Source organism: Schistocerca americana, chromosome 6, assembly GCF_021461395.2.
Source record: "Schistocerca americana isolate TAMUIC-IGC-003095 chromosome 6, iqSchAmer2.1, whole genome shotgun sequence".
Lineage (NCBI taxonomy): Eukaryota > Metazoa > Arthropoda > Insecta > Orthoptera > Acrididae > Schistocerca > Schistocerca americana.
Window position 1 is genome coordinate 435,268,725 of NC_060124.1, and position 144,179 is coordinate 435,412,903.

Genomic DNA, 144,179 nt, shown 5'->3' on the forward strand with positions numbered 1-144,179 from the left:
GCAGCCAAAGAACTGGCAAATAATAGATTTATATTGGAGAGTGAAAACAAATCAAAAGCATTATGGCCAGTGATCAAAGCTGAAACAGGTGCCACAGGTAGAGGCCATGATATTTGTGAAATCAAGATAGAGGACAAAACTATTGTAAATCCTGCTTAAATTTCTGAATTATTTAAAGATTTAAACAAATCTAATGTCAATGTAGCAGCGTACCCAGACAAGATAAGTTTCTTCAACAGTGAGCAATTTGACGGTGAATTTTTCAGTACATTTCCCAAAACTACTGTAAAAGATATAGAAAATGTGGTACTATAACAAAAAGTAAAACATAATTAGGATGGGATGTTATAGCAACAAAAGTGTTAAAAACAGTCTCTAAAATAATTGGACAGCCACTAATTACAATAATTAACCAGTCCCTTGAAGAAGGTTATTTTCCAAACACTGAAGCCACTATATATAAAAAAATAAATAAATAAATAAATAAAAAATAAAGGCACAAAAGAACATATGGGAAACCCAGTCTCTCTTCTTCCATCACTATAAAAAAAATTTTGAAAAGGTAGCCACCATACAAATTCAAAATTTCATACAAAAAATTAAAATAATCTCGAAAAATCAGTATGGATTTCAAAAATGCAAAACCACAGTATCTGCTATAAATAATTTTGTTGACAAAATTAGCTCATCTCTAGACAACTAACTGCATGCCACAGGAATTTTTTGTGGCCTATCAAAGGCCTTTAATAGGGTGAATCACTCCTTGCTACTCTGTAAACTGGAAAAGTATGGAATTAGGGGCACAGTATTACACTGGTTTAAGTCCTATCCAACCAACCAAAGACAAAGAGTGGCTATAACATCAGAGAGAGAAATTTATACTTCAAAATGGAAAACCATTTCAAATGGTGTACCCCAAGGTTCTGTCTTAGGTCCCATTCTGTTTTTGTTTTACATAAATGATCTACCACTTAATATTGAGTGTCACTCAGTTTCATTTGCAGATGACACATCTTTAGTCATTGAAACCAACAGTACTGATCAAATTCCACAAACTGTATTAAATATTTAAGAAAAATTAGATACGTGGTTTGATTTAAACGGATTAAAATTAAATATCGAAAAGACTCAGTTAATACAGTTTAAAACAAAACAAGCAAAATTAAATGATATTCAGGTCAACCACAGAAACCAGGATTTGCAGGAAGCTAGCTGTGTGAAATTCCTAGGAATGCAACTAGATAAAAATCTATCATGGGGATCACATATACAGTACCTTGCAAATAAATTAAATAGCCTAGCATTTGCAGTGAGAATACTGTACAATGCTATCAGTATGGGCATAAGAAAAGTATTCTATCACAGCTACTTTGAGTCAGCAATAAGGTATGGAATTATATTTTGGGGTAACTCAAACCATATGTGTTGAATACTAAAACTTCAGAAAACCATTATTAGAAATGTGTTCAGTGTAGGGTGAAGAAAATCATGTCGCCTACTCCTAACAAAATCTAAGTATATTAAGTGTTCCCTCACTATACATAAATGAGTTGATTATCTTTGTACACAGTAACCCTGATTTATTTGTAGCAAGTCATTTTCAACATGATTACAACACCAAAAATCAAAATAATTTTATGATGCCCACCCACCATTTGAAACTTTATGCTCAAATTCCACATTATATGGGTATGAAAATTTATAATAAAGTGAAAGGAAGAGAACTGCTCAGCATAAATTTAGAAACACTGAAAAGATCCTTATATGAGAAACTAGTGCAGAAATGTTACTATTCAGTAGAAGAATTCATAAATGACAACCTGAAAATTCGAGCAGGAGAGAGCAAGTACTTAGGACTGTTAATCTTAAAAGTCTGTTCCTTTTGAATAAAAATTATTAATTCCTTAATTAAGTAATTATTCAGTACTGTATATTATATTACTGGTATTATAAGGAAAATTGTAAACCAGTTTTTGTGTTTTGACGAGTCTCCTGTACTTTAAGTCAATGGCTTGAAATGGTATGTTACAAGACAATAAACTTCTACTTCTACTCTCTCATACTGCGGTGTGAATGACCAGCCATTCCTTTTTAACCTTTTCCAATACAACTCTCTCTCCTCACTGAAAAAGGAATTGTTATTCTGAAAGTTAGGTTTGGGCTGTAACATTAACTTTTCTTTGCATCTATTGGCAGTATTAACATATTGCCTCCCGAAGGGTGAGTACTTGCAAGTGTGCACACCATAACTCCCCCCCTCCCGTCCCTGCAAACACACACATTTTAATAAGAGAGAATACACTCCTGGCTGACTGTAGTAGCAAGAAACAGCCATTGTTTGTTGTTCAAAGATCTAAAACATTGTTATCTGAATAACAAATTATGTCACACTGTCAAACATGAAAACATAATGTAGGTATTTGAATTAAGAAAGGATACAGCAGGAAATACTGGGTTATCTCACACAAAATCAAAAAGAAATTAAAAATACCAAGAATATATGTTTGTAATTTTTTCTACAAGAATATAAAATGTGTTATTAAAATAAGTATTTATACAAATTTTTGCAGGAAAGACACCAATCACAAAAGTGGGGCCCCAAAACCGCTGTCCAGCATATCTCGAGACTTCCCTGAGAGAGCTTCTGACATTTTACCTAGTGCTGTGAGTACTGAAATATCAGTATCTCTGATGGTATGGATACTCTGGATGTTTGGCTCGTCTGGAATAGGAAAAAATAGGGTGAAAACAAAAACAATATTACTTACACCTATGAAATGAAACTATGAGGATACCAGAAAATTCAAGGCCATTTGCTAATATTTAAATGTATGAAATCTGAACAATATCACACCACAGCAGTACCATTTACTGATTATTTATGAAGCCACAGAAGTCATTATTTTGAATCAGTATAAAACATACCAATATATGATCATTAGGATAAGAATGGCATCAAGTGTTGACCTCAGGTATCAGGATGCCACATTTACAGGCTGATGCAAATTTTGTAACATTATTATTTCATTAATCTGATCATTTTAAAGCTCAATTTATATACTGTCATTAATTTGATTACATCTCTGCTCTGGTTGGACAGCTACTAATCGATACTTGAACATAAAACATAAACAATTCTCATTCTGTAACTCAAGAATACCTTTCACAAGAAGTGAAGCCAGCTTTTTGTTAGTATTTATGTAATGAGCACATGTTCATGTTAGTAACATTTTCCATCAAATAATCTTCATGATATAAGCAGTGTTATTATAAAGCATTGCCTAAAAACTTATTTTACGACTTTCAATCCTAAAAGCTAAAGGCCATGTAAAACTTTATGTTACTATGTGAGAGGAATGAATTCGTACATAATTCAGTCTGTATACACCAGCAAGTTTTTGATTGTAATCCATAAATTTTCTGTTTGTAGTAGAGGATGACGTAATCAGTGATTCTTAAAACGATATATAAGCAGTGGCGAATCAGCCATCAGGGGCTCAGTTTTCCTACAGTTTTTGTGAGCCAGTTTTTATACAGTTTTGTAACCATATTATGCAATACATGTGTAATTCCGAAAGAGAAACCTGACGTCAATATGCATTTCTTGAAATTTCTCTTGGCTGTACCAAATCATTATCTATACTGTCAAGATCTCAGTATGTTGCAACAAATTTTGGTGGAACAGACACAAATTCATTTACAGCCACTGCACTATCGAAGACTGCCTAGAAATGAAGTCGAGTACCCACTATCAACTGTTAAGCCCAGTTGCATTTAAAGTAGAATAATGGAAAAATTAGTAGAAATTAAGCTTTAGAAACTTCAGTTTGTGTTCCACAGATATATGGTCCAGTCACATTAATGTATCACCACCTACAATAACCATTCTCACACGACAGATGGCAGCACTAGCAGTGGAGGTACATAAGACTGAATTATGTATGAATTCATTCCTCTCACATTGCAACATAAAGTTTTACATGGCTCTGAGTAGTGGAGGGGATGCAGAAAACAGTGCAGTCTTTGGTGCAATGCAGAAACGGAGTGATTTATCTGATGTCCAAAAGAGCATGATCGTTGACTTTTGGGCCAAAGCTAGAAGCATTTCCAAGATGGCTAAGTCTGTAAACTGTCTGCATGTCACATTGGTTAAAGTACACTGGGCATGGCAAAATGGCACTATCCAAAGCCCACGCTGAAGCAATTTTGGTACACCATGAGCCACTGATGACAGGGGTGAAAGATGGCTACATAGATGTGTACAGGCAAATAGATGCGCAACTGTTTAGTAACTGACCACCCAGATGAACCAAGGGGCTGCCAACCATGTATCCTCAACAACTGTTCAGCGAATGTTGCTATGTATGGCTGCCCTGCAGCAGGTGCCTGGTTCACGCACCCAGGCTGACTGCTGTTCATCGGCGACAAAGGCTGAATTCGCACACCAATACTGTAACTGGATGTCCACTGATTGGTGGCAAGTGGCCTTTTCAGATGAATCATATTTTATGCTACACTGGACAGATGGCCATTGGCATGTATGGCATGAAACATTTGCAAGCAAACATCCTGCAATAGTTTTTGGAAAGGTCCAGGTTGCAGGTACAATGGATCAACACAACTATGCTTATATCCTTGGGGACCATGTTCACATCTACATGCAGTTTGTTTTTCCTCGGCATGATGGCATCTACCAGTAGGACAATGCAACATGTCAATCAGCTTGCAGTGTTTTGCATCGTTCGAAGCGCACCAGGATGAGTTTACCATTCTCCTCTGTCCACCAGATTCCATGGATTTAAACCCAACTTATAATCTGTGGGACCACCTCAGACTGTTCGTGCCATGGATTCTCAACTGAGAAACTTAGTGCAGCTGGCCACGGTACTGGATTCAGTGTGGCTCCATGTTCCTGTTGGTACCTTCCAGAACCTCATTGACTCTCTTCACACAGACCTCACAGTGGTCTGCACTGCAAAAGATGGTTATCCAGGCTTCTGGCAGGTGATCACATTAATGAGACTGAACAGTGTATGTAGGAACATGTGAGGCAATACTGAGTCTTGCTTATCTTGGAAGCAAATGAAACCACATGGCTATAGAGACCTTTTCAAGTCTCAAACATCTACGATGTATATATGCAGACTGAAGTGACTATTGAAAGTTTATACCGAGGCCAGGATTTGAATCTGAGCCTCCTGCTTGCTAGCCAGATGCCTGGAATAGCACCTCAGCATTGAACGTAATGGGGGATGCTGCCTGAAAAATCAGGCACAGTTTAGTGTCTCCATACCAAGCGGGCTCAATACGAAGCGGGCTGAGGCATTAATGGGAATTTGGGTCGAGGAAGGAGGCATGCAAAGGTACTCTCTACAGCTGTGCATAGCCACTGTGCCAGAGTGGCATAGTGGTTAGCACATCTGCCTGGTGAACAGGAGGCCAATTTGTCACTACAGTCTGCACATATACAACATAGATCTTTGAGATTTGAAAAGGTCTCTGAACCATGTGGTTCCATTTGATTAAGGCACCTATGACTGAGTTTCAGGCATGATCCACCATTTTATTTCAAGGAGAAGAAATAAAAACTTCCAAAATTTACAGGCAGCATTATAATTCTGTCAGTGACACCAAAAGATCTGAAAACACAATTGAAAAGAATGGATAGTTTCTGGAAAATACATTACACGCTGAACATCAGTAACAGTAAAACAAGGCTAATGGAATGAAGCTGAAATAAATCAGGTGATGCTGAAGAGAATCAAATTAGAAATTGAGACACTAACAGGCTGGCTGTAGCAAGAAAAGAATTTATGAATAAGAGAAATTTGTTAACATCGAAAATAAATTTTGATGAAAGGAAATCTTCTTTGTAGGTATTTGTCTAAAGTGTGGTGTTGTACAGAAATGTAACATGGACAATAAACAACTGAAACAAGAAGAGAACAGAAAATTTTGAATGTGCTACAGAAGAATGTTGAAAATTAGGTGGGTAGACTGAAAAACTAATGAGAAGGTATGGAACTGAATTGGGGAAAAAGAAGGTTATGATGTAACTTGACTAAAAGGGGGTTGGTTGGCAGGAAACATCATGAAGCACCATGGAACAATCAGTTTGGTAACGAACGGAAGAGTGTGTGGGCTGCAGCAGAGATGAAGAGGCTTGTGAAGGGCAGAGCAGCATGAAGAACTGCATCAAACGAGTCTTTGAACTGAATACCACAGCAACAGTTATTTGGATGTGGGTGAAAGGAAGAAAGAATGGCTTCAATTGTTGTTCCCATCAGATGTGAAGTTTGTGCTGTATTTCAACTTACTGTTGCAAAAGGATCTCCAGATGCTTAAATTAATCCTGAGTTGTGCCTAATTTTTGGGCTTACAGTAATGAGTGAAAGAAGAGTTAGACAATGTTGTTAAGACTTTAAAAGTGCCCATGAAGCTCTGCAGGATGAAGAGCAGAGTGACACGCCCAGTATCTAGACTGATGGAATAGTGCAATAAGTGGAGAAGTAAACAAAAAACAGTGTTCTGACTGACAAGTTCTGATTCATGATTTGACCAATGAATTTTCCCTTGTTGGATGCACCATTATTTACACAATTATGAGGAAAAGCTCAAATGCAGCAAACTGTGTGCAAGATGGGTACTGAAAATGATTAACAACCAACGCAATGTCATGGTACAGATGGAATAGTGTGATGCAGATGAAATACAGGAGACAGTGATGCCTCAAGGCATATGGCTGATGACACACCCAACCTGTTAACTGCTACCACTGTCAGTGGATAGCAAATGAACTTGGTGTGGACACACTTCAAATAGGTAGGCTCAATGGTCTACCAGCAGTGAAACGTTTGGTGACAGAGTGCAGCGAATGCTGTATATCAAGTCCTCCATCAGGTAACTGCTGGCCATGATCATCTGGGTCCAAGGTTAACACTGCCAGGCTGCCCACCAAAGCTAGTGAAGACTTCACATAGTCAACACTAGCTTTAGTAATAGCAGTCGTTCCAGCCTGCAAGGATGCAGCAACAGCACCAGCTTATCACTACTGCAGTATGTGTCAGAGGGCAGCCCCACGGCAGGGTATGTTGCTTTCTGGCGTGACTGCTTCGAGTGACAAAATACAAAGACACATTGGATCAACACCAGGCTGCATCCACCAGACTAGGGCACGCACCTCTATTTGCTCCATCTTGGTGATAATATAGAGTTTTCACTATAATCTGTCAGTCTTGCTTCAGGTAACATGGAATCCTGACCCTCACTTGCTGAGTAAACATGAAATGCCTGAGTGGAAACAACTACGCTATCCTGACAAACTGAAGCAAAACTCTCTCTTTCTCTTTCTCTCTCTCTCTCTCTCTCTCTCTCTCTCTCTCTCTCTCTCTCTCTCTCTCTCCTCCAAATGACAGGCTGTGGAATTGGTCCATTATAAAAAAAGTTTGAAGAATGTCCCAATATTACGAAAGAAAAGTTGCTACTCACCATATAGCGGAGATGTTAAGTCACAGATAGGCGCAATAATGTGGCAATGTGGTTTCAGTTGCCTGAGACGGGCATGCGTGCGGGCGCGTGCGCGTGTGTGCGTGTGTGTGTGTGTGTGTGTGTGTGTGTGTGTGTGTGTGTGTGTGTGTGTTGTCTATTGTTGACAAAGGCCAACGGCTGAAAGCGTTAACGGTGAGAGTCATTTTTTTTGTGCCTATCTGCGACTTAGCATCTCAGCTATATGGTGAGTAGGAACTTTCCTTTTAATAATATTGCTACATTTCATCCTGGATTTTCCATTGTCTGATTTGAAGAATGTCCATTGGATGATCACTATTAGACCACTACTGACAAGATTCATTTTGTCACATTGCACTGGCGATAAGATTTGGAGATATCCTACACCAACAAGCATCGAAAGAACAGTCAATGAAATGGTAACATTTAACTTTGGAAAGAAAAAGTGATTGAGCATCCTACTTATTTGAGTTGAAAAATTATGGCTACCACTTTTTGGAATGAGAATGGCATTCATTTGCTTGATTTCATGGAATTTGTGTCAACAATTACACCTAACACATACCAAGAAATGTACAGCAAACTGATATGTGTCATCCAACATTAATGGTGTGGAAACTGATGTCTGGGATAGTAGTACTCCATGACAAAGTTCATCCACACAGACGCCCAAACAATGGAAAAGGGCCATCATTTCTGGGTTGGGAACCTCTCAACCATCCACTTCACTGTTCTCACTTCACAAGTATTATTTTTACTTGCAAAAATTTAGTGCTACAGTACAAAAAAATGCTTAACAGCAATTATAATAGTAACAGTAACAACAGTAAAATAGGTTTGTAAGAAGTCAGAACCACCAATAAAAGTTTTTTTCTATTGGAGATTTTATGTATTTTATTTCTATGACTGAATGTTGCTCATGTTTTGAATTAGCCACATACTAGTATATAAAGATAGGAAACCTACTTACCAGGCTATCACAGACTCATACATAATAATATACTAAGTAACCAATAAAGCAATGACTGAGGGGAGAATACTTACTCTGGTGCAATAACTTCATTAAATATTCGGCACTTTGGTCCTTTGTCAAGTGCATCTAGTTCATCCATATCTTCTTCTGTCAGTTCAAAATCAAAAACCTGAAAAATTCCTGAGCGGTAATTTTATTGTGTTATAACTAAGTGACGTGTTTTCATTCAGATGATTTCTTAATTAAAAAAAAAAGATCTTGGAAACTGTATATAGATGTGTGCAGGAGTTTGGAGGCGGAAAAGGGGAAGCTATGCCAAAATACAGATACACTAGTAAGAATTGCAGTAAAGACACAACTGCAAAACATGGGGGATGTGACATTTGTTTAGAGCTACACAATAATGTGGAAAGGGATGGAAAATCACTAAGATAGAATCTGGATAAGCTGCAAAAACCAGAGGTGGTCAAGAATTTCAAAGGGAGTATTAGGCAATGAGTGCCTGCAACAGGAGAAAGATATGTGGAAAAAGTAAAGCCAAAAATTTATTTATTAGTTTACATGTTCTTCCTATTTATGCTGTCCATATGTTACACATATGGAGTGAAAAAACCACTCATTGTGTAAAAGTGGTGCAGCATTAAACAGGCACTATGAAATGATATATCACATTACTGATCAGATCTGGAATTTGCATTCTTTTATAGAGCACACACATCATCACAAAATCTAAGGAAATTCTAGTTCCCAACATTTTTCTTTAATACAAAAGTATTTTTTAAGTATTAGTCCTTGTTATTGGATACAGTATGAAAACTATTGGCATATTAAGATTCTCAGAATGAAATTTTCACTCTGCACCTGAGTGTGCACTGATATGAAACTTTCTGGCAGGTTAAAACTGTGTGCCAGACAGAGACCCAAACTCAGGACCTTTGCCTTTCGTGGGCAGATGCTCTGGTGTTTATGTTGTGTCATGTGATTATAAACAAAGCAGTAAATTTACATGAACACCAATGAAATACAACCCCATTCAAGAAAACTGTGGCACTGGACAAAAATTTACATTAAAAATTAATATAAATGAAATACATTAACAAACAAACAATGTCATTTAATGTGTTATCTGGCTGATGAATTTTCTCGTGTATGGTGCACCATTATTTATGTGAGTACCAGGAAAAGAACAGACATAGAAAACTCTGTGCTTGGCGGGTACTGAAAACAGTTACCAACCAACATAATATCATGGTATGGCCATAACATCATGAAGCAGAGAAATTATGGGACACAGTGATACACATTCTCTCTGAAGGTACATGGCTGATGACACACCTGACCTTCTAACTGCCCTGGCACTATGAAAACGTGTGATAAGACTCCTGTAATGAGACACTGATGCACCATTTTGTCAATCAGCTATGTGTGCCACTGCCAGCAGCAGACAGCAAAACAACATAGTGTGGGGATGCTACAAACAGCCAGGTTCAATGGCCTACCCGCAGTGAAGAGTTCGGTGACAGAGCTCATCAGGACCTCTGTGTCAAATCAGACAGACTCTGCCAGGTACCTGCTGGCTACACTAATGAATAGTATCATTTGCTGTTCGCTGTGAGCTCTGATGTCACTTCACATGAATGAAATTCTCTTTAGCCATATCTCAACATCAATTTGAGTCCTACCCCCATCTACAGAATATTTACCCCCTTTGTAGAAGTAACTCCCTGTTGAACCACAAACATGCACAATGTAGTTAGGCTTGGAAAGATTAAATTATGCTTCAGTTAGCAGAATCCAATGTGAGAATAGAAGATGATGATGGGCATAATGACAGTGTTATGTCTGTGAAGTACATAGTTTTTTAAGTTGTTTACAGGAATATGTGGTTGGAATTTCAAAAGATTTTTACTCTTTATGAGCTATATACTTTAAATACTGCAATTTTCATACTGTTGTTGAAACAGGATAAACAGATATCACTTTATATGAATGGGTAGTATCTGTTCCCTTGGACATGTGTGAAAGAACAGACACCACACAGAATAAACAGCTGTGATACATATTATGTAAACTGAAGGTGGAGGAGGGAGAAAGGAAAGGAAAGGAAAGGAAAGGAAAGGAAAGGAAAGGAAAGAAACTATTGATGTCAGCTGCATCAGAATTTTGTGAGGAATCAGCAGTGACGAGTGAAAATGAGTGCCAGACTCACTTTGAATCTGGGATCTCTTGCTTACTAGGCAGTTGTGTTAAGCACTGCAGCTCCCAGACAAAGTGTTTATTACAACTGCACAACTATTTTGGCATGCATCCGGCCAACCAACATTCCCAACTACTGCCACCTATCCACAGTCCCTGCCCATGTCCGCCATGCTCACAATTTTCAGTTTCCTGCAAGAATATAAGTGTGTATCAGCAGAGAATGTGTGGCTTCATTCCTATTGAGGTGAATCAATTGTATGAATGTGTGGTGTCTGTTGTCTCAGACACATCCATAAAAACAGACACCATGTGGAATTCACAGCTGCCATACATATTATGTAAACTGAAGGTGAGGGGAGGAAAGGAAAGGAAAAGGAAGGAAGGAAATACTGTTGTCAGCTGCATTGGGACTTTACATGGAAACAGTGGTGATGAGTGAAAATGTTTACCAGACTGGGATTTAAACGGACGATCTCCTGCTTACTAGGCAGTTGTGTTAACCTTTGCAGAATCTGGACATCTCACTTACCTACATAGTAAATGAGGAGGAGGAGACTAGTGTTTAAAACGCCCTTTCAAAGTGATTTAGGAACGTAATGGAAAAAATCAGGATAGCTGGACATGGGTTTGAACTGTTGTCCTCCCAAATGTGAGTCCAGTGTGATAACCACTGCACCACATCACTCAATAAAAAAAGTAAATATTACATATAATAGTAACACAACTAACTCTTTTTTGGATTTAGCACAATTGTATTACAATAAGACATACTGTCATGTAGTAGAAATTGACATTTGATACCGGATGTATTCACATCTTTGAAATGAAATTATGACAAATTTACAGCACCTTGATGCCTATGTGACAGACTACAAACTCAGAGGTCTAGGATCCTATCCTCGCTCACAACTCTGGGATTCTATTCTCACTGGCCGCTGTGGCTGAGTGGTTCTAGGCACTTCAGTCCAGAATCGCACTGCTGCTACGGTCGCAGGTTCGAATCCTGCCTCGGGCATGGATGTGTGTGATGTACTTAGGTTAGTTAGGTTTAAGTAGTTCTAAGTCTAGGGGACTGACAACCTCAGATGTTAAGTCCCATAGTACTTAGAGCCATTGGAACCATTCTATTCTCAGTATTGAAAATTTATCCTTGTAGTTACAGTGACGTTCTCCTTTGGCAACACTCTACAAGAGAAAAATTTTGATGTATTATGGTTTTAATTCCATGTCAAACTGCAGCCCTACTAGCATGACCTGAGTAAGCCATTTTTCATGATTGAGGAAGATCTCAAGTAGGATCATTGTATGGTGATAAAACTGATCTTAAGATGGATGGTAATTTTTAAATAGCTGATGGCTCTCCATACCATGACACCAGGAGAAATCAACAGTGTCTCTCCATAACATTGGAAGAATGGGACCACTACCCAACTCACCACCACACTAACTGATGATGATGGTGATGGGAGGTGGTTTACAAAACACTCGTTAGACCTTTACTTGAGTATTGCTCATCAGTGTGGGGTCCAGGTCGGGTTGACAGAGGAGATAGAGAAGACCCAAAGAAGAGCAGTGCGTTTCGTCACAGGGTTATTTGGTAACCGTGATAGCGTTACGGAGATGTTTAGCAAACTCAAGTGGCAGACTCTGCAAGAGAGGCGCTCTGCATCGCGGTGTAGCTTGCTCGCCAGGTTTCGAGAGGGTGTGTTTGTGGATGAGGTATCGAATATATTGCTACAAGAATGTTGAAGATTAGATGGGCTGTTCAAATAACAAATAAGTACAGAATCAAATAGGGGAAAAAAGACATTATGGAACAACTTGACTAAAACAAGGGATCAGCTGATAGGACACATCCTGATGTATCAAGGAATTATCAAATTGTCAATGGAAGGAAGTGTGGTGGGTAAAAATAGTATAGAAGACAAAGGCTTGAATACAATAAGCAGGTTCAAATAAATATAGGTTGCAGTAGTTATGCAGAGATGAAGAGGCATAGTTAGACTAGCATGAAGAGCTGCATTAATCTTCAGACAAAAGACCACCATCAAATCATCATCATCATCATCATCATCATCATCAACAACAACAACAATCACCACCACCACCACCACCACCATTTGAAAGAATTCTGCATCAACACAGAGTTAGTGCAGCTTACAGTACAGTCAGTGAATGAAAACCCCTGACAGTTGCAGTGGGCTTGACATGACTGCTTCACATGTCTATTGCTGCCAGTTCTGTATGTGTCTATGCCAATGCCTCACTGTTGTCACAGCTCTATAGACAATTATAGTTTTTGCCTGCAGGCACTAGCACTTTCCAGTTGAAAGCTGGTAACAGTACTCTCAGTACTACTGTACTATAGCTGTTCGAAATTATATACAGATTAAATAGAAACCTTAGGATGCTGAAGAAGTTAATGTGAGCACTTTTGTCTGGGCAACCTAAACACACACAGCCCCCCCTCCCCCCCCCCCCTCTCTCTCTCTCTCTCTCTCTCTCTCTCTCTCTCTCTCTCTCTCTCTCACACACACACACACACACACACACACACACACACACACACACACAGCCTGTCTGCTTCCGCTGACAAACATGGTATAACTTACATCAAAGTTCTGTTTGATGCGGTCAGGGTTGACACTTTTTGGGATGACCACAATTCCTCGCTGCATGATGTGCCGCAGCAATACTTGTGCAGCCGTCTTCTTGTACTTCTCTGCAATACGTGACACTACCGGGTCACTCATCGGACTGACACTTACTAATCTGAAAATGGAGGCGTAGGAAAGACATCCAGCCATTAATTTCATTTACCTCTAAAATATTTTATTTCTTACAGTAAAGCTAATATGGCAGCAAAGTGTTATCAAGGTGTATGGAGGTGGGAGCTGAATGTTCACTGGACACATACAGATAACTCAAAAGGCAGAGAATACTGATGTTTCAGTTACTTAGTTCTTTTCCTCTATCCACCTCTCCCTGACTAAATCACAGCTAGTAAAGTCTTTTCTCAGTTTTTATGAAAACACGTCGACAATTTTTCGGAACCCTGTGTTCCATACAATGTCATCAATTAGAAAAAAGTAATAATAAAATTTAACTACAAGTGTGTAACATCACTTTGCAATATTAGTGGCAGTGCTATGTTACTCTTTGTTCCCAAATCTCTTTATTGATTATTATTCCCCACAGCTAACCATAATTACTAGATTCCTTTAATTTTTTGATTAAGTCAAATAATGATTTATGTGTTCTGTAAGATGTGGATTAAGATATGGACAACAAAGATTTTAACTGACAACAATTAATTATGAACCACAAAAGTATTATTCATTGTTGCAATTCTTCTTTCTCCAAAAAATTTAGGTTTCACCATTCATTTAGAAAAAAGCCTATATGCCTCAATAAGTGACGGATTTATTCACACTGAAAGTTGAGGTGTACTGTAAAAATGAGGAAAATGAATAAACTGACATAATCTTGGCAGGTGCAGTATCGTCCCTGTTAATTGAAACGCACATCTCATCAGGTCTGCACCTTGTTAGTGCTACTGGTCACCTGTGCCGATTCATGAACAATATTTAATAAAGCATTATTAGCAGACAAAGATCATTTTTACTGCTGGATACAGTTTAACCACTTATTGTTGCATGATAATTGGTGCTTCATGTATTAGTATGCAAACACACTGAAGAATATGGTTAAAAATATGAAAAAGCAGTACATAATATGATATGAGAATAGAGGATGACAGGGGGCAGGCTTCTGTCACAACATACATGTAGCTGGGCACATCTACTATGCTCTCTACTTAGCTATTAGCAACACGACTTGTTCCTGGACTTCCAACTCCTGTTGATGCCATTACTGTCTCCATGCCAACTAATAGTCCAATGTGGGACCAAGCAGTTTCAAACCCAATAGTCTATGAGCTGCCTGTTAGTCCTTATGGTTCCTCATCTCGTTCTGGTGCTACCAAGTAGAGACCACTTCCAGTATGTGATTTTCTAATGCTCCAAGTGACTCAGAGGATTCTGGGCTAAGTGCAAAGTGTCTTCCAACTGGTCAGTTCTTCAGTGCTGCCTGCAGTCCAACATAAGCTTGTACATTGTCAGATTGATACCATCCTTACATCAGCAAGGCCACTTCAAAGGCTACTGCTGTTTCTCTATGGCAGCATACATCTGCCCCTGTGTACCAAATGTTGCCATAGGCACACGCACGCTGCCAATGTGTTGGGCTTTGGTAGCATGCCACTACCTCAATGACTACACTCACTGCCTGGACAAAGACCTTGTATTGAAGACCTCTTGTATTGAAGTCATGCTGAATGGTAGAATATTTATACCAAGTGGGCTTTCCTGACTAAAAAAAGAAAAAAAACCCAGTTGTCCTGCGCACCATTCTGAAGCAAAAGAGGCATTCTTGACTATGACTGGTGTCAGTGTTGACTGCTGGTCTGCCGTGTATTACATTTTGGTGTGTTGTCACTACATTTTGATTCCGGAAGTGTCTTGGCTGGACTGATACGATTACATTGTGGTGCCAGAAGAGACGGTACCATCAAGCAACATTGCAGAGCAACAATCTGCAGCGGCACTTCAATGGATATGGAATTTTTTTTTCTCCATGTGGTAGGGTTGGACAAGAAATGTATAATCACCCAGGCTGGAGGGGCTGGATGGAAAGCTGAAGTTTTGAAAGGGGACTCAGTCAGTGAATTAAATGAGTTTAGATGGCTAACAAGGAAACAGAGGATTGGCATGCACTCAGCCGTGTGCAGTGAAACCTGTTGGGGCACAATACTCTGTGCAACCAGTAATTCTCTGTGATTGGTTTCAAGTGTATAAGGCCTGGACTTTACACCAAGGAATGCCCATGGTTAGCACTCAGGCATAATAATTAGGTCCTGTCTGTGGTAGGAAATGTGGCTGAGATGTTGGTGTTGGTTTCTTTATTATTTTACTTTTCCTTTTATTGCTAACACAGGTTTTACAATGGACAAACCAGGATAGAGAAAGTTACCATTGTAGAGGTAGATCAGACCATGTTATATCAGATGGTACAAATGCAGGTAGACGATACGGAGTTGCACAAGGAGTTCGATACATTAAGAGAGGATAGGTCCTTGTCTAGTCTGTCAGTACCCACTCTACATGTTAGTATCACTACCCAAGAATCTCCTTTTACTGTATGCTAGAAGAGGAAGTGTTAACATTAATAGATAACTTATTTGCAGCCACTGAACTGAGGTGTTGTTCAAAGGAGCAGCTGTTGCATAATTTGCAGTAATGCAGATATTTTTCTAACACAGATCGTGCAAGTGGCTGTCATGAGTTAGAAATAGCACCAGAAGATTGGCTGTATACAGCATTTGCAATCACTTCAGGACACTATCAGTATTCGCATATGCCATTAGTGTTGAAAAATACATTAGATACATTTCAGTACATTTGAGACAGTTTTTTAAAAGGGTTTAAATCAAGCAATGTATGATGTATTAAAATGACACATTTATCTTTGCAAAGTACATGAAAGAGCATTTGTTAAGACTAAGTGAGGTGTTAAGCAGTTGCAATCAATGCACCTAACACTCAGTACAGATAAGTGTCACTTTGTACATTATTTAATGATAGTGATTAGTTGAGAGGAAGTCACGATGGATCCCCGGTTACTAAAAGCCACATAGCATTTTTCAACATCATATACAGAGGAAGAGTTGCAATCTTTTTTAGGTCTAGCAAATTAGCATCGAAAATTTGTATGAAAATTTGCAAAGATAACACGGTCACTCATTCACCTATTGAAGAAAGGAGTGAAGAAGTTTCACTGGCCATCAGAGTGTGAAGATGTGTCCCATTGATTGAAAGAATTGTTAAAAATGAACAGGTATTGGTTTTCCTGAATTTTGAACAGGAATTTGTGTTGTCATGTGATGCAAGCAGTTGTGCTTGGCTGTGTGTTGTGTCAAGAAATAGATGGAACAGAGCATTCAGTAGCCTATATCACATGTCACTTGATCAGCACAGGAAGGGGTAATTCTACAATGGAGGAGATGATGATCCTTATGTGTGGCATAACATACTTTCAGTGTTATTTATATGGAAGGCAATTTAAATTGATAACAGATCATGCAGCCTTGAAGTGGCTATAAGTTTAAAAGATCCATCATGTGGGTTAACACAATGGGCACTAAAACTGAGTGAATTTTATTCTGTGGTAACTTATTAACCAGGCAAATCTCATAGGAACATGGATGGCCTGAGTCTGAAGGTTAATCCATTACAACAAGTAGGATCCACCGCTGCAGGGTGGCAGAAGGTGCAAGCAGCTGACAAGAACTGTAAGCCATTTGGAACACAACCATAATTCATTGTTCTCAATGAAGTCTTATGTAACCTCATGTTGTGGGACCAGCTACACTGCAGGATGGAGTTTTGAAACACACAATCATGTGTTAGGAGGCCACTGGGGTTGAAGAACAATGGAATGGTGCATAGCCAAACAATATTGATGGCAAACATGTGAGCAGGATGTAGAACAGTATGTAAAGACCTGTGTACTATGTGCTCAATAAGCTGAATTGAGTCATCAGTGAATTCTGCTGCAGAGACTACCCGAAGCCAGAGATGCTCAAATGGTTGGATGTCCTAGCTGAAATGCCAGTAGGAAATCTATTTACACTAGTGATAATAGATCACTTTTGATGTTACCTAGAAGTGATAGCTGTTCCAAATCGGTGAGTGGCTTAATCCAAGGAGACAATTGGTTATTGAAGTTTGGAGCTTCACATATGCTGATTACGGGCCAAGGTACCATCTTCATGTTGACATCCACGCAGTAATTTTGTTGTTTTTATGAACTTAAAAATTAAGAACAAGCACATTACACTCGCAAGCAAATGGGAGAATGAAAGAGTTCACCAGAGAGTAGGGAAGATGTTGACCCATTATGTCAACAGCCATCCTAATGATTAGGACACACTGATACCTTATGTTGTGGCAGCATAAAATTTGAAGGTTCATGGCCATGTGGAGTGGATGCGCAGTCTGAAGCGCCATGTCACACATTGCATGGCCTCTCTTGCCAGGGGCATAGGTGTGTTTGTGTTGCTCTTAGGATAAGTTAGTTTAAGTTAGATTACGTAGTGTCTAGGGACCGATGACCTCAGCAGTTAGGTTCCTTAGGAATTCACACATATTTGAACATTTTGAAGGTTCATGAGAGTACAGGTCTATCACTGTATGGACAGAAGATGCCATCATCATCATAATCTGAAATAGTGAAGCCCAGAGTTGGGAGAAATAGGGAATCAGTACAGAATTTCATTAAAACATTGCAGGTGGTTTGGAGTCAAAGGATTTGGAATGACAAGAGTGAATGAGGCAACAGAATGCTAAGATACCTAAATATTGTACAGGACAGTGATTGATGATGAGCCCTTACACCATGAATGGAAAGATGAAAAAAGTGTTAGTCATTACCACAGTCCAAACCAAGTGGCTGAGTACCAGAGTCAGTCCAAAAAAAGGGTGGAGGGGATAAGAAAGGAAAGATGGCACAGCAAGTTGAACAAACCACTCCTGTGCAATCAACACTTATGTTCCCATGTGCATAAAGATATAGAGTCAGGCAAACACACACACACACACACACACACACACACACACACACACAGAGAGAGAGAGAGAGAGAGAGAGAGAGAGAGAGAGAGAAACTAGACAAGGAAGGAAGAAAGATTATGATTTAATATCTCGTCAATAATGAGATCATCAGAGGCGAGCACATGCCCGGATTGTGTGATTTGAGTCCAGTGTGCTAACACTGTGCTGCCTCACTTGATGAGAACTACAGAAATTAAAACTGGGAACAATGTAGACATTCAAGAACAGAGGAGAAATAGAATCAGAGGATGGTGTAAGGCTGAATGAATAGATGTGGGATCTGCCTCCTTATAGCCAATCACTGGAAAACACATGTTAATTGTCAGTTACTGAGCAGGGAAGAATAAGCACTGAAATTCTTGCTTTGCTTATAGCTATCCTGTACTGCCAGTGTAACTAATTCTTGGAAAATTTAGAATGAATTGGCGAGGAGACCGAGACAGATGTACCTGCACTCCTACCTGCTATAGGCTTCCTAAAATACATTAACACAACCAACAAGGATGCCTCATTGTGGCTTGATACTGCACCCCCACAGACAAAATCTCTGCCTTTGTGGATCAACACCTTAACCCTATTACCCATAATCTATCCTCCTATACAAAAGACACTAACTATGCTGACTCTCTACAGTTCTTGTCACTTTACCAGCAGGTGACCTGCTTGTCATTGTTAATGTCAGCAGAGGTGTGCAAACTTGCTAGTACCTTGGGCTGCAAGCTACTCACTATGCCTACAAAGGGGCCATGGAGGGGGGAGAGATCATGGACACTTACATAATTAGTTCATATTTGTTATACAAATATTCATTTTATTCAACAAATATAATTAGAACAATGTATTTTTACATAAATAACAATGTATTTTTATAGAAATTTTATCTACCTTCTGGTAGGGAATAAAAGACAGAAAAAAATAAGTAAATGAATGAACAGTGTGGGGTGGGCCACCATAATATCAATGGCAAGCTATGGTGTGCACCCCTGCTCCAAAGTAAGATCCGACATGCCAGTGCACTTGCTGCCACTGAACATCACATCTCCAAATGTTTTAATGAAATTCTGTACTGATTCCCTATTTCTCCCTACCTGGTAATCATGACCAACTACATATTCACCCGCAAATAATTCTCCTTTGAAGCACCTACAAACAAATCTGCAATATGGTCATCTCAAAGGGCATCTACATGAAAACCATTCCATAATTGCAGCTCTGTAGCTGAAACAGAGTACAGTATGGTAATGGGTGATCAATAATTAAAATAATATGAAATAGCTGAGGAAACAGGTATATGGGAAGAAAGAATACACTATAACATGCATTAGAATTAACTGTGATACAGCTTTATGCAAAGTTGAATGACAAGAAGCAAATATGAAAACTTGTAGTGCCCCCAGAATTTTACGAAAGTCTGGGGACACTTGTGTTCCAGCCGTTTTGAACACATGTTATTTTAAAGCAGGGAATAAGGATGAGCATGGGATACTGCACCCATATATTGTTTGTGCAGGCGAAACTGGAAGGGAGATAATTCGTCAGCACTGGCAAGTGTTCAGCGCGACCTGCCGAGAACTAGCAAATACGGCCTGGAAACTCTGTGGCCAGCTGCAAAGAGTAATGTAGCATTGTATTGTTAAAAAACAAATGGAGAGACTCGAAATAGACATTGAACTGCTGTTGAGAGTACGTGGACTGGACGTGGATAGTCAGCCACGATAAAAGCTTATGTATTAACTGTGTTCAAAAATGTGTAATTAACTGATTCTGGGTGCCCGGTAATGTGGGGGCTTTCTTAAAGTTTAGTTGTTTTTTTTGTACAAAGTGGAAATAAAAATGTTCTGGTGCACTGAATGATATTCCAAGAGCAGTGTATTTTTTAAATAAGAAAAGAGAGCGCAAGAGAGTGAAAATTTCCCCTTCCTAGCAGTGAAACCTTCGGAGAAGCGTCCGGTGCTAGCAGAAGACATCGGCGCTGCAAGATAGCAGAACCAGCATTCTTCAACAAGTAAGTCCATGAAAATGCTTAAGTTGTATAGAGAGAGCTTGACATTACACCGGGCCACTGCAAGAATGTGGCAACCGTAAAGAAAGGACCTGAGAAAACAGGGGAAACATTAAAGAAGAAACTTTTTTTTTTTTTTTTTTTTTTTTTTTTTGAAAGCAAGAAAGAAAGAAAAAAAAAAAGCAGTTGGGAGTTACCATAGCAACCGATAACAGCGAGGCTGAAGAGAGATTCCACAATACTTATCCAGAAATATCGTGTTGATAAATGGTGAAATGATTAAGGGAATCAAGAAAATTGCACTACGCTGCAGTTAGTCTCAAATTGCCGACGCCGCCGTCTACAAACGCTGACGCGGTGCACACCAACGCCGACGCCGCATCACACCAACGCCGACGAAGCCATCCACAAAAGTCGACGCCGTCGTCCACCTACACTGACGCCGCCGTCCATCGACACTGACGCCGCAATACACCGGTGCCAACGCTGCCTTCCATCGATGCAGGGTGAGCTACCACTGACCTTTGATTGTTTGTGAAGTGTGGGGGGTGTGGAAATAAGCGAGTGTACTTTTAATGATAACTAGATTAAAGGCAAAACAAAACACAATGAAAAAGAACATCAATCCGTAGAGTCTGTGGGGACTATGGGAATTGAAAAACAGGGGCCAGATTTAGGCGAATTAATGAGGTTTATCAAAGTGCAGTTTGAATCACAGAACACAAAACAGAACGAACTGAAGGCAGAATTAAACTCAAGATTTGCAAAATACAAAACTAGAGGCTCAAGTTAATATCCTAAGTAATCTGATGCAAGAGTTGAAAAAAAGAATTGAAAAAAGAATTGTCCGATTCCCTGAGTCAACAGACAAATATTTTATTTAAGGATTTAGAACAAAGAAATGAAGCTTACCTAAAAGGGTTAGTTCAAAAATTAGAATATGACATAGACTATAAACGTAGTAATTTGGAAACACAATTTAACGAAAAATCCGACTCTTTGAAAAATGTATGTAATGTTACATTTGATGTGGTCAGACGAGAATTAACTACGCTAAAAACCAATGTCCAGAAACAAGATAAGTTGCTCCCCCCAGTACAGGCGCAAATTTCAGGGGTAAAATCACGGGTGGAAACTGTAGAACAGAACTTCAAAGAAAAGTTAATGACTGCAGAGGTTATAAATTTGAATGGCTTAGAAGAACAAGCAGAAGAATTAATAGGATGAAAGGTTGAAGAGAAATTAAGTGTTGATATCTCTTCGCGTATAGTAATTTCTGATTTGGATAACACCAAGAAAGACTTAGAAACTTTGAGGAAAGAATTCAAGCTTATGCAGGAGAAACTAGAGAAAGGCACAGTTTCCCAAAATATTATATTAAATAAGGACATGATAACTGATTTGCAATGGGGATCAAATTCAGGCTTGTCAAGACAGTTTACTAAATTCAAACCAGACAGGGAGGTACACCCCACCCATTTCTTAAAACGGTTTAACCAAGCCATACCTAAAAGTTGGGAGGATGCTAAGAAATTAGAGTTTGCGGTATGTTATTTGGAGGGTGAAGCTTCAGAATGGGGCACAGTAAATATTGAAAACTTCACATCCTGGGAAGATTTTCAGAGAAAGTTTAAGGAAAAATATTGGTCTTCAAGTGCACAAGAGAAGTTGATCTCAGATTTGTGGGATCCTAAATACTATAGTAATGCCTAGGGTACAATGCGCAAGTATTTTGACTGGCATTTGACAAGGGCAAAATATTTAGATCGACCAATGGAAGAAGAGGGATTAGTTAGAATTTTAATAAGATGTCTACCTCCTTATGCTAGAAAAGATATTCTATGCAGTGGGTGGAAAACGGTGGAGGAACTGTTATCCTTTGTAGATGGACTCAATGCAATCGATAAAGACAGGAACAAGAACTAGCATGCGCAAGAAAATCCGAATTTTAGGAGGAATAATATGAATCACAATAATCAGTCAAAGCATTATGAATCCAATCTTGCCCGAGTCCACCGACCTAGCAGGAATGCAAATAGAGGGGGTTGCTCACGAGGACCATTAACATCCAACCTCAGTCTGGTAACTATGCAGGAATTCGTGCCCAATAACAGCTGTGGAACAGGGGGTAACGCAGTTCCAATGTTTGGAAATCGTCCCGTGGTTGCTACCAATGAGGAAAACGTGGAGCGATCTGGATCCAGGGCCGGGGCCCAGGTCATCGAAATACACTGAGAGGCCTAAATAATGGGGTACAGGTTTTCTTTATGCATAAAGTACCTACCAAGGAGTGGCTACTGCTGGAGAAAACGAACAAAATAACTACGCCACCACAACCTATTATAACAGGAGAGATAGAAAACCACAAAGTAGACATATTCATCGATTCTGGTAGTGAAGTATCACTTATTTCTAAGGAATACTTTAATACATTAAAAACTAAAAGTAATTTACCTGTTTTACCAGTAACTGGGGTATACGTAGTTGGTATAACTGGAATGTTTCGACAACCTTTGCTGGTAGTGGAAGACATAAATAGAAACATATTGTTTGGTTTAGACTGGTTAACCGATTTTAATGTTATACTAAATTTCGACAAGAACTGTATTTATGTGGGGGGACCCGAGAATAAACATTGCATTAAGTTTGTGATGGACAGCGATGTGTATAAACAAACATCTGAACACCAAAGATTACAATTAACCGCGTCAGCTCAGTTGTCTCCAGAGATAGAGTTAACTAATACTGCATATCCACAAGATGACTTTCACAAAAAGGTAAGTGAATCTGAAGTGTTAAATATTGAACAGCAAACGGATTTAGTGAGAATTTTGTTTAAATACCATTCAGTATTTTCAGAGAATCTGGGTACCGTTAGCGATTATGTTTGCAAATTTAAGATTAAGGACGAGACTCCGTTTTTTTGCAAACCATACCCTATACCTATAAGTCTTAAAGAAGCGATTATGGAGGAGATTAATAAAATGATTGATCAAGATATAATAGAAAGGAGTATGAGTGTCTATAATAATCCCTCAGTAGTAGTGAAAAAAGCTATAGGTGGAGTGAGACTGGTGCTAGATGCATGCACTCTCAACCGTCATATTGAAACCATGCACTCTCAACTGTCATATTGAAACCGAAAGAGCTCGTCTGGTTAATATAGATGAATTATTAACTAAATTTAAGGATTCCCAGTATTTTAGCACTGTTGATCTGATGGCTGGGTACTGGAAAATCCAGTTCCATCTCAATTCAAAAAAGTGTACTGGGCTCGAGCGCATGTGCTAAGTAATGTCGGTTGCACATCTCAAGAGAAATGGTATAGTAAGCTTAAGCTAAAGGAACAAGGGGGGACGAAGTGTACATCCACCTGTGTTCATAGCTATAGTAGTACAAAGTAATATGAATGGAGAGAAAAAGAAATAGATATTAAGCCAGAGGTATCGAGTCAAATAAGTTTCTGATGAATAATAGGATTGTGCAGATCGAATAGCCCGAAGAAAAGAAATAAAGTTACAACCATGGATGAAACATATTTAGTTATTAAGGCTATATAAGTGAGCTGTAAGCAATGAACAAGCGAAGAATTTAAGCAGGTAGGCTGAAGGACTCAGGAGGAGGAAAGCAGAGGTAGATAGAAATTTTACCAGGAAATTTTAAATAAAATAGTGTGCAGAGGAGTACGAAAGAAGAAAGACTATGAATCATTGTTAGAGAAGATAGGGAGGGCACATCCGATATAGATGAAATGAGAGAAAGAGAGGCACTTAGGCACACCCAGCGGAGGCTGACCTATACTGTGCGGGCAGGGCCACCAAAATGGAGATTGACCTGTACCATAGTTTAGTATAAATGGAAGGGGCATGCATACCCAAGGATGAGGAGGAAGATGTTTTCATAGTATCAACCCTTATGTAGATTGGAACCCAAAGGGAAAGGGTGGTATAGTGACCTGAGATTGTAGTGGAAAGTTTCTCCAGGTAAATTTGAATTCTAAAATTTTTTAAATAGAAAAGACGAGTCATGTGAGAGGGGATAGAAAAAAGAGAAAACCCCCAGTACAACTAATACCTTTCAGACCCGGAAAACCGGTGGTTATCATTGCAACAGCTGCTTTTTTTTAAAAAGACTCTACTCAGAATAACGCCTGAACTTTGAAACTGGCTAAGGGGAGGGATTTATTTTGGCTCAATCCTGGAAGCTAGAGTAGATAAATCTATTGGCAATAGCTAATACTTGTTGTACTATTAGTTTATCATACTACTATGCCCATGAAAGATATTACCAACAACTAACTTAATGAAATACCGGAGATGGAAGAGAGTTTTTGTACCTAATGTTTTTATGTAGTACAAAGTAACAAGATAAGTCTTAAGAAAAAAAATTATTAAAATACATGTTGTGTGCAAAATAACGAGTGTTCGAGCTAAGGGGAGGGATATGTAGTGCCCCCAGAATTTTACAAAAGTCTGGAGACATGGAGACACTCGTGTTCCAGCCATTTTGAACACACATTATTTTAAAGCAGGGCGTAAGGGTGAGCATGGGATTCTGCACCCATTTATTGTTTGTGCAGGTGAAAGTGGAAGGAAGATAATTCGTTGGCGCTGGCAAGTGTTCAGCGTGTCCTGCCGAGAATAAGCAAATATGGCCCGGAAGCTCCGTGGCCGACTGCAAAGAATAATGTAGCACTGTATTGTTAAAAAACAAATGGAGAGACTTGAAATAGTGACTGTTTATTAGACGTTAAACTGCTGTTGAGAGTACATGGACTGGACATGGATAGTCAGCCACGATAAAAGCTTATGTATTAATTGTGTTCAAAAATGTGTAATTAACTGATTCTGGGTGCCCGGTAATGTGTGGGCCTATGTCATAAAGTTTTGTTGTTTTTTTGTACAAAGTGGAAATAAATATGTTCTGGTGCATTGAATGATATTCCAAGAGTAGCATATTTTTTAAATAAGAAGAGAGAGAGAGAGAGAGAGAGAGAGAGTGAAAAATTTCCCCTTCCTAGCAGTGAAATCTTGGAGAGGAGTCCAGTGTTAGCAGAAGACATCGGCACTGCAAGAAAGCAGAACCAGCATTCTTTAACAAGTAAGTCCATGAAAACGCTTAAGCTGTATAGAGAGAGCTTACCATTACACCAGGCCACCGCAAACTCCCTCCCAGCAATATTTGGACTGCTACAAAAAATCCAACTGATTACATGTCTTGCTGCTCACTAGACATGAGGCACAGATCTACCATTTCACACCAGAAATGGAAAAGTGATCCAACTAGTAATCCAACTAGTTACTGGAGGCCGGCAGCTTGCTCTGAAGAATGTAAAGCCTTACACCTGGCAGAAATGTAATGGCCAGTGTTTTCTGGGACACCATTCATTTATTCAGTCAGTCATTCACCTGTTGATAGAATGATCTGCTCCATGCCAACAAGCAAAAGCATCATGGGGAAACCCAACTTGCAAATTTTTCATGGTATCCTGAAGGCCTTGAATTAAGACAAGCAGGTGCAGTATTTCCTGACTGAAAAAAGGACGTGACTCATTATCAGTAGCACATGTATGCTTCTTATCCAAAGTACAATCATTTGGAGAACAAGCAAAATTTATGATTGCATAGGGGATTCCTTGGAGAATACAGAGCATTATCTTGGATGGAGAGTCATAAACAGATGCAGAGGCATCTGGTGTGACTTAGGGAAGTGTGTTGATACCCTCCCTATTCATGTTGTATATTAGGCACAATTCATACTCTTCAGGCAGGGGGTTACCTTCATAGTCTCAGACGTTATTGAATTTAGCACATGTTAAAATTCAGGAGTAAGTAAGAAACACGTATATTTTTGTTTTCTCAAAAAAAAAAAAAAAAAAAAAAAAAAAATTTCCTGCCCCGAGATACAGGCCTCCAAAGATGACATTGTGAACACCATTTTGAAGATGCAAATTTCGGAAATTTTTTAAAATGCTGTATCTCTGTAGCAGTTCTAGGTATTTTACCAAATGAAAGTGCTGGCAGGTCGACAGACACACAAACGAACACAAACATACACACACGTGGAATGTTTCCCTCTATTATAACCAGTTCTAGGTATTTTGTTAGAGTTATTTTATTTGAAAGATAATTGCTTTATGATTACAATGGTATCCTGCATTTGGACGTATCTGTCAAATATCTTTTACTGTCGCCTTTTGAATTTTTTTATATTTTACAGATTTTTTTTTTTTTTTTTCAAAAGTGCCAATCCAGAAAAGATAGATTTTTTTCTTTTGATTAGTACTATGTAGTACTATGTTCTCGGTAAAGCAGAGCTTCCACTTTTAAGGTGGACAGGTTTCATACTAAAAAATCATTTTTTTAACTTTCAAAGGTAATGTGTGTATTCGCTGAGGTTGTTTCTCACTAATTTCTTTGTTACAATGTTTATTTCTATTGTCTTTGTTGCAGTTATTTCTTATCACTTTCTTTGTGGCAGTTATTTCTTTTCACTTTCATTGTTGTGGGCAATGGACTTGCTTCAGTGGATACACCGGTTCCTGTCAGAGCACCGAAGTTAAGGAGTTTCGAGCGTGGCCAGTACTTGGATGGGTGATGGGTGAACATCAGGACCACCATGTGTTGTTGCCATTTTTCAGGGCGCACTCAGCCTTGTGATGCCAATTGAGGAGCTACTCGACCAAATAGTAGTGGCTCCTTTCAAGAAAACCATCATAACGACCGGGAGAGTGGTGTGCTGACCACATACCCCTCTTATCCGCATCCTCAGCTGAGGATGATATGGTGGTCAGATGATCCCAATGGGCCACTTGTGGCCTGAAGACGGAGTGCTCTAGTGAGTGCTTTCATTGTTGCAGATATTTCTTACACTTTGTTGTAGTTTCTTGTCAGTTTCTTTGTCGTGGTTGTTCATTGCAGGTTTCTGTATTGTAGTTGTTCAGTGCTAATTTGCTTACTGAAGAGGTTTTTAAGAAATCTGAGACCATCCAATGAGTTCTGTGTTTTCATGTGGAATTTGCCAGTTGACACAGCTGCAGTGTGTTTTTGTGAAAAGGACTGTTTGAAATGTCTTCTGACTGGGGTCACAGGAGAATGAAGTGTGCTGACTATTTGCACATCCATAAAAGAGTGGTACATAAGACAAACAAAAAAAACAACTTACTTCAGTTTGGGAATAAATGTTCCCATTTGAAGACTCTGTTTCAAAGTGAAGATGTTTCCAGTGATGGCTTTTTGTGTTCTACATGTTTTGACTGAATAACAACAATGGTAGTATCTGAACAATGTGAAGCCTCTCATGGTGCAGATGATGCAGATTTTGCACCAACAGAGGAAGAAATAAATACCTTGAATCAGTCAACTACAGAGGTAGGTGTTGGCCCTGTTAAGAAACCGTGGTCAGTGAAGTCGAGTCATAAGCTCTCTGCATCAAAAAAGCACAGAGAAATTAATAAAGCTGTGGATGAATACACTACAGCAAAACTGACCACACTCTTCAAAGTAGAAATTCCATATTCAGAAGAAAATGAACCAAAGAACTCTTGCACTTCTTGCCAGGAATTTTTCACAAATATCAATTCAGCTGTTGAATATTTTGCATCCTACAGTGAAAAGGTGCAAGTTTTAATAATTATTCCAGAGATATTTCCAAAGAAAAGAATTTTGAGCCACATTCCATCAGTATCAAAGAACATGGCAGACAAATCAAGAAATGTGAGGTCTATAAAAGGAGTCTTTGGAAGACCAGATTGCTATTATGGTCATCCTGTAGAAGCAGCCCAAGTTCAAATAGTGCAGTCATTTTATATGGAAGATAAATGGGACTGTTTTTGTCAGAGTGCCAACAAAAAAGACATTGTAACTGTAACAGTCGAAGGTCTAAAAGTTATGAAAGTGAAGAGGTACATGACTCGCAGTATTAAAGAAACTTTTTTAATTTATGCGATACAGATGGCCGTACCGTAGGTGCAACCACAACGGAGGGGTATCTGTTGAGAGGCCAGACAAACATGTGGCTCCTGAAGAGGGGCAGCAGCCGTTTCAGTAGTTGCAGGGGCAACAGTCTGGATGATTGACTGATCTGGCCTTGTAACATTAACCAAAACGGCCTTGCTGTGCTGGTACTGCGAACGGCTGAAAGCAAGGGGAAACTACAGCCGTAATTTTTCCCAAGGACATGCAGCTTTACTGAGCTGCATCAAACCAGTCTCAGGACTGAAGACCACAACAACAACAACAAGAGCAACTATCAACTTCACATATTGGAGGATCAAAATTTTATGCATTACGACCTAAGTGGGTAGTTCCACACCCATCCAGAGATGTCTGTTTATGTGTGTAATGCACGAATTTTGAACTTTGTGGGGTAACTTACTGCAGCATGTGACATATGACACCTTGGTTGAGCGTGTGAAGTCATTTGTAGTCTGTGATGTAAAGTGAGTGACTTGTTTGTTTCAAGAATGTGGTGACTGCCCTGGAAAGGGAGGACTGCCTTTACAGACACTTGGCCTGGAAGACGTAGCAGATATCTCTGCAGAAATTACACAGGCGACTTGGGAGGAAAATAAATCACGAAAAAATAAGAAAATGAATTAAGTTAATTTGACAGTTTCATTGATGCACTTGGTAAATGGTAAGTGAAAGCAGTAACACACCAGCATCTGAAGAAATTGCAACAACAACACACTGCAAAAGTGAAAGGGTGTGTACTGGCTGAAGAACTATGTTTAGTGCTTCACTGTGATTTTGTTGAGGACTGGTCTGTAATTCTCCCACAAGAAGTACAAGGGTATCATTGGAGTAATGACCAAGTTTCAATTTTTACAGGAGTGACATATTTCCAAAACAAGACCACAAGTGTTGCAGTTATGTGATGACACAGGACATGACTCAACACATGCTTTGCCAGCAATGCGCAAAATTCTTCAACTGTGAACAGGGGCATAAAAGATCATCATTATTTCTGATGGTGCTCCTTGTCATTTTAAGAATCGTTACCAGCTGTTTATTGAGTGAGTGGCTTGTGCCAACTGACTGGGTACACAGTCCTATTGGTCAAGGGAAGGGGCCTTGTGATGGTGTAGGAGGCTTGCTGAAACACCATGCTACAAAACATAATCTTTCCAGACCAAATACAGCTGCAGTTCAAAATGCTGAGGATTTTACGAGAGTCATGAAATCTTACACATCCACAAACCTCATTATTTTCTCCAATGAGTGAATGGAAGAATTTTGTGAGCAGAAAAAAAGAAGATTGGTCCAAACAAACTAATCTTGTGAAAGAAATTCAGACGACACATTTTTGGACTCAAAGTGATGGACAAACTCATATTGCACACACTTTAAAGAGCAAGAAAGGCGAGATTTTGTTTCTTTGGCCAATACCTCAGAAATAGCAGGTTAATATTCAGATTCACAACCTGAGAAGAGAGATATTTGTGGCGTGTGTGTATGACTGTGACTGGTAGATTGCAGAGATTATAGACACCACTTATGAGTTAAACTAAATTGTAAGGAACTTTATGCACCACGTGGACCAGCTGAAGGACAGCAACAATGCCATCAGTGCTCACTTCCTGTTCACAATGTTTTGCAGATTGTAAGTGCTCCATTTCCTATTGGTTCAGTAGGAAGGCATCACTCTACATCAGAGGAAGGTACTGAAGCAGTGGAGCACATTTTTAGTTCGTTTACTGGCTAATTTCAGTACAAAATGGAGTGCACAGAAGTTGTATAAATTGAAACCTTTAAGTCTCTGGACCTTTCACATGCATTTTGGAACCATTTAAAATGCTTGAAAAATGAGTCTCTTACTCGTCTTTCAAAACTAAAATGATGTTAAATACGGCTAGGTTTTGATTTTTATGAGCCTGTTGTGTGATAATGTGGTAATAAAACAGGTTTTATGTACGGCAAAAATTTCAATTGTTTATAAAACCTGTTGAACCTAAAAGTGGAAGCTCTCCTTTTCTGGGAAAGTAGAATTATATGGTACTAATCAACATAAAAAAATTAAAGTTTTATGGATTGGCATTTTTGATAAAAAAAAGTTTTTTTCCATAAATTATAAAAATGTTCAGAACGCTATAGTAAAAGAACTTTGACAGATAAGCCCAAATGGAGTATTTCTTTGTAATCATTAAGCCAACAAAATATCCAGAACTGTTCCAGAGATACAGAATTTTAAACTTTTTCCAAAATCCACATCTTCAAAATGGTATGCGCAGCGTCATCTTTGGAGGGCTGTATCTCAGAGCAGAAATTTTTTTGGAGGAAATAAAAAATGTATGTTGTTTACTTAGTCTTTCATTTTAACATATGCTAAATTCAATAACATCGGAGGCTATGCAGGTAAGATTTTTTTCCTAGCCCATCTGAATTGATATGGACCATGCCATTAATGACCTTGCAGACAATATTGGTTTGTTAGATGATGATGTTGTCTTTAATGAAGTACTGTCTGAAAAAAGCTGCACAATAATTCAGCCAGATATTGGTAAGATTTCAAAATGCTGCATATATTGGCAACTTGCTTTAGATGTACAGAAATGTAGAACTGTGCACTCCTCAAATTGGAAAAAAAAACATAGTATCAGACGATATAAGACAGGTGGCAGATCCTAATTCATTGGTAGAATACTAGGGAAATGTTATCAGTCTATAAAGGAGATAGCTTATAAAACACTCATCTGACCCACTCTAAAACACTTGTCTGACTCTAGAAAATAACTCAAATACCAAACAGAAGTAACAGGGGTCTGCCAGCTCGTGGTCTCACGGCCGCGTTCTCGCTTCCCAAGCACGGGATCCCGGGTTCGATTCCCGGTGGGGTCAGGGATTTTCACCTGCCTCAAGATGACTGGGTGTTTATGTTGTCCTCATCACTTTATCATCATTCATGAAAGTGGTGAGATTGGACTAAGCAAATGTTGGGAATTTGTACAGGTGCTGATAACCACGCAGCTGAGCACCCCACAAACCAATCATCATCATTAACAGAAGTAACAGGGAATATTGAAAGGGCAGTATGAATGGTCACAGATGTGTTTGGCCCATGGGAGAGTATCACAAAGATGCTGAAAACAGTCATATGGCACATGCTTCAGGACAGACTCACTCTATCTTGTGAAAGCCTACTTAGTAAGCTTGAAGAACCAACTTTAAGTGATGAAGACAGGAATGCATCACAACCCATTACATATCGCTCCCATAGTGCTCCTCAAGACACGATTATACTAAGCAATCATTTATCCCTCAATTCACATGTAAATGGAATGGAAAGAAACCCTAATAACTGTAACAATCTGAAGTATCCTCTGCCACATACTTCACATTGGTTTGCAGAGTATAGATGTAGATGTAGAAAAGTAACAGCAATGAAAACAGATGCTCAAAGCTGGTGGCCTGCCACAAACTAGGCAAGGTCTATTTTATCTGGTAGAATGTTGTGGCTAGAGTTTCTAGAATACCATTCACTTATTCACACATAATGTTCCATAAACCCCACCATCAAAGACTGCCTTCACAAATGTGGAATGAGTCAAGTCATCAACAGCCAGAAACAATCACTGCAGGCTAATTCTCTAAACATGCTTTGTAGGTAACTGCCAACAGCTGTTACATATTTTAGAAAGTGCATGACAGGAAGCTGTCTACATGTTATTATTAGTTTCAGTAAACAAACAGAAATGCAGAGTACTTTAAATAGAAATGTGAAGTAGTATAAACTAATAAAATAAATAAAATACAAAAAATAAAACTGTTATAACTTCAAGTTGAACAAATATATTTCAAGGACGACGCAATACATGTAAGTCACATATCGAGTAAACAGAGTAAGACGTGTGTCATTTTAACAGTCAAATCACAACTGAGTCAGAGTCTAGCGGCCGCTGGCTGGCTGGCCGCTTAGGTGGCGCTGCTGCTGCATGGCTGGCAGACAGCGCCGCATGTAGAGGACGTGCATAACTGCGCGGCGGCACTTTGAAAGATCGGCGAGTCACAACACTTTTCCCCCCTTTGAAGTTTTTGCATAGGTCTTGATGGAGGTGGCCTGTAGATTGCTAATGTCCATAGGTGTTGTTTGACTGGCCATATAGTCTCGAGGAGAAGGCTTTCCGTACAGACAGAAGTGTCCCTGATGATAATGGGTTGAGATGACAGGCAACGTGGGGGTCGAATCTGCTGGGGCCCCGTGCACCAATCTGCCCGTTGCGGCAAGTCCAGTTGTTATAACAGGAGACATGTGCAATGTGTCCGCGTCCATAGGAGAAGGAGGCAAGTAGAGTTGCTCTGACAGATGGTGGTCATCTGGTTCCTCCATGGGCACGTCTCCTGATGGCGTCAGTTCTTGTGCTGGCACCAATATGATGGTGAGAGGACTGTGTTGTGAGTAATGAGAAATTCCAGGATCCCGAGCGTCAGGTAGAGCCGAAGGTGACGTAGCGGCATCCAGAACAGGCGTTGCCGGCACTTGAGGCCGAAGCTGGTCCGAATGACACACTGCAACACCCGTGTCCATCTGGATTTCATACAGGTGTCGACCACGGTGTCTTAAGATGCGGCAAGAATTCCATTTTGGGTGCCTGCCATATCCCCATACCCATACGAGGTTGCCGTCGGTGAACCGGTCAAGCAAAGGCACCCGCAGCCGTGAGGTGGAAGGCCGCAGAAGATGAAGTAGCATGTCGGGATGTCGGCCATGTAAGAGCTCAGCCGGGCTGTGGTCGCCCGTGGGGGTGAAACGGTAAGAAGCCAGAAATTGGAGAAGCACATCATCAGCAGCAGAAGAAGTCAGGAGTTTCCTCATCTGAGCCTTAAATGTGTGGACAAGTCAGCTTCACCATTTGACTGTGGATGGAACGGAGGGGCTGTGAAATGCATGACACCGTGACAGACACAAAAATCCGCAAAATCAGAAGAGGCAAATTGCAGACCATTATCAGTAACAAGAGTAGAGGGAAGGCCTTCCAAAGAGAAAATGCAAGCTAGAGCATTGGTGGTTGCCGCAGTGGTAGGCAACGTGCAACGGACAATGAAAGGAAAGTTAGAGTATGTGTCAATAAAGAGAAGCCAATAAGTACCTAAAAAAGGTCCTGTGAAGTCAGCATGAATACGCTCCCAGGGCTTCTCAGGCGAAGGCCACAGTGACAAAGATGACTTCAGTGCGGCGGCCTGTGACGCACAAGGGCCACAGGCAGCGACCATGTGTGTGATTTCAGAGTCGATGCCGGGCCAGTACACATGACGGCGCGCCAGAGATTTTGTGTGAGAGACACCCCAGTGCCTTTGGTGAAGGTGGCGCAAGACCAAAGCATGCAAAGACGCAGGTACCACAACACGCGGCGAAGCATTTTCGGTGGAAAGGAGGATAACACCATCCCTAGCCGTGAGGCGTTAATGCAAAAGCGTAGTAGTTCCACAACGGATCAGAAGTCTTAGCGGACGGATGATCTGGTCAACCCTTCTGAATACAGCGTAAAACATGGGAGAGGGTAGGTCAGAACCCGTAGCAGCCACCATCCGGTCCCCGGTGATGGGGAACCCGTCCACAACCCGCTGCTCGGCAACATCCAGGTGGAAACACAAAAGTTCATCCCTATCGAATGCCAGATCAGGACCCATGGGAAGGCAAGACAGTGCATTAGCATTCACATGTAGAGCCGTCGGCCAGAAATGAATCTCATAATTGAAATGAGACAAGTAAAGAGCCCAACGCTGGAGGCGGTGTGCAGCCTTGTTGAGAAGTGACGTTGATGGATGAAACAAGGAAACAAGTGGTTTGTGATCCGTAACAAGATGAAATTTGGATCCATAGAGAAAAACACAAAACTTATGAAGAGCATAAATAATGGCCAAAGCTTCTTTTTCAATTTGAGAATACTTTTGTTGGGCATCTGTGAGCGTTATGCAGGCATAAGCAATGGGTTGTTCAGAACCGTCAGAAAAACGGTGTGCAAGGACTGAACCAACCCCGTATTGAGAGGTGTCCATGGCAAGAACAAGATGTTGGCCAGGTCGATAGGTAACCAGGCATGGGACCTGTTTCAGCATAGTCTTCAATTTCTGGAAAGCCGCATTGCATGACGCAGACCAGTGAAAAGGCACGTTTTTATGCAACAGGCGATGCAACGGCTGAGCCACCGAAGCAGCAGATGGTAAAAACTTGTGATAATATGCTATTTTCCCCAAGAAGGCCTGCCGTTCCTTAACAGATGTAGGATGAGGAAGGGCATCCATCGCAGGGACAGTTTGCTGAAGTGGATGAATACCATCCCGAGGGAGTTGAAACCCCAAGTACGTGATACATGCCTGAAAAAATGTTGATTTCTGAAGATTACATTTAAGACCGGCAGTCTGTAAGACATGAAAAAGTGTGCGGAGATCTTGAAGATGTTCGTCAGTGGTGGAGCTAGTGACAACAATGTCGTCCATGTAATTTATACACCCAGGGTCAGTGAGCAATAATTGTTCCAAGAATCGCTGAAAGAGAGCAGGGGCACTGGCAACCCCGAATGGCAATCGTTGGTATTGATAGAGGCCGAAAGGCATGTTAAGGACCAGAAACTGCTGGGAAGCAGAGTCGAGAGGAAGTTGATGATAAGCTTCTGACAGGTCAAGTTTAGAAAAATACTGGCGTCCAGAAAGTTTAGTGAACAGTTCTTCAGGTCGAGGACTAGGGTAAGTGTCGATAAGGCATTGTGCATTTACAGTGGCCTTGAAATCGTCACAGAGACGAATAGTACCATTTGGCTTAGTAACGATGATGACAGGAGAGGACCACTCACTGGAAGTGACAGGAAGCAATAGCCCTGAAGCAGTGAGACGATCCAGCTCCCATTTGACCCGATCACGAAGGGCCACAGGAATGGTCCGAGCCCAAAAAAACTTAGGCCGAGCAGTAGGTTTAAGAGTGATATGAGCTTCTAAGTTGTTTGCACGGCCTAACCCAGGAGAAAAAAGGGACGAAAATGTCGTCGACAAGGAATCCAATTGAGCATAAGGAATAGCATCAGAGACAATATTGACAGGGTCATCTATGGAGAACCCAAGAATGTGAAAGGCATCGAAACCAAAAAGATTCTCTGCGTTACTACGGTCGACCACAAATATGGGAACAGTGCGAATGACAGATTTGTAAGATACCTCAGCTTCAAATTGTCCCAAGAGAGAAATCTTCTGTTTATTGTAAGTCTGTAATTGCCTAGTGGCAGGTTGGAGAACCCAACTGAAGATACGTCTGAGAATTGATGATAGTGGCAGCAGAACCAGTATCCACCTGCATGTGAACATCTCAACCAAGTATTTGGACAGTGAGGAATAACTTCCCTGAAAGGGAAGAAGTACAATTGACAGACAACAAAGAATCAGAATCAGCGCCATGTTCATGAACATCATGTATGCGGTCGGATTTGCAAACAGATGACACATGACCCTTTTCTTTGCATTTGTGACACACGGCCCAACGCTGTGGACAATCCTCTCGTGAATGTTTCGTAAAACACCACAGACATGAAGGAAGTTGCCATGGGTTTTGCTACAGTTTCTTATAGGTTTGTTTATGGTTAAGCCAAGGCTGCACTTGGGAGAGTACTGCGGCCACGTCAGCCAGCGGGGACACGCCACACGCTTCGTCAACAGTGCACAGAGGTTGTATTTCCCCGACGTCACCCCATGCCTCTATTTGCGCTCCAGGGGCACGAGAAATTTCAAAAGACTGAGCGATGGATAGGACTTCATCTAGAGTCAGATTTTCCAACTGAAGGGCACATTGCCTGACTTCTTTGTCGGGCGCCAATTGGATAATAGCATCCCGTATCATGGAATCAGTGTAGGATTCTTAGTGAACTTCAGTAACAAATTGACACTTTCTACTGTGGCTGTGAAGTTCAGCAGCCCAAGCGTGTTAGGACTGATGCAGTTGTTTTTTACAATGATAAAAGGCAACATGAGAGGCTACCACATGCGAATGCTTTTGAAAATAAACGGACAGAAGTGAGCACATTTCAGCAAAGGACAAAGACGCAGGATCTTTCAAAGGAGCCAATTGCGCCAACAACCAATACATTTGAGGTGAAATCCATGAAAGGAAGAGAGACTTACATGTTTGGTTGTCCGCGACATGAAATGCCAAGAAGTGCTGTCGAAGACGTTTTTCATAATCAGAACAGTCTTCCGCCATCTCGTCGTAAGGAGGAAAAGGAGGTAGAGACAACGATGAGAGATGCCCCGCATTTGATGCCGCAACAAAATCACGAATTGCATTTATGAGAAGCATTTGCTGTTCTATGAGACCTCGCAAGAGTTGCTCTAAAGTAGCCATGAAAACATGTGGGTCAACAATGAAAAAGAAAATTCACTACCTCGTCGCCAATTGTTATAACTTCAAGTTGAACAAATATATTTCAAGGACAATGCAATACATGAAAGCCACAGATCAAGTAAACAGAGTAAGACGTGTGTCACTTTAACAGTCAAATCACAACTGAGTCTGGGTTATGCGGCCGCTGGCTGGCTGGCCGCTTAAATGGTGCTGCTGCTGCATGGCTGGCAGACAGCGCCGCATGTAGAGGAAGCGCGTAACTGCACGGCGGCACTTTGAAAGATCGGTGAGTCACAACAAAAATATAAATAAAAAATAAACTAATAAAATCATATAATCATCTTGTGAATGTTGCACTGCTTCTTACTTCTGTGCATGCTAAGAAAATTGGAGAGGAATTCCGCCTTATGCAAGACACATTTGCAGTTTTGTTTTCACCCAGACATGTTTCAGCACTTTTTGTGCTATGTCCAGTGAGTTTGTTTATTTTACTTCTGCAAAATTGTTAAATGTTAACCTTTGCAAAAACTTTTGGTACAAAATATTTACTTTTGTGAAATGAGCAATTATTGTCAAATTTTTTATACATTGGTTTGCATACTGTACAGAGATGGTCTTCTATGTTGTTTACTTACGATATGTCTAAAGTTTCAAGTTTGACTTTGTGTCGATAAAGAGCCAGCTGTGTTTCACAAGAACAACATATTCTTAATCCGTGCTGGTTATTTCATAAAATTTAAACGCAATATATGTTCCAAATTCCTACTACAGATTGATACCAATGATATGGGTCTATGATCAATGGATTACTTCTGTTTCTTTCCTTGTGTACAGGTATGACCTGTGCAACTTTCAGGTCTGTGCACTAATCTTTCATCAAGTGAGCGGTTGCATATATTTCCTCAATATATTCTGTACAGAACATAACTGGCATACAATCTGAACTGTAAAACTTTTCTTAGCAGCTATTCATGATTTCAATTCTGGAATATTGACTGCATATTCTTTGGTTAAAGAATTATAGAAAACTGTGTTTATTAACTCTGCTTTAGTAGTGCAGTCATTGGAAACAAAACCATTGCCATCACACAGTGAAGATACTGATTGTGTCTTGCTACTGGCATACTTTACATATGACCAGAACTCTGAGGATTTTCTTCCAAATTTCAAGACAAAGTTTCCTTGTGGAAACTATTACAAGCATCTCACACTTAAGTCCACACCATGTTTCAAACATTTGTAAACTGCTGTATCCAAAAACTTTCACTTATGACCACAACTGCCCTCTACACAGATGTGGTCTGCAAGTTTCTCGTACTCTGACTCTACAGGAGACACTCCCTTCGCAGACCTAGACATCAACAGTATGGCAGGCAGGGCACCTGCCACAACAGGCTGGATTGTGTATAAAACACACCTTGAATAACTGACAAGAACAAGGAAGATGATAACAACAATAAAGACAATGAACCTACGGCTCGAGTATCACACACAAACGCAAAAAGTGCATTTGATATAGCCCTTTAATACACTAAACAAAGCTCTGCATCTACCCTAATACACATTTTGTGGATTAAGAAATGGCAGAACATCATGGAAAACTCAGAGTTGTTGTCTGCTAAGCAAAAGAACATTACAGACTTCATCCAGCTTAAGAACAGATCATATTTTACCATGAGATTCCTCATGTTTTCAACAGTCCAGTGCAAATCACTTGTGTGTCAATGCAGTACTTGTGTGTGAAATCTTGAAATCTTATGGGACTTCTGCTAAGGTCATCAGTCCCTAAGCTTACACACTACTTAACCTAAATTATCCTAAGGGCAAACACACACACTCATGCCCTAGGGAGGACTCGAACCTCCGCCGGGGCCAGCCGCACAGTCTATGACAGCAGCACCTTAGACCACTCTGCTAATCCCGCGTGGCTCAATGCAGTACTATAAAGAGGTATGTACAGATGTTAAGCTTCCACTCACAGTAAAATTATCTTATCAAACAACACAGAGAAGTTTTACAGTACAGGCATCGGATGAGATGCAGTCCCCAACAATCAGTCTTTCCTACTCCTTTCCTATGGTATCTCCCCTGACATGCAGTTCTGGGTTACATTACTGAAATCTACCCCTTTTCTTAGACCTCTCCACCCCTTTTCCTTCACCCTTCTTCCTTCCCTTCAACCCTTCTGCCTGAAGAAGGAGCCACTGGCTCCGAAAGCTTGTCAGTCACAACTGTCTTTTATGTGTGTGTGCTGCCACCACTTGTTGAGCAGATATTTTATCTGTACAATTAACTAATTTTATTAATAATTGATTTTTTCATTGTAATAATGTACAACAGCTACACTGATGAAAGATCCATACTGGAAGACTAGAAAGTTGCAAAGGTCACACCAGTCCTCAACAAGGGACATAGAAGTAATCTGCTAAATTGCAGACTCACAGGATTTTGGAACATATACTTTAATCGCACATTATGAATTACCTGGAAGAAAACAATTTATTGACAAATAGCCAACATGGATTTAGAAAACAATTCTTGTGACATACAACTAGCTCCTTATTTACACAAAGTAATGATATGTCTGCTTGTGTCTGTGTACGTGTGGATGGATATGTGTGTGTGTGCGAGTGTATACCCGTCCTTTTTTCCCCCTAAGGTAAGTCTTTCCGCTCCCGGGATTGGAATGACTCCTTACCCTCTCCCTTAAAACCCACTTCCTTTCGTCTTTCCCTCTCATTCCCTCTTTCCTGATGAGGCAACAGTTTGTTGCGAAGGCTTGAATTTTGTGTGTATGTATGTGTCTGTTTGTGTTTCTATCGGCCTGCCAGCGCTTTCGTATGGTAAGTCACATCATCTTTGTTTTTAAATACATAAAGTAATGAGTATTATTGACAGAGGATGACCAATCGATTCCATATTTCTAGATTTCCAGGAGGCTTATGAAACCATTCCCCACAAGCAACTTGTAATGTCACAAAATTGTTCATGTTTACATTTGTACTTGTACCACTAGCAGAATCATGGGTAAACCTTGCCATTAGTATAGAGCTATTTAAATGGCCATTGTTGCACCTGCTACGTATGTCAGAGAGGCAGATAGGATGAACTCCATGAGGGAGTTGTTAATTTTAAGGATCTGTAAATCAATCTTAGTTCTCTTGAGAGGCATTGGAGAAGTTCAGATAGTTCCACTGAACAGTCTGTTTACAAAAAAAATATATTCATATTAATAAACAAGAGACCTGTACTCTTTATAGATCAGCAATAAAAATAGATTGAAACTGAGACTGCAATTACATACTGATCTATGAATTAATTGCCTTTTCTCAAAACTGATTGAACCTGCTCATGAGAAGAAGTCCGTGGTAACATTACTATATTGCCACAAAGTAGCAGACAAAGAAGTGAGTTTAGTGTTGAGGAACTTGTATATTTTATGAAAAGTTTTGTTGTTTAGAGTTGGGTTTTGCTGCTTAGGTTGTTGCTGCTGAGTGCTAAATAATGTAACATACTGGATTATCTAGTATCTGAGTTATACACAGTTCATTGTATTTGAAAGAGAGGCTCCACCAAAGTGGCGACACTGACGTGATCGTCGCAAATGAAAATATTCTTTTCACGAGAATGACCGACATGACAGTGCAACAAACCATGATGGAAGTCAGAGCAAAACAATCTGTAGCCTCATCTATGTCACAACACACAGATACTGACTTCTTCATCAAGATGCATGTTCAGTGTATCATGTGGGGCATGTCAAGTTTCCAGCATTTTGGCTCAGCTACTCAATGACACATGTTGAGAGAGTGTTTTTCAACAGCACAGCATACTTTCAAACAGTAATAAGGACATCATCATCATGGCACATTTAGAAACTGCAATACAGGAGACAGAAGATGTCCTAAATAATTTTGCTAAATCACATTAAAGAAGGCACTTAAGCAACAATATACCTTGTTGCCAGAGCTCAGACTACACAAGGCCTTTTACATATCCCCGTCTCGAGCAAAGCGGGCCATATGTATGTTGGCAGGACCAGATTTGTTGCTGAATAGACATTGTCCATGCTTTGGCTGCACAAGATGCCTGTAGGCATTCACACAGCAATAGTGGCTTATCGTGGTTTGTCACTACGGGAGCTAGTGGAGGAGGCAGACACCATAGCAAATAGTCTGGCAGAAGTTTCCTTATGTGCCACCATCATTAACAAGTGCAATAATGATCAACTATAAGACATACAAAAATGACACAAGTAGTCAACGAGTCATGTGGACCCAATATGGAGGCTCTGATGCAAGAACAAATGATTGAATAGTTGAAGGAACCAATACCACACAGGAATCTAAAGTTATCGGCACAGAAGTGCAAGGCACAACACAGTTAGAAGTGTGCTCCAGAGAAGCAGACAGGGTGCGAGAAAGATGACAGATTGGCATCAGAGACTGATATGGATCAGTGGTGCCAGTATCGCAGGCATTTTGGGGGAAGCCGCATGCTGCTGTACTACACCCAGCTGTTACTCAAACATCTTGAGTGGACATCAAAGGATGCTGACTTCTGACACCAGCAGCTTGTGTGTCCACAGAAGAAGGCGTAAAGACAGCTGGAAAACACAATGCCAACAGCAGGGCAGAAGTCAGAGATTATGTGTATGAAACTACTTCTCCAGCAAGAGCTCTATGGTGGATTCTGGTTCTCTGGTGACCATCTATCCAAAATAGCTAAATGTTAGGCCTACCACACCAATGCAACATAGACTCGCAGCAGCAAATGAGTCGGCCACTGAAAACTGGGCAGTCTTTAGGCATCTCCCTTACACAAGGTGTGAAAGGAACATGGATCATGGCAATTGTGTGGGCTATAGAGCACTCATTGGTCAAACAATACTTGACTGATATCTGATGTCAATTGTTTAGCAACAGACTTTAACAGTGCTATTGCTCAAGGTCAGTTGTTTAGCACAGAGTTGACTGTGCAAAGGAATACTTGCAAATTCTGGTAGCGGTGGGTAATATGCCAAAAACCGTGGTAACAACACCTTTCAGGATTTTTCAGTACAGATTTATGCACATTGGGCTGAGAAACACTACACAGGTGTGGCATTGTTTTATACATGAGGAGGAGGAGGATATTAGTGTTTAACGTCCTGTCGACAACGAGGTCATTAGAGACGGAGCGCAAGCTCGGGTGAGTGAAGGATGGGGAACGAAATCGGCCGTGCCCTTTCAAAGGAACCATCCCGGCATTTGCCTGAAGCGATTTAGGGAAATCTTGGAAAACCTAAATCAGGATGGCCGGAGACGGGATTGAACCGTCGTCCTCCCGAATGTGAGTCCAGTGTGCTAACCACCGCGCCACCTCGCTCGGTTTATACATGAGGTATTCTGTACTGTTACAGCAGATACAGATACAGATACTCTCGTATTCTCCATAATGGTCCTGATAAATGTGTATTAGGCAAATGAAACTGCACTTCTTAGGATATGTCATCTCTTCGACTGGGCTGGCACCATTGCAAGGACAGGTTGATGCAGTACAGAATATGCCCATGCCGACAACGTACAAGGAATTGCATAGATTTTTAGGAATGGTAAACTATGGACAACACCTTCTGGGGCTGGCAAGGTAGCAGGAACTGCTAACCACAATACTTGTGGGTAAACACACAGCTGGCAATCAGAAAGTGCCTTTGACTATGGCAAGCAAAACTACATTTCTTGCAGTCTATGTGGCTGTTAAATACTTTTGATCATCAGTAGTAGAAGGCAGGTATTTTATGATCTTTATAGACCACAAAACACTAAGGTCTCTCTTCCAATGTGCCGCAGATCATGGCTTGGCCCGACAGTGCAGACAGCCGAGTATACACAACACAATATACAACCAATGTGCGGTACATTTCTGGCAAAGACATCATTGCTGCAGACTGTCTATCACAGAATTGTGCTAGCCTATGAACAGTCATGGGCAGAGATAGTGGTCAAGCAGCAAGAGGATACAATGGCTGTGATGCAACCCTGCCTGCGGTGGTTTGGTGATACAAGCATTTGGAGTACAGTGACCATACATACTACAGAATTTGGATATATGGTCTTCCAAGCACTACTGACTCAATCACGTAAAGACTATGGCAAAATTAGTGGCAAGCGAAGTGGTGTGGCCTCGAATACAGAAAGAGTGCATAACTTGTGCATGCTCATGCCTCAAGTCACAATTCTGCAAAGTTAGTCAGCAAGCCTTTGCATTAGTTACACAGTTTCCAATGCCTACGGTAAAATTTTCCCCCTTACATGTGGACATCATGGGACCATAACCATATTTTGATGACCATCGTTATTTGGTTACAGTCATAAAATGGTTCTTCGGATGGGAAGCTACTCCTGAACCAGACATCTCAGCAGAGATGGTGGCGAAGCCATTAGTGAGTGCATGGGTTTTGAGATTTGGTATTCCTCACTCAATTACAATGGTTTGCAGATGACAGTTCTAATCACAGCTTTCTGCACAAATCCTACAGCTGTGCAGCTGCAACCATCTGCATGCTACCTGCTGTCACCCTGAGAGTAACACGATGGTGGAAAAGCTGCATTTACACTAATGGCTACACCAATGTCTTCTTCATCTACATGGATGGAAGCATTATGACTGGTATTGCTGGGCCTAGGCATGCAAATAAAGGAGTATCTAAATTGTTCGCCAGCTCAAATGGTGTATGGGGAACAGCTGAGAGTGCCAGGGAAGCTCATACGCTTTACTAGAGTTCAGACCCCAACCCCATAAGTAACACTGTTTGCATGGCATCTCCGCATATATTTGAGATGTTTGTGGGCAAGCCCACCAGTCAGGCCTGGAGAAGGGTGGATTTAGAACCTACATATTGCATCACATATCTGGCTCTGAGACTATACAGCGCACCCCCAATCGCTCCAACCATATACTGCGCCATACAAGATACTTTTGATGCACACAAATATCTTCAAAATTGAACAGAATGTTAGACACAAAACAGTCTCCATTGACCAGATAAAGCTGGCATAGCGAGACATGGAGGAACTGGCGCAGCATCGCTTTCTCAATTCTACACCAACACACACCAATCTGACAGCACCAAGTGACAGCTTTAAAGGGGAGGGGAGGGGGTGAAGTATGGCAACATTAGTATTTATCCACAAAGCAACAGACAAAGAAGTGAGGGTAATGTCAAGGAACTTGTATATTCTATCAACAGTTTCGTTGTTTATTCTTTGGTTTTGTTGTTTAAGTTGTTGCTAGTGAGTGTTAAATAAAGTAATGTACTAGATTATCTAGTGTCCGTGTTATTCAGAGTTTATCATAGTTGGAAGAAAGGAGCCACCATAAGTCCAAGAGGAAGAAACATTATATCTGGTGACTAAATAGAAAACTAAGAGGAAAAGTAGGTTAACAAAGAAGAAACAAGAAATCAAGAAATGTAATGTTTCTCTAATTATAGTCTCCAAATCGCAATAGCCAAAAGAAGAACGATCAGAGCCAATGTGTTTCAGGGAAGACTGATAGTAATAACAGCAGAGTGTGCAGAAAATTATCTCACTTTCGCTGCAGCATTGCACTGTTTCATAGAGGTTTTGAGGTCACGAACGCCATAGCTGTCACTGGCTGAAGCTAGCATGGACGCTGCTGCTGTCGGGTTTCGCTGCTAATGAAACAGACGCCGTGACTACAATTGTTATTGTGAGAGAGAATCCTGCAATAGCAGGTTGATGCAGCCAAAATTGCCTCTATGGAAGCGGACCAGATGCCCATGCTAATAACAAGCAAGTGCAAGGTTATTGGGAAAGTGAACAAAGCCAAACATAACGGTGAGTGAATTTGTGTAACTTCATTAATCCAAGAATACCAAGAATGGACAGAAAAATTAACTGTTTCTTTGTTAAAAAAGTTTAATAGCTAAAGTAATGATTTTTATGAAATGAAAGAAATGACATGAGATTTAAACAATGCCAACACAGAATTACATCTGCAGATATCAAATCACAATAGAAATTTTAATCTTAGAACATACAATTTAAATAAAGAACTAAACAGTAAAATAATAAATTACAGAAATTGTCAGCTGTCTCTGAAGCTTCTAACCAATGTAAAAATGGTGATGTGACAAAACCTGACAATTGACTAGAAGATCTCATTGCAGAGTCTAGAGCAGAAAAAACACAGTTAAAATAATATATTGATGTAATTACTGAACAATTAAACAATTTCAAACTTATGCCCAGAGAAGAACTGGTTAAAAATAACACATTTGAAAGAGGAGTTGACCAATAATTTACAATTACTCTGAAATGAAGACATTATTTTGGACACAGAATAGAACATACTGAGAGTAGTTCCAGGAAATTGCTAGGCTGATGGAAGAGATTGCTAACCATACATATATTAAAAGTACTGAAAGAACTGCTACTAAAGACAATGGCGGTAAGAGACTGTAGAACTTACACTATTGATGTGAGAGGTAAATTAGAGTCACAGAAAACAAGGGAGAATTAAAAGGAAGTATTGTGCCCTTGTCAGAAATAAGAGAAAATGAAAATGAGTGGTGGGACGAATTTCATTTAGAAAGTGGAAGTCATCTATCCAGTAAGTTTCCATGTTTCAAACCTGAAGGGAAAATACATCCTACAGTCTTTTTATGAACATATTCAGCTGCTTTTTCACCAATGTGGAATGATAAAAAGAAAATAGAATTTGTAACAGAGTATCTAAGGGTCAAAGCTGGAGAATGTGGAGTCCTTAATGTGCAAGAATTCCAGAATTGGAAACATTTTGAGAGAGAGTCAATTTAAAGAGAAATATTGGTCGAGGGAGAACAGGAAAAACTAACCCTAGAATTATTGGTCCCAATACCTTACAATCATAAACTCGTGGATTCTGAAAGTATTTTGTATGGAATATGAGAAAATGAGTGGGAAGGAGAGGTCAAGATTCAATTCAATTTTAAGTTACTTGGAACAATCGGATATCTTTAATAAAGCTCATGAAGAAGAGAAGTGGGGAAAGAATGGTCAGAATTCAAAACGGAAAACTAAATCCAACCAGGGATCAGCAATAAGCAAAAGTAATTTTTATTGTACAGTAAAGGAACAAAAATCTAATGAGATGTAAAGAGGATTTAAATATAAAGGGCAACAAATAACTGGGAAAAGATCTAATGAAGAGAAAACATGTACAAACAGAAATGTGAGAACTGAAGATACCAAAACCTCTTTGGAAACCAAGGAAGAGGTGCTCCAAGAGACCATATAGGAAACATATCAAGAGGTACACCAGAAAAATGCAAACTGCAAGTGTCACAAAGAGCTGGCAGCTGAAGATCATCATGATTAAACCTATTTTTTTCTATTTTTCTAAACTTTGCTGATGATTTCAGGTTTGAGTTATAGAGAAGGACCTTTATAACCTTTGTATGCCTTTAGCTAATAGTAGTTAAGAAGGTGGGATTCTTACATGGCAGATGCTCTATCCATCTGAGCAGGAGATCCCAGGTTCGAGTCCCAGTCGGGGCACACATTTTCAGCTGTCCCCATCAAGGTATGTCAACAACGCCTGTCAGCAGCTGAGTGTTTCAATTAATTATCATTTATTCTAGAGAAGCTGCAGGGTCATCAATGGTATCTGTTCTTTTGAGAACAGTTACTATCTTCATATATAGTTAAATGGCTACCCTGCCATTGACCTTTATCTGTGTGAATGTGCACAAGTTGCCTGAACTCTTATGAGAATTGTCGCCTTAGTGGGCGCGAGTTATAAGTGGATGGGCAAAGTATCTATTAGGAACATTACATATGTAGATTATGGACAGTTGGGAATGTGGGCCTCACGAGAAGTGTGCAAGGGATAAGTCCCTGCAGTCACGCTATTCATCTGTGTCCTTGGTGGTTCAGATGGATAGAGCATCTGCCATGTAAGTAGGAGATCCCAGGTTCGAGTCCCAGTCGGGGCACACATTTTCAGCTGTCCCATCAAGGTATGTCAACAACACCTATCGGCAGCTGAGGGTTTAAATTAATTATCATTTACTTCTTCACTTTTGTTGGGGATATTAATGGCATCAAAAAATCTCATCATTAATATCCTTTCATCCTGAATTGCAATCCCACTCCCAAACGTGACACTGGTTACATCTATAATAAACTACTCTTTAAGCTTACTTGTTAACATCACCTCCTCTTGCACGGACTACGTTGGACAACTGTGGAGAGCCCAAGGGAGCATAGGCACAGACTGTCACATCGAGTGCTTTGCAAAAAGCAGCCAACTCCCTCTGCTGGAAGTAGATGTGCAGCTCCACCTGCAGATTGGCTGGCTTGATGCGGGAAGCCTGCCAGATGCGTTTGATTTGGCTAGAGTTGAAGTTTGACAGCCCGATTGAACGAGCTCTGCCGGCATCCACTTGAGCTTCCATTGCCTAGACAATGGCAAACATTGAACAAAAGTTAGTGGAACAAAGAATGCTAAAGTAATCTATTTCACCTTCATAATACGCTAGCGAACCCGGCAATGGTTCACAATTGCTAAATATCTATGGGAATTGGATATATGACCTAATCTTGGGTATCCTTGGCAATTGAGTTAGGATGCAAATTTCAACATCTCATTCCAGCTTTCCTTGCTACAGTTGCTTTAATAAATACTACATGATACAAATGAAAAACATCTCAAAAATTCCTTGAGCGATTTGCTTCAAAGTTTTACACAATTCTCTAATAAACATTCAGACAGACATAGGCTATACATTTTTTAAAGAACTATTTACAGATTTTCTGTTAAAACCAACTGTGTTAAAGAAGATGCTACGCCGTGAAAATTTGCAGTTGTGTTTTCTTTCTTGCAATCAGTTTTACCTATAATAGCAGGGCATTCAAACCATTAGACAAATTGTTTCTCCCAAATATACTGTTTCTCCATATATATAACTTTTAAAAAACTGTATGCACAACAATGTGCTGTTTTGTTTTCTTCCTCACAATTAGTGTTAACAGAAAACCCATACCATATGAAAGTTGTATTTATGTCTTATTGGCTTATAATTACAATGTTACTGCACAGCCTGAATTGTCTGAAACTTTGTAATGCTCAGTGTTCGCAGATTAAAACTACTTAATATAATATCACTCAAGCTACTATCCTCAGAGGTCACCTCACACCACAAGTACCAATGCATTTTTAAAGCACAGCTTTTGCTTCCTCACAGTAGGTTTTAATAGGAAACCTCCACACAGCTTTTGGTTACTCGCAGTAGGTTTTAACAGAAAACCTCCTCACAGTTGTTTAAGGAAATATATAGCTTATATCTGGCCAAATGTTTGTAAGAGCAGTGTGCAAAAGTTTGGAGCAAATCAGTCAAGAACTTTCAGTTTTTTTCTGAAAATGTTTCCTCTTTATACGTAGCATACGTTCACCTGAATATTTAATAGAAAATCATGTAAAACTCTGAAGTAAGGCCAAGAACTTTCTGAGATTTTCGTCAAAAATCTTTCCCATTTATATATATTTTAAGGGGAAAAACAATATATAAGCTATAATATATAGCGCTTTTGTGTCCTGTCTCCAAATCAATCTGATTTCTTCTGACTCAATTTAGTTAAGTTCCACAAAGTTCAGTCACAAGACTTCAATTATTTCTTGGTTATATGCAGCTTTTCATTTCATATAGCACAAACAGAATTAGTTCCTTTCAATGAAATCCATTTCAAACCAGACAGCTATGGTCATGTAAAGTGCTCGAAAGCAGGCTGTTCCATGTTGACACTGTGTGCACAACAATACTGGCTAGAGTGTAGGCTATAACTGAGCAAATGCCACTGTAAAAGAAAAGTTTTATCCAAGTAAAGAAAAATACCAACATTTTATTACATTTGTGGAATGACACATTTTTATTATTCAGCTATGACAAAACATTTGGGAAAGATGAGGGAGATTAAGTGATAGATTATGTTCTGTTAGATTTAAAAAAGAGAAAACAATGAATCATTCTTGACTTTAAAAAATACACCTATGTAATAACAAAAATGACAAAATCATACCTAAAGGCACATTCTACAAGTGGTTTCTGATGTGTTGGCAATAATGCTGAAGGCAACGCAACAGCATATAGAGATCACGGTATTATAAACACAACAAAATCCTCTCCTTGTCTATTCATACGTCTGTATTAATATAAGGAATAGCTCCTTTGGCAGATTTCATAGTCATGTTTACTGGAATAACATAATATGACTTTTCCAGAAATTCATTAAAAACTTTAGAAATTTTAGAACAGTTTTTAAGTTTTGACATTTGTAATAATGAAAAAGAAATTACAACTCAGGATCCACACACCGCACTAGAGTTTATCAGCACGAAATATATAGTAGGAAATTTGGAAAAATCTAACACGAGGTTTTGAAAGAATAATATAAAAATCACCTTCATAAAGACAACATTAGAACAAAAATACACCTGATGAAGGTTATCCATTACAGATATTTTAGAACCCATGACTGTTAATTGAATGTAAATACATAAACTGCAACCAGTCACTTTCTTAAATAATTATTTACTATTCCATGAAGTGGTTTCTGAACCTTTTCAGGTACATCTTCAGATGGTTTTTGGACGTTACATATCTATTTCTAGCATAATGCTGGGTGCTGGTTTGCAACAGTATGGGCAGCTTTTTTCTGTTACTGAACATCTGTCTGCTTCCATTTTGATGGCTAGCTGGTACATCACGTTACTCACTTTTACATAATTGTAAGTATTTACACTGCGATAGAGAAGCTTTGCCAGCATCCAGCATGTGCTATACACATGTGATAGCAAAACTTTGCCAGCATCCATAATGTGTTATACACATGTTACACGCATACTGGATGCCGGCAAAGTTTTGCTATCACAATGCAAATGTGCATTTTGTTACAAATAGATGTGTAACTTCCAAAAACCATATGAAGATTAACCTGAAAAGGTTCAAAAACCAGTTCATTGAATAATAAATAACTATTAAAAAAAGTGACTGGTTGCAGTTTTATGAATTTACAAAAATACAACAAATTACTGAAGAAAGAGAACACATAAAAACTTTCAGGAATTTATGAAGTTTCACACCATGAATACGAGATAAAATATTTAGGCCACATAGACAGAACTTCAAGAGCATTCCTACCCAAGTGATAAAAATGTTTTAAGCACACATTTTGAAAAGTAGACTCATAATATAGGCTCTATTAAGAACAGATAATGATCTTACATGTAAAGAAAATAAGTACACTCTTAGACATTTTAGACAAAATAGGATTCTATGTGTCAAAGAGGAAGGAAATAGATAAACTGCTGAAAAAGCAGAACAAGTTCTCTATCAAAGCCTATTTCAATGTATAAGACTAACTGCTCACCTTGCTTTCACCTACCTGGCATCACACATGCATCTCATTCATTTTTATTAATGAACATAAATGCAACTTATCTTTCTTTTCTGCATTTCTTCAATATACTTGTATACTTAATTATTGCTCCTATTCAACAACTTCCTTGTTTAATGTATCCACATCATCATGTCCTAAACTACTCTCCCCAGCCCACTGGTCTTGAATCCTCATCTTGAAACTATGTATGAAACTTATCTAAGAATTACATTGAGGACATGTGAAGAAAATGTAGAATCCCTGAATATGAATTTTTTTACCCTCAAATTCATCTCTCACTGTACTTCATACTTTAATCAATGTGTCACTGTCAAGCTGAATGTACTGTGTCATGTAAAGCTACATGTAGTGATGCTGCATATTATAAGGGTAAGTCTGTGAAATATTTTTCTTATTTATTTAACAGCAAAAAAGACATCATTTTTCAACATTGTCACCAAGTTTTCAGACCTCTTCATTCCTGCAGACGGTTAACCATTGAACTGCTTTTGATTAGAGATCTGGGCTGTTTCCATTCCATGCTCTGGCATATGCTCACCATTTCAAAATAGTCATTCCATGGATCAATTCCAGTGATGATTCAGTTAAAAAACATTTCACTCTTATTGCCATGGAAGTGCAGTAGTTGCTGACAGATTCTCATATGATTGTTCATCATTGAGTTGGTTTGGCACCCCTCTTACACAGAATTCATGACAGCAGGATCACGACTAACATGCATCAACAGTCCCTTGTCGATTATTCAAAATCAGGTCATGAACTTGCTCAATGTTGACATCAGTAGTGAATGTGACTGGAAGTACACCTTTAGATAATAAAAATGAGAAATGGACAGAGGGACAGCCACATTTACTTTGCAAGAGCAAAAAGCAAACTGATGTGACAACAACGTTGAGACCTACCACGAGACTAAAGACGACTGTGTTATCTAGCTGTTGGCAAGCATCAGGGAAGTCAGAGAGGACCACTATTGATATCTACGTACATTAATGATCTGACAGATATTGTGAGCAGCAAACTGCATCTGTTTGCCGACGACTCTGTAATGTAGGGGAATGTCTCCTCTTTAAGTGACTGTACAAGGATACATGAGGACTTGGACAAAATTTGTAATTAGTGTGATTAATGGCAACTTGCTCTAAATATGGAAAAATTATATTAATTCAGAGGAGTAGGAAAACCAATCCTGTAATGTCTGAACACAATGTTAATAGTGTGCTGCTTGACAGTCATGGAAGGAGTATATAAGATCAGTTGTAGGGACGGTAAATGGTCAACTCCAAATAATTGCGAGAACTCGAGGAATATGCAACTCATCTTAAAGGAGACTGTGTACAGGACACTTGTGTGACCAATTCTTGAGTACTTCTTGAATTTTTGGGTTCCCCTCCAGGTCGGGTAAAAGGGAGACATGAAAGCAATTCACCGGCATGTTACTAGATTTGTTACCAGAACATTTCGTCAAAATGCTAGTATTATGGTAATGCCACATGAATTCAAATGGGAATCTCTCAAAATAAGAAGTATTTTCATGTAACATCATGAGGAAGTTTAGAGAAACGGAATTTGTGACAGACTGTAGAATGATGTTACTGCCACCAACATACATCTTCCTAGAGGACTTTGAAGACAAGATAAAGAGTACTCAGGACTTGTATAAGAGCACATAAACAGTCATTTTCCCCTTGCTCCATTAGCAAGTGGAACAACAAATGGAAATACTGACATTAGCAAGAATTACCCTCTGCCATGCATCATATGGTGGCTTGTGATGTGCAGATGTATGTAGATTGTCAACCTCAAGAAATTTAAAATGAAAGTTCAGTTAATTATTGAATTACCTTCTCACACCTCATCATCACATCAAGTACCCCATAGGATAAAAGACAACAAGGCAATTATTCTGCTTAAAGAACAGGTGAGTGCAGCTATAAGATGCTCAGAATTTATTTGAAACTAGTGTGAAACATGTTTACAAACAGTATAAGCTAGGAGAAAGCAACACGTGGTGCCACCCTGGAAGCAGTAAGCCAATAAATTCTGGAACAGATTTCAAGTCTGTTGTAAGAAATGTAGAAATAGTTCCAGTTGTACTCAAATCAAAATCAAAGTCCAAAGTGTGGTAATCAATGCTACTACGGTGGATAATGGTGTATTTCATGTAGCGTAAGCAAACTGGTTTCCCAGTTGGGCATCTCATTTTTTAACTCTCTGGCTGCCCAAATGTTCTTACTACATGATTAGCTGAGCACTGTGTCATTATCATCTAATACAAGGGCTATCCACAAAGTACATTAAGCTTTGGAATTAAAAATAAATAAAGTATTGGAATTTTTTTTTTATTATATACAGATGAAAGTCACACTTAAATACTACTTTTCTACATAGTTGCCATTTAAATTAAGGCACTTATCACAGCAATGGACGAGCTTGGAAATTCCTTCATCGTAAAATTCGGCCGCCTGCGCCTTCAACCACATGATTACCTCTTCTTGAAGTTGTGCGTCATCATGAAAACGCTGCATAGCCAACCACTTCTTCATTGCTGGGAATAAGTGGAAGTCGCTCGGTGCCAGGTCGGGACTGTATGGTGGATGAGAAAACAACTCCCACTTAAAAGATTCGAGAACTTCACGAGTGGCATTTGCCGTGTGGGCCCGGGTGTTGTCGTGAATCAGCAAGATCTTTGAGCCCAACTTTCCCCTGCGCTTGTTTTGTATTGCTCTTCTGAGGTTGTGCAGAGTTTGGCAATACCTTTGAGAGTTTATTATAGTGCCTCTTTCCAGGAAATCCACAAAAATCACATCTTTTCTGTCTCAAAAGACAGTCGCCATCACCTTCCTTGCCGACATCGTCTGCATGCATTTCTTGGGTTTTTGGGGGGAATTTGTGTGCCCCCACTGCATTGACTGGAATTTTGTCTCGCAGTTCACATGCTTAGCCCATGTTTCGTCACCAGTAACGATGCTATCGAGTAATGAGTCGCCATCTTTCTCGTAAGCATCCAAAAACGTTAACGCTGCAGCCATTCGCTGATTTTTGTGAATCTCTGTCAAGATTTTTGGTATCCATCTTGCACAAAACTTGTGGTAACCAAGCTTTTTGGTAATGATTTCGTGCAACAAACTTCGTGAAATTTGTGGAAAACTCATAGAGAGTTCCATTATTGTGAAATTACAGTTTTCATGGACCACGGCATCGACTTTTTCGACAGGTTCGGCGGTCACTATGCTGGGTGTTCCACTTCGCTCTTCTTCGTGAACGTTAGTTCGGCTATTTTTAAATTTTATGACCGATTGACGCACTCCACCTTCAGTGATTATGTTGTCCCCATACACTTCACAAAGCTGCCGACAGATTCTATCAGTGTACAGTTTTTTGCAGTCAGAAACCTTATTACAGCACACACTTCACACTTCACGGCATTTTCAATTAACGCTGGCATTTCAAACTGTCACAGTAACTCAACGGAGTACAGCACGAACCTCTCACTAGCACGGCAGGATGCCGACTGAGCAGCGGAATGCCATGACACCAAGATGGCCGCGCTAGCCCCGCCCCTAACGGACACAAACGAAAACGTAATGTACTTTGTGGATAGCCCTCGTATGTCTACGTGCACCAAGCAGCCTTTGGCTGGACTTCTACTTCGACTCTGGCTACAAAAGTGGCCTGCCTACCCCTGTGCTTTCTGCTTCTGTTGCTCTAAGATTTGTCACAACCAAGGTGAACATTACTGTAGATGTAAAAATTAGTTTCTGACATTAATGGTCATTACAAATCTGTAGAAATTTACAGATGGCTTTTCCTTCAACAGTTTTTGATGCAATTTTGCTAACCCAACCTGACAGTTGTGTTTTGCTTTCAACTCACATTAGTAGTGCAGTGCTTCTTTACAGCAAGACTCTGATAATTGCCAACATACTGCATATACAGGGGGAAAAAAAGGGAAAAACCAGAAGTATAACCCATTACTGTGCCATAGATGATATAGGAACCCTGTTGTCATACAAAAAGGCTTCTAATGTGGCTATGAAGGTTTTCCCGGCGTAATAATTGATATTATTCTTCTCGGGTATGCAGCCGGATCATAACGTCTTCATGACACAATATTTCCGCGGTCCATCTGGCCGCCATCTTCAGGTGAGAGTGCTGGTGCACGAACTCGCTGGAACTGACTTCCTGGCACAAGCTGCGGCCCCTATATAGGCCAGCAGAAGACCCACAACGCGTGCGCGAGAAGGTGCAGTTACGGCAATGTGTGCTGTATTTTTACTTTTGTGTACTTTACATACAAAATAGACAACTCAGCACTTTGGTCTGTGTATTTTTCAGCACAGTACCTTCTGTCGAAAATAATTTTAAGAATGATAGAATGCTTTGATCATTCCCTAATTGACAGTTGTGTCCCAAAGGTGAATCATCAAATGTGTGACTGAGAGGATAAAAATCTTTTTCTTTAGAATAAAATTTGTCATTAAACCATGCTTTCTTTCTAAGTGTGTCATTATCACCTTCGGATTCTTCAGCTGATGAATTATCAATTCCATCTCTTGTTCAAAAATAAGTCTCTACTGTTAACACCTGCTGACATACAGGCCTTAAGACTTGCCTTCAGCATCTGTGGATGAGCTCTCTCTTATATTGACATTGAATAATTGCTCTTTATGAGTATCTCCATGATCTCATCCTCAGTAGAATAGTTGCTGAGAAAAACATGGTGATGCTAATCCTAATCAATAGTAAAATGTAAAGTGAGGTTAAATGCAACAAAAAAATGTCACCACAGAGGAAGAACACTAACACAAATTAGCAGCCAGCAGTGTGAAAAACTACTGAAATGTGAGTCAGGAATTCGATAGTACACTTAAACTTCTCAAAAGCATGCAAGTACCTGAATGGTGGGAGAACTACACTTGTCATTCATTAGTGCTCACAAGACAGTAAGGAGCCCCATGTCAATAGTGCTTAAGGATAATCCACAGGCTGCCCTTGAACTCATCAACAGCATCCTGGGGAGTGGATGAGCATGAGGAGATAACTCTTCACCAACAGTCAAAGCACTGAAGCAGCTGAGAAAACAAAGGGTTTGCTCATCTAAGATTTACCTCCTGGCAGGTTCCAATGGTAAATGGCTCAATGTCCATCCAGCGACCCCTTTTGAGGTGACTGATGAATTCCACCTACATATCACTGTCCACCAGTGGGATATCCTCACTACTATTTGGTGGAGACACAATAGCGAGCATCTATGAAAGTAGTTGAAGGGCAATGAAAACACGAACAGATAACAGTGTTGACATACACAGAAAATGGAGATCGGAGGATTTCACACTCTGTAATAGATTGTGCTCTGTGGCAGATCCTCCAACATTGTTCAATGACAGTGCTGGCAAAGGTGCTTCATAACACACCGTTCAAGTGCACAATGTTGAACATGTGGCGTTGCAGCATACAATCTCTACATTTTCCCATATTAACATAATGACATCATCAATTATGATTTCAGTGGCCAAGGGATCACAGAGATTTGAAAGTGGATCAATGGACACATGTTAGCTGGTTGGATGAATCACATTTCTTATTACACCAGGTCAATGGTTGTGTCCAATTACACCACCATCCAAATGAACGACTGCTTGAATCATGCATGGTCCCACACAAGCTGGTGGGCAGTAGTATATTATGGAGGTCATTCCCTTGGGCTTCCATGGAGGAAGCGGTAGTAATCAAAGGCATCCTGACTGTTGTGGACCACGTGAAACTTTTGAAATGATCGAGTATTCAATTCAATTCAATTCAATTTTTTATTATCACATAACATGCCTTATACAATCAAAGATTGTGACATAGGTGACTTGTCAGTTTTACATTATATATAAAATAATACTAAAAATAGACAATAGACTAATAATATATATGGTGTAACATCTTCAGAGAGGTATTTTAATCACAATTATAATGCATTGTTGCCATTCATGAAATCTTCTACACTATAGTAACATCTATCTTTCAGATATTTTTCCAGGTCTCTTGTGGTACCTTTTACATTTGGGTCATCCATATCTCTCCATATTTTATTTACAAATTTCATGCCCATAGAGTACGGGGTTTTTTCATATGATTTTAAACAGTGGGTAGGTAACATGTAGCTTGTTCTATATCTAGTATCACATTGATGCAAGAAGAAGTTGCCCTCAAAAAGTTGTGGGTTTCTTTTTGTGAAAGTGAGAGTTTCATAGATGTATATGCTTGGAATGCTCATTAGATCTAGTTTTACAAATAAAGGTTTGCAATGTTGCTTAGGTTTTGCTCCCACCATTGCTCGGATGATTCTTTTTTGTAGCCTAAAAGCTCTAAGTAAATTTGTTTTTTCAGACCCCCCAGAAAATTATACTATACCTAATGACTGAAACAAAATATGCATTATATACAGCTTTTCTTACAGCTAAATCAGTAATACTATACAAGATATTCATAATATATACAAGGCTATTGAGTCGACCCAGTTTGTTGCCCACATGGTGACTCCATAACAGGTTTTTATTGACTAACACGCCGAGGAATTTGACACAGTCTGCAGTCTCTACTTTTTTGTCCATATACCTTATTTCACTTATAGACTGTGCAGATTGTTTTGTGGTAAAATGAACAATTTCTTTTTTTGTAAAATTTAATGTCAAGTTATTGTTTTTGACCCATGCCTCCACTTCCCCAATTGTTTGTTCAATATGACGAATTAGGTCTACCTCAGTTTTACAACACACTACAGCTGTTGAGTCATCTGCACAGAGGATAGTATCAGACTTGACCTGACATGGCATATCATTAATATAATACAGAAAAAGCAGTGGCCCTAATATTGAACCTTGTGGAACACCTAATTGAGTGTTTTTCTGGCCAGAGAGAAATTTCTTGCCATTGATGTTAATAAGTACTCTTTGTTTTCTGTTTGCCAAGTATGATGGCATCCAGCTAAGAGATTTGCCTTGAAAACCATAGCATGCCAATTTTTGGAGAAGCAGGTCATGATTTACTGTGTCGAAGGCTTTGGACAGGTCACAAAAGATGCCTGACACACACATCCTATCATCAAGACATCTGCTGACTTTTGTGACTAATTCATTTATTGCATGGATTGTGCTGCGGCCTTTTCTGAAACCATATTGCTGTTAGATGAATTGCGATTTTCGATCTGATCACATGCAGTTCTTTCAAATGTTTTTGAGAAAATTGGTAACAGTGAGATTGGCCTATAGTTGCCCAATTCATCTTGTTTGCCTTTTTTATGTATGGGCCGAACTTCTGCATATTTTAATCGATCTGGGAAACATCGCTCATCAAAAGATTGGTTGATTATGAAAGAGAGTGGATATGCAATACTGTGGCGGACTATTTTAATTATTTCAGTGGGGACCTCATCTCACCCTACAGATTTTGAATTTTTTAGGGACATTATGATTTTGATGACATCTGAGATGGAAACATGAGAAAACTTAAAACATGGGCAATTGCTATATGTCATATTGGGCTTTGTTTTTGGTGGTGAACCGTCACCAAATTTGTTACACTTTATGAAAAAGTCATTGAATGATTCACAAATGGCATTGGGTTCTGTAACAGCTCTACCATTTATCACTATTTTAGAAGGGCATTTTCTCTCTGCCTCACTGCCAACTTCGCTTCTTATAACAGACCCAAAGGCTTTTGATTTGTTTTTTGCATTTGAAATGAAGTTATTATTCACAGTAGGTTATGCTAGTTTAACTATTTTGTCAAATGTTTTTTTGTATGTGCTTACATACTGAAGAAATTGAAGGCTTTGATTTACTTTTGCCTCCATATGCAGTTTCCTCTTAGCAGCACTAGACACTCTAATTCCTTTTGTTACCCAGGATCTACTATTTGGGACCTGGTCCTCACTGTTACAAAAGGGAAGCATTCATTGAATATACCCAAGAATTCAGTTAAAAAGTTATTGTAATTGTCACTTGTGGAAGTGTGTTTGCTGACTGTCCACTTGGTTTGGCTTAGTTTTTTGCAAAATACTTCCACATTTTCTTGACTGAAATTCCTACATCTTTTTGTTGTGCAGACTGAATTTTGCTTCGGTAGTGATACAAATAGTGCTTTATGGTCTGATACTCCTAAATCTAGAAGAAACTTTTCTTTTACATAATAATTATAACTAGTTACAATATTGTCAATACATGTTGCAGAGGCTGCTGTAATTCTTGTATACTGATCAAAATTGAGATTTAGTCCGTTTGTGGCTACCAGGTTCTTTAAGTGTGAAGAAAATTTGTCATCAGTCCTTACATCTATGTTGAAGTCAGCACATATAACCACTTTCTTGTACAGTTTCTCACATTTTAATTTATGTAGCAATGTATCAAACTTATCTAAAAATACAGAGCTTATATGGTACCCAGGGGTGCGATATATGCTGCTAATTAGTATGTTATACTCTTTAAGTTCTATACAACAACTTTCAAATGTACCTTCTTCATCCAGATGGCTAAAATTCTGTCTGATATCATAGTCTACCGTGGAATGAACTAGTATGCAAGGCGCTCCATACCCATTGGTCCTACAAAAGCTGGTAGCAAGTTTATAACCTGTAAGTTTATTTAGGAGACTGATATTTTCAGATTTTAGCCAATGTTCATTAAGGCATATTACTTTCACAGATTGTTTCACACTTTCTAACAAAATTTCTATGTCATAAAGCTTCCTGATCATTCCTTCAGACAGACCTCTGATGTTTAAGTGCATAACGAAATTACTACTGCATATATTATTAGGTAGAGGGTCTTTAAAACTAATTTGACTATAAAGTAATGGAACGTCCACCTGAGTGTTGACTGCTTGTTCTGGATTCGTTCTATTGGGCCAAATTCGGAAAGAACTGGACCCCATTCATCAGTTTCCCTGTGTGTGAGCATCTGGATGATGAGTAGGTACAGTTTTCTTGGCGATAATTTCAGTCTCTGCTGTATGTTCTGAGGCTCGTTCTGGCACCGTCTCATCTTCTGGACGTGATGTTCCTGTTTGAGCTGGCACTGTAGCTGCGATTTTGAAATTGTTTTGCCGTTTATCCATTTCCTTGGTTGAAACTGGTTGCATAGCAATTGGTTTTCTTGCAATGTCGTCGTCTTTTTGTATTAATTTTGCTAGCATTTTGCCCACATATGACTTGCCAGTGTTATTATAATGTAGTCCATGTTTCGTAAACAAATCTCTTGCATCTGGAAGATCAAAAAACGTTACACTTTGTTGGGACTTGCGTATTTTGTAGAACTGTCTGTTTACTTTTGCAAGCTTCAGATTTACGATGGAATTGTCTTGCAAGTCGTATCTGTGAGGCAAGCTAGTAACTATGATGTTCGGAACTTTCAGATCAAGTAATGTAGTTTTTAAACACTGGGTCGCATATTTACTCTCATTTCTGTATACATCATTACTTCCACCCATGATTATGATGGCATCATTCTTAGATAGCTCATTAAGTGAGTTGCTGCTCTTAATTATCTCAGTCAAAGGTGCACTGAGTTTCGTCATACCTGTTGCCGTGAATAACGTACTGTATTCATTTATTTTTTTGGCAATTTTCTTGGCGTGGCTATCACCAAGTACAACAACTCATCGTTTGATGTTCACTGGTTTATTTTTCGTATTAGATGTTTTCTTGACTGTGCACTCGATTGGAAGTTTCGTCACTAATCTTTGTTCGTCATTGTTCGTTGTCTTATCACAGTCTTCGTCTAGTGCTGTGAATTTATTTGATAGTGGTATCGCCAGAACTGTACTCACTGTCTGTTTCTTTGTTTTTTTCGGCACACGCCATGTTTTTTGTGCAGAACGACGGTTAACAACACTGTTTTGTGCTAGACGATGATCTCGCTCTATCTCTTTGTATTTCGTTTCCGGTTCTTGATATTTCTGCCGAAGTTCTTCATATTTCATATTTATAGTCATTAAATCATGTGTAAGCACACTTATTATTTTTTCTTTTGATTTTATCTTGTCCATTACCTCGTTTTTTGTGACACTCACAACACACTGACGGCATGTCCAGTCATGTTCGTCTTTTATATATTTTAGATTCACTTTAACACATTTGTCGTGATACAACAACCTGCGCTGGATGCATAGGATACCTCTCTTTACCTCTTTACGCAGATTTTACACACATCACTATCACTTTTTAAGGAAACTGAGACATCGTCCCAGAACAAAGTTTCATTTGGCGCTATCTTGAACCTTAGGTGGTGTTGTGATATTTAGTCAAACTAATTTGTTGCCATATTAAGGTGGTCCTGATGAGTGCTTGTCTTCCACTGGGTGCTGTTTTATATGCCCCTTCCCCTCCTCCCTGTTGTCAATTATCAGCCCTTGGTGACTGGGCATGGCTCTGCTGGTGAGGTGGTCGGAGAAGAGCACTGGTTGGATCCGAGCCATGGACCTCAATCTGTATACCGCCACTACTGAGATCACATTGCTGCTGGACTGGAGATGCTCCTAAATGGTGTGACCTCAACTCTTCAGTTGGCGTGGTGTGAATGCCAGACTGCCTTATTTAGTTGCAAACCACTGCTAGTAAGTATTGGTTCATCATATAATCGGATCTCTACAAATTCCTTTTAAAATGCCGTCCCCAAATCTTTGGCCAGTTTTAACAACTTTGTGTCATTGTAACTATCAAGAAGGCATACTGAAAAATAATGTCTCCAAATTTTTTATTCTGTTCTTAATATTGGCTGAGATATTAAATGACATGCATATCACTGGGGCGGCTTTCCCATTTCACTGATGCAAGTTGCAATACTCTGCCACTGGAGAGCTATAAACTGTTTCATGTAACATGGCAGCATGTAATGCAACTACGTTGGTACGTGAGAAACAGAATGCTGTAATAGAGTTTCTAACTGCAGAAAACATGCCTCCAATTGAAATCCACACAAAAATGAATGCTATGTAAAGGGATGATTGTATCGGCATCTGTAATGTGGGACATTGAATTGTTCGCACTCATAAGGAAGGAAACAGTGGTGCTAACCTCAATGTGTGTGTGAAAGAGCTAAGAATAGATGACTGCACATGACAACTGACAAGACTCATTGGAATCACATTGATGAATTCATCAGAGAGAATCACTGATAGCACAGATACAGCTCTCAAGTAATTGCGGCATATCATGAGAGAGAATACAGCCCATCACTGCAGAACAGCGGTATAGAAAACTATGTGCATTGTGGGTGCCTGGAAAGCTCACTCCTGACATGAAACAGAGGAGACTGGACATCTGTCAACAATTTCTCTTGCATTTTGAGAGTGAAGATGATGGTTTCCTTAACATTGTGGCAGGTGATGATGCTCGTTTCACCATTTTGGTTTCAAAAACAAGAGAGCATTAACAGTGTTCTGCTACAAACCATCACCAATCCTGGCAAAAGTTCAAGACCAAGCTATCAGCAAGCAAAATCATGCTCACAGTGTTCTGGGATGTTCAAGGTGTGGTGCATTTGGAATTATACCTAAAGGCAGCACAATAAACTCTGCAAGATCCTGACAGCACAAGTTTGAAGAGTTTGTCCACACATGGAGCACCCTCTCCTTTAGCATGACAATGCCAGACCACAAACGATTACTGTGACATATGTAACAATCCAACACTTTATGCTCCTGTCATCAATCATCCATATAGTCCCAACTTGGCCTCATCCCATTTTCATCTGTTCCCAAAACTTAAACAACAGTTTTGAGGACTTCGCTTTGATAGTGATGAAACGGTGCAAGCAGAGGTGAGGTTGTGGCTCTGTCAACAAAGTGAAACATTCTACAGTTAAACCATCAAAAAACTCGTTGGGAGAAATGTGTTCATCACCAGAATGTCAATGTTCAGAAACAGCTATATGTACATAAAGAATGAAGATGAAGAATGTTAATGAAGTTTGATTTATTTAAAAAGTTTTAAGTGTTTTCGCATTAAAAATTCAGAGGCATGTTCTCATATTATGATCTTCAGAGAGGCAGTGCTCTGCGACTGTTACTTTGCTGGTTGTCCTTTGTTTGTGAGATGCCTGTGCCCCACACATCTTTCCTACACAGTCCAGGTCATCTGGCCTAAGTACATTTTTCCACACCAGCAGGGAATGTGGTAGACTCCTCATTTTCTGAGTCCTAAACTGTCAACAGAATTCAGCAGGGCTTTTATTCTGGGTGGGCAAAAAACACAACTGACATTATATTTCCAGATATTTCTCCCAATTTTTGTTGACTTGTTACCAGCATACAAGATGAATGCTGTCGCAGCATGTTTCTCTTCTTTCTCTGCATGTTGTGGCTTGGAATCCTTTGTTCTTACGGCATAATGAATAAGGTGGTGGTTGTATCCATTCTTCTGTAAAACTATCTGCTGGTGCGGCAACTCTGCTGTTAAACTGTTTTGATCAGAAATTTTGTGAGTCCTGTGTGGTTTACAGTAAACACTGTATCCAAGTTCTCCATTTGGTCTCTTCTTGACTAGCATGTCGAGGAATGGAAGTTGATTATTTTCTTCTATCTCTATTGTGAATCTGATGTTTTGGTGCAGTGAATTCAGATGATTCAAAAAGTCCTCCATGTTGGCAGATTAACCCTTTAACTGCTCTGGACGTGTTAACGCGCGCACCTTTGTACCTGTCCCTGTGTGCTCTGAACAAGTTTACGTGCGCCACCAGTCCTTCTACCTGGTACTCTGAACATGTCTACATGCGTAAAAATGTTCAGAGCACACAGGAACAGGTACAAAGGCGTGCACGTTATCACGTCCAGAGCAGTTAAAGGGTTAAGAATGTATCATCCACGTACCTGAAGAAACACAATGGTTTGTGGCCTGCTGAGTCAAGGACAGGTTTCTCCTCCAAATGCCCCAATAAACATGTTGGCTATCAATGGTGATAGCGGTCATCCCATTGCCTCTCTGTCTGTCTGTCTGATTATAGTAATTACCGTCAGACGGACTCTAGAATGATTACAAAGTGTCTCATTATTGATGGTCAAAACTTTTCTCCTATAAAGTTAATTGTGGCTCATAGATGGTACCCCAAAGGGGAGAGAACCCACGTTGAAGGTTACCAAGTCAAAAGTTCTGAAGGTACTGAATGAAATGTGCTGAGCTGAAGATCATTGTCACGTGTTTTGCCATCTCATACATTGGTGCACTGATGCTGCTTATGATGGGATGGAGTGGCCTCCCTTCTTTATGGAGTTTACATAATCTGTGAAGTCTAGGGGATGCAGTTACTCATGGACAAAGTCTTTATGCTATTTTAGATTGTAAAGTATTCTGGAGAAGTTTGATGAATTTTCTCTTCATATAGTTTGTTGGATTATCCACAACCCATTCTCCTGTATACACCATCCTCTAGTAAGTTGTACATCTCCTGCTTGTATACTAAATGTGGTCGCGGACTGTTAGCACTGGGAAAAGAGGTACTGATGGAAGTATGGCTGTGAGGATGGGTCAAGAGTCATGATTTAATAGCTCAGTGAGTAGAGCAAGCAGAGCACTTGTCCATGACAGGCAAAAATCCCCAGTTCGAGTCACAGTGTGGCGCACAGTTTTAATCTGCCAGGAATTTTCAGATCAGTGCACTCTCCATTGCAGGATGCAAATTCATTCAGGATCTTTCAAGTTGATCCCTGCACACTTACAGCTACACTCTGCATGGCGTTATAAAGATCACAATGGATGGTAATTTCACTGAAGCATATAGTGTGTGTTCCACCCACTTCATTCATTGTCAGAGATAGAGATCAGCAAGAACAGCAGCTAGTATGACAGAGCAAAGCTGCACAATTAGTCCAGTTTTATGGGACAAAAATGAATGGCCCTACAGGATATTTCTAGATTGCTCATAAAAATGTATTCTTGATTTTTCTTTTAATGCATTTTCATTAAATACCTGGTGACTGTCTTCAAATGCACCCAAAGTAAGGTTTTTCACATTTGCAATGGCCCGTGTGTGTGTGTGTGTGTGTGTGTGTGTGTGTGTGTGTGTGTGGATGGGAAAAAGGGGGGGGGGGGGCAACTTTGGCCCCATTCATGAACACACAAGGGTCAGATTTCATAATGAAATATGCAAATTCATAACTTACACAACTCTTAATTTCTGCTATGTGGTTTGTGTGCATCCCTTCATCCTTCTTGCTTATAGTAGCATGGTGACTTACTTCAACCAAAACCCATGTTATCCATCATAATGCATAGGTCACCCAGATAGGCTAATAACTATACTGAATTTTACAATAAAATATTTTTGTGTATTGTTCAAGTATAATTAACAGAGTGACACAAAGCAAGATCCAAAAACTTTTCAGAAAAGACAAGTGGAAGGTTGACTTAGAGATGCATAAAGTAAATGTATCAATGAAATTTGAGTAGTATAAAAGTAGGAGGAAAGACAGACAGGTTTGAACAGAAAATAGGCTGAAGGGAGGGAGTACACTAATCCCTCTATTTTTCATCACTGTTATGGATAATACATAGCAGAAGTGGCAGTGCTAATGGGAGATGGAAGTATGAAAGCAGTGGAATATGCAGATGGTTCGATGGTATGGGGGAAATGGAGGAGGAGAGGCACAAGAGAGATAAACGTGTGGGAGGAAGCAGTGGGACAGTAGGGATTGAAATTTAATACAAAGAATTAAGTGACAGTAACAATGAGGAATAGGATGAGACAAACAAACAGATATACAAATTAGAGGGCAAATACTAAAGACAGTGGAACATTTTAAATACCCAAGGAGTATAACAGAATATAGCAAGAGGTATGACAAGGAGATTAGTGACAAGCGAAGGCAAGCCCATGGATTTCTGTGGAGTGTAAGAAGCCAAGTCTGGAGCAAAGATGTACCAACAAAAAATAAGCAATTGTTACGGTCCACTACTTGTGTAAGCATCAGAAACATGGGTAAAGAAGCAAAGGCTGATAAGCAGGATACAAGCTTGCAAGAAAAATTTCAAAGAGGTATATAGGATTTACAAGAATGGATACAGTAAGGAATGAGACAGTAAGAGGTGCAATGAAAGAGAAGCCCATGCAAAAGACTAAAGAAATGACAAGTTGGTATGGGCATATTGAAAGAATGGAAGTTGGCAGGATATCAAAATAGGCTTATGAAACGCAAAATGAGGCAAGAGACCTACAGGAAGACAGAGAGCCAGATGGATTATAAGAATGAAGCAATGTGTGAAGAAGAGAGGAGAAGCCTGGTAAAGGGTGGAGAAGGAAATTTGATGGAACAGGGAAAGATGGAGAGGCTTATGGTCCAAACAGACCCATTCAGTTGCAGGAAACTGTAGAAGAAGCTGGTGACTATGAAGTACTTGTATAATTCATAGTGGGCTAAGAGAAAAGTCAGGTGGTTGCTTCAGCAGAGGTTGTTTGATCCCGTGAAACATGAGTTGTTTATAATCTGTTCTCTATGCTCTCACTGTGCTTAGCCAATAAGGACTGTGAGTGAGGAACTGTGTCAATTGCACCGTAGAGCGTTGGCTCCCAGCCACAAGCCCTTGCTCTCTGGTGCCCGTGCCCAGCTACCAAGGACACACTTCCTTCCTGACTCCTTTGTGTGCTTTAGTTCTCAAATGAAGCAGGAAAATCCAAGCTAGAATAACGGCAATATTATGAAAAAAAAAGGATAGATTGCTATTCACCATATAGCGAAGATGTTGAGTCACAGACAGGCACAACAAAAAGACTACCAAACAAGTAAGCTTTCGGCCAGAAAGCCTTCTTCTGAATTTGACAACACACACACACACACACACACACACACACACACACACACACACATGACCACTGTCTCTGGCTGTCAAGGCTAGACCTGCCTGGTCTCGGTAGCCAGAGCCAGTGATCATGTATATATGAGCTGCATTGTTTGTTTGTGTGTGTGTGTGTGTGTGTGTGTGTGTGTGTGTGTGTGGTGTGTTGTGTTTCTGTTGTGCTTGCCTGTGAATCAACATCATCACTACACCGTAAGTAGCAATCTATCCTTTTCATAATAATGTCATTAGTTCTGAAATGAGTAACTTACATTTCTAATGGATCACATCTTAAACTCCTTTCATTCATAAAAATCTACTCCTTATAGTTTAACATCACCTGAAGATGCCCACATCTTGACTATCCTGAATGGGCTCACTCTGCACCTGAACATACAGTGTTTCGATAGCAGCTAGAAAATTGTACATTGAAATGGCACTGCCAATGTCAACTAATATTGTAGAACTCACTACATGACACAAATGTACAGCCTGACACATGTGTACATTAGATATTTATAATTTATGGCTTTAGTCTTTGCATTGACTTTTGGTTTTGTATACCTAATTTTTACTTTTGGATATTTTTCAGAGAATTTTCCTTCATTTAAATCTTGTAATTAGTAATTGGATGAACTAATAATAAAATGCAAGGCAGTCAATGACACAAAGGTCGGTTTGAAGAGCTCAATGCTTTACTAAACATGGTCCTATTGGAGGTGGTATGCTACTTCCTTCCTCTAACTTTCAAACTGACTCAGCCAGCCAGTTTAGGGTGGTGGTCTAATGTGGATTCCAAACCATGGTGCTCAGACATTAACAAAAATTGCAATAGGCAAAACAAGTGATAAGTAACACATAGAAATCCAGGGACAGTTCTGGGATCGAACATGAGACCCCTGCATCTATCATCTGACACCTTGATAACACACATATATGGGGCAGTGCATTATTCACACCAATTAAATATTACAAATTCCTCAACAAAGAAAAGTTTTTGAGAAACTATATTTACAATAAAATAAACATGATACTAAAAGTTTGAATTTATTAGGCTAATGAAGAAATGACTGAATTAAAAGAAATGAAATGTGGACATGCAAATGACAATAACTTCAACAAAAAAAGGAAGTGTTGACAAAATATCATGATAGTAATTATCAACAAAAATAATCTATTTTTGAAAATATAACCTTGCTGGATGAAAGTCTAGTCATCAAGCTGTGGCAGGAGAAAACACAATGAAAGTCAAGTAAATGTACAAGCTTTTCAAGCCAGAGTACTTCTTCTGACAGACACGGTTGAATGGAAATGAAGAGTGATAAAGGAAAAGGACTGGTGAGATTTACAGGAGTGTCACCTGAGACCCCAGGTAAGGGAGACTTACCAGAGCACAGTCATAACCGGTTTCGGCAATACAATGACCATCTGCAGATTCTATAACAATAGAAAGGAAATTTATATTAAAACCTAAAAATAAGTGCAATATTTAACGCTTCTACATTTACGATGATCTGCTCACCTGAGTGAATCGTTTTTACTACATACGTGCTTCAGCTCCGGTGATCAAATATTGCACTGTCTAGTGTGGGCCGCAGCAGATGTCAACATCCTTTAAGGCAGAGGAGCATACCATCCACCTGCAGCAGAGCACTACACTCGTCGTCCTGCCTGTGTCGTCCCTGTCATACCAATGGACAATGGCATAAACAGGCAATAGCCAGAAACACAGCCCCATCAGGCATCAAAAATACACTCTACAGGTGTTACTCCTATTTTCATCTATAGCAATGTTTACTCCTTGTTCTAAAATGTTATTTCACTGATTTAACAATCTGTTCTGTAATTTTAAATTTTATATACATTTGACCTAAATATTAATAGTAAATTTGTCTTATTTTAGGCTTTTGAAAAATAAAGACTATCTTATAAAGGACGTGCACATCTAGCGCAAAGAGGGGGAACAAAATCTAACAAATTTTTGTATCTATATAAGACTAGTGTTTTAGATTTTATAGCTAGTTTGACAATGCATGAACCTGTGTTCAGTGTATGCTGCCTTTCGGTATGAACTATATGTATTTCGATAAATTCAGTTAGATTACTAATAAGCCTGGTTAAATATTGCACTTATTTTTAGGTTTTAATATAAATTTCCTTTCTATTGTTATAGAATCTGAATACGGTCATTGTATGGCCAAAACCGGTTATGACTGTCTCATAAGAATGCGATTGCGTCTATAAATAAACAAAACAAATTTTACAAAATAATCAGTCACACACTCCATGGACAAATGTCGTTCTTTACAGCAATACACCACCATTCTCACTTCAGTCTTCACTGGATGTAATTAGCCAACCAGCCTAGTTCAAAAGAAGATTTCCCAGGCCACCACATCCAATATTGGTACTGCTGAACCCTCCAAAAAACAATTTAGCAGTACACCTATTGTCATCTCAGTACTGTTCTGGTCCTGAATGCATTAATTAACTACTTCAACAAGGCTATGGTTTCCTAAAATCGTGCACTGAATTTAGGCCCATTCTGTCCGATATTTTGCCCACCACACCTATAACAGTGCAATATCCTGGTCTGACCCTATCCTCTTCCTGCACTCACTTCCCTATCCTATGCGAACTACCCTTGTGACTGTCAACACTATAAGACTCACCTTAAGCACTCCCCTATGACCACCAATGCCAGATCTGCAACTGGAAGCCAGCCGGAGTGGCCATGCGGTTCTAGGCGCTACAGTCTGGAACCGAGCGACCGCTACGGTCGCAGGTTCGAATCCTGCCTCGGGCATGGATGTGTGTGATGTCCTTAGGTTAGTTAGGTTTAATTAGTTCTAAGTTCTAGGCGACTGATGACCTCAGAAGTTAAGTTGCATAGTGCTCAGAGCCATTTGAACCATTTGTAACTGGAAAAACAAATACTATTAAAGAGAGAGCCACCTGCGAAACAATATATCATGTACCAGCCTTTATGTAGACACTGTTTGATCTTCTACAAGTTATCACTTAAGATGAATGGGTATAGATAGAGGGTGTATACTGACAATACACAGTATCCTGTAGCAGAGCAAATTCTACAACATGATAGTCATGACCTCATCCCTGTTTCACCACACTTGCCATCTGAATTCTCCCCCTCTGACACCAATTTTTCCAAACTCCATGGGTGGTAACTAGCATTATAACGTAGTCCTTAGTTCCTGCCACCAAGCTGGCCTAAATTTATGTAAATTTTTTTGGTCTCAGCATTTCTTTTTAGTAACTATTCCTTTTCTTTGCTCCCTTTTAGTTTTCTATATCTTTTATTTTCTGACATGACTATTTTTCCCTGTCCTCAAATCACCTGTCTACCATGTATACAGCACTTAGTTTTCTCCTCTTATTAACTCTTGCTCGATGTTTTTTCAGAAACCTTTGTCTTCTTTTTTACCCTATCTTCTACCTTTACCCTCTCAGGTTTTCAAATCTCATCCAGAGCAGTCCCCAACAATTAGCATTTCCTTGTCATGCGGTCTGGTAAGTCTGACAAGTGACATGGGTTCTGGGCAACTTTTTCATGACACTACCCATCTCCTAAAGCTCACCGATCCTTTTCCTTCATCTCTTTTCCTTTCCCATCAACTATTCTGCCAGAAGGAGGGGCCACTGGCTCTGTAAGCTTGAACATTTCCATAACTTTGTCTTTGCTTTCTCCAGCTGCTGCTTGGTGAGTAGATTTTTTATCAATCCAATTATACAATAGCAGGATGGAACAAAACAATACTAGGATAGTTGCTACTCACCATATAGCAGAGATGCTGAGTCGCAGATAGGCAGAACAAAAAGACTGTCGGAAAGTGAGCTTACAGCCCACAAGGCCTTTGTCAAAAATAGACAAAACACACACATGCATACACATATTCACACAAATGCAACTCACACACAGGTGACCACATACTCTGGCAGCGGAAGCTAGACTGCGAGCAGCAGCGCATGATGGGAAAGGCAACCAGATGGTGGGGGTAAGGAAGAGGCTGGGGTGGTGAGGAGGGAGAGTAGGGTAGGGATGAGGGACAGTAAAGGGCTGCTTGTGGGAGCATATAGGGATGAGATGAAGAGAGGTTGGGCAGCCAGTCATGGTCAGGAGGGGGGGGGGGGGGGCGAGAGGGGGGGGGGAGAGGAGGGGAGGGGGTGGCAGTGGAAAAGGAGAGAAGTACAAAGACTGTGGGTGTACTGGTGGAAATGAGGACTGTGTAGTGCTGGAATGGGAACAGGGAAGGGACTAGATGGTGAGGAAAATGACAAAGATTGAGAACAAGATGGTTGTGGGAACATAGGATATATGTAGTGATAAGCAGTGATATGCCAAAGGTCTCAATGAGCCCTTCATAGACTCCAATTACCCTCCCAACCTTGTACAAAAAACATATCTCCCTCACATTTTCTTTCCAGTCACTCACCATCTCCACTACGGGGAACATTCCCCAAGTGACTTTGTGCCACCCAGGAATGCAGCAATTGAATTATATTCTCCGCCAGGATTTTGATTACCTGTTGCTGTGCCCTGAAATAAGAAATGTTCTACCCACATCCTTCCCCAGCTCGCACAATGGTATTCTGCTGCCCACCAAACCTACACAATATCCTTGTCCATCCCTACACAACCCCTGCTCCCAACCCCTTGCCTCATGGCTCATATCCCCATAAGAGAGCTAGATGCAAGACCTGTCCCACACATCCTCCCACCACTTCCTACTCCAGTCCAGTCACAAAAATTACCTATCCCACTAAAGGCAGGGCTACCTGTGAAACTACTCATGTGATCTACAAGCTAAGCTACAACCACTGTGCTGCATTCTAATAGGGCAGGACAACCAACAAGCTGTCTGTCCGCATGAATGGCCACCAACAAAATGTGGCCAAGAGACAGCTGGATCACCCCATTATAGAGCACGCAATCCAACATGATGTTCTTCATTTCAATGGCTGCTTCACTGCCTGTGCCATTGGGACCTTCCCTCCAACACCAGCTTTTTGCTCTCTACCTGCAACTTACCCTATGTTCCCGGAACCCTCCTGTCTTCAACCTTCCTTAGTCAGTGTTCTTGACCATCTTGCCCCTTCCCTGTTCCCATACCAACACTACACAGCCCTGTATTCCACCAATGCACCCACTGTCTTTTTACCTCTCTCTTTTCCCAATATCCCCCTCCCGACTGCACTTAGCTGCCCTACCCTCTCTCCACTCGTCCTTGTAAGCTCCCACAAGCAGTATTTTACCGTTCCTAACCCCTACCCCACTATCCCTCACCTTCCCTGCTCCATCCTCCTCCTTACCCCCACCACACAGCTGTCTCTCCCATCACATGCTACTGTTCGCAGTCTGGTTTCAGGTGCCATAGAATTTGGCGTGTGTGCGTGCGTGCGTGTGTGTGTGTGTGTGTGTGTGTGTGTGTGTGTGTGTGTGTGTGTGTGTGTGTCTATATTTGAAGAAGGCCTTGTTGGCTGAAAGCTCCTCTTCTGGCAGTCTTTTTGTTGTGCCTATCTGCGACTCAGTATCTCCGCTGTATTGTGAGTACCAACTAACCTTTTCATGATATTTTTACAATTATATGAAAGTAAACATGTTAATCAAAAATATAAAGCAATCTATCGCAAAGAATCTAATGTCATTTTATATGTATATCATCAATTTAATAGTAACTAAAATAAATTACTACTCACCACATAGAGGTGGTGTTGAGTAATGGACACATGTTTAAAATGAAACTGTTGGATAAGCTACAGGTGCTGAGGTTCGACTGAGGTTAGTAGCAGTCTTGGCTGGATTGTGCAGTGGAGAGATACATAAAAGGTGTGGGGAGGGGAAGGAATAGCAGGATATGGTTGTGGGAAGACACTGAAGAGCTGTCTGCGTGGGATGTGTGCAGGGTGCTGCTAGGTGCTGCTAGGTGCTGCTAGGTGCTGCACTGGAAGGCTGTGTTGGAGGGAGGAGGAAACAGGAGAGAACCAGAGATGGTAAAAGGACTATGCATGTTTTCTATGGGCAGGAGGAGGTGGGGGGGGGGGGGGGGGGGGGGCAGGAGACATGTGAGCCTCAGTTGGGAGCAGGGAAGGGGATAGAGACAGGTGGAGAACAGGGATTAGCAAAGGTTGAGGCCTGGAGGTCACAGGCGTGAAGGGCATGCTGCAAGGAGAATTCCCACCTGTGCAGGTCAGAAAAGCTTGTGTTGGTGGGAACTTCCTGATGGCTCAGGCTGTGAAGCAGTCACTGAAGTCGACTACATCGTGTTGCATGGCATGCTTGGTAACTAGTCGTCCAGTTACCTCTTGGTCAAAGTTTGGCAGGGGTCATTCATGCAGACAGACTGCTTGTTAGAGGATACACCCCTGTGCAATGTGGCATAGTGATTGCAGCAAAGTTGGTAGACCATATGGTTGCTTTCACAGGTGACCCTGCCTTTGGCAGCACTAGAGTAAACAGTAGTGGAGGATGTAAAGTAATAGACAACTTGATTATTTAACAACCTTAACACCGCAGCAAATGCTAAGACTGAACTGAGACATGCTACTAATCCATCCTGAATTTTCCAGTGCTTAACTGTAAGTCACAGCAAAGAACAAAAATCTGTACACATTCAGGAAGTTGTATTAGGTAGCTATAACTGATATACAGCTACTCACACAGATCCAGTGTGGATCCAGTAAGGTAGATATTCTAATACATTAATGTGGAACTGGTTTACACTTGAAAAAATTTTTGAAAATCAGATGCAAATCTGGTACTGTACAACATCTTATCAATGTCTGCAGCGCTCATACTGAGCAGACTGTGTAAGTGGCAGTTAATAATAACACCAACATTATGTCTTTCTCAATTGTTTGACCTTTTCTTCCAATGTCTCATTCCTGATCCGTTACATATGGAAACATTTCTATACATTTTTCTTGCATTCACAGCACCTGCTTTGCCCCTGGTGGCCAAAATTGGAACTAATTTTTTCCAGTGTAAATTGGTTCCACATTAAACATATTATAATATCTACCAAGTTTCGATGCCATATGAAAATTACAGCCCACGCTGGACCTCTTTGAGTAGCTGCACTTTAATTATAACCACTGATACGTGTTTTGTGGAATATCGAGTGGACGGAATACTTTTCACATGGGACAATCAACAGAAAACTGTAACCAGACTTTGTCACTTTCTTTCTAGGGCAGTCATCAGCCAACAACCCAGAGATGGGGTAAGTACTTGAGTCATCATTTCTAATGTTGCTACTTCCAAGGATAACATGTAGTGATACTATAAGAATATTTCCTACAAAAATTGCCTTCTTGATAAAATTTATTAATTAAAGTAATTAATATCCTATATTATGTGATGAAGCACTAATTTCTTATAAAATGCATGCTTTCAAGTCCAACAATACAGTATAATTCACAATAATTATATGACAGCAACACTAACACTAATGAAACTTACCTTCCACAGGCTGATGATGTCAGTGTTCATGTCCAAGAGAACATTTCCATCCTTGTCTCTTGGTAAAGTTTGACCACCCACATCCTGGACCCCCACAGGGTGGTGTATCAGGTACAAGTCAACGTAACTCAACTGCAGGGCGTCTAGAGATTTTTTAAGGTACATCTCTACAGACTCTGCACGATTTCCAGCAGGTGGAAGCTGAAAGACAAGAACTGTAAGGTTACTCACTCACTGTCTTTAACTTCTCTGATAAGAATAAAATCAGTGCAGTTACATTGACAAACCCAGGAACTGGAAGATTCCTTCAAGGAAATATGGAAAAGTGCTCATTTATATCCTTTTTCTGTCATACTGCCACTAGGCTTTTTTTTGGGGGGGGGGGATCATTGGCTGGCATTTGTTCAATGGTTTTTCTGATGTTTCACCAGGATGAGTGACTGGCATTCTCAAACATTCACCAATCCATTGCTGATGGCATACTGGAGTTGAGCCCTGACACACCAATGTCTGAGGACATTTTTCTGATCATTATCACTTCAGTTCTCCCACTGTTACCTGCAATGGTCATTCGCTGCAGAAAGGGAATCAATAGTACATTTATACTGATGGTTTCTTCTTTCTTAATAATATTTGATGTACCTTCCTCACGATGTGTGTGATTTCAGAGAGAGATATCCATTAAAGTTCACAGGCCTACTTAAAGAGGCCACTTGGGTTGGCCTCCCGGCACGCTCTGGTGAGCTGCTGAAGAAATAGCATTATTTAAGTGACTGGAAATGAGTGCTTGGCCTATTGTTTACACTGTATTACTGTTGTCCAGTCAATTTGTTCAGTGCTATGCACAACCTGTATCTTATGTGTTGCTCTATAAAGTACTACATCCCACAAATTGTGTTTGTTTTTGCTATAACAATACTACTGTTATGTTTCTAAATTTCCTGACATTCCCAAACAAATGGGCATGATAGCTCTTCTCCACAGGAAGAACCTGCATTAGAAAATTTTTTTATATGATTGGTCTTACACAGCGTGTACTCTGCCAGGCAGTTTCTCCGCCTGCAATACTATTTACATCCGACGATCCTGGTACTGATAGACTGTCTGGTTGACTTTTCCCCATTGTACACTGCAAGTAGTGTACTCTGACACTGCAAGTGAATCATTTTGGTGATCCGAGAACTCTCTGATCATCTTGATCAGTTTGTATACATGTTTGTGCAATGTATGGCCAATTCTGTTCATTACCCTGAGGGTGTGTGGCAGAAAGGCTTAACCTCACATTTATGCTTCTGACATGTCACTTCACCAGATGTTAGGTTTCCTGAGACTTTTCATATGATTTGTGTAGTACCCATTGTGCGTCAACACTTTCTAAGTGTTGCATCTTATATTTGAAGTGCTGTGGTTCAGATATTGGTCTTGCGCACATATTAGCTTATGAATCATACCTATTTTGAAACCATTGAAATTCATAAATATGACAATAGTTTTGATAGTAAAGAAGAAAGCATTATGTTAAACAGATCCTGAATTCATAAGCTGCAATGGATGACTGTCGAACTGCAATGGATGACTGTTGCAAATACAGGGAAATGCCAATGTGGCCATCCCCTCCTCCCCCCTCAAACTGGCACGGGGAGTTAATATGACATTCAGCCATGGGCTCAATTCTGATCCACAAACAGTAATGAGGATGAATCTCTGACAATGCCTACCACTCATGTTGGTGAATTGTCAGAAAAATCACTAAACAAATGTCAGCTGAAGATACCAAGAGACAAGCCAATAGGTAATAAGTCAACAAGTGACCACAAATCCTCAACACTTGTGTATCCATTTTTTCTCACATCTATCATCCTAATCCAAATGGCAGAATTTATTTTATTTGCATCACAATTTGTTGTCTGTTCAAAGAGGGTTCAAAGGGCTCTAAGCACTATGGGACTTAACATCTGAAGTCATCAATTCAACAGACTTAGAACTACTTAAACCTAACTAACGTAAGGACATCACACAAATCTATGCCCGAGGCAGGATTTGAACCTGCGACCACAGCAGCAGTGCAGTTCCAGACTGAAGCACCTAGAAGCACTTGGCCACAGCGGCCAGCTTGTTGCCTGTCTAAACTGTCATTTGAAGTGTTCTATTTACTATTTATAATGAAAATACATTTGTAATGGTTCTGTATCTTGTCTGGAGTGTGGCTAACAACTGTTATACAAGTAAAGCTTTTTCTGGGTATAGTCTTTCCTATTCACATCAATTCCTGGAATTCTCACTTTGTACTCCATTCAAGTCATCACTAGTCCCCGTACAGGACTTTAATTTGACACAGAAAGGAGATAAACATAGGCTATACAACTTTTTGTTATGCTAACCCTACACACAAAACATATGGAAGGTTGTGTAACTGAAGATAAAAGTTAGTTTCCCTTGAAAGTTCTGCTTATAATATAACTGAACATGAATCTTAGCTATTTTGATATATCAAAAGCAGTTACATAACTGTTTACTTTACAAGTTTTATCTGTCGTACCTACACTGTTCTATGGACTTCTTTCACCCATAATCTGATACCTCATTTTATCAAGATTTGTCATACACCACAACTTACCATGAACCATTGCCCCAGTTATTTTTCATCTTGTCTGTCTCTATTTATTGGCAGCCTATGCCCTTCTGCCAAGTACTTCTCTACCTGAAGATAAGATGGGATTTAATTTCCAGTACATATTTTGTTCTATGACAAATCTACATATAATGAGGCACCTGATGGTGACTAAAACTCCAAAATGCTGGACACAGAAAAGAAAATAATTATATGAAAATTTAATGATCCGCATGTCCCACAATAGTCAATGTGAACCCAACAAAGAAACTGTGAAATCAATTCAAATTTCTTGAAGGGAATGAAGTGACTGTTAATTCTGTGGAGCACATATTTTCTTATTTTTTGCATGTATTCTGGAGGAACCTAAGAACAACATGCATCTTCCATGTAGCATCTATCAGGGGCCCATGCTGAAGTAATTTTGCTTGTTGTGGTGTGCTTACAGAAGTTCCATGGACTGTGATATTCAGGCATGGAAGAACACTGAATTCTTTTGTGGGTCCCAGTAACGAAAATTTTGATAGAGAAAAAAATATATTGAGAGAGGGAGAGAGAGAGATTGGAGATCTAAAGATTTGGATATAGAGGAAAGACATTTTGTTGTTTGGTGATATGTAATGGAAGACTGATTGAAAATGTATTTTAAGTGGTTATCCTAGTTAACGAAATTTTATTTTAAATAAATGAGTGTATCGATTATATATTTACTATGACTAAGAATTGCAAGAAAAGTCAGAATTCGTGGCCGTAAGAAATTTTATGTTGGGACTGAATTACTCATCAGTAGATACCATGATTATATTCAAAAAGAAAAGCAGCACTGCAAAAAATAACAGTCAATAACAACACAAATTATTCCAAAATAAGGCCAAAGGAACAGGAACTGTGGAGAGTCAGTGGAGGAAATGGTTGGTGTCTTTTACATATGAGGGAAGGTTAGGGATAGTAGACTGCAAAATAAGCTGCAATCACTGTGCTGTGTTCTTTGTGTACATGACACCTAACAAGCTATCAGTCCACATGAATGGACACTGTCAAATGTGTCCAAGAGACAATGGGACACCCAGTTGCTAAACATGCTGCCCAACATGATGTGCTTCACTTCAATGACTGCTTCACAGCCAGCGCCATATGGAACCTTCCTATGAACACCAGGTTTACTGAACAGTGCAGGTGGAAACCCTCACAACAACATATTCTTCATTCCCATAACCTCCCTGGCCTCAACCTTCAGCAGTCCCTGTCCTCCCACTACCTATCTCCTTCCCTGCTTCCACTCCATCACTACACATTCCACAAACACACCTGCGGCCAGTCTTTTCCCCCTCCCCACATGTTACTATAATGTCTGTCTGTCAGCATGCCTAATGAGGTCAACAGGGTCGCTCAATGAAATATTGTGCCCAATGGACACTGAAAATAGGCAGCACACACGTGGAGAAGCTAAGGAATTGTTTTTATGGCCAGCAGCTCTTTCTTGTTCAACATTCTGTTGTGGTCTCAGCTTCAGATGGACATTCACAACCAGCTACATGATGTATGGACCAGCCAATGACTTAATTCTGTAGTTGGGCACTGCAGCAGTGCTAGCACATTACCCTTCAATGCAGCATTCTGCTGTCAGTGATTGACTGTGTTGCTACTCTGTGTAGCACAAAAAAGCATTTTCACAGATGATTATGTGATGAGTGCACATCATCTGTCATAGCACATTAAGATGGAGAGACATTCCTTTGGTGCCATGCAGTTGACCAGCCCATTCTCTGTGCCAGTTACTGGTCAAATGTTTGGCTAAGCATCTCCAGCCTCATCCAGCGGCACATCAATTAGACAAAGCAATCAATCTATGAGCCATCAGGTAGCCCTGATAGTTTTGGGCTCCAAAGTGAATCTGCTGAGGTGAGGTCGTCATCCAGTGGGCGCCATCACATGGCACTCCAGCAAGTCTCCGAGGGGTCTGGTTTGATGTGGGGCCTGCACACTTCCTACCGGCATTACAGGATCGATGGTATTCAACTGCCATCTAGTTTAGCCTTAAGTCACTGTGCTGACAAGGTGACTCACTCCAGCAAGGTCATTGTCTGCCACCAGCAACCACCGTCTCAACATATCACTGGTAATGTCACACACTACCTTCCACCAGGAACTGCTGTCTCAGCATACCATTGGTAACATCACTCACTGCCAATTAGTCATGAAGCCGTAATCAGCACCTGGATTGTTACCACCACAGTACTGTATGTGAGTTATCAAGTAATGAAGAATTTTGCTGTGGAGCAAGCATTCTTGAATCCTTAACTGCCATGGTATTGGAGAACCCCATCCACATCTTCCCACAAATGTTTCTCTACAGCCAGAACAGGACAGCCTGTAACAATTCTTTCATTCTTCCTTTTTTGTTTTTCTTCAGACCATTTCACACCTGCTGTCTTGCAGCTTCTATATTAGATATATTAGAATCTTAATTTCAACCCTTTCACTAAAAAAAACCTTTTATTTTGGGTATTTCTAAATGTTTAACTTCAACAATCCAGTTTCATGTAAATTTCTTACTCAAGATTTAAACATCCAAACAAATGTGTCTTCTTTTTCTTCATCTTTGTTATTTTAGTATGTGTCGATATTCTTCATCAATACTTATTTATTTCCAGACTTCAGTGTTTCTCAAGAAATGGAAGGAAGATTACAGTTAACACCATATCAATGACAAGGATATCCTCTGTGCTTCTCATTGTATGTGAAACTTTCTTCATAATTCTTCTTTCTAAAACATCTAGATTTATAATTCAGAGCCAAGCACTCATTTCTGTAGAGGTATTTTGGTTCCACTATTAAGCTGTACTGGATTATTTTTGCATTTCTCAAAATGTATGTTGTCCTATCTTTTACGACAAGCAATTTCAACTGCAGAATGAAAGGGTGATATCTGCAGGCAACTAGTCAAAACCCATGTAAGACCACTGCTCAGAATATCAGAAAATGCTGCAAAGTCAATGTGACAAAATCATGTATCTCTCAGATCGTATAAAAGTATAATTCCATCTCAATTAAAACATATGCTATGACAGACAGGAAGATTCAACAAGTACAATAGATGGTTTTTATTATTCAAGACTGTCTTGATCAATTTGGTGTATTTTGAGTTTTCTGGTTTTGACTAATAAGTAATCACCAAAATTAAAACTCCAGAATACACAAAAATGCAAACCTGTCATTAAATATAAAAACATTAGAAATACATCCAGTATCTTGTTAAGAAAGCAACATGTTAAATGGTTATCCAGTGCCTATTGTGGTCACATGAAATTAACTGTTGTACCTGCTCATGTGCCATACTCACAAAAGGGAACTGTTTTATTTGTACAGGTTGTGTGAGCATTATTGATTTATACATGTGTCTAGCATAATTTAAAAATTATCTACATTTAAATATTATAAGATTATCATGCAGCAAAAGGAAGATTTCTCACTGTGGTAGTGGAAATAGTGATTTTCAATACCATATGGATTGAATCTTAAATGAATGAAATTAACCAAAACTTTTATTTTAAAAATTTTGAAGAGCTGATTTGCTGATATTTTGGGCCCAGTGTGTTCACCAGATCATTTGATTGTAGTGCCTCTTAAGATAATGGTGGTGGTTGTTTGCTCTCCGTTGTGTACAAGAGTTGATACCACAATTCCCATTCAACTGTACATTCTCTGGTCATGCAGGACATGGCAGACCCATTCCTCTTGGTCCGCCCAACTCTAAGTGAAAGGAATAATAAGGAAACATGAACCTGCCTCCTGATCACACAACCTTGTGGCTACACTGAGACATCTGTCATAAAATCGTACTTTTCAAGTTTTTTGGCTCTATTTTGTCAAATTTATTGTGTCCCTTTATCAATTACAGTTTTAACTGTGGTTGTTTCCTTTGCATTTTATAATTCTAAATGCTCTCTATTTACAGCAGTGAATGAACATGCTCATTTCATTTTATCAGACAAGTGGTCCCTGTTTTTCTTGGTTCCTTTAAGTACTCTACATCATGGAAAGTAATAATTACATTAAAGTTTTTTTAAACATAAATAATTTGTTCCAGAGCAAAATCATAGTGGGAGAAACCATGGGAGATGTACAGAATTACAGGAATGAGTATCAGCAACATGGGAACAGATGGGATTATAACTGGAATGAGAGAAATAGGAATCAGAATAGATGATCTAAAAGCAGAGGTAAGCTATGGGAGGGGGATAATGGACCAAAAGATAACAGGAAATCAGATATCAGGGGAAATGTAAGCAGAAAGTGATGGGAAACCTGTTTGTTTGGGGCGAGAAATGCAAACTAAAATCAGGTTAATAATTAAACAAAAAGAAAGGTTTCATGGAAGAAGAAATGGGCAAAATAAAAGGTGGTGTACCAAATAAAGAGATTATACGAGGTCTGTTCAAAAACTTTTGGAACATTCGTAATTTTGCACCAATGGCGGATTGGAGCAAAATTCGGCTGGCATCCCCGCACACGCTTGTATTTAATGTGTAATTGCCAGAATTTTTACTGTTGTATTTCTGTTTGTTATTGTTCAGTGCTGTTTCGAGTAGAATTTTTGTCATACAGCTTGCGAATTTTGAAATGGTATTGTTAGAGGAGCAACACATATGCATTAAATTTTGTGTAAAACTCCAGAAGACCTTAACAGACACACAACAAATGATACAGGAAGCCTACAGCGATGAGTGCTTAAGCTATGCTCAGTGTTATGAATAGTTCACATGGTTTAAAAATGGCTGGACAGAAGTTGAAGATGACCCTCGATCAGGATGCTCTTTGATGCCTACTGATGATGCTCAAATTAGGAACATCAATGAAATAGTGCTTGCCAATTGAAGACTGACTGTCCAAGAGATTTCAATCAGATCATGTCATGAAATACTGACACAGCATCTTGGAATGCATTGTGTTGCTGCCAAGTTCGTCCCACAGTTCATGAATGAAGACCAGAAAGACCTGTGCCTCACAATCTGTGAAGAGCTTTTGGATCATGCAAATGGCAAGGAGAGATTCCTTAAGAGAATTGTAACTGGTGATGAGATGTGGGTCTACAGTTATGATGTTTACATCAAGGTCCAGCCTTCACAATGGGTTGGGAAAGGTTCTCCAAGTTCACAAAAAGTTCATCAGATCAGGTCAGCTTGTCAGATCAGATCAAATGTCAAAGCCATGCTGATAGTTTTCTTCAACTTTGAATGATTAGTTCATCATGAATTCGTGCTACAGAGGCAAACTGTTAATTGATGGTACTACCAGGATGTGTTGTGACACTTGCAAGATAATGTGAGAAGGGAACTCCTGAAATGTGGTGAGAAATTTCATGGGTCTTGCATCACAACTATGCACCTCCACATTTGTCTCTGTTGGTGCGTGACTATAGTACAAAAAACGAAATCACTGTGCTGTCTCATCCTCTGTTCTCTCCAGACCTGGCCCCTGAGATATTTTTTTATTTTTTTTATTTACAAAGTTGAAAACACAGCTGACAGGATGACGATTTGTGACAATAGACAAGATACAAGAAAACTCTCAGACGACAGTTCACATGACCCAGCAAGAGGAGGACCAAGAGTGCTTCCAGATGTGGAAGTGGCATTGAGAGCAGTGTACCAATTGTGGAGGAGAGTATTTCAAAGGAGACCATGCACAATAAGTAAAAGATAAGCATAGAAGAATTTTGTGGACAAATTTCCACAATTTTTTGAACCAATGTTGCATTTCAATACAGAGTTCTGGAAAGCAATGAGTGATAGTGTGACAGATATCAGAAATCCTAAACATATATAATGAAGAGGTAGAGTTGGATGCCGAAGTGATCACAAATTTCTAGTCAGCCCAAAAAATGAAATTTCAAAGGGGCAGAAAATTACAAATAATAATTATGATCAGTTCTGCATAGATAAGTTAAGGGTAATGAGATAATGGAAGTGAAAGTAACTGCAAAGATTTTAATGTTGTAATTGGTGATTGATGATTATGTACTTGGGGTGAAAAGATTTTATCATTCAACTGTAATACACTGAAGTGCCAAAGACACTGGTATAGGCATCTGTATTCAAGTACAGAGATATGTAAACAGGCAGACTACAGCACTGCAGTCGGCAACGCTTATGTAAGACAAAAAGTGCTAAGCGCAGTTGTTAGATCGGTTACTGCTGCTACAATGACAGGTTATCAAGATTTAAGTGAGTTTGGACATGGTGTTATAGTCGGCGCACAAGCAATGGGACACAGCATCTCCGAGGTAAAGAGAAAGTTCAGATTTTCCCATACAATCATTTCACGAATGTACTGTGAACATCAGGAATCCGGTAAAACATCAAATCTCTGACATCACTGTGGCTGCAAAAAGATCCTGCAAGAATGGGACCAATGATGACTGAAGAGTATCATTCAATATGACAGAAGTGCACCCCTTCCACGAATTGCTGCAGATTTCAATGCTGGGCCATCAACAAGTGCCAGCGTGTGAACCATTCAATGAAACATCATCAATATGGGCTGTTGGAGCCGAAGTCCCACTCGTATACCATTGATGACTGCATGACACACAGCTTCACCTGGGCCTGTCAACACCAACATTGGACTGTTGATGACTGGAAACATGTTGCCCGGTCAGACGAGTCTCATTTCAAATTGTGTCGAGCGGTTAGATATGTACAGGTGTGAAGACAACCTCATGAATCCATGGACACTGCATGTCAGCAGGGGACTGTTCAGGCTGGTGGAGGCTCTATAATACTGTGGGGTGTGTGCAGTTGGAGTGATATGGGACCCCTGATATGTCTAGATATGACTCTGACAGGTGACATGTATGTAAGCATCCTGTCTGATCACATACATCCATTCATGTTCATTGTGCATTCTGACTGACGTGGGCAATTCCCAGCAGCAAAATGCAACACCCCACACATCCAAAATTGCTACAGAGTGGCTTCAGAAACACTCTTCTGAGTTTAAACATTTCCACTTGTCACCAAACTCCCCAGACACAAACACTATTGATCATATCTGGGATGCCTTGGAATGTGCTGTTCAGAAGAGTTCTCCACCCCCTCATACTCTTACAGATTTATGGACAGCCCTGCAGGATTCATGGTGTCAGTTCCCTCCAGCACTACTTCAGACATTAGTTGAGTCCATGCCATGTCTTCCTGTGGCACTTCTGCATGCTCACTGTGGCCCTACACGATGTTAGGCATGTGTCCCAGTTTCTTTCGCTCTTCAGTGTATTGCTGCTGCTGCTGCTGCTGCTGCTGATGATGATGATGATGACAACGATGACGACAATGAAAAGAATGATGGTGACAGTGGTGGTGGCTTATGGTAAGAAAGGGATGCTTTATGCTGAGATTATAAAAGAAACAGTAAGAGATAAAATGTTCATTAGATCAAATTTTACCAGTCAATATTTGTTAGTTACTAGATTAATAGGGGAAATAAAGAAGAGTAGGAGATAAACATATAGCATGGAATTTTGAGCGTAGCTTGGGATAAATGTAATGGCAATAAGAGAAATAAGGAGCTGAGGACTGAACTAAGAGAAGTTTGTGAGAAGATGCATCCTGATTGGTGGAAAGAAATGACTAATAGGTTGGACGATAGAGAGGATAATTCTGCCACTGAAAACTGTGACTACAAAGGGGATCAGATATGGCTATAAATGCATTATATATGGAATGGGAGGCACCCACAAAATACAGGACAGAAAATAGGGATTTCAGAGAAACTGAAAATGATCTGTTGTATGAAGGGGATGACAGAAATGAGTGCAAGTTACAGGGAAGTCCTTATACCTACGTCCAAACTTCCAAGCTGGTAACTGGAAGGAAGGGGGGGGGGGGGGGGGGTGTCAACTGCTTTGTAATACCAGTAGTCCATTTATGAAAAACTGAGGATCAAAATTAAAAACAGCCCAGATTTTGTTGAAATGTCTGTAATGGGGGTTAAAATGCGGGGAGCTACTGGGAGATCTAGTAAGGATGTGAAGAAACAAATACTTTTATCATTTACTATCGGCAATGTAAAACTCTCAAAAGGTTGTCTATTAATACCACACTTGAATGAAAACACTACTTTGAGAACAAATAGGATTGTGAAAGCTGAACTGGGATTTAATTGGTTCAATAGAAAACAAGTCTTTACTGATTCTAAAAGAATAATTTCTCTAAGGCTATATTAATTGTTCAGAATAATGTAGTACAAACAGCAACAATCAAACCAGGAAGTTTCTGATGCTAAAGAAAGGGATACTTTGAGAACAATGATGATCATACGGAAGAGAACTGCTTATGAGAATATTATGACATACTCAATGGGGGAAAGTCAGAAACTATAAATGCAAATTAAAGTTAAAACCACATGAATAATTTATTATTAAGCTATGTGGTGTACTATTTTCAGAAAGTGAAGTTGCAGAAAATGGAAAGTTGGTTATAACATAGAGAGGTTGTAATGAGTACAACAACACCCCTTTTGTTGTTTCAAAGAAAGATGAGGGAGAAAGACTATTTGTTGATTGTAGACATTTAAACAAATTGTTGGTGAGGGAATTAATTAATCCGAAAATACTGATGAGTTACTACAGAAGCTTGACAATATTAAATTCATGACTAGCTTGGACATTACTTCTGGATTTCTTACCATATTATCTTATGAATTAAGAGTGATAACAGTGACAGAGGATTGGGAGCACATATATTCCAAGAGAAGATTGCAGATGGTAAGTTGGACACAAATCTATAGCTTTTGCCAATAGAAATCTACATAAAAGTGAAACTGTTACAGGAAATGAGCTTGTAAGGCCCAGTCAAACAGAGAGCAGGCTTCTCTTGTGGTTGGAATGCAAGGTCCCCCATAATGATTGGCTGTGATCAAACAGAACATGAGCAGGACACTGTGATACAGTTGTCGAATGGTGCTTGTTGTGAGTGAGTCAGCTGGTGTTCAGTTAACAAAAGTAGCAGTTCTAATGATGATTAATTTGCTTTTATTTGCTTCCGCTTCAAGGAAGTGAAGATAGTCTGTACATGATATTAACAATAAACAAAAAGATCATGGTGAATTTCACTGTCTTTTCAAAGAACTGTAGTCTTGTGAAGACTTGTTCTTCAGTTATTTTTGAATGCCTCACAAACTATTTGAAACTTTACACATATTCATTCAACTGAAAATTGGAAAAAAATGAAATGAACTAGGGAACTCTCTTGGGTTCAAAGCAAAGACTGTATTAAGTAATCACATTATTTATGATGTCAACTGATTCTACCATCACCGTTTGGAAGAATATTATTTATGATATACATCATTTACTATAATTTTACTTTATTTTACAGGCACTTTCAATACCACAAGATTTATATCAATACTTACATATTTTCAAAACTATTAATAATTATAAAACATGGAACTAGATAAATAAGATATAAATGGAAAAATATTGTCAACACTGTCTACAAACAATTGCGAGCTTTGTCATCTAGAATGAAAATCACATTTGCCTTCTTGTACATTTCTCTGGCACTAGAAAAGTCATTGGAAGATCCCCCTGGTTCCAAGATTACAATGGTAATGTCAAGAGGATGAGGATGGGGAGGAGGAGGAGGAGATCCCATCGATAACAAGGTCATTAGAGATGGAACACAAGCTCGGATTAGGGAAGGGTGGGTAAGGAAATTGGCTGTGTCCTTTTAAAGGAATGACCCTGGCATCTGCCTGAAGCAATTTAGGAAAATCACGTTGGCTGGTTGGCTGGACGCAGGTTTGAACTGTCGTCTTCCAGAATACGGGTCCTATGTGCTAACCACTGCACCATCTTGCTCCGTATAGTGACATCATTTGATGATCCAGTTTCGGTACTACATTGTGTCGCCACTGAGCTGGATGATGGAAGCAATGCAGGGGATAGCTGCAGTGATGTTGCATTGTTTAATACTGCAAGTTCACTACCTCCAAATAACTGAGCCAGTAGATTTTTAAATGAGTTTGTGTGCAAAATGTGAACAGCTTGAATGAGTGTGAACAGCTCAAAAATAAGTCACCTATTTGGTAGAACTCATGCTTCTCTCTTCTTTGGGACTGCAGCTAAAGCTTCCTTAATCTTTTCATTTTGGCTTTTTTGCCAAAGGAGCTGACACTGCTGGTTCATTTGATGCTTCTATCTCTCAACCCTCAATGTCAAGTAATGATTATTCTGACTCTTCAACATTTGATGATGTAGGATGTAGTGTGGTGTGTCACAAAAAACTCCAACTTATCTGTCAATGGGCAATTCTGATATATCTTGGCTGAACCTGTGCCTTCCTTTATGAATTTTAGATATTTGCCGGTGGAGTCTTGTGGATTCTTCCATTTTGCTCATACAGCTTACCTGTCAATCAAATCACATGCAAATTACTTATTTTACTCTCACAATGCATCTCTTACTAACATGGGTGGTTTCAGTTGCCTGAGACTGCAGTCGTGTGTGTGAATTACGTTTGCACAGTTGACTGGAGGAACTGAATTACATTCTCCGCCAGGGTTTCAATTACCTCTCGTCGTGCCCTGAAATGAGAAATGTCCTGCCCACTATCCTCCCCACCCGTCCTACCGTGGTATTCTGCCGTCCACCGAACCTACACAATATACTCCTTTTTTGAATTGTGCAGGTCAGAACTTTCCCTGCAATACATCCTACGTTCCCATAACCCTCCTGGCCTCAACCTTCGTTAGTCACTGTCCTCACACATCCAGCCCCCTCCCTGTTCCCATTCCAGCACTACACAGCCATCATTTCACCGCCACACCAAGTCTTTTAATTTCTTTTTATTTCTCTCCTTTCCGCTACTTACCCCATCCCCCCTCCACACCTTCTCTCCTGCGCTCCGTCTAAACTGCAACACTTCACTGTCCGCCACTTCCACCATACTATCCCTCCCCCTCCCCGCCTCAGCCTCCTCCTTACCCCCACCCAGTCACCACTCCCATCATGCCATGGTGCTGCTGCTCGCAGTGTGGTTTCAGCTCTCTGAGACTGTAGACATGTGTGCAAGTAGTGTTTGCATGAGTGTGTGTGTGTGTGTGTGTGTGTGTGTGTGTGTGTGTGTGTGTGTGTGTGTGTGTGTGTGTGTGCATGTGTATATGTGTGTCTACTGCTGACAAAGGCCTTAATGGCCGAAAGCTATAGTTGTGTGAATCTTTTCGTTCTGCCTATCGCGACTCAGCATCTCCACTATATGGTGAGTAGCAACTTTCCTTCTCTGTTATTGTTACATTCCATCCTGGATTTTCCATTGTTTGATTTTATTTCTGAATATAAACTTTTACAGGGTAGCCATTTAACAATTGCCTAAACCGCTTTACCCCCTTGCTTGGTAATTACTTGAGAAGTAAGTTCCCCCAAAGCAACAGAAAGTGATGCTCAACAGCAGATTCTTGCTACAGATTCTTCTACCATCAACAAACACTACAAACTCAGAAAATATAAAATAAAGATGCAAGCAGTAGTGATGAATGTGACAGCTTATCAGTTATGTACTTTGTATTCCACCTTTACATGCACAACCATTAAAGTTATTGTATCACTTCTGTTTTTTTTTCACACAGTAGTGAAAAGTCCACATTTAATTAATTTCTTTACCCCTTGTTTACAAAAATGTAATTGTAAAAACTTTACACATAGTTGAAAATACACATACGTGTAAAATTGCATGTTACGAGCAAAAATTGAAACTGAAAAGGATCACTAAGTGAAACTACCATCTTTTACATTGAATACCTTGCTAATCAGTGCAGCAACAGCGGTAATGAGTGCAGCGACAGTGGAACCATGAGGATTACAGGTAGATACTGAACTCTAGAGTTCACTTCCAAGACTTGGTTGTTGGACAGTACACATAACTTGTCTGTCCTGCATTTCAGGTTACCACTGTAGATCTAGCTTATCATGTGCTTTTCTGTCTGTAAGTTATTTCCTATTTGATGACTATATCATTCAGAGCTCTTCAGGTTCTCTTGATGGTATGTGATGATATGTCTTTAGAAATATATTCACGCATCGGAAAACATTATTGGGCATCGCTTTCATACCAACCAGGATAATCATGTGTGGCTGAACCGCCTCCTCTGTTCCTCACTAATGGAATCGTGGATTCTGCAAGCTGACAATCTGATCAATAAATGCAATATCAGCTACTGAATGAACTGCAAAGTTATCAGAAATCAGTAAGCTCCAATAGTGACAATGATAATGACAATGAAATGGTGGCACTGCACAGTAATGTAGTCAATGCCAGCAAAATCTTCAGCAAAGCAACTGCAAAAGACAGAATGAGCTTGAAGGAGTTCAGAGTTGCTGTCATTGCAGGCCATGTAGGAGCATCACGTTGAAAAGAGCAAATTATGCACCACACCTCAGCATACATACGGAGGCATACATGCCACAAGCATACACATCACAATCTAAACTAGTACAAGAAGCTGTAATGCCAACTACTCACCTTAGTTACAATGAAAAGATCTTCACGTTTCAGTTTCCCCGAATCAAGCCATTTCTTTAAAGCTTGCCCTATTTCTGCTTCATTTCCATACATGTAAGCTGTATCAATGTGCCTGTACCCTGTTTCCAAGGCAATATCAACAGCACGTCCAACTTCACCTTTAGACGACTGTAAAAAATGAACTGCATTCAATATTACTACAATAACAAAGGGTTCCAATCTGCTAACAATATAACTGCAAGGGGTGATCAAAAAGTTTCCATTCGAAGGCCCAATCCACAATCGGTATGCCAATCAGGTAAAATCACTATGAATATTGTGGCAATCATCCCACCAATGCACCAAAAAGAAGATACCTGTTTGGTAAAGCTTCATATCCTACTGTGTGAAGAAGTCCGTAAATGCCTGCTGCGCATTCTCGTCCAACAGGAATGGTCGACCTTCCAACGCCTTTTTCCAGAGACCAAAGAGGTTAAAATTGCATGGGGAGAGATTTGGGCTATAAGGCGGGTGCTCAATTGTCTAACAAAGAGATAGAGGGGCTGGCCAGTACTTACCTCAGCTCAGTACAGCTGATAGATACACAAAAAACAGAACCGAAAATTTACGTTCCTAGCTTTCGGAACAAATGTTCCTTCATCAGGGAGGAGAGAGGTTGTGAGTAACTGAATCCACTTTCCCTTCTTCTCTTTCTTTCCCCTCTCTCCTCCCTGATGAAGGAACATTTGTTCCGAAAGCTAGGAACGTAAATTTTCGGTTCTGTTTTTTGTGTATCTATCGGCTGTACTGAGCTGAGGTAAGTACTGGCCAGCCCCTCTATCTCTTTGTTAGTATTTGTTTCACATCTTTATATGAGATTTTCCATTAATCATTGTGCTCAATTGTCTCTCAGTTGAATTGGCATAATTTATGGGTTACACCATTTGTGATATGCGGATGTGCATAATCATGAAGCAGCAGCACATCTCATCATAGTTTTCCTGAATGTTTCGCCTTGACTGCACACCATATATGCCCCGTACACATTCTTCATTCTACAAAGTATGGGTATGTCTACTGGTGTTTGTCATTCAGGAACCAAGAACAGAATAACAGCATGTATGTCCTGTTTTGAGGCATTTGGTATCATCATTGCCATAGTTCACATCTGGAAGATATAAATGCCACACTAATCCCTTGCCTAAACGTCAGTGCTTATATACCCACATTGTAGTCACACTATGTTGCATATATGCTCCACAAACTTTTTGATCACACTTTTTAATGTTTATATACAGTAATTCCTCTTTATATTTATTTATTTATTTATTTATTTATTTATTTATTCATTCATTCATTCACTCACTCACTCACTGACTCATTAGTTCATCATTTCTGTAGATCCTATAAAGGAGAACCTTCAGAGATGTGGAACAAGTCAAAGCATATATAGAAACTTAGTATTTATACTAAGTTAACAATGAACTATCACTAGGCAGCTTAATGCTATTCACACTTAGGCTGCCTAAATTGAACTGAGTAGATCAGAAAGAAAGATGCTACTTTGAAAACAGCTTCCACCTCCTTAGTTTTATTATATAACTGCTGTTTTTGTTATATAACTGCTATTATCAGCTTAACATTTACTTGATTCCAATTGTAATTTTCAAAGAACATATTTTTTTGTATATATAAACACTAGGTCCTATTTATTATTTGTCTTACAGCTTTACAACTACCACAGCCACTTGTCATGTAGGTAATACAAATTTACGATCCCTAGAGCTGCACATTCAGATAGTATGTACGAAGAGCGGCTAATGAGGTATGTTATTAATTTTCTTTTGGACTGATAGAGATTCCCAATTCCTTGTTTTAGGTTAGATAGGAACTGGTCGAATATCTTCCCAGCAGAGTCCGTTACTCCATTCTGAACCCTGGACAAGATGCCAAAGTCTACATGAAAATTATTTGTGTCTTGTATTGTGGAAGAAAATCACACTTACTCTGAAACTGATGTTTATTACCATCAACAATAACCATTAAAAAGTAAATGAATAGGGAAGTAAGTGTAAGAATGCCAAGATCTTTAAAAATGCTTCTTCAAGATATGTGATTATCAGATTGCCCCAATATTCTTACAGCTCACTTGTGCTGAACGGACAGTTGATTTACTTTAGATGCACTGCTCAAGAAGATAATTTCATAATACAACAGGGAGTGTTACGTCACAAATAATGATGGTAACATTCATATCTTTCATTCCTGAGTGCCATCAAGAAAATATTTATAAATCTTCATTTCAAAGTACTTATGCTGACCTTATTCCAAAAGATTCACACAGTTTTGTCTGTTTTCTATTTCATGTGAAGCTTACAAGATTATGAATATAATAGAGGGAAACATTCCACGTGGGAAAAATATATCTAAAAACACAGATGATGTGACTTACCGAACGAAAGTGCTGGCAGGTCGACAGACACACAAACAAACACAAACATACACACGAAATTCAAGCTTTCGCAACAAACTGTTGCCTCATCAGGAAAGAGGGAAGGAGAGGGAAAGACGAAAGGATGTGGGTTTTAAGGGAGAGGGTAAGGAGTCATTCCAATCCCGGGAGCGGAAAGACCTTAGGGGGAAAAAAGTTTTTCCCCCTAAGGTAAGTCTTTCCGCTCCCGGGATTGGAATGACTCCTTACCCTCTCCCTTAAAACCCACATCCTTTCGTCTTTCCCTCTCCTTCCCTCTTTCCTGATGAGGCAACAGTTTGTTGCGAACGCTTGAATTTCGTGTGTATGTTTGTGTGTCTATCGACCTGCCAGCACTTTCGTTCGGTAAGTCACATCATCTGTGTTTTTAAATATATTACAAGATTATGACTTTGAGAGAATACACTCCTCTGTTGCTGGTCACCATGATGTTTTAGCCGATGGCCAAATCCTGCCACTTTATAATTGAGCCTTTCATTAATGTAATGAAAATTTTTAGTTTCCGTTAAGAGTTGGTTTGACTGCAAGCATAGTCGGTTCACATAAATAACATCTATATTTTACATGGCCATAGAGTAGTTATCTATGTAATAAACATTCAGTACACAGTGTTAAGAGAAAATTTAGGGAAAAAAGGTTAAGATAATTCTGCGTTCTGATATCAAGGACAATAAATAGTTCACATCTTGGATTCATTATTAATTGGAATTACTCTACGTGAATATACTTTGCAGCGAGTTTAGCAGACATGTAAGGTCCAATATTATGATTATGTTGGGTCACAATCCTAGCTGAGTCGTGCATCACCCACAGTCCTTAGTGCTTTATCTTGTCTCATGAATTGTTGAGCCACAATTCTAACTGAGTCATACATACCCACAGTCGTAAGTGCTTAATATTGTCTCAGGAATTTCATGAAGTAAAAATCAATAGCACCGATAAGTCTCTCTCTCTCTCTCTCTCTCTCTCTCTCTCTCTCTCTCTCTGTGTGTGTGTGTGTGTGTGTGTGTGTGTGTGTTGGGTCAATTTCAACCAAACTTGGTACCTTTGTACTCCTACCGCTCAAACTGTGGAAAAAATCATTGTGCGCATAAGAACTACTTAGCTCCCACTGAGGTGGAGGTGACATAGGAGATAGGCAAGGAGGAGGGAAGAAGATGGACAGAGAGGGGGAGGAGGATATGGGCAAAGAGGAAGTGGACGAGGAGATGGACAGAGAGGAGGTAGAGGAGGAGATGGATCAAGAGGGGAAGGAGGAAATGGACAGAGACAATGGGAAAGAGGAGATGTGTGCAATATATATGACATACATGTATGTGGACCAGGCCATGGATAAAATGCTATTGTATTATAAAAATTAAGGTTCTTCTAAACTACATGATCAGTTTCAACCAAACTTGGTACACATATCACTTGCTGTCTGGAAAGTCACATTATGGTGGTAAACACCACTCCTCCCACTGAGGATGATGTGAAGATGGGGTGCCAGAAGATGGATAGACAGGGGGGGGGGGAGGACTGGACACAAAGAGAGATGGAGGGAGGAGGAGACAGACACAGAGATGGAGGGATGAGGAGACAGAGAGAGAGAGAGAGAGAGAGAGAGAGAGAGAGAGAGAGAGAGAGAGAGAGGTGCAGAGACCTGACAGAGAGGGGGAGGGGGTTGGAGAGACTGACAGGGAGGGGTCTGGTGGAGGAGACTGTAAGGGAGCAGGATGGTGGAGAAAACCAACAGGGAGTGGGGTGGAGGAGACTGACAAGGAGGAGGTGTGGATGAGACTGATAGGGAGGGGGAGGTCAGAAGAGACAGACAGGGAGGGGAGGCACAAGACCAACAGGAAGGGGGGGGGGATGGGAGAGACCGACAGGGAGAAGGGGGAGGGGCAGAGGAGACTGACAGGGAGGGGGGTTGGAGGAAACTGACAGGGAGTGGGAGTGGACAAGATGGACAAAGGGACGGGGTGGATAAGATGGACACATAGAGGGGGTGGACGAGACGGACACAGAGAGGGGGAGGACAAGACAGAGGGGGGTTTAGGAGTTCAACAAAGAGGTGGGGTGTAGGAGTCTGGAGCGAGGGGGTGTAGAAGTCTGACAGAGAAGGGATGTAGGAGACCAATAGTGAGAGGGGGATGCAGGAGACGTACAAGGGGGGGGGGGGGGGGGTTGGAGGAGATAGACAGAAAGAGAGAAGCGGGTGGAGGAGAGACAGAGAGAAGGGGGTGGAGGAGAGACAGAAAGAAGGGAATGGGGGTGACAACCAGAGAGAAGGGGGTGGTGCAGGAGACAGGCGGAAGATGGAGTAGGGTAGTGGGCAGGTGAAAATGAAACAGGCTGTGAGGAGACATGTGAAAAAGGGTTTGGGTGTGAGGTGGAAATGGAAGAGGGTGTGAGGAGGCACGTGGAAGGAGGACAGGTTGTGGGGCAGGAGGAGGAATATGGACAGGTTGTGGGGATGAAAGTGGAAGGGGGCATCTTATGAGGGCGCAGGTGGAAGCAGGACAGGTTGTGATGAGGCATGTGGATGAGGGACAGTATGTGATGAAACAGTTGGATAAATAGTGAGAGAAATGGAGCAAGGGGGGGAGGGGAGAGATAAATTAGGTAAGAGATTTAAATGTTTCTTGATTACTTTTAGGACACTATTTCAACAAAATTTGGTATATATACAACAAATTTTTCATATAAAAGTAGTGTGGGCATTAGCAACCCACTAGTCCTAGGGATGGGGATGAGAATGTGTGATATGTAAAAATTTTCTACAAAAATATTCTGGTACTTCTTTTCTGTATTTAGTTCAATTGTAATACTTTAAAAGTATGAAACACAATTTGTGTCTTATTTGTGCTGTTCAAAGTGTCAAACAGGTCACAATAATGTGCACTACAGTGAATCAAAGTTTTTTGCAACATGTTTTGGGACCAAGATCATCCCACATGGCTGAACACCACAGATAAATTTAACATCCTCTATGGAGTCATACGGTGTAACACAGCAGAGATTCATGCATATATGTCTATGCACAATACATATGACTCGTATATATGTGGACAAAGGCACAGGTAAATATGTTGAATATATCTATTACCAAACAGTTTTGGATGGTGTTGAGCCTGCAGTCACGCAATATTTTTTAAAAAAGGTAAACCACCATTTAACTGTGTAATACTATATTTATCTTCCATGTTATTCATATTTTGGCTTTTATGCCGTTCTCAAGTACAATGCTGCAAGTAGTTAGATCATTATTATGTCATATCTGTTAGGGCATTTCAAAGCTACTTTAGACTGCCTTAATAGATATGAAGTAATAAGGGTCCAGAAAATTTTAGCATTGTACTTGAGAATGGCATAAAAGCCAAAATCCAGATAGCACAGAAGATAAATATAGTAATCAGTCAAACTGCATTTTTTAAGTATTATTCACAGATACTGCTGAACTTCGTGTACATCATCAATGAATAATGGTCATATCTAACTCGATAATTATATAATTTGGTTCTACAAGGGAAAATAATTTTGAAATAGTATCCTGTTCTGTACTTAGTATTGTCAGCCAAAATTGGAGATTTATTTTACTTTGCACAACCAACATGTTGTGTTACATGCCCATTTTCTAGTACTACTGTTCCAAAAACTCTGTTCTTATATACAGCAAAAATTGCTGAAATAAAAGTGACCTTCTGTTGTGTGGTAAATAATTTATCACCAATATTGGATGGTGAAAAATGGAATAGTTAACCTGTAAACCTGCAGTATATTAGGTAGTACTTCAGCGACATCTCGTTTCATTACTTAATGTCTTCATTGTATGTTACCATATCTTGATGTATAAAGAGTTACAATTTAATTTTTTTATATAGTGGAGATACTGAGTCACAAAGAGGCCTATCTGCAACTCAAGTGTCCCTGCTACATGGTGAGCACCAATTATTCTTTTTATAATATTGTTACATTCCGTAATGAATTGTCTATTGCCGAATTTCATTTCTTTCATGATGATCAAATATTTGTTGTTTCACAGTACACCAAAAGAGTGTCATATCTTTAAAACAGTGTGATGACACCAGTTCTTGTGTTTAAAAAAATGATTTCATGCACTATGAATTGGTCATTCTTTAAGCTGATATTATTTGATAGATCCATAAATAAAAATACACCTAGTTAGGTATCTTCTTCTTTGTCTCTGCAGCATAATAAAAGACTGTTTCATTGATACTCAAAATCATTTTGCTTTTCTTCTAAATTTTTGAAGTAATACAATATAGTGTACCATAATTAATAGTGTAAACTGGCATGGGTGAGAGCATACAATAATAGAAGCAAAAAAATCCTGCAAATGAGTCTTTTGTGAGATAATTATGAGTGTGTGGTTATGAACTGCTACTGAATTTAGTCCAAAACATGAGGCATGATCAAAAAATGTAATGGGAATTTTTGAATGTTGTAGGCATTATACATTAAATTTTCATTTTTTGAAATCTTGTTGGTGCACACTTATGTTTGCGTTTTCAACTGCTTTGAATATATATTTTATTGTTGACAACTGAGAAGGTTTTCTAGTGCTCAGCAAATTTTTACTTTCAAAAAAGATGTCTCAAAGAATGTGCAGTAAATTTTGCTTTGAAAATGGAATAAACTGCAGCATCACATTCGAAATGTTGATGGGACCTTTTGGCAAGTCAACTACGAGTAAGACAAGAGTTTACAAGTGGTATAAACGTTTCAAAGAGGGTCAAGAAGATGCTGAAGATGATGACCACCCAGGACATCCTAGCACATCAATTACTGATGGAAAAAAAAAAATAATTAAAAAGGTTCTGGAAAATCGCTGGATCACTGTCAGAGAGATTGCTGATGATACCAGCATATCCTCTGGCTCATGCAAAGCAATTTTTTGGGGCATGAAATGTGTAGCAGCAAATTTTGAAAGTTTGCTCTAAAAATGTTCAGTTTTGACCAAACACAACACCATGTAGACGTTGCTCAGGAATTGTAGAATAAAGTCGACAATGATCCATAACTCCTAAAGGAGGTTATAACAGGTGATGAAAAATGGGATATGACTTCCAAACGAATGCCCAACTGTCCCAATGGCAACTGCCAGAAGGTCAAAGGTAAAAAAAAATTCAACAAGTTCAATCATATGTGAAGGTTCTTCTGTTTTCTTCCATTATAATGGGATAATGTATCAAGAGTTCCTGCCTAATGGTTGTACAATCAATAAGGAGTACTACCAGGAAGTTATGTGCCATTTGCAGCAATAAATTTGAAGAAAACAACCAGAAATGTGGCAAAAACATTCATGGAAATTGCGTCACAATAGGGCTCCCACTCACACTTCAATGTTTGTTCATGACTTTTTCGCAAAAAAAAAAAAAAAAAAAAAAAAAAAAAACAGTTATGTTGCCTCAGCTACCCTGTTCACTGGACATGGCTCCCTGTGACACCTTTTAGTTCCCAAGGCTGAAAAGAGTTGCAGGAGAATATGGGATTGGAAATAGGTACGAGAGAGGAGAAAGAGTAATTGAGTTCTGCAATAAATTTGAAGTACTAATGGTGAACATGCAGTTCAAAACTCACAAGAAAGAAAATTCCAGCTGCATTACATCATGGTCAGAGATTACAAAACCAGATACATTGGATTGTAGGGTGTACCAAGGAGCAGATATACACTTGGATCACAATTCAGTAATAATGAAAAGTAGACTGAAGGTGAAGATAATCATCTACAATAATCAATGTGGAACAATGTGGGATGCTGAAGAATGAGGGTTGCCCAGAAAGTAATGCACTTTTTTCTCAGCCGAAAACAATGCTATGAGCGTGAAACATTACATACATATTATTTGAAGTCTCCTGAGCAAGCACACCAAGTTTCCATCACTTCCACAGATAGTAACCTGAAACCCAAAGTGGAATGCTCTGAGATATTTAGCGAGTCATGGAACGCATATTGGAAAACAGATTAGAGGCCACAGGAGGGGAACTTTTCATTGCAGTTGACAAAAATATTCTCTCTCTTGAGGTTGAAGTTGAGCTGACAGTGAAGTCAATTGGTCTCATATAACAGGTCTAGGTAAAACCAAGTTAATTGTTGGATGTTTTTACTGGCCACCTGATTCCAATTTGGTAGTTCTAAAGACATTTGAAGATAGTCTTGAGGTGTTTGTAAGTAATACTACAGTAGTTGCAGGTGTGAGTGCAGACTGAGATATCTATGGATTTACTGTGGAGAGTACAATCATGTGAAGCACTTTCAACAAATTTTCTAAAAACTGTCTTTAGCAGCCAGTTTGGCAGCCCACACACAATGAAAATATCTTAGATGTCGTAGCTACAAATAGGCCTGAACTTATTGAGAATATCATTATAGAGACAGGGTTGGTGATCATAATTTTATTATAGCAACTATGATTATGAATATTAATAAATCAGTCAAGAAGGCTAGAAGAGTGTTTCTGCTAAGAAGAGCAGATGAGCAGTTGTTAGCACCTCACTCAAGACAACGAATTGACACCACCTATATCCAATAAGATGGACATAGAGGAATTATGCATATTGTAAATTGTGGTCAGGAGAATTATGTGCCTTGTAAGTGGATTAAGGACAGAAAGACCTGCCATGGTTTAACAATGAAATTTGGAAAATGCTGAGGAAGCAGAGGCTGCTGCACTCTTGGTTCAAAAGAGAACATGTGAATAACAACAAGCAAAGGTTAGTAAGATTCATGTGCCTGTGAAAAGGCCTATATGCATAACATACTATAACCACCATGGCCATACTTTAACAAAAGATCTGGCAGAGAACCCAAGAAAAATTAAGTCCTATGTAAATTTGCTAAGTGGGTCTTGAGCTTCCCTCCAGTCACTCGTTTAACAGTCTGGGTGGCAGTTGAAGATAGCAAAATAAATGCCAAAGTTTTATTTTCCATGTTTAACAAATCGTTAACACAGGAGAGTCATGCAAACATACCATCATTTGACCACTGAAAGACACCCATATTGATGACATAGTAACAAGCATAAGTAATAAGCTGAAAACAAGTCAGTTGCCAGGTCCGGATGGAATCCCAAAATGGTTTTACAAACAGTACTCTACAGCACTGGCCCCTTACCTAACTTGCATTTATCACAAATCTCTCGCACAGTGCAAAGTCCTAAGCAAATGGAAAAAAGTGCAAGTGACTCCTGTGTATAAGAAGGGCAAAAGAATGGACCTGAAAATTACAGATCAATATCCCTAACATCAGTTTGCTGCAGTATGTGAGGAATGCAATAGGGATGGTGAATGGTTGACTTTGGTTTATTGGGAAAGTTTGGGAAGTGTGATTCATCCATAAATCAGACCACATATAGGATGTTAGTGTGACTTACTCTTGAGTACTGCTTGAGTGATGGGAACCATACTAGGTCAGATTAAAGGAAGACATCGAAGCAATTCAGAGGCAGACTGCTAAATTTGTTACTGGTAGGTTCAAGCAACATGGAAATGTTACAGAGATACTTCAGGAACTCAAATGGGAATCCCTAGAGGTAAGGCAAAGTTCTTGTAGAGGAATACTATTGAAAAAATTTAGAGAAGCAGTATTTGAAGCTGACTGCAGAACAATTCCACTGCTGCCAATGTAAGGACCACACAGATAAGATACGAGAAATTAGGGCTCATATGGAGGTATACAGACAGTCTTTTTCCCCCGCTCTATTTGTGTGTGGAACAGGAAAGGAAATGATTAGTAGTGGTACTGGGTACCCTCTGACAAGTAATACAGCAGCATTTTAAAACAGTTCTGCCAACTGTCAGATTTTTATTTTAGTGCGCGGATTATCAATTGGTTTTATAGTTGAGCACTGCACTCCTTTCCGTGCCCAAGTTAGATACACTAGAAGAAAGAGTAGATAAGTTTCACTTCTAGTTTCACACAGTTGGATATCTCTATTACTGTCAAAATTCAATGAACTGTTGATAAATTTTGTGAGTAAATAACTCTATTGATGCTATGCTTGAATATAACGTTCAGAAGGGTCACTGTTTATGCTACAACCTACAAAAGCTAGTTCACTCATCATTTCAGAATGAAAGTGAAGAAATCAGTATAGTGCTTGCTAAACATAACAATTGAATACAACAACAGATAATTTATTACATGTAATAAGTATCTCAATATTCTGCAAAACTCATTTAGCTTTTTGCTCATAGGTAACTTACTTCACACTGCATTCAGCCAATAGCTATGGAAACTGGCATCATATCAATTGCATAAAAACATTAATTCCACAAAATTTAATCTTATCCATAACTAATCTGAAGGAAACCTAAAAACAGTTATAACTAAAACAACCTAAAATAAGTCACAACAAGAATTATGACAAACTGAACCTATCATGTTGCACTTCTTTTACTTACAAGACACAGAAAAATTCTTCTTAATAAGTGTTTTTTAGTATTAAAGAAAAGAGGATTAGATTATCCCTCCATTTGTATTATATTATTTATAGGTAACTGGGATATAATGTATTTTTGTAATTGATCCATAACTTATGGCATGTCATATATTAACAACTCAAAACAAATACTCTAATTTTCTACAGAGAATAAATCAGAAATAAGGACTGACAAATTTTGGTATACTCGAGTTTCAAACAAACATTTACTGAAATTTTATACCTCAAAGACAACCCATCAAAAAGCTTCTATTTTACCGGAACTTCTCTCTTGCAGCAATGAGTTTCAAATCAAACTTCAGTCACCTCACCTGAAATGTTCCTAGCCCAACAATAGGCATTTTATGCCCATTAAAGAATGTCACATTCTCCAGCTTTGGCGCCATCTTTTATTATATGTCAAATGTGCTGCTCCTAGCAATGCTGGAAAATCCACCTCACCAGCAGCTGGTTGCTGGAGCTTGTGAATAGCCACTGGATTCAGTGCACTGCAAGATAACAGCATATTACATAACTCATTCAACAACTAGTTCACATGACACAGCACCTTCACAGTTTATCATGTTTACTGGTGATGAACTTGTGTTACTCTGCACATTTAAAGGTATGGTAATTGCACAATAAGTGGACACATTTTAGTTCCCTAAAAATGAAGTCAAACAACAGAAAATTTGAGTCTGAGATACAAAAAACCTCAAGATTTTTGGCATACAAGGGATAACATGAGAGTTGCAAAATTTCATGTAAGCTCTGTGATATTTTCACTCAAATTTAGTGCAACTTAAAACTGCTACTAGTGGCCATCTACAGCAGGTATCTGGATCATATGCACAATATTTTATGCACAATACAAAGTTTAAATTTCAAGGCTATGTTGACCATCATCTCCATGTTGCATGAGATCAAATTGGGGAAAAACCAATTGTGATGATTTTTCAAACTTCATTGACTGCAATAATTTGGCACATTTAGATTAAAGTATCTTTTGCAGTTCAGCAGATAATTTCACAGTTATCATTTATAGCAAGCTTTAGTGGTTATCTGAATATAATCAAGAAGAAAAATTTGGAAAGGAAATTAAAAATCAGGGACAAGTTTTAAGATTTGTCAATAACATTGTAATTCTGTCAGAAAGTGCAAAGGACTTTCAAAAATAGTTGAAGAGAATGGATATCATCTTGAAAAGAGGATATAAGATGAACATTACAAAAGCTAAAAGAAGGGCAATGAATTTAAGCCAAATTAAATCAGGTGATGCCAAGGGAATTATATTTAGGAAGTTAAAACACTCAACACTGTATATGTGAAAATTAGGAATTTGTTAGCATTGAAAATAAATTTAAGTATTAGAAAGTATTTGTCAGAAGCGTAGCCTAGCCTGGATGATAAACAGTACAGACAATGAGAGAACAGCAACTTTTGTACTCTGCTCTACACCTGAATACGAGATGTAAAGATGGGTTGGCTGAGCTAATCACAGAAAATGTACAGGGGTCCACCATCATAGATCCCTGTGATTATTGCATAAAAAGGGTAACAACATGGGAGCCGTGTATGTAAATCCAAATAAGTTCTTAAGCAATAAATGACTGGGTAAGGATGGTCTTCATTTAAACAGATTAGGATCAAAAATTCTTAAATGTTTGCTGATACTTGAAAAATTCTGAATAATGGGGGAAACTTATAAGGAATGATGGGGATTAGAAACAGTGTTTGGTAACTAAAACGGCAAGACCGAAATGATAACCCAAGAAAGAAAATACTGCTTGAAATCATAAATAAGAAAGAATGTTCCCTCATAATGCAATGGAATATAAATGGTCTAAGTACTGACTTTCAAAACAAAAGTCATAAAATGGATGAATTACAAATTATTATTTCTGAGTGTAAAAATATCAAAGTTATTTGCCTCAATGAACATTGGCTTTCATCTGATAATATTAAAATTTTTAACAAAATCGAAAATTTTGAAGTAGCAAACAGCTTTTTTAGATGTGAGAAATCACATGGAGGCTCTTGCATACTTACTCATTCTGATATAAAATATGTAATAAGAAATAGTTTTAATAATTTGAATGAAGATAGTATATTTGAGAGCTGCTGTATCAAGTTAAGGGACCTAAATATCATAGTAGTTTCTATTTACAGAGTACCAGAGAAAGCTACAATTGAAGCTTTTCTGGCCAAATTTCAGTGCCTCCTTGAAAATCTAAACAAGGAAAAGGAAAAATGATTGTAATAGCTGCCGACTTCAACATTAATATCCTAGGTGAAAGCTATTATGAGTCCAAATTCACTGACATAGTAAAAAGTTTTGGCTTCAAAGTAAACTTTACGCAAGCCACTAGGGTAAATGCATAGTCAGCCACCTGTATTGATAATATCCTAACCAACTATGTGTGTGAAAATGTCCATAAATTTTGCTTAGATCTAGGAATCTCCGACCACTCTACATTATTCACTGAACTACCAAAAATTAACAAAGAAATTCCATGTGACAGAAGCTCTATGAAAAGGAACTTCAATGAAAAAATTTCACTGTATTTAGAATATGACAGCTGTATTTCAAGTAGAAGTAACTTTAACAAATTTTTAAGCAGTTTTCTTAGGGTGTTTAATGAAACTTTACCACATAGAACCACATGCAACAAAATCACTGGTAAATTTAAATGGATAACTCTGGGTATAAAAATTTCTAGTGCTGAGGAGAGGCAACTACATAATGAACTGAAATATAATAAAAACAGGTATTTTGCTGAATATGTTAGACATTATAAATCTACCTTCAAAACAGTCATGAAAGCACCCAAACAATAAGTTCATTTCACAACATAAAAGTAAAACAAAGGCAGTATGGTCTGTTGTCAAATCAGAGTTAGGTGTTGGAATTAATAGAAACAAAATATCTAGGATTAAAGTAAATGATAGCCTTATTGTAAATCCAGCTCAAATACCGTAGTGTTTAAATGAATTCTTCATAAAGGTGGCAAAGTCAGATGTTGATATAGTAGAGTATCAGAGTAAAGTAAACTCCTTTGGACTCCAGCAAGGAGCTGAGTATCTCACAGATTTTAAAAAAGTCTCAATATAGCACATAGAAAATATTATATCATCATTAAAAAATAAAAACTCAGCTGGGTGGTACGGGATACCAACTAAAGTGATTAAAGCAGTGTACCACATAATAGCACCTCCACCAACTAAAATAATTAATCAATCTTTTGAACAAGGATGCATTCCTGATGTGCAGTTAACCAATGCAGGAAACGTTGTGATCAGTCTTGTACGGTGGATTTTCTGGGCTTTGCCCATAAATGCAACTTTGTATATGCGAACTGTGTGGTATCATAGGCTGATCCTTTGATCAAAGACATGGCTGCTGCATTAGCGTCAGACAAGGAGGAGCACTCTAGAGATTTGGAATTGTCAGTCCCTGAATTAAATAGGACTGCAAATATTGGCAAAATGTTTGAGGTGTCTGCAGCAGCTCAAAATGTGTTTCATGATAATTGGCAAATAGCTCAGCACTCCACTGTGAACTGACAAGTTAGTCCACTATGAATCAAGGAAATATTTTTTGCTCCCAAGTAGACTTCAATAGACTTACTACACAGACGCAAGCTTGCTGGGCATCTTCATGTAGACTATGTTCTTTAGATAATAAGGAAATTACCTCCACAGCATCAGATTCGCCCAGTTGATGCTCAAGTCTTGTCCAGACTGTTGGATGCACCACAAGCATTGCCTGTGTCCACATTTTTTCAACACGTTGGGCCTGTCGCAAGTGAGGGCACTTATCAGGAGTGTACTTGGGCAGGTAAACAGTGCTGTGAGCCAATGTGCCAGTCTTCACCAATACACTGAGGACAACAAAATCTGACCAAATGCTGGTGTTTGCTTTAACTCTAGCTCCAGCAAAACCAGGCCAAGCACCTAATAAACTCCTGATTGAGTTGGATATCAACGATACCATGGGTCAATTCCAGGTGGATAGGGCACTGTAGTTTCTCAGATTAATTAAGAATCCTACCAGTATTTGAGCTTTCTGTCTGCAGCCACTGCAGCAGTAGGTTATTGCATATATCTGGCAAAGAGCCCCTTTGCAAGGGCAAATGACTGCATTTTGTTGGTCATAAGCTTGCCAAAGCTGTAAATATTTTTGGCTTAGATGCATTTGCTGCATTTGTTTTGCAAGTACTGGATGAGTTGAATCTGGTATCCACTTTGGTACCATTCCTGGATTGTTGTTAGGGAACTATAAGCAGTCATTCCAACCATTGTTGAGTTGGGCCAAAGAGTTTGAAGTGCATATTTCATTCAAGCAGTCCACTGTGACTAAATTTTGTCACACATGGCTGGTTCCATTCACAATGCATGATGCAGTGAAGACTGAGTTAAACAGATTACGGGAATTGGGGGTCATTACAACACTGATTTGGAGGATGTAAACTTACAGTTACAACAGTCATGTACAAAGTCCTGGTACTAAATAAACCTTTTGGAACATACCAATACGAGAGTCGTATCAGCAGAGTAAAGTGATTGACCAGAGTGTCTCCCAGGTGGATCAGACCAAGAGTTAGACAATTACTTTGCTGTGAAACTTAGGATGAATATTGTTCAGAGAACAGTATTATGGTATACAGAGGATGCTGAATGTTGCTTGATTGTTCCACCTCCACTCCGTGGCTGCATCGTTCAGATGCTACATACTTCCTGTTGGGTGATGGCGAGGATGAAAGCATTAGCTAAGCACCACATTTAGTAATCTGGGATAGATGGCGTAACTGAGAACGCTATCATTTTCACCACAGAGGCGGCCTGGCACACCTTAATATCTGACAATGGACATCACTTTGTTTCAGCAGAATCTGAGGTATTCTGCCAACACAATGGCATACAGCACCTCATCACCACAACTTCCTACTCAGCTTCAAACTCTGAAGAAGAGCAGATGGTCAGGCCCTCAAGTCACAATTGGGGAAGACACCGGCATCAGCAGCCACTGACGAGGCTTCACCAGTGTTTCTCGCCACCTGTTGCACCACCCTAGTCAACAGATGAAGCCTTCCTGAAGTACTGCATGGGCGCAGGCTGTATGTGTTCCTTGATTTGCTCAAGCTTGTTCCATGGAATACAAAACCTAGTTACGCATCTAACTACCAGCAGGGTGCAGCCAAGTGGGTTTGCATTTTCAGCCAGATGCTGTGTTGGATGTCAGACATTATTCTCGGGCACAAGGGTGTCAAATGTCCCTTGTTGTGGTCAGGCAGGAGCACCCGATCCATCATGGAAACCACTTGTGACCACAACATATACAAGAGTCAACGAGTCAACTCCATTCTTCGAGCCAGTGCAACGAACTTCCAGTCCCATCTCTTTTGGCAGCCATGTTTTCAGGCCATCCCCACAGACTACCAGTACTCCTTGGTTCTCATCCGAGACACAGCCAGTGCTGTTACAAACTGTGACCACATCACCATTACCACCAGCACCAGTGTTTGCTTGTGAGTTAATACTGAAAGAGGGCTTACTTTTATCTATACCTAAACATACATCCCCACCGGAAATTTTTAACTATTTATGAGACATATGGGTTCCTTTACACAGGATGTTTGTTGTGACTGAAGACACTAAAATTGCTGTAAAACTACATATTGGCTAAAAAAGTTGTAATTCCTATTTGTTCGTCTCGGAGGGGGACATCCAATGACATCACACTCAATCCCCCACCCCACCCTGAGTGTGGGTGGTGGGGGATAACTTTGAAGTCTTCAATTGGAAGCCCCAATTTTTATTGTTGATTATGATTCTACGGCAAAATCCACATACATTTTGTATGAAGCATTTTCTCCATTTTGCCACAGGCGGTGCTTTAATTGGAGTAATACTGTGGGTATACAATAGTAATTTATGACACCTACTCAACGGCCCTTGAATATCAAATGGCACATGGGACCCCAACATCGTGCCTCAGGAGTGGGAAAGGCCACGATTTTATGACTTCTAATTGGAAACCCCATCCACAACATTGTATTTCTCCAACATATCATACAGGACACTACTGACCCACCACTGTGGCTGTGGTTCGAGGCAGATTCTACTCTACTTTTCCAATCAAAGTAAGAGCTCAAATATAGGACCGCCAACTTTAGTACACTTAGTGTCCGCTTTTCAAATGACTGTACACAGGACAAACGCACATCTGCAGGAATGTCAGCACAGGCATTTCTCATGTGGTCAACTATACCTTCACAGCCTTTTGGCACTTGCTGGTACACCTTATCTTTTAACTACCCCCACAGAAAGAAATCTGGCGACATCAAATCTGGCAATCTAGCAAGCCAATTAATAGGGCCACCTCTGCTGATTCATCAAACAATGTAAATGTGGTCTAATACCTCCCATGCTTCATTTGTGTAACATGCTGGGCAACCATCATACTGAAACCACATACGTTGTCAAATGTCCAGGGCACCATCCTGCAATAGTGCAGGAAGTTCCTGTTCCAAAAATGTCCAATACTTGCATTCATTCAACATGTTGTCCATAAAATGTGGACCAATGAGTTTGTTCCCCATAATGCCACACCATACGTAACTGAACAAGGACATTTATCAATTTGCCATAACCAGTTGGGGGTTGTCTACACTCCACTGATGCATATTAAGCTGATTAATGCTACCACAATTTGTGAATGTAGACTCATCGGACAATAGTACCTTGGCAAAGAACGTGGAGGTCATTAGCATTTGTTGACAGGCCGATTCATAAAGCACTGCCCGGTTATGGAAACCAGTACCATGAAATTCTTGATGCGCTGACACGTGGTACGGATGACACTCATGACATAGGCACTATTGTGACATTCCTACCTACAGCCATACTAGAATCACAGTATAATTGCCAGGCACTTATCCATGGGCTGTGGTGCACTGTCACAGCTATTTCCTTAGGCTCTCCTGTAACATGTTTGCTTCGATTCCTTTTGCCAGTCTGTATGCTGCCATCATACATAAAGCTGTTCACAACTTTGTAAAAGAACAAATGAGAGTGAACTTTCTCTAGATAATGCTCTGTGTACAATGCAACAGCAGCCTCAAAATTTCTCCAGCATTCTCCTTAACTCAATTTTTTCTTCTGTGGTTGCAACATTCATCGTCCACTTGCACATCTGTTCTCCAAATGATTGGTAGGGGTGCAGGCATAAACACTGCACAAGTATTGTATTGTTGAGAGCTGCTATCTGTTCTACGTCTACATGACATGTGAGCCTGGTCGCAGTGTGCTGCCTGTTATGGTAGAGTGTAGTTTGCATCGAGGACACAGTGGCACGTCGGGTAGTCCCCCGTTCGATATGTCTCAGGAATACAAAGTTGCAAATGGGGTTTCCAATTGGAAGTTATGAAATCCTGGCCTGTCCCACCCTCATAGACGGAGTTGGGGTCTCACCTGCCATTGAGCAGCATGTCACAAATTACGATTGTGTACTCATTTCTGTACCTCTGATTACAGCACCACCTGTTGGAAAACAAAGAAATTGCTTCATACAAAATGTATGTAGGTTTTACCATAGAATGAAAACCTGCAAAAAAAAGGGGGAGGGGTGGGGGGTTCCCACTGAGGATTTCAAAGTTGCCACCCATGCGCAGGGTGGGGTGGCAGGTCAAGTGTGGTATCGTTGGGTAACTTTTTTTGATCCAATGTATCGTTTTCAAGATATTTCAATGTCTTCAATTAAAATGAACACCCTGTATACTACCTTGTCAGACAGCGACACACAGTTAATAGTATGTGATGACTTCATTGTAGTATTTCTAAAGGATTATGAGAGGAAAAATGATCTGGAAACCTTACCTGAATCTTAAAATCTGAGCTCAGTAACTAATTTTCCCATATGGGTGAATAAAACAGTAGGGGTCAACTGAAATTTGCATTATCACCCATTTGCTTTGTTTCATGATGTAACTGTCTTCCAATATGCGACATCATGGTGGCACAGCATATTTAGAAGTGATTTTAGTTTGAAGAGAGCGTGTTTCAGTATGTAGTGGCACTCTCTAGTGTGGGATGTTTATAGTTTATAAATTGTCTGTGAGAGATATTAGTGATTTATTCGACTCCATGAGTGCTGTTTGTAAGAATAATACTGGAAAAGTTTGACGTGGTTAGTTAGAGGGTTATTTTGGTATTGGCAGTTATAGAGTTTGAAATTACTAGAACCAAGCATTGTTTGTGGCTGGAGATTTAATTTTAGTCTCATTTTTTGTTAGTAATGCATATGACAATGAAGTTCGCAAATAGGTGCTTGCATACCACAATAAGGGTGCATGTAGACCACAATTAAATTCAAATAGTTATTCAATTTAATGCAGAGTATGTAAGTGTTACATTATACAGAAGCTACCAGATTGACCAAAGTTGCTGCATCCCAGATCACGGACCAGCATATGTGGCACTGTAGGCAGGATAACTTACAGCATTCTATGTGGAGGGATTCCTGGTTTGAGAACTCTTGGCTGGTCATTCGAGAGACTGTGCTGATGATATATATTTCTTCTGCTATTGCTAAATTTGTGTGTTGAGTGACTTGTTGGTAGGTATGATTCTTTCTTTCTTTGTGTGTGTGTGTGTGTGTGTGTGTGTGTGTTTATGTACATAATTGTGTGTTTCATGTAAATCAAAATAGGTGTTAATGCAATTTTTTATGAATTTTTGGGTCGTGTTGCTAATTACTGAAAATTATATTGGCTTATGAAGTTTGTTTTACCAACATTGAAGGGGTTAGCAAATTCATTTCAGCTCTATACGTCCAGTGAAGTGTTGGAGACCTGATTTGTCAAGTTGTGTGTGGTTCTGTGCTATAATGGATTTCACCGGAGCTACATAGGTCGAGTGTAATTTCTGGTGTTGGGTTTGTGGTAGCATGGACTTTGTTCAAGTTCTATAGGTCAAGGGAAATTTATGACAGCAGGTTCTTCTAGGTTTTCTTTAATTGTGGTTTTGTTGATTGCTGAGTGTTTCATTCACTTGATATCTGTGTTAATATTTGTTTTGGTATGTCTTCACTATTAGGACTGGCATACAATTAGTTTGTCCCCACTGAAAATCACCTAATTCTCGCAGCTGTCCCACCAGTTTTATTATGTTACTGCAGTTAAATATTTCTTGATTATTTGAGTCTGTTCACATGTGTAAAGAGCGACATTTTGTATATGCTTTAAATATGAATGTCCACCATCTTGATGACATCATGGGTCAAAGCTTGCAACAGGATGTTGCAATTCTTGGTTTTGCAGATATCAGGACTCTAATAAATATTTTTTTCTTTGATGAAGCTCAAAGCAAGAAAATAACTATATGCTCAGTAAAAAGTACTGTCTCTGATCATGCTGCACGGTTAATGCAGATAAATAGGAGAGTGGCTTGCAGTATATTCTCCTCACTGGAAATCAGTTAACAATCAGTTAAACTAATTAATGATTCCTCCACAACAAATTTTTTAAGAACAGTTTACAAGAGATGAACTGCAATGAAATTTATAGCGAACCAAATGCTGACGTAAAATTTAATCTACTACATGATTAATTAATATCATTTTTGAAAAGAGCTTCTGTCATAAGCTAATGAGCAAGAACGTCAAATGTCCATGTAAAGGAACATGCCTCACTAGAGGGATTAAGCATCTTGTGAAAGGAAAAGGGAATTTTATTTGTTGGCAAGAAAAAGTTAACATACTGCAGTAGTTGCACATTATAAAAACTGCTCAAAATTTCTAACAAAAGTTATTAAAAAATCAAAAAACATGCACATTATGTCAGAACGCAGTAATTCTGACAACAGCCTTAAGTCTAGTGAAACAAAAGAGCAGACAACAGGCCACAGAACAGGGTAACATCACAACTGATTTATATAGAAATGTTATAAATAATCAGTCTTAGGTATCATGTATGTTTAATATTCATTTCTTAAACATAGTAGAAAGTTTAGGGACAAGCACTTCAAGAGAAAAATCAAAGCAATATATTGAAAAAACTTTGTTGTTGTTGTTGTTGTGGTCTTCAGTCCTCAGACTGGTTTGATGCAGATCCTGTGCAAGCTTCTTAATCCCCCAGTACCTACTGCAACCTACATCCTTCTGAATCTGCTTAGTGTATTCATCTCTTGGTCTCCCTCTACAATTTTTACCCTCCACGCTACCCTCCAATACTAAATTGGTGATCCCTTGATGCCTCAGAACATGTCCTACCAACTGATCCCCTCTTCCGGTCAAGTTGTGCCACAAACTTCTCTTCTCCCCAATCCTATTCAATACTTCCTCATTAGTTATGTGATCTACCCATCTAATCTTCAGCATTCTTCTGTAGCACCACATTTCAAAAGCTTCAATTCTCTTCTTGTCCAAACTATTTATCGTCCATGTTTCACTTCCATACATGGCTACACGCCATACAAATACTTTCATAAATGACTTCTTGACACTTAAATCTATACTCGATGTTAACAAATTTCTCTTCTTCAGAAACGCTTTCCTTGCCATTGCCAGTCTACATTTTATATCCTCTCTACTTCAACCATCATCAGTTATTTTGCTCCCCAAGTAGCAAAACTCCTTTACTACTTTAAGTGTCTCATTTCCTAATCTAATTCCCTCAGCATCACCCGACTTAATTCGACTACATTCCATTATCCTCGTTTTGCTTTTGTTGATGTTCATCTTATATCCTCCTTTCAAGACACAGTCCATTCAATTCAACTGCTCTTCCAACTCCTTTGCTCTCTCTGACAGAATTACATTGTCATCGGCGAACCTCAAAGTTTTTATTTCTTCTCCATGGATTTTAATACCTACTCCGAATTTTTCTTTTATTTCCTTTACTGCTTGCTCAATATACAGATTGAATAACATCGAGGAGAGGCTACAACACTGTCTCACTCCCTTCCCAACAACTGCTTCCCATTCATGTCCCTCTACTCTTATAACTGCCATCTGGTTTCTGTACAAATTGTAAATAGCCTTTCGCTCCCTGTATTTTACCCCTGACACCTTTAGAATTTGAAAGAGAGTATTCCAGTTAACATTGTCAAAAGCTTTCTCTAAGTCTACAAATGCTAGAAACGTAGGTTTGCCTTTTCTTAATCTTTCTTCTAAGATAAGTCGTAAGGTCAATATTGCCTCACGTGATCCAGTATTTCTATGGAATCCAAACTGATCTTCCCCGAGGTCGGCTTCTACTAGTTTTTCCATTCGTCTGTAAAGAATTTGTGTTAGTATTTTGCGGCTGTGGCTTATTAAACTGATTGTTCGGTAATTTTCACATCTGTCAACATCTGCTTTCTTTGGGATTGGAATTATTATATTCTTCTTGAAGTCTGAGGGTATTTCGCCTGTTTCACACATCTTGCTCACCAGATGGTAGAGTTTTGTCAGGACTGGCTCTCCCAAGGCCGTCAGTAGTTCCAATGGAATGTTGTCTACTCCGGGGGCCTTGTTTCGACTCAGGTCTTTCAGTGCTCTGTCAAACTCTTCACGCAGTATCGTATCTCCCATTTCATCTTCATCTACATCCTCTTCCATTTCCATAATATTGTCCTCAAGTACATCGCCCTTGTATAGACCCTCTATATACTCCTTCCACCTTTCTGCTTTCCCTTCTTTGCTCAGAAATGGGTTTCCATCTGAGCTCTTGATGTTCATACAAGTGGTTCTCTTATCTCCAAAGGTCTCTTTAATTTTCCTGTAGGCTGCATCTATCTTACCCCTAGTGAGAGATAAGCCTCTACATCCTTACATTTGTCCTCTAGCCATCATTGCTTAGCCATTTTGCACTTTCTGTCGATCTCATTTTTGAGACGCTTGTATTCCTTTTTGCCTGATTCATTTACTGCATTTTTGTATTTTCTCCTTTCCTCAATTAAATTCAATATCTCTTCTGTTACCCAAGGATTTCTATCAGCGCTCATCTTTTTACCTACTTGATCCTCTGCTGCTTTCACTATTTCGTTTCTCAACGCTACCCACTCTTTTTCTACTGTATTTCTTTTCCCCATTCTTGTCAATCATTCCCTAATGCTCTCCCTGAAACTCTCTACAACCTCTGGTTCTTTCAATTTATCCAGGTCTCATCTCCTTAAATTCCCACCTTTTTGCAGTTTCTTCAGTTGTAATCTACAGTTCATAACCAATAGATTGTAGTCAGGGTCCACATCTGCCCCTGGAATAACAAACCAATGGATAATGTCATATCCAACAAAAAGAATGTAAAAAGTTGTACTCAATGATTCAACCAATGTAAGCGAGGGATATTTTTCTGAAAGAAGGAAAAAAAAAAAATCACTTGCGGAGTTCCACAAGGCTCGATTTTAGGTCCATCATTGTTTCTCGTGTACGTAAACGGTCTAGGGTCTAACGTACAATGAACAGAAAATTACAACCTTATGAATGAATCGTATGTAAATCCTTCGCCAGAGCTTTAATTACCTATCACCGTTCCTTGAAATGAGGGACAGCCTACCCAAGATACTTCCCACCTCTCCTAAAGTAGTGTTCTATGGGCCACCCAAATTCCACAGCATTTGAGGCCAGCCACATGCCACTCCCAATCCCAACCTCTTGCCATAAGGATTATATCCCTGTGGAAGACACAGGTGCAAAAACTGTCCAATCCACCCACCCAACACTATTCCAGTCTTGTCACAGGTTTATCCTACCCCTTCAGGGGATGGGCCACCTGTGAAGACAGCCATATCATTTACCAGCTCTGCTTCAATCATTGCACAGTTTTTTACACTAATGTGACTACCAACCAGCTGTCCACCAGACGAATGGCCACCACTAAACTGCAACCAAGGGAAAAGTACACCACCCTCTGGCACAGCACACAACTACACGTAACACACTTGATTTCAATGGCTGCTTCACTACCCAAGACATATTGATCCTTCCCTCTACCACTGGCTTTTCTGAACTGTACAGATGGGAGTTATCCTCACACCACAACATTCTCCGCTCCCATAACTATCCCAGCCTCAACCTACCCAACATACAGTCCCCACACCCTCCACCCAACAGTTTCCAGCACCTCTCTCCTATCATCTCCTCCCCATTCTTGTCTCCCAAACTCTGCCAATGCACCCACCCATCTTTCCCTGTTCCTCTCCTTCTTTCCCCACTTCCTTCCCCAACAACTTCTTGACGATGCACCTGTTGGCATTCTAGAATTGTGCCTGTCTGCAACTTGATATATCTTCTTTATGGTAAGTAGCAATTTGTCTTTCACTACGTTGTTGATATTCCTTCCTGTGTAAATCAAGATACGAAAAGTGCAAATCATTATCTTTTTAAAATCTTCAAACAATTCAATAATGATAGAGTTGTAATTGTAGATGCAAATATCTTTGGAAGAAGATTTGATATATGCCATGGACTTCACCTCAAATGATCTTGGAAAAAATTATTTATGCAGTACAACTTTAGTGAAGGAAAATTAAACAAGCCAAGACCAGCTATGTTAATGCTAAAGCAAAACTAGACTATGTCTCCAACAAACTACTAAGGCAACAGGTAACATCCACAGTTATATGTGCACAAAGTGTAGTGGTAACAAAAAAATTATTAAAACAGCAAATGCTACACAACCTGCAAGTAAAGTGAATACTAACAGCCCTCTTTATTTTCTATTGGAATGTACAATCAATAAGAAATAAGCTCTGAGAAATCCAGCTGTACTATCTTAATGAACTCAAAAATGTACAAATAATATGTGTTACAGAATGCTGGCTTAAAGATGATGAAATAAGAGTATCATAAACCATATTACAAACTATAATACTGGCTCGTGTTATTGCAGAACATCCAAAAGGGGTGGTGGTCACTTGATATCAGTAAAAGAAGGTACCAGTTCTATGAACACACGAAAAACGTATAAAACAGTTCAAGACACTAAGTTCTTAACATCTGGAGAGGAGAAAAAAAAACCACCCCTTTGTCTATATTTGCATGACACCAGACAGTATTCTATCAATATTCCAAGAGGAGTTTGAGTGAGTTATGAACCTCTACATTATACAAAGCAAAACAATTATATTATATGATTTAGGGATTTTGATATAAACTTTGCCCCTGAGTCATATGAATCAACTGACTTAAACAACCTACCGAATAAATTTTCTGTATCTAACATAGTAAAGTTGTCTACAAGAGTAACACCCACATCCTGCAGCTCAATACATGCCACACACTACTTTATACCTGTACTCAGTTTACAAAACTTACACAATGGACTTTCTGGCTATGGGATCTTTTACTTAACCTCAAAGAAATGGGTGTAAATAAACCCTTGTTACCAAAATCACGTACGGAAGAGAGATTACAGATGCCAAGAGCTTAATGTTAATTTAGCACCAGCTAAAGCACAATACCTGGTAAAATGTATATCATAAAAAAGACATTGAAAATGAAACAAATTATCTGTTGACGATCTGTGCTTTTATTGTAACACTGTCTGTTCCCTTAAAAAACATACAGAAATGTAACTGAAAAGAAAAGGATACAAAGGGTGGATCACATAGGCTACAACAAACAAAAAACTTTACATAGAAAGTAAGACAAACAGTGATCCAAATTTCCAAAGAAACTTAGCACCAGCTAAAGCACAATACCTGGTAAAATGTATATCATAAAAAAGACATTGAAAATGAAACAAATTATCTGTTGACAATCTGTGCTTTTATTGTAACACTGTCTGTTCCCTTAAAAAACATACAGAAATGTAACTGAAAAGAAAAGGATACAAAGGGTGGATCACATAGGCTACAACAAAGAAAAAACTTTACATAGAAAGTAAGACAAACAGTGATCCAAATTTCCAAAGAAACTCTAAAAAAAGTATTAAAAATCCTCCTGCAGGTCGCGTATAATGAAAAATTCTAACCACAAGTTTATTGTAAACTCAAGTAATATGAGTAAACCAGTTTGGTAAGTTGTCAGTGGTAGCATAGGAACGAAACCCAGATGGGTTTCGCATGAATACTTCCAGATAAAGGCAACAAATCTCTAATGCAAAACAGATTAGTGCACTAACTAGCATTTTTCATAGACTGCTGATAATCTAGTGTCAGAAATCACTGTACCAGCCGTATCACATAAACCGATATTCCAAGTGCCTGACAGATGAATTTTCCTGACTCCAGTAATTGAAGAAGTATTAAACATCATAACAGTCACATCATCATTTTCTTGTGGAGTTGATATCTCAGATTACTTATTAAAAGATACATCTGCAGAAATTGTCACACTACTATGTGATGTGATCAACAGCTCAATAAGCAGAGGCCATTCCCCAGAAGTACTAAAGACCTCAAAGGTAATTTTAGCCTTCATACGGGGGGATAGATATGATGTAACAATTATCGTCCGATTTCCAGCTATATCTAATATATTTGAGAAAGTCATATATAATAGATAAATGCATTTCAAAAAAATAAAATAGAATGAAATCACTGAGCAAACACCAATCTGGATTTAGGAAAGACAGGACTGTTAATGATGCACTCTTCAGTTTCACTGACCAAATTCTTACAGCCTTTACTCAAAAGAAATTTTCTTCTGGAGTTTTCACTGACCTTAGAAAGGCTTTTGACCTTGTTAATCACTCATTGTTGCTTCAGAAGCTAGAGTCATATGGCAAGCTGGGCAGTCTCTGCCATAAATTCAGAATTCTTGGGTAATCATGTGATATAAACACACACAAAAATTACGTATCATGGGCTTGTGCATTCAATATTAACATGTGGCATTCCTTTCTGGGGAGAGAGGGGGGGGGTTATCAATACAATCTGCACCAAACCCATTTTTAAAGAGCTTAATATATATTGCCAGTCCCCTGTATTCATATTCTACAGACAGTTTCTTTTGTAAAAAGCACACACACTCTTGAGCTCTTCGCAACAAGTTAAAAAACTTGCTAAAGAAACATACTCTTTATTCTGTCAGTGAGTATCTGAAGGCAAACTTGCATTAACTATTGGCCTTATCCTAAGTCCTCAATATACTGTGTACACAGTGCTTACAATTACTTTTTATGCTTGCCTCCACTTAAGGTAGAATTCACTGTTTCATAGAGCTCTAAAAAAAAATAATACACTTACACTCATATGTAACATGACTACTAAGATATTACTATGGTATCATCTATATTTTAGTATATTAAAATATAAACAGAGTCTTATAGCATTTCTGTATTGTAGCCACTGCTGTATTTGGCACATGATAAACGTGCTGAATTTTCAAGTGTATTTTAGTCTATTTCACTGCTTACAGTAAAACTTAAGACAAATGCTCCCATTACTAAATAACATTTATTGTTTGCAAATGAGATATGTGAAAATGTATTTAACATTTTGTCACTGGCCCTATATATCTACAGAGCATAAGATTCCTTGACTTCAAATAAACAAACAAAATTATTTCCTTTTGTAGATGACATTAGTATTGTAACCCAAACATAAATTCAGCAACAGAATGATAAATAATATTCTTAGCAGTTTTATTGAATGGTTTTCTGCCAATTGTCTCGGTCTCAATTTCATAAAGAAACAAAAAATATTCAATTCTGCACATCTAGAGTCACTACACGAATGATAAGTTAACAAGTGGTGAGGGAAAAACAACTAGAATGGAAACTTCAAACATTTTTGGTGCCCACTCTGGTGATGGAGAAAATACACTAAAGACAACCTTAATGTGGAATAATGAATGACATAGACATACATCATGGTTCCTTTTGAACCGTAGAAGGTTACTTACAATTTGCTTCATGAGGAAATACACATTCTGTAGCAACAGGATTCAAAATGTCTGACACCTTACACATGTCTCCAGGATGATTTTGGGTAACATGTATTATTCTTACAGCACACTTTTAAACAATGAAGATTTCATTTTGTAAAGATGTGTTGCCTCGGAACATCATTTCTTTTGACAATGTTGAATGAAAATACACAAAATGTTTTTAACTTAATGATTTCTCTCCCAAAGATATGCAATGATGTGAACCGCAAATGTAGCTGAACCAAGTTATTTTAGGTGTTCCACAAGTTAAGTAGTTAGATAGCTGTTTAAATAAATTTACACGTCTCTAATCTTGGGTAAAGCTCTAAAAGCTCTGCCTCACCTCAGTATGTACCACAGGCACCCTCCATACCTTTTCCCACTGTGTAGCAAAAATTAGCATTATTCTTATTTTTAACTAAAATTGTTCCTCAGTTGGGGAAGAAGGAATAAGGGAATGATGAGAGTGAGGTTATTAGAGCACAACCACGAGTTTCAAATTGCCAAAGACACAGCAAGGATCTGGAATGACTTAAGTGTTCAATGCTGCTTCGTCAGGTTAACCACACTGTCACCATTCAATGTAACTTAAACAGTGAACCACGTTATAAAACGGTTCGTCAACATATCTAATATCTTTTACTCATGTTCACTGGATTCACTAACCCATAACCAAACTGTCAGCTCCCAAGTAACCAAGACCTCAGGCTATTCTACGGATCAGTCTGTCACAAATCAACATTCCAGCAACTAATTGCGATGCAAAAGAATTATTGTCAGTGTTATGTTCTATTTCTGTTTGTGCGTGTGTAATGACGAACCGCACATTACCATTATATTACAGAACTATACAGACAGCTCTTGTCTATAGGTTCAGTTGACCCAAGAAACTCACCGTGCCATGTTAAAAGAAATTCCAGCTTTCATGTTAATTTTGGGAACAGTGCAAACCCTTTAAGTTGGATTGTTGGCCTAGGAGTTGAACCTACTTTTAAAATTGTGGGGTTAATGCCTTATTCAATATTAAACCAACAACCCATATGTACACTCTTTCGCTGTGGTTTCAGGTATTAAAATCCCATCTTCCTTCTGTTTCTTCATCACTGAAAACCAAAGTTACTGTAGTCTTGATGTGAGCTGATTGTGTAGTGATACATTATGAAACTGCTTGTTTAGCATCTGGGAGCAAGAAATAAACGAACAAAGTAGTGCAAGCCTTTTAGAATATGATCAACTTCTTTGCAATGTTTATTGTACACTAAGGATAAACAATTTTCATCTGGTGATCCTGATTTCGGTTTCCCTACACTATTGCAGTCACAAGCCTGGACGGATTTTACTATAAAGTCATCAAGATTATCTGCTCCATCTTTGTCAAGCTAGACCTGTCTAAATGTCTGAATATATGACTCATCTTTTTTTATTGCTCTTGAAGTGTAGTATCATGACATGTCCAATATCCTGCGGATGAATAAAACAACTACTACAACAACCACCTCTCATGATCTTCACAGCTGTTTAGTAACAGAATCAGGCACACTTTTAAAATGCTTGTTTCAGAGCTGTAACCAGTTTCGGGTATTCATGCCTAATGTTCCCAATTACATAAATAAGATTTCAACACCAACCTGTCAAGAGCTCCAGAAATATGTTCCAGTGGACAGAAGGTTAAATCTTGTTATGGTCTTTATGCTTTACCACAGCTGCTGCATTGCAAACAGCACACACATTCTAAACATGACTGTGGCAAGCACGACAGACTATAATGTTCATAAATGTTTGTAATGATAGTTTGACATGACGTGCTTCACATTCAATGTTTTTGTCTACATAGCAAAATCGCCAAAGTAAATGTATTGTGTACTTGTCTGAATTCTTCAGGTAGGTCTAATTATTCAGATTTAACCTGGTCCATCTTGCCATGCCTGTAGTATTGAACCAAATTCATTAAGCTATTTTAGAGGAATCTGGCTCTGGCTACATAACTTAGGCTATATTGATTTGAAAATTATTTTCTGATAGGGAGTATTACATTTTCTCACAAACATTTCTAGACAGCAAAAGAATATAAATTACCAATGCACTTTAACAAATTGTAAATGAACAATAATTGGAAGCTTTGTAACTCTCATGAGTGCAAAATACGCGGTTTTTTGTGACAGCCTTTATTCATACAACACTCATAACAAATTATTTCCCGGCAGCAACAATATCTTTACTGCCCAATAACAATTTCTTGTTTCCTTATCACAGTTATTATCTACATGTATGAACTAGCTCCTGCACTCATCATAAACTGACTATATCCTCATGCTGGATTTATTTATCTATTTCATATGGTGTCCAATATAGTTAAAAACAGATACACAAGAAACTGTATGAAGTAAATTTAACAATCATAAACGACAATAATTTGAAAGAATAACATCCTGCTGAATACCTTTTACAGATGATAAATGTGTGGCGATGATGTTCTCCGATTTTCTTAATAGCTGAAAATCAGCACTCACCCAATATCAGAATTGAGTTCAATGTCAAATGGCACATATTTTACAGAAATAAAATTTATGTAACTGCTAGCCAATGTGTGGACATACCACACTCTGGGTGGTTGCAACTTTAGAAAAAAAGCAGGTAAAAAGAATCCATAAATATAAAAAAAGCAATAAAACTCAACTACAGTTTTATTTCATTATGAAATTTTAATTAACATACAAAATGTTACATAGACAGCCTTACACAGATTAAAAAGCTAGGCATTGAATTTATTGAAGACCATCATTTGTCACAGGAGTTTGTTTTAATAATATAGTATTTTAACGTTTCTTGCAATACAAGAATCACATCTGAATAATTGTCACGTTTACTAAAAAAAGCTGACCTAGTGTGAAAACGTAATGATAGGAGGTCCTAACATAAGATTTAGTTTTAATGTACAAAATTTAATGATCTTTACTAAAATCTCAGGTCTTTTCTTTCCAAAATTATTTCTTTACTTTGACCAACCAAGCCTGCAGATGTAGAAGATTCTGTCAATAGAAGCAGTGCTGGCAGGGCAAAAAATGATGCAATAATAGTACTTGTTACTGTTTCGAATAAATTTACCATAGGAATTTAACTATTTAATCATCGATACGGGAAAACAATTAAACCATATTTTACCCACTATTCTCCCTAAGATGTCTGAAAAACTGCTCTAATTTACCTGAGCACACACGACATGACCTGGCACGAAGCTTACAATACTACCACTAAACACCACATTGCAAAATTCGTAGATTGTAAAACAAAACTAAGTAATTTCAGAAAACTAGTCGCCATAGTTTAATCAAAACGGACTATGAAGCAAACGCACCAATTATTTTCAATGCCACGAAAGTAATGTACACACTTTAGCACTCCAAACTTCTGTTAGAAATACGAACTAGTATTACGTCATTGTTATGGTAATCACTCTTGTTTACACATGCCACATGAGTTCCTCAGCAATCTGTTACCAACGTAACGAACGTGATCTCAAAGGGGCAACGAAAATTACTTCAACTGTACGAACATTCGCATTCTGCACAACATGAGTGCCAAGAAACAGAGTGAGTCGAAAAGGACTTTTCAGCTTTGGAATGATACAGATATTTATTAAGCTGACTTACAGATCCTATGTCATTTAGTAGAAAAACACATCAAGTTTCACAAAAAAGTGTCAAGTATTATTTCGGAGCGATGTGCTAGGTATGGATTCATCTAATACACCGTAGGCAATTGGCACATTTCCATACACATACATGAAAGAATCGGGTTCCTGTCGTTCTATGTTCGCACGCGCACTTTCGATGAAAGGCGAAACTCTCATTGAGACATTTGACAGCGCCGTCCAGCAACAAAGGCAAGAGCGAGAAGGAATCGATTGTTTTCGACCAAAAACAAAACACTTACAAGAGTGTAAAGCTTGCATAAACAACGTTAATAAATGTGCATATAAAGTAGACTATAAATAAAAATATAATTAAAAATCATTCTCGTAGAATTTATCCGGCTTATAATAAGAATTTTGATTTAAAATGTAGGAAGTGCAGTACTGGTAGCGTTATATACGGAATAAAATATTAATCGCGCAAACAAAGTTGACACTCTGCGCAGTGGCTGATGGGATCGACTGTAAATGGAAAATGCCTTTACAGTCGCTCCCATCAGCCATAGCGCCTAGTATCAACTTTGTAGCGCGTGTAGTAAACCGGTACCGAGTTTTTTTTACAGTAAAGTGTGGAGACCCTCCACGCTCACACCAGCATGACGGCCAATACAAAAGGTCTACTGCCATCTCTGCGCAGCGGTTAGTGTTCACTAAGTGAGTTCTTCAAAGGATGAGGGTACTGCGATGTTTGCGTACGCCTGGCTAAGTTGGATCATTAATGCGCGCTCATCCGGAGAGAGACTGGATCGAAAATTGAACGGAGGGTAGCGCTCTGAAGGGCAGAGGGGAAAAAATGCCAAGGCAAGGGCCAAGGGACGAAAACCTCTGCATAAGTTGGGTCAGATAGGAAGAGCTGTAGTGGATATCTTGCTGCCTGTGGCAGGTCATTCAAGGATAGGTTATATTAATAGCTGGTATCCTGCAAGCAGATACCGTATCAAGCCCATCTGTTCGTCATAAGAGGTCAGTCTGATTCTGTGCAGCAGCACAGCATGCTACTGTGTGAGCTGTGAGAGCCCCTGCCACGCTGTGTCACTGGTTACTGGGTGTGGGGAAAGGCCCAAGTCATTCATCGATGGCTGGTAGGTGTGCTTCACAGCCAAACGACCTGAGATGTACAACCTTGTTGTGGCACCACTCCCTCTCCATTGGTTGTGCCGACAGTCTCAGCGAGGACAGCGGCCAAGTATCCCCTATGTAGCAGATGACGTGGCCGATGTCCTTGAGCGTTTCGATCACCGTAGCAGCCCACTTACCGTAGTAGAGCTGCTCGGAGCCGACGGATTTCGGTGTTTTTGAGGCGGCACCCGTGTTCTTCTTCAGCATATCTGTTGCGCTGTGTTCCTTCACTGGCTGATCAATGGGGGGAGCAGTGGCAAGTGTCGTCTCTTCTCCCATGGTGTCCACACGAAGGTCGTGTGCCAGCTGAAAACGCAATTACCACTGCTGGCTGCATGCCCACTCTGTTTTCTTCCCTTTACGTTCCATCGCCATTTGGTAGCGCTAATGGCATCGTCGTCGTTTCTTCTTGGTTTGTATGTTGTTCAACAAAGTCATCATAGGCAAAGGCCAGGCAGCCACGCCAGTTGGCCACATGTGGCCTGCCACAGTGAGCACAAGCTGGTGCCTCGTCTCGTTGTCTGTCACAGGCACTGGTGTTGTGCGCGCCAGTGCACTTGACATACTGCGGTGACTTGCAGCAGTATTTGGCCACATGACCCTCGACTTGACACCTAAAGCACTGGCTTGGGGTCCATGCTGAGAGCGAGATCTTTGGCGACCACCAAAAAGTTCCTTAGCTTGAAGATGTCGCTGTCATCCGCCGTGGTTCACATGGCAATGATGTATAACGTCGGTCGTTTCTTCTTCGTCAGGTTGTGCAGCTTTGCAGTTGCACCCACGAATCAGGCACATAACAGCCCCTCTTGGGTCGTCTTCTCAACGCAGATTCAAGGCAGCCCCCAGAAGAGACTCTTGGTCGTCTTCTCGCACTAGGTGGATCAACGACGCGGATGGCCAAAACATTCGAGTGCACAGAGGTTGACCACTTTCACTGCCTGCAGCTAGACGATGGTGTCTGAGTTGAGAGACTCTACACCAGCTTCTTCTCTGCAACAGTCAGCTATAACATCATACAGCTCTGTCCACGGCCCTCTGCTCCACTGAAGATGCAGAGAGGGGACAGGTACATGAGCATCTTCATGCTTTCATTCCACATTCCTTGGGGGTCGCAGTGTCGAAAGTTTCTTATCAGCGCCTGTTTTCTATTTCTGGCCGTTTCTGCCCTTACTGCGGTGTGAGAACACAACAGTTTTTCTGTGTCATAATGACAATGCATTACAATTAGCCTTGTGTTACGCCACAGGTTAAGTACAGTGTCGAATCTCTTCTTCTGGACAAGCTCAAGTAGCAAGCAGCACCAAAGATGCGAACGCCTCCTCTGCTCAAGCAGCAACAATGTGCCATTATTTGTATATACATCAAGAGGGGTACTATTCAGGCAAACTAACTTGACTCTTGGCGCGGTGGCTGGTGGAAGCAACCTTAAATGGAAAATGCCATAGATGTGCACTTTTCAAATATATACCTCGGCTTTCTCGAAGGCATCGACAGAGGTCTCTGTTGTCAAAGTATCGTCGTGACGGTGGCAGCCAGCCTGATAAACAAGTTAAAGCAGAACGTCATTATATGTTCAGCTGGTTTGTTCACAGAAAATCTGGAAACTATTGCTGTCTTTTCCCTCTCTGAAAGTGAGAACCTGCCTGGCTGGTTAGGAATGGTAAGTGGCAATATGGCAATAACTCGATTGTCTATTTATCAAGCGTGGTTTTGTTTCATTACACCTTGCCCACAATGAGTAAGAAATTTACATTAGAATTTATAGTTATCCAAACACCATGAAATACTCTGAGAAGTGAAGTGGAAACCGGAGTTGCCATTTATATTAAGAAGTACTACAAAATATACACTCCAATTTTTCACTGATTCTCATTTGTGAAGCTTGTGCTATAGAAGGAGATATTGATGGGCAGTTTATAATAGTATTTGCAATACAGTACGCTCCATTGTAAGAATTTCAGTCGTTTATGAAATGATTATACACATTATTAAAGTTTTTAACTTCTGAACAGAATAACTTGCATACCTACTGCAATTGTAACAGGACATCTTAATTTAAACGTTCAGGGCAAATCTATTATACAGTTGTACTCAGGTCCCTTGTCATTTCATATAATTTGATTCTAATTCATACAATTTATAACAAGAGTTATGGCAAACGATAGTGCTGCTACTGGCGAATCTACAGACAAACTGAGTGACCGGCATAAATACATGCTTTAAACTATACAACTAATGAATAAAGAGGAATTGAGGACTAATAAATGTAAAATGGATTGTATTGGAACACTGGAAATACATACACAACCCATCTGGCACCGGCGAAAACTGGAATGTATTCTGTCAAGTAACCTCCACTTTCCAAGAAAAGCGTTTTAAAGAAGTTTACTAAATTATGATTCTCATTTATTTTAAATTCATGTTTTGCACATATTCATGGGGTTACAGAAATCATCTGCAGCTGCTGCTAAGCATAGCAACTCATTTTCCATAGCAGCACTTCTCAATAGGGGACACTCTTAATAAGGACATAAATTGCTTGTCAAATCACTCATGTGTGGTGTGTCCTGGTGAACAACCAGGCAGATCACTGCAATACTCATACAGAGGAAGTTGAATGTAAGTTGAAGCAGACTATTAGCTTAAAAAAAAGACATGCCGGGATCAAATAAGAATAGGAAAAGAAGGATACTGCTTCAAGGTAGCAGTCTTGGAAGGAGTGTAGGCCACCAGCCCCAGGAGAAAGTAGGTCCAGGGTACCAGCTCACAAGTTTGTGAAAACAAGTGCTAGCCTAGCCAGGTGGCAGAAAACTTAGGTCAGCTAGGCAGGGACTTTCAGAAGGAAGATCTGATTATTATTATAGTCGGGGAGCAGGAAACAGCCTGGCTATGAATCCAAGATATAGTATTAGGAGTGACCTGGATAAAATAGGAGCAGAAACTAGGCACACAAAGGTGGGATTTGTGGAGGTCTTTCAGCGTTTTGATTGACCCTCGGTTAACACCTCTGTAAGTCATGTTAATACTGACCTCACAAAGTGTTGTTCCAGTTGATGCTACTGGTAGGTGAGGATACACTACACATGGCCTACACTTAAGTAGAAAGGGGAAAGACAAGTTAGCTTCTCTATTAGCAGATACAGTAAGAGGGCCACAGTCACACAAGGGATGATCCCTGTGGTTAATGGGACCAGGCAGACAGATTGTTGACGTTAAAGCCAAAGTCCAGAGAGACAACAATCATGAAAAATAGAATTAAAGAAGCTTCATGTACAGTAAATAGGGATAAAGCTAAGGAAAGTATCAACTTACCTCATCAAAACATTGGGGGAATAAAAAATAAAGTAGATGCTCTGTTAGTGTAGAATGAGACTGATATACTTTGTCTGTCTGAACACCATATAACTGTGTGACTGGAAAGTGTCTGTATAAATGGATATAATTTAGCGTCTGACACTTCCATATCTAGTATGGATAAAGGAGGAATTGCCGTTTGCACAAAACAAGGGTATCAATACTAAACAGCAGAAGTAAGAAAGTTTTGTGTTGATCAGCACTTTGAAGATGTGAACTACAGCTAGAGATTGGGGGCTATCCATAAAAAAGTTTGACTCCCTATCATGCTGTTTGTCAGACAAAAAGGAGAAGTTATTATTCTGCAGTGATTTCAATGTAAACTTTCTAAGCAATTCTGATAGAAAAGTGAACTAGAAGTGTTGTTGATGACATATAACTTAGAATCAGTTATCCATTTTCCTAAAGTATAGCTCAATACAGTAGCACTCTAATAGATCATGTATTTGGACAGCAAGAGGATGTAAAACTAACATATGCTTTCTGTGTGATAAAAGGATTATCAGGCCATGATGCACAACTGATTAACTTTCAAAACCATTAAGTAAAAGTGTAAGATTGCTCAACCTGGGATCTATAGGGCAACTCAGAGAAAGTTTCAGAAATGTCCATTGGGGGGATGCATATAATGAGCCAAATGCTGATGATAAATGCAACATATTTCTTGTTAATTTATATCCCTTTCTGAACATTGTTGTCCAAAAAAGTTACTAAATGTAACACCAAACAGTTTTCAAAGTACTACAGGTATTAAATTGTCTTCAGAAAGAAAAAGAAAGCTGCATGAGACAGCAAGAATTAGTAACAGCCGAAAAGTAATTTACACTATAAAAATTATAGTAGCATACTGAGAAAAGTTGTCAGAAAATCAAGAAATATGTATGTTGGAGATGAAATTAACAACTCAGGAAATAAAATAAAATCAATATGGAATGTTGTTAGAAGGGGTACAGGAAAAGTAATCACTGCATAGGTAGTATTACTATTAAAGAGAATGAGACCATCTTAACCAACAGAACGCTAAGTAGCTAATGTATTTAATAACCATTTCTTAAGTGTAGGTGAAAAAATTGGTGAGAATAGTTCAAATGAAAAAGCTAAGCAGCACATGGAAGACTCAGTTTTGAGACATCTTAGATTAATTTTCACTTACCAACCTAATGTGGAACAGTTACAGCTGATATTCTGAGTCATGTATAAAGTCACTAATTCAAGGTATTTCCCCCGACAGGCTACAGTATAGCATTTTCAATCCTCTCTACAAAAAAGGGGACGCCACAGATGTCAATAATTACCAGCCAGTATCATTGCTTACAGCATTTTCAAAAATCGGCAAGAAAGTAATGTACTCAAGAGTGGTTAGCCATCTCAACAATAATGGGATACTTAGTAAATCACAGTTTGGATATCAAAAAGGCTGAGACAGCAATATACAATTTCATTGCCACATAACAGAGTCTTTAAATAGTAAAATGTCACCAATAGGGATTTTCTGTTACTTACCCAAAGCTGGATGTGTGAACCATGAGATTATGTTACATAAATTACAACTCTATGGTATAAATGGAACAGCATGTCAGTGGTTCAAGTCATATCTGCAGACAAGGAATCAAAACGTTTCTTTATATGGTTTAAGTGATTTAAAGAAGTTTGAACAAGGAATCAAAACGTTTCTTTACATCGTTTAAATAATTTAAAGAAGTTTGCCATTTCATCTAAATTGGATGAATTTGCATCAGGTTTTCCACAGGGTTTGCTCATGTGTCGCCTTCTGTTCTTGGTATATGTGAATGACATACCTTCTTATCTGAAACAAGAAGCTAAACTGAAACTGTTTGCTGATGATACAAGCATCATTATTAATCCAGTAAAAGAAACTCTAATAGAAAATGATATAAATAATGTATTTGGAAAAGTTATTTATTGGTTTTCTGCGAATGGCTTCCTCCGAAGTTTGAAAAAACGCAGTACATCCAATGTTCTGCTGCAAGCAGTACAGCTCCTTCAATAAATGTAGCACACAAAATGAAGTTAGTAACGAGGGTAGAGCATACTAAGTTTTTGGGCATATGTATAGATGACAATCTTAATGCATATTTTGGATCTCCTAAAATGACTATGTTCAGCAACTTTTGCAATCAGAATAATTGCTGATTTTGAGAATATAGAAATTAGTAAACTAACACACTTTGCAGACTTTCGCTCTCTGATGTTATATGGAATTATATTTTGGAGTAACTCAACATTTAGGCAAAAAGTATTCACTACTCAAAAGAAAGTGGTTAGAATAATGTGCGGGACTCACAGTTGCACATCTTGTAGGCATCTGTTCAGAAGTTTAGAAATTCTTACAACAGCCTCACAGTACATTTACTCAGTAATGAAATTTCTTCTCAACAACATGGACCAGTTTAAAGACAACAGAGGCATTCATGATTATAGTACCAGAAGAAAGAAAGATTTACACTATCCTCTACTTCATCTATCTTTGACACAGAAAGGAATAAAATATGCTGCTGTAAAACTTATTGATATATTACCAGACGAAATAAAATGTCTGACAGAGAGTAGTACTAGTTTCGAAAATAAATTGAAATCATACCTCCTTGCAATTCCTTCTATACCATAGATGATTTCTTGAATAGGAATAAATAAAAATATAGGTATATTATGTGTATTTGTGCCACTTAAGGGAATGGAGTAGGTAATAAAAATTTTAAGCTTTGAATACCTTGAATCGTGTGTGCATTTCTTATGCAAGTGACACATTCCACATCGTAACATTACCATGAGATTGATCAATGGAACACGTAACTAAGTAACTAACTATCTGTTGGTATTGTATGGGTCCCTTGAGTGACTCTCAACCACTGAACAATCAGATAGATGTCGCTATGCTCAAACTACCATGTTTCTTTGCATGTGCAGGGTGCCTTTTTACTCACGTTCAGTCTTTCATTGCAAAAGCAGCAGTAGTAACATACAATGAAGATGTTTATTATTCCACATTACAAATGTCACAGATACAATTGTTTACTTCCTCAATAACAGTTCAACCATGGACTACGATTCACAGTTGTAGTAATGAGACTGTGAATTGTGACATTTTCATCACATTATTGTATTTGCATCTTAGATACTTACTCTGATGTAATTAAGCTGTGGCATTCGCTAATAGAATCCTGTCATAAGTTTCGAGCCAATAGCATTTTTTGGTTATAGATTTCGGCAAATAGATATGTAGAATAGCCCGAAGTCTTGGTTTGACTAAAAGGTGACAGTTTGAGGGTACGTTGGTGAAATCAAAGAATTTGTTGTCATGAGAATAACTATTCCTATTGTTAAGGTTATGCATGTTACCTTCGTAGAATCATTTATGTCTACCATTTTGATAATAGATGTATCGAATGCTTCAGAGAATCTCGCTTAGTTATGAGTATTTAAACTATGAAAATCAGCATGACATGACTATTCAAGCTGTGTGTGTAAGGCATCAAATGTAGAATACAAAACTGTAATCAAAACAAATTTCTCAAGAGTAAGAATATTTAACACTGCAGTATACTGCCTCCAGTTGCATATGATTTTAAAGGAAGTGTGTGCATAGGAAACGTAACAGAGACGTTTGGATTAGAAATGAAACTAAATTATTATACAAATCCCCACACACAAATCTTAAGACTTTCTGAAACCATACCCCTTATTACAAAGTGCAAAATATATGAATATTTCCATATACATTACGTTCTTGCGATACATTTCCGTTTAAGGTAAAAGTCATATCGTAGAACGCCACCCCCTTTCATTCTTCGTAGCTTAAGTAATATGCATCAATATATTCACCTGAAACATATCCATGATCTAACATAAATTCTCTGAATTTACCTTGCAAGTTCAGTTTTTACGACGAAAGGCTCGTCAAACATGGCAAAACGAGTTATGTATACCTCAAACATAAACATTAGTTAACGTAGCAGATCAATTTGTTACCACAACCTTTATTTGACATTCACATTTGTTGACTTCGTCAACTCACAACCAAAAAGTATCACCTCCCAGCCTACCTTAAAATTAGGTCTAGGTTGCACATCAGTCTGTCACAACAACCAAAACCTCAGTAGGGTGTCTAATATGCCATGCTGACACCTTTTAATTCACCAAAGTTTTCTTTAAAATCGGGGAAACCTGATTTTGTTCATGTCGCATTCAAACATCTACCTTTCAGCAATAGCATTTATTTGGTGTTGCGTTGTTTTCGAATGAATTTCCAAATTGTATGTATTTATATTCTGCAGAAAAAGACACATTTCAGAAATCTGAATGGCCTAAGCTGTTTTCTTAAGCTATGCTTTAATTAATTTGTATAAGCACGTGGTAGAACATTACTGCTGCCTGCTGCTCAGGGCAGTGATATCGATAAGTGATAAGTAGTTGCTACACTGCCACAAATATATTCCTTACATAGTTGCTACGTTGCTGCGAATATATTCCTTACACATTTCTCAAATTCCTTCAGCTCTAGACTCGTAACTGAGTGTAAAATTTATTACTTAACATAAAGGATACGAGTCTAAAGCTGTTTAGAGTGCTACTATAAAGTAGAAGTATTTCTTTACATTGTTAGAATGTTGTGTACTAGAGCTATGAACATCAGACTTTACAGTAACATTAGACAAGTTTTTCTTAATATATAAGAGACACTGAAATATGTAGGAAAATTGTAAAGGATATTAACCCTAATAAATAAATCAGTGAGTTCTAACTGATTGGACTGACCGCTTTTTCTGAACTATAAAAAAGCATTTAGAATAGCAGCTATTTCTCCAAAAGACTCTTCTGTATGTCAGATAAGAATCAATATAAGCACAATAGACAGAAAGCTTTTAACTTTATTATCAACTGTTGCTTGTAATCAGATTCATAAAGATACCCTTTCATGTACCTGCAAACCTTAATTATTTTGCAATAGAGAATTAAGAAATTTTAGATGTATGTGTGTGCCCAAGATGAATCTACACTTACAGGGAATATTCAATTCTTGGGGTTTTTAAAAGTTAATAGATGGGTCATTAGCTTTATATCAACCGGAAAGTATATCTAATTTGAGATAGAAGCGTTTATTACATCATTAAGAGGAATAGTAACACTTAAACCGATACTGTCTGCATGCAAATAACACTTTGAAGAATCTTTTATTATATTGCTTAGTAAGTAATTCATATACCTACTATGCCAAAAAAAATCACAAACAAAGAAGGAGTCATGTGACAAAAATGAATGTTGGTAGACTCATTTCTAGATTTGAAAGATGATTTCTATTAAAATTTCTCGCCAGTCACATAAGAGTGGCTCTAGCTGTGCCGCTAAGAGGATGCAAACCAGGTTTGTTTTAAATACACACAGTAACGTTTGTGAGCATTAGTTACCTTTGAGATTGGACTTGCTGTGTTAATGTCAGTCAAGAGTGCCTTTAAGGCGGCAGAGACACCATTATCAATACATCACTGAGTTTGAACGAGGTTGTGCGAGAGTGCTAGGAAAAGCTGGATATTACTTCTCCAATACTGCAGAAAGACTTGGCAGGAACAAAGCCACTGTACATAACTGCTGACTGTAGTGATAACGAGAATGTTGAATCACAAGAAGATCAGGCTCCTTACGACCATGTGGCACTACCAAGAGGGAAAACCATTGTGTTCTGTGTATAGCTCTGGCATATTTAACTGCACCAGCAGCAGCAATTTGAGCAGCAACTGGCACACAGTGACACAACGAACTTTTACAAATGGGTTACTTCAAGGACAGCTCCGAGCCAAATGTCCTGTAGGGTGCATTCCACTGACCCCAAACCACCACTGTTTGTGGCTTTTGTGGGATCAAGCGAGAGATCATTGGAGGGCAAGGTGGAAGTCGGTTGTGTTTTTTGATGAAAGCTGGTTCCCCTTATTGCCAGAGGTGGCTGTGAGTTTCAGCATTCCAGGAGGTGTTTTGCTACAGGATAACGCTCGACCACATACCTTTGTTGTAACCCAACATGCTCTACAGAGTGCCGACATGTTGCCTTGGCCTGCTCAACAACCAGATCTATCTCCACTCGAGCACATATGGGAAGTATCAGACGTCAGCTCCAGCGTCATTCACAAACAGTATTAACTGATTGTGTAATGACTGACCAAGTGCAAAAGGCATGGAATTCAGTCCCACAAACTGGCATCTGGTACCTGTACAATACAATGGACACATGTTTGCAAGCTTGCACTCAACATTCTGGCAGTTACACTGGTTATTAATGTACCTGTATTTCACATTTGCAATGGCTTATCTCACACTCACATTGACCTGTAATGTTGCAATGTTAATCAAATGTTAGACAAACATAGTTCCGAAATTTCGTTACTGTACATTTATTACCTTCTGGTGTCGTGTGGTTTTTTTCCGTCAGTGTGCTATGAAGAAAATTGGGTCCAAAATTGACCCTTAAGGAACAATGTAGTTGACAGGTAAGAATCTAGAGTACTGGATGTTGAATTGAATAGTTTGACTTATGTTATTTAAGTATGGTTGGATAACTTCCACAGCAGGGTCAAAATACCTACAGGTTTTGCTTTGAGACTATTGTGGCACACAGTGTCAAGCACAATTGATAAATCAAACAACTTTGCACGTACAATGAATTTTCCTTCCTTTGTTTAAAGATAATTACTTATGAAGATCATAACAGCATCACATGTCGATAATATTTTCCTGAACCCAAATTCGCTCTTCAAAAGTAACTGATTAAATTCTATGAAATAGATTATTTGAATTGCATTAGTTTTCAGTGTCCCTAGATGAAATTGGTACAAAAGGATCTAGTCTACCACTGCTAGCCAAATTATTGTCAACTTTTTTGTGACTTTGGATTATCTTAGCTAGTACCTGTTTCTCAGGGAAACAACCTACATCAAAGCAGTAGTTTACAATATGACAAAGAACCTCTGCTACATACTATAACTACCAAGTTTCAATATTCTAGAGTTAATATTGCATGTAGTTAGTGAACCAGTTTTGCTAAGAGAATGAATGACTAAGTGTACATCTTTTACACAAAAATGTTTAAAATGAAAAAGATCTCATGTAGCATTCTGGTTTTCATATGCAATATTTAAATGATAGCGTAATTCATACTTACTAATGACTACACTATTAACCAGACTAGCTACATCGTTTACAAAATAATTGTTAATTCTATTGCCACTAATCTTGTACCTAGACACAAATTATTTGCTACCTGATGCTAAATTCCCTTTCATAATTTACTACATTTATTTTGGTTATTAACAACATGTGCAACCAGTTTATAATTACATTCTAATTTTACTTTCTTAATGTGCATTTTGGATCGATGTTGGTGTTTGGATCTTACTTTGGCTAGCAAACAACAGGAGTAATGTGCCAGGTAGTAGAAGGTATTCCACTAATCTTTATGCTTTTATACTTCATAGGTCCATCACTTACTGTTTTTAGTACTGAGGAGCCTATTCATATTAATGAATTTGTTCTTTAGTGGTAAGCTGAGGTTATTACCAATATGAAAATTCAAGAAAGCTGTAGAACTGCGTTTAGTGTTCATTATTACAATAAACCACAAAACAATTAAGATCTACCAGAGAATTAGAAAGACAGGTACATTGTAATCACTAATGCTACACTATGTCTTGTAATTGACATAAGGCTTGGAATTACTAGAAATGACTGCACCCACATTTACATGTATAATAGTCCCATGATGATGAAAAAGTTGCAATAATATTTTCATAACAATATTGTCTATACAGGTCAACATTTTTGTTAACAGGCATGGTGATTACATTCCTTAGCAAAATATTTGTCCTATAAATTTTTAGTGAATATTAAAATCAGGCATTACAGTTATATCAACATTCATTCAAAATAATATATTAAATAGGATGTAAAACCTCTCAAAAAATTTCTTTTATTTTCTAATGTTGGTTAATGTAAATATAGATAAATGCTGCTTCATAAGCCACAGTGTAACAAACAGATACTTCAAAAATTTCCTCCATAGCTGACTCTACATTTTGGTATCTTGATTAGTAACATACTTTCATACACCCCAAAGCAATACAGTTAACAACGACAAACTTAACAACATCCAGTTTAACAACATGCTCTTTAACAACACACAAGTACAAGGTGGACAATCATGTTGCATTTCATGCGTAATGGCGCATTTAGTTATCGAACCGAATGCAACCTATACTGTGGTCGGTCAGCAGTGGTGTTAATATTTTTATGTCAAATAATGTCATTTATTAAAAAAACGTTTTATTGCGATTCATCAATCCTTTGATTATGGTGAAAACAGCAAAAACGAAGAATTTCAAGAAACATATTTTAATACCTCAACTCCAGATGGAGAAACCAATCAGCTAAAAATGAATGTAATGAACGTAAATGTGGAAGTTATCAATGCTGCTGTGAGTGAAAACAATGTGCAAGCTGAAGGTGATATTACATCACGAAGTTCCACCATCCACTATTAAAAAACAGATCATAAATGTAATGGATCGACCTGCAGCTGACGTTCCATTCTCGCCAGCATAAGCTTATAGCGGACTAAATATGGAACAAATGGGCACAAAATATGTGATCTCCACTCTTAACACTGGAGTGTCCACTCTAAAAACTAACATGACTATTAAAACTGATATTGTCATTTTCATAATTTAAATAAAATCTGAAACTGCTTCAATGGCATCAGCTGAACTGACAACAACATTCAAGAGGCAACACAAAATATCATCACCCAACTTTCATAACTCTCAGCGATTTCAGCTAATCTGCAGACACAATTTGATAACATTTCACTACATGTAGGACACATATCAGAAGAAAACAAAACTTGAAACAATAGCAACAGACATTAACTAACAATGTGATAATATCAAATTTCTGCAAAAAAAATTGTCTATGAATGTAGACAAGCTCGTAACAGAAAACTCCACACCCAGTGAAATGCTACAAACACTTCAAACCAAAATATAGCATTTCATCACAAAGCTACAGTTTGTTGATTAGACGAATATCTTCAGCAGTAATTATTCAAAATAGATTGACAACAAAGACAAACACATTGATAAGTGAATTAGTGAAGAGTTACTGCAAATGTGCAACAATTGGTTAGCAGATACTTTGCAAACAATGAGGCTGCCAAACCTGGACAGATTTGGGAATTGAAACTTCATAAGGAAAGCTTTGACAAATATCTCTCGGTTCAAAATGTATCTTCCCAGTCGTCCTTTTTAGAAAGGAATTAGAACAAATAAAATAAGTTGTGACACATTCCTCACGCACTGTTGCACCCACGCCTAAAAACTCTGGTTGCGTGCAGTCAGTGCGAAAATATGGTAATGAAATCTGTATGATGCCTAGTTATTCACGATAATATAATCTGAAGTGCACTACCTCACTTGTCGACTGTACTAGTTGATGAGAGTTTATTCCAACACTATCAGCTTCAGGCATATATCCCAGAAAAAACACTGTCCAAAGTGTTGTATTCATGAACTTCTTCAAAACAGTTTTTCCCAGGACGTGGACCACTCAAGAAAAGATCCATTTTCTTACACAGTACATACAAGCCATGGCTCCAGTGTGGGCAAACGATACAGCAGATAAATGTATTGACTACGAACAGTTTAAACGCACTGTCCTGAACAAATATTGGTCAAGATCGGTTCAGGAGAGACCAAGAAAATTTTTCAAACCAGTGTCAAGGCAGTTTAAGACTACTCTGATAAACACCTCAATACGATGCACCATTGGGACGATTCTGGCTTAAAGCGCTATGTATTTCAGGTACTGAAAACAAAATTTCTGGTTGAAACACGCGAGAAAATTATTCAAGTTTCCAAGGCAACATAGATTACTTTATGTCTGTACTCGATTCATTGTATTTAATCCAGGAAGACCTGCGTGGTCCACGACGTTGCAGTAGTATGGGTTGAGGCAAATAAAAGTGGGCTGGACGAGTGGATATGACTTGACTGAAAGTACGCAAATAACCACACCCCATCACACACACACCACATGCATGCCCACTAGAGTCCTGCATGACCGAGTAAGCGAGCACAAAATACGAGATGGGACGAGCACACCCTAACTGGATAGGCTGCCCGCACTAGTTCTAGTGACCGAGCATAGAAGCCGTGACCGAATATGTTGCACGTAACTTCAAACACATTACACGTGTCATTATCCGTGTGGGACTCCAGCCAGTACGGGCTTCTCATTTGTGGTGTGTCTCTCTCTCTGTAATCATGCAGCCCGGTGAAGCCAGTGCAGTATGACGTAAGACTGAAAGCAATGTTTACACATTGAAGAAACGGGAAGGTCTAAAGAGCCAAGTATGAAGTACATTTCTGTTGGTTGTAGACGAAAACAATGCGTCTACTGGGTACGTATCGTGCATAAGTTGCTCCACATTATTGTGTATCCAGTCGGGAACCACTCATTTAAAGAAACACAATTGCAAGAAACCTCACAAAGATACAGCTCCCTTAGGGATACCGGCAGTAATGAAAAATAGTAAAAATAGTATTACAGCAAAGTGTGTTGCAATGTGTGTTAAAGATATGAGAGCTTTTAATGCCGTTTCCAGTGAAGGTTTCAGAGAACTAGGCCAAGAATTAATGCATCTAGGTGCGCATTACGGAGAAGTTAACGTGGCAGATGTCATGCCACATCCCTCTACTATAAGCAAACATGTCAAAGAACAAGCTGATGCAATACGAAACAGCATAATGCCTTCTGTTATTAACAAAACATGTGCTGCGACAGTTGATATGTGGACTGATTCGCATAATCAGGTGCACTATTTGACGCTTACAACACATTACATTAACTTGTAAATAACACATTACATAAACACAGATTGGTGTCTTGTGAACAATGTTTTATTTGCAACAAAATTCCATGACGTTAAGAAGACGGGAATAAATATTATGAAAGAAATTGAAGAGAGGGTGGCTGATTGGAACATTACGCGGGACATGTTGCATAGTTTTGTTTTTGTCTCCGACCGGGATGCCAATGTAATACAGGCTTTGGAAAATCACGAAAGGATTCCTTGTGCTGCTCATTGTATAAGCACAGCACTTAGCCATACTGTCGGTGAAGGCAACTTCTTCTTAAATACTGCAAAATACATTGTAAGATACATTACGAAAAGCGGCTTCTGCTCGTCTTTGAAATCATCGTTGAAACAAGAGGTCTGCACGCGCTGGAACAGCTTGTACACTATGCTGGAATCCTTACACATTCATTATAACAAAGTTGCTGCTTTGCTGACGGAAAAGGACTCCGCTTACAGATTGAAAGGATATGATAATGAGCTGCATTTTCTGAGACCATTTAAAGAGGACACAGATGAATTAGAAGGCGAAAAAGAACCGACATTCCAGTTAGTTCTTCTTTGATGTCACGAACTGCAACAAACTTGCAGTGTCAATGACACGGGCAGGTGAATAATTACTGCAGTTAAAAGCACTGTTTCATTATGATACGAGATAGATTTATAATTAACTTGCGTAATTGATGTGTACTAACAGATATGTATTTTTTAACAGGAGGTAAAAGGACTAGAAATCGAGCCTTGCCTTTCGATAGTGAGAAAATTGTGATCACTTCCAGACATAAAATTGCTACGTTTCTTTGGCCGTCTTTCCGTGATCTTAATATGCTCGAAATAAATGAAAAGCAGGAAATTCTTAGCAGTGTGTGACAAATGTGTGGTACTTACGCAGGTACAACATGCAAACATTAACATAATCGTTTTTGCATATTTAGTGGGTAGTGTATTTAGAGAAACGGGAATTTCATTAACTATAACAACTCGTTTTTATGGGAACGTTACGATGATTTCCACATCAGTTCTGTATTACTTGTCTCTTTTGTTTTTTATCATAGATCCTTCAAGTACTGTGTCATCACCTCCCGGAAAGAGAGATCGTTTCAAGGAATGGAGGAACAACAGATCATCCGCAGCAGATGAAGTAGATCTCTACATTTTAATGCACCCCGGAGATGCTGATGACGTCTTAAAGTGGTGGAGCAGACATGAAGCAGATCTTCCAGGCCTGGCTTGAGTTGCAAGACGTATTTTATGTATCCCAGAAACAAGCGCACCAAGTGAAAGATGCTTTAGTAAAGCCGGCATGTTACTAACAAATCGCTGCTGCCAATTATATCCGGAACGCGTTAGTGATTTACTGCTGATCAACAATAACTATAATTTTGTTTCTGTTGCAAACAAGTGAAAAGTATGACAAGTTACGTCTGTAAATGTTTAATGTTATTTGTATGCTTTCTTTATGGAGATGGTTGTCTTCTAGATTACAGGGACAGCACTTATTTATTGTTTTTTTCCTATTAATGAAAAGAAAAATATATCTTCTGTTTGGATATGTGACTCGTCTTCTATCCGCGATTGTATTGAAATATCATTTTACTTTCCAAGTTCTTTATGAATTTAGCTGTGTTACGTACCCGTTCTAGAGAGAGAGAGACAGAGATAAATACATTGTGTGTGTGAGAGAGAGAGAGAAAGAGAGAGAGAGCGAGAGAGAGAGGCGTTGGATTTGTACAGTGCAGTGCAGCGAGCTGGGGCGAGGCGAGGTGAGACGTCAGCGGTGACCGGCCATGCTCGGTTATCCACGTGTCCGGAGTCCGGACAACAGACGTGGGGCGAGTACGTGGCCGAGCCGAGTCGTGTGGGGCCGGACACGAGCGGCTCGGTCCCCCCGTCAACAGGCGAGCAGTGACTGGTCAAACATTGAGCGTTGCAGCACTCTGATGCCCACCATGTGATCCACACTGGTTCAGAGCATGGTGTGGACTATGTCAGTGTGAGTGGACAAGTGCAAAGTGGATGAAGGTACTCACAGTGGAGCAGTGGGTGCTCATTATAGAAAGTTATGTGACGACAAACTCGTGGAAACGGCGTGGCCAGTTGTTTGCTGTAAAGTTTAATGGTTCGAAGTGTCAGCAAAGAGTGCTATAAGATGCTTAGTCCGAAAATGGCTTCAGGCAGAATCTATTCTGAACAAGTTAAAAAATAAATTTGAAACGTGAGGCCAAACCAGAAATTATGTCTTCAGTTCATCAGAAAATATTTGAGAATCCTAAGAATCAACCCGATGCCTATAGCAAGAGACCGGCATATCGCGTCGATCATGTGGACAAGTACTCCACCTCAACCAGCACATACCTCCCTACTGAGTGTCTGCTGTTCATGCATCAAAACCAGCAGATGCCCCTTAGCGCCTCCAGTTTTGTGAGTTGGTGTTAGCTGAGATAACAATGAATGGCTTGGACATGGATTTGTTCCTTTTGCCTGATGAAGCCTGGTTTCACCTGAGTGATTATGTAAACTCACAGAATCGCAGGTTTTGGGCAGTAAAGGCTCCACATGACTTCCACAAAACACCATTGTATGTGCAGAAGGATGGAGTGTGGTTCGCAATATCAGCACGCCGCATTATTCGTCCCATCTTCTTTCATCAGACACTGACTTCCGTGCATTACATTGACAAAACTTTGAAACTATTTGTGACAGCATTAATGGAGGTGGAGGAGGAAAAGATGTACACTTACTTCTAATAGGACAGAGCACCTGACTGTAAAGTATTCAGAATGTAATTTTGCAAGGAATACAAGTAACAACTAAGAACTTGTTTGATTCCTATTGTCAATAATATTCCTTGTTTCCTTAATAACTTTTTTCATCCACACTTAATTGTAAACCAAGATACTTTATTTGTAAAACACTAGAATGTCTCTTCCAGTATGTTTTTCTCACGGACTTTTACGTAAAAAAGCAGTTTCTTGAAAGAAGCTCTTCTTGGAAATTGTGTTATGTCAGTTGGTATGTAGTGTTAGCTGTTTTCGAGGCAGTGGTAGGATACTTTCGTAACTGTGTTTCTTAGTGCTATAGATAACAACAAAAAAACTGGAACTGGAAAATAACGTCTTAGCCCTTTCTTTACTGCCAGTTTACAATCAGATCACATGTGCAGAAAGCACTCACTTGTTTCTGATGTCGACGATGGGAGGATGCATGTGCAAGTTTTCGTTGCATGTTAAAACACTGTTTAATTTCCGATATTAGCACACGACGACACTGTTCCTTCTACCAACATCGAAGACAATAATATCTTCCTTAGGAACCTAGATGTTTATGACCCTTCCCATTCTGTTGACAATCTGTGTGAAGGCCAGCGTATGAATTATGTCGTGGATTGTCTGGCATCCCCTTCCATATCATTACGTGCAAGTCGACCTTTGGCTGTAATATCGTGTCACAGTACTGACGAATGCGGCACAGCTAATTTACAGACACCATTTGTGCAAAGAAACTGATTTTTGGAAAACCAGTTTTGTTGTCGTACTACCAAATTTGATTCAGTCAAGCACAAGGGCTAAATTTACAATGTGTTTTGGTGAAGTGCAAAGTGAAGTGCTTTTACGACCATATTTTACGACCATATGCGTTATATTTACGTGAGCTTCGCAACACCTCATCAGGATACTGAGAAAAAAGAGTTTGACACACAAAAACATGCCAAGCTACCTGTAATAAATAATACACAAGTGGTCCTTGAAAAGGCATGCAAACCTAGTGTAAAGAATAAACAGAAACCCACTGATGATGGCACAGAGGTTTTGAAACATATTTGTGAACTGACGGACCTTACATCCAACAATTTTAACCGCAAATACGGTAAACACAATGAGCTGCAAAGCCAAATGGTGATAATTCATCCTGTTTACCCAAGGCTTCCAAAACCGAATTTCGTAAACCTATTTCCCAATCCCGCTTTTCTGGGTGGTCATATAAACACTTCAAAATCGATTCTGGAAATCCGCTTATAGTTACCGGTTTTCCAATTCCGCAATCGATTTTCGCTCCCATGGAAACGCAATTGGTTTTGAAAAGTGCTTTGGCTGTAAGGTTTCGTCTTGTTTTTAAAAATTTCGGCTAATATCGACGGAGAGGCTCTTTGTACAGTGACTGATACGTAGAAATATTAGATTGAAGCTGTTTGCAACTCTTCTTATTGAAGAGGTATAGCGATTGTGCTGACTTTATCATAAAATTTTACAGCTATTCTCCAGAAGCCATATTTAACTGGGCTAGCAAAATCGCTCAGACCTTAACATGTAAACACAACTGAGAGGTTTTCGCCATTCGGATGATGTGTCGCATGGAAATGTAGTGGTTGTCTTCTGAAGTTAAAGCCCGGTCCACACGCAACGATCTGTCTGCGCAGACATCGGCGCAGATGTCTGCACATGCAAAAGATCGCTGCAAATGTGGTGTGTTCACACGACACAAACCCCAATCTACTACTCGCCCGCCATCTGTCGGTGTAGAAAAGAAATATCAGTGGCAAGCGACTACGCTCCCCGAAAACGTCAAAATTTAATTCAGTTATTTTGAAAAATGGAAATGGAGGAAGTTCTGTTGTGGTCTGTGTTCGCAACTTGTGTTGCAAAAAACATTCAGACCAACCGCAGGAAACAGAGAAAGCGGTTAAAATGGTGCAGACAGTGGCTGCTAAAGCGAAAGCAGTTTTGTCACGTAAATTTACTGCGAGAGTTGCAGGGCGAACCTGTTTTGTTTTACATAACCTCGTGTTCCATTTCCTCGCACATTGGCACTCCAATTTCATCTTCAATTGTACTCCTGCTTGGTCTTGGCGTTTCTTGATCACTAAGAAAGCCAAGTAGATCAAAATACCACAACGTTGGCTGGTATACTTGATCTACTCCTACACCAGATGTTCTAGATTTCTGAACTTTGGATAACTCTTTTCCGTAAACAGTTCGCTGACAGACTAATTTACTTTACTTGCCTTCATGAACTCATCCTTCAGGAAAGCGTAAATAGCTTCACATGTGTTGGGTATTATTTCACTCAATGCTTGTTTCGATATTGCAGATGAAAATTCCAAATCATTGTAGCTCCTTCCTGTTGCTAGGAATCTTAATGTTACTGCCAGGCGTTCATGAGGAGAAATTTCCCTTCTCACACAAGTATTTTTCTCATAATATGAGGGGTTACATGCTTTAAGAGATAATTATAAGTTTCGACATCCATCCGCAAATAATTTCGCCAGTTCGCAACGAAATTATTATTTTTTTACCGTTTCTCTGTTTGCCGAGGCGCCAACTGCCCGCAATTTTTCAATTAGAGCATTGTATGCTGCTGTCTTTTTGTCTCGGTCACTATATTCTTTACTTTTAATCTTCCACAAACATGGGTGGTTTCTGTATATTTCAATGAATTCACTTACAAACTCTCGAGAACACTGACGAGTATCAGCCATTTTAATGCCCTGTGCACACAAATACAAACACTAGACTGAGCAAACAGCTGTTTCGCGCCAGATTTGCGACGATCTCCTGTCCACACGCTCCAACTTGTCTGCGCAGATGTGGTTTGAACCGACAGATTTGAGAGGTTTCGCTCAAACCTCCAACTCCAACTTCCAGGTTTGCACACACCTCAGGTTGGTGCAAATCTTCTGTTCACACGCAACGATCTGTCTGCGCAGATGTGATGTGCGCAGACATTTGCGCAGACAGATCGTTGCGTGTGGACGGGCCTTAAGATTTGTCTTCGGCAAAGTGTCTACGAGGATCTCACAGAAGTTCTGCCCGATTGTGTGCTTTGGTTCGCGCCATCAACGAGGGTTCTGATTGGCTGTACCCCTCCTACTACAGGAAGTGAACTGAAGTTGTATGTACTCTTTCTCATGTGAAGCGTGGTTGTAGGTGGTGGTGAATCCTGGTTCAGCGCTGGTCAATTTTTGGAACGAATTGATTATCTCGACCAGGTGATCTATTAACTGCAGAAATGGTATGTATATTTCATATATCTTGTTACTGTAATTTAAATCCTTGGTATCTGATAATTTGTGATTAATTCAGTACCACGTGGTTTTTACAGGCTTTCAATAAGGACCCGGACAAGCCAGGAGCGGAAGCCCCAACAATTCATCGTATCAGAATAACTCTCACGTCAAGGAATGTAAGAAGTTTAGAGAAAGGTATACTAAAATTCACTTTAAAGTCGTCAGTTGTAACTTGATTTTCATGTGATTGTGTATCGCTCAAGGATTCTATCAAACTCAAATTGCTGATAGTTTCTTCCTTTTTGTTACCGGATTCGTGCATGAGCATGTATCCAACATATTTTCTAATGTGGCCAGTGTGGAACTTAATTATTCTTATCTTTAGCACTGTCAATTAGTATTTAATTTGAGTTCGTAAAAGTTGTACGTACTATGAAACAGACGTGTGTGTGAGGACGCTTAACGCATGCAACCAAAGTGATCACGATTTTTGTTTTACACTTAGTACTAAAAAGCTGGCGCATTGGTACTGTTAATGTGAAGTTCCTAGTTAATTTTAGAAATATAAACTTTGGTATTGTGGTTTCACTTCAGTTGTATTGAAGAGGAATTGCATTTCGTAACTTGTGCTCGGTTTGTTCTGCGGGGAGAGCTCTGGGATATCGTAAGCATAATCTTCCGTGGCGAAATTTAGTTCATTGTTTCGTTTAGTCCATCACCTTGCATTTTACATCTGCAAGTTAGCTTGTCAGGCACTCTTAAGATTTCTTGGTTGCATGGGATTGATATTGTAGCCTGCTGCCACAAGAGGTAACTTGTACTTGCATGAAAAGGTTGTAGAGTCAGTCTATATTGTAAATTTTGACTGTATTGTATGATGCTATCATAAAAATCTTAATGATAATGGCTGATTATCTAAGGAACCTCTGATTGATGCGCATCTTTTTTTCTCTTATATTGTAGTTTATGCTGCTTATTAATTTTATCCCATCTTTTCAGTTTGCAGTGACCTAATATTTGGGGCTAAGAAGCAGAAGCTACGTGTGAAGGGTCCTGTTCGAATGCCCACTAAGATATTGAGAATTACTACTCGTAAGACCCCCTGTGGTGAAGGGTCAAAGACTTGGGACAGATTTCAAATGAGGATTCACAAAAGAGTAATCGATCTCTTTAGTCCTTCAGAAGTTGTGAAGCAGATTGTATCCTTTATCAAGCTTAAAATTCATATATATGATGTAAGGTTGCATTTTAAGATTAAGTGATTTATCTTGCTATGATGTTATATCTTAGGACACCTTATGAGATTCATGATTACATTAGAACCTCTGAGCAAGATGTGACACTTGAATTTTAGTAGTTAATGATGCAGGCGTCATAATTAAGCAGAAATAATCACTTGTTGATGCTAAAAACGTGCACAAACTCTTAGCTTTCAAAGCCACTGGTCCTCTCTGGCATAAGTTAAGGGGAAGGAAGAGAGGTGACGGAAAATGACAGGAGAGGACTAGGAAAAGGGATATAATTCAGAAAATTCACCCGGAGCCCTTGGTCAGAGGAGACTATTGGATCCCGTCTGTTAGGTTTTGCATGACCAGGGCTCATGGGTGCCTTTTTTTGAACTGTGGCACTTTTTTAAAAAGCTCTCTAGCCCTTTTTCTTCATTCCTCTTCCTTACCCTTCATCTCGTCTGCCAAGAGTCACTGGGTCAAAGAGCTTGTAAAAGTTACTTTTTTGTGTTCTACTGCTGCTTGCTGAGTAGATTTCTCTAGACTTAATAATTTATTTATACTGCAGAACTGGGTTATACCTTTAGTTCAGCCTTGAGATTACCATTAGTGGTAACATAGTGACATGCAACAGTTTTTATTATGGCATTTGTGATTGTGAATTCACAAAGTTGGAATAGAGTACTATCTGTCTGATGAGAAATGTTGTTTAAACTAAAAAAATTGCAAGGGGTCTATAAATAACTGACTGAAGAACTGGTAAGCCTATATGGGGGAATTGCACACTTTCTTGTGGAACTGTTGGAGCTTACAGAAAGAGATACAATGTTTGTACTGCACCACATTGTTTACTGGTGAGGAACTTGCCCTGTGTAACTGTGCAGTGTGGGCATCAGTCTGATACTTGGCTGTCTCATTGTTCCTAATGGTGTGGTAAAAAGTGGGTGTGTTCAGTTATGGCTGCAGAACTGTCCTTAAAAGTGGTATTACTATTGTATGCAGATAGTATGTTGATTATATAGCATGCACTGAGGCAATCGGAAGGACATTGCTTGAATCCTGTTGAACTAGTAAATGTGTGGTGTTTGAATTAAGTTCTTGTGGCGGTGTATGAATGTAGGCAGCAAACACTTATTGTGTGCATAGATAAACTTTCTCAGTATTAGCACTATAAGTAATTGCAAATTTGTTGTACATGTTATTGCCTTCCAATCTAACGTAGATATTGGGTGATGTCACAGTGCAGCATGTTAAAGCTGTGAGTTTAAAAGTGGGGAGGGGGCTTCCTTGTTGTGGTGTAACGAAACAGTATTTTCATTTCCGGACAGTTAACTCTGTTAAGGTTAAAACGTGAAATGGTGTGGAATGTTGGTGGCAATTCATATCCACATCAATAAATTTTAGCCTGTTTTATCCTGCTAAAATTTTCAGATCTTTCATAAAGTTCAGTACACATAGTTGCATTGCCCCTTAAAAACAACCTGATATGGATTTCCAGTTTAGTTTCATCCTGTCCTTCCCACCTTTGATGGCCTGGATAGTTCTGTAGAATTTTTTCAGATTGTTTGACTGGAGGAAGCTGTG

The 144,179-nt window shown here is 39.2% G+C and overlaps 3 protein-coding genes across 5 annotated transcripts in view; 2 read left to right on the forward strand and 1 right to left on the reverse strand.

Moving 5' to 3' along the window:
- Positions 1 to 2,481: 2,481 nt before the first annotated feature.
- LOC124619504 (1,5-anhydro-D-fructose reductase-like) lies at positions 2,482 to 117,410 on the reverse strand. Of its 3 annotated transcripts, none has more exons than XM_047145949.1 (8): positions 117,276 to 117,410; positions 99,767 to 99,943; positions 88,542 to 88,709; positions 73,410 to 73,610; positions 46,864 to 47,120; positions 13,291 to 13,450; positions 8,551 to 8,648; positions 2,482 to 2,722 (listed from the first exon to the last, which is right to left on the reverse strand). In XM_047145949.1, the coding sequence occupies exons 2-8, from the start codon at positions 99,839 to 99,841 to the stop codon at positions 2,680 to 2,682; spliced, it is 1,002 nt and encodes a 333-aa protein (XP_047001905.1). In that variant the 5' UTR covers positions 99,842 to 99,943; positions 117,276 to 117,410; the 3' UTR covers positions 2,482 to 2,679. The 3 variants fall into 3 exon arrangements, with proteins under 3 accessions (XP_047001905.1, XP_047001906.1, XP_047001907.1); XM_047145950.1 differs by lacking the exon at positions 117,276 to 117,410 and adding an exon at positions 116,630 to 116,789; XM_047145951.1 differs by lacking the exon at positions 117,276 to 117,410 and adding an exon at positions 116,263 to 116,376.
- A 17,620-nt stretch (positions 117,411 to 135,030) lies between these two features.
- LOC124620193 lies at positions 135,031 to 138,341 on the forward strand. Its single transcript, XM_047146862.1, has 5 exons — positions 135,031 to 135,280; positions 135,386 to 135,914; positions 136,081 to 136,083; positions 138,116 to 138,168; positions 138,298 to 138,341. Exons 1-5 carry the CDS (start codon positions 135,031 to 135,033, stop codon positions 138,339 to 138,341), a joined length of 879 nt encoding a protein of 292 aa, XP_047002818.1.
- Positions 138,342 to 141,213: 2,872 nt separating this feature from the next.
- Positions 141,214 to 144,179, forward strand: part of LOC124619673 (40S ribosomal protein S20) — a 3,214-nt gene continuing 248 nt past the window's right edge. Inside the window, exons 1-3 of the mRNA XM_047146215.1 lie at positions 141,214 to 141,374; positions 141,465 to 141,564; positions 142,369 to 142,568. Coding sequence (XP_047002171.1) covers positions 141,372 to 141,374; positions 141,465 to 141,564; positions 142,369 to 142,568 — 303 coding nt within the window. The 5' untranslated portion in view covers positions 141,214 to 141,371. The remainder of the gene's footprint in view (positions 141,375 to 141,464; positions 141,565 to 142,368; positions 142,569 to 144,179) is intronic.

Bases quoted from the DNA above. Each gene is read 5' to 3' on its own strand.
- LOC124619504 (XM_047145949.1), bottom strand. From the start codon at position 99,841: ATGGCGCCAAAGCTGGAGAATGTGACATTCTTTAATGGGCATAAAATG. The intron at 88,710-99,766 runs GTGAGGTGACTG...CATTTTTTACAG, and splicing joins TTGGGCTAGGAACATTTCAG to TCGTCTAAAGGTGAAGTTGG. The intron at 47,121-73,409 runs GTAAGTTTCATT...GCCATTGTCTAG, and splicing joins ACATCATCAGCCTGTGGAAG to GCAATGGAAGCTCAAGTGGA.
- LOC124620193 (XM_047146862.1), top strand. From the start codon at position 135,031: ATGAAAAATAGTAAAAATAGTATTACAGCAAAGTGTGTTGCAATGTGT. The intron at 135,281-135,385 runs GTGCTGCGACAG...ACATAAACACAG, and splicing joins TTCTGTTATTAACAAAACAT to ATTGGTGTCTTGTGAACAAT. The intron at 138,169-138,297 runs GTAACAACTAAG...TGTCTCTTCCAG, and splicing joins TAATTTTGCAAGGAATACAA to TATGTTTTTCTCACGGACTT.